Genomic DNA, 144179 nt, shown 5'->3' with positions numbered 1-144179 from the left:
CACTTATTTACCTATTCTAGAAGATTCATTCATGAAATAGCAAACATTTAATGAATGAATTGGTTTCCTAGCTTATAGAGGCAAGTTGTTTTGACTGCCTAGATTTTAGTGCTCAGTTTAGAATTGGTTGAAACAGCTCCTAGAAGGATGAGCTCGACCCCTAGAGGCAAGGAAAGATGTTAGATTGCCTATATTATGTACTTTCTTGGTCATTTTCATGGTTGGACTCTTGAGGGAGAAAGCTCTATTGTATTATTCATTGTATCTCTGCAATTTTGGCAAAGGAAGAAAGACCAGGGTTTTGCAGTCCTTTTTGGGATTCCTATGGTTACATGTATTGATGGTGTGCTCCTCTTTGTACTTGTCAGTGTGTTATTTGAAATCATCCTCTTTCTTTTTCTTCTGAAATTAAGCAAATGAAGTGTTAAAGTAGAATTCATGATTTCCATGCTCTGCTTTTAAGTTTGCTTAATATCAATGTTTTCATCTGTTTAAGGAGAACTCAAGGTGATTGCTTGCTCTTCTTAGCTCCTCACCGGTCATTCCTACCCATTCACTTAATTTAAAAGGCATCAATACAGTCTCCTACCTTGCCCCAAAGAACCCCCTGCAAAAACTGTGTCCAATCCCCGCACCCAAAATTGCCTTTCCCCGACTTTCCACCAAAATCCAAAAAATCCCAAAACAAACTCTTTTTATCAGTTTACTAGCCTAAAATCAATGTTTCCTCATTGGTTATCTCGCCCATTGAAGATCTTTACCGAGATAGACCGGAGAGAGCCCTCTCCTGCCCCGTAGGGCTAGCTACGAGGCTAAGTGGTTTGATGTTGCCTTGAAGTTTGCCTTTCTCAGCCTAAGGTGAAATTTCAAGCGCTAACAGCTGCGACCTGTAGCATGCACACCATCACTTAAATTTAACAAGCAGGAGAACCACAAAGAAACGAGAACAGCGGAACAAATATCAATTGAGTAGCCAAATAAACAATTACAGTGTTCATTTTCTTACACGAACAAGCAAACCACCATTCTGTGCCTAAGGAGCTGAGCAAACCAGTCACTAGGACAAGCGACAGAGACACACCAGCAAGTAGCACAACCCATAGCTGGCATAGGCAGAGCCTGTGGCTCATTTCCACCCATCCATAGCCAAAAACTCACTTCCAGACCAAACCCTCAGTGCAGCCAAGTTACAAGAGCAAAAATGAACAAATGACATGGTAAACAGGGTTTTGGCGTAGACCGAGGAGCGGAAGAATGATAACCAAGGCAAGGACCGCCAGCACAATGGGATTAATGTCAGTCATAAATGCCACCCAAACAAAGTCCAAAATCATCCAATAATTAACCACTAATCACCATTGTTAAGCCATAAAATCACTGTTTAATCATTTACTTATTGATCAGTGCATTATTGTGTTATTTGATTAGAATTATTGCGTGGAACTATGGGCTGGTCCCATCATAGTGGTATCAGAGCATGGTTTTAGTGTTTTCCTGAGAAATGGAAGTTGGAAGACGAGGACGTGGAAGAGGTGCTCGAAGAGTAGCAAATGAAGGATTGAGAGAGGAGATCAGGATCCTTACTGCCTGTTTGGAGGCAGTTGAAGCAGGAAGGAGAAGGGATCTAGAGGTACGAGATGACAGTGAAGAAGAATCCATAGTGACAATAGATGGATCGGATGAAGAAGGGCCGGAAATGAGACTGTTGAGGTCAGTCATATTGGTGAGAAGCAAGCCTAAACCACAAATCCCAAATTATGATGGCAGCTTGTCCACAGAGGTTCTATTGGACTGAATCAGCGAGCTGGATAAATACTTTGAGTGTGAAGAGGTCAGTGAAGATCAAAGAGTTAAGTTTGTTGCAACAAAGCTGAAGGGACACACAACCCTGTGGTGGGATAGTGTCCAGATAGAGAGAAGGAGGATCAATAAGTTGCCAATCAAGAAATGGTCAAGGATGGTTGCCAAGTTGAAAGGCAGATTTCTGTCTAAGGATTACCAGATTGCACTACATCAGCAAGTGCAGAATCTGAAGTAGAAAGGGATGATAGTAAGGGACTACATTGAATAATTCTACCAGGTAAACTTAAGAGCCGGTTATATGAAAGACACCCCAGAGAAAACAACAAGGTATGTGAATGGTTTAAGGTTAGAAATATTAGATGAAATCATCATTCTTTCCCCAAAAAACATAGATGAAGCATATCAGAGTGCTATGAAAGCAGAGGAGAAGATCACTAGAAAACGAAATTCTAGGAAAGGATGGGGAACTGGCAAAGGAAGAGGACAGTCTTATGGCAGAGGGAGAACTACCAGCAGTAATGAGGAAGGCAGCAGTTCCAAAGCTTCTAGGATAGTAGAAAAAGGTGACAACATGAGAGGTGGTAGGCCATATTAGTGAGGAAGGGGAAATGGTTGAGGTAGAGGAGCTAATTATTAGTGCTACAGGTGCCATAAGTGGGGGCACAGAGCTTTTGAGTGTCCTGAGGTGGAACAAGCTGGACAGAGGGATGCGTATGTCACATAGCCAGAAGAAGCAGAGGCACCTCCACAAGAAGCAGAAAATGTGCCAGAAACAGGGGAAGCCTTAATTTTGAACAAGGTGTTGCTGAAACCAACCAAGGAAACAACTGAGAAAACTCAGAGGAAAGCCTTGTTCCGGACAGTTTGTAAGTCACATGGTAAGTGTTGTAAGTTGATTATCGATAGTACAAGCACAGATAACCTGGTTGCCACGGAGATGGTGGAGAAGTTGGGGTTGAAGCGGTTGAAGCACCCCACTCCTTATAAGGTATCATGGCTACAAAAAGGTCATCAGCTATTGGTAGATGAGCAATGCGAAGTGGAGTTCCATATCGGCAGATATAAGGATAAGGTCACTTGTGACATAATGCCAATGGATGTATGTCACATACTGCTAGGCAGACCATGGTAGTTTGACAGAAAGGTGGTACATGACAGGAAGACAAACTGTTATAAGTTTGTCAAAGATGGGATCAAGCACACGCTTGTGCCCATCAAGGAAGAAGAGACAGCAGAAACAAGTGGGATGCGAGTGTTACTAATGGGCGGAAAAAAGTTTTTAAAGCAGATTGAAGACAATGAAGTAAGTTATGTTGTTGTAAGAAGAGCGAAGACAGTGCTACTACACATAGAGGTGTCATATTTGCCTGCCAAAATTCAGCAGATGCTGCAGGAGTTCAGCGATATAGTAGTGGATGAGTTTCTAGATAAAATGCCCACTAAGAGAAGTATAAGTCATCCCATTGACTTTATACTGGGAGCAAGTTTGTTGAATAAGGCAGCATATTGGATGAGCCCCAAAGACAATGAGGAGATCATAAAATAGGTGCAGGAATTGCTAGATAAAGGACTGATAAGGGAGAGTTTGAGCCCTTGCACAGTTCCAACAGTTCTCACTCCCAAGAAAGGAGGAGAATGGCAGATGTGCACAGATTCGAGGGCCAGCAACAAGATCACCATTCAGTACAGATTTCCACAGCCACGGATGGACGACATGATGGACTGCCTAAGTGGGGCAACATATTTTTCCAAGATTGCTTTAAAGAGTGGGTATCATCATATTCGAATTCGAGAAGGGGATGAGTGGAAGGCAACCTTCAAGACTAATGAGGGACTGTATGAGTGGCTAGTAATGCCATTCAGACTGAGAAACGCACCCAGTACCTTTATGTGATTAATAAATGAAATGCTGAAAGAATAAATTGGGAAGTTTTTAATAGTGTACCTGGACGACATATTAATTTTCAACAAGACGAGAGAGGAACACTTTCGACATGTTTGAAAAGTGCTGGAAAAATTGCAGAAAAATAAGTTGCTGATAAATCTGAAAAAGTGTACTTTTATGCAAAAAGAAATAGTTTATCTGGGTTTTGTGATTGAAGAAAATGAGTTGAAGATGGACCCGGAGAAGATTACAACAATTTTCAACTGGCCAACCCCGAAAAGTCTATTTGAGGTACATAGTTTTCATGGGTTGGAAATTTTTTACCGAAAATTTATTATAAATTTCAGTGAAATTTGCGCACCTATATTGGATACTATAAAGAAGGCAAGTCAGCCTTTTCGTTGGACCGAGGTAGTAGAAAGGAGTTTTCAACTACTGAAGAAGAAGATCACAAAGAGACCAATCCTCGGATTGCCAGATTTTAAAAATCTTTTTCAGGTTTGTTGTGATGCAAGCGGTATTGCCATTGGAGCTGTCCTTAGTCAAGAAGACAAACCTGTTGCGTTTTTCAACGAGAAGTTGAACGAAAGCAGGCAGAAGTATTCATCTTATGACAAGGAATTCTATGCTGTCGTCCAAGAATTGAAGCATTGGAGGCACTATCTGCTGGGGAATGAGTTTGTTTTATTCTCGGATAATTCTGCACTGCAATATGTGATGCAACAACACAAGCTGAATCACAAGCATGCTAAGTGGGTTGAATATTTGTAGAGTTTCACCTTTGTGTTGAAACATATCAGCGGGCAGGCCAACAAGGTGGCGGATGCGTTGAGCAGAAGAGCCTTACTCTTGCAGGAGAGTACTATACAAGTGCTGGGCTTTGAGCACTTGAAAGATTTGTATCAGACTGACACGGATTTCAAGGAGGCTTACAAAGCGTGTCAGAATCCTTTGGTAAGAAATAATAGTCTGTGGTTGGACTATAATTTGTAGGAAAAGCTGTTGTTTAAAGGAGGACAGTTATGCATTCCTGACTGCTCAATGAGAGAGAATATCATTTGGGAGAAACATAGTGGAGGTCTAGCCAGACATTTCGGCATAGACAAGACATTAGAGCAGCTCAACCATTTTTATTACTGGCCAAGAATGCGAAGGGATGTGCAGAAATTTGTGACCAGATGTAAAGTGTGTCAGTTGGCAAAAGGACACAGTCAAAATACAGGACTCTACACACCATTGCCCATTCCAAGTAGACCGTGGGACTTAGTCAGCTTGGACTTCGTCTTGGGTCTACTAAGGACACAGCGAGGTTATGATTCGGTGATGGTAGTAATGGACCAGTTTTCGAAGATGGCAGATTTCATCCCTTGCAGAAAAGCCAGTGATGCCACTTACGTGGCCCACTTGTTCTTTATAGAGATCATTAGACTACATGGTCTACCTAAGTCCACTCTCTTTGACAGGGACGTGAAGTTTACATGGCACTTTTGGCACACCCAGTGGAAGAAGATGGACACAGAGTTAATTTTTAGCTTTGCTTATCACCTGCAGACTGACGAGTAAACAAAGGTGGTAAATAGAAGTCTGGGGAACCTGCTACAAAGTTTTATTGGTGAAAATTCGCGAATGTGGGATCAAGTACTTGCCCAGGCGGAGTTCGCTTACAATGACTTACCCAATCGCAGCACGGGTTACAGTCCTTTTCAGATCTTGTATGGCATGCATCCTTGCGAAATACATGAATTACGAGATCTAGGATGCAAGAAAGATGGAGTGCTGATGGGGAAGAATTTGCTAAAGCGATGAATGATTTGCATGAGCAAGTGAAAATAAAGTTGCAGAACAACAGTCAAAAATATAAGCAGCAAGAAAATTTGAAGCGGAGAGACATACAGTTCAACGTGGGGGATTAAGTCCTCGCACATCTGTGCAAGGAACATTTTCCGGGAGGTGCATACAACAAGCTGAAGTACAAAAATATAGGTCCTTGCAAAATTCTCCGGAAATTTTCAGCTAATGCATATGAAATACAGATTCCATCGGGAATAGGCATCTTGCCCATCTTTAATGTAGCAGACCTGTTTCCATACACTGCTAGTTCAGATGAAGATAGTACCACACGGTCTACATGGGACACCCAAGATGGAAATGAGACTTGGATGAGACAAATGCCTTACGTTCAGCCCCTCAAGATCGAGGGGATCCTCAACACTCAGGTGGCCAAGTGAACTCGGCGGAAAGAGTATCTGCAATATCTAATCAAGTGGAAGAACCAAGGACAGTTCGTAGCTTGATGCCAGACAAATAGATTAGGCAGGTTTTTCAGTCAACAAGCTCATGGACCGAAGTCATGATTTCTTTTTACTTCGGGAGCCTGATGCAGGAGCATCCAACTAAGGGCACCATGACCAGGTGTTGGTCTCCACCAAGGTGGAAAGTTTTATCAGTGTTTGGTTTCTTTAAGTTTAATTAGTCAAAGCAGAATGTAGGGACTTGTTGTTTCTTTTTAATTTCAGTATTAGTTAAGAAACAATATAGTTAGTTAGGGTCACTGTCAACATTGTCTGTCTTTTAGTGAATAACTGTTTCTTCCATTTAGAACAAAAAAAAAAAATCCATGTTAATTGTAAAATCTTGCAGTGCAAGAAGAACCGAATGAATTAACAGTTATGTAACTAATAAAGAAACAACTGAAGCATAATTGTGCACAGTTCAGGTAACTGTGGGAAAACAATACAAATACAAAATGTAAATCATTCTGAGGGGTTCAGCATATGAGTACAGTAATAGAAGATAGAGAATAATTTTCTTTCATTCGAATCCATCTGTAACAGTCATTGAAATGTTTTATCTATGTTTTCCTAGTCATTGAATAAACCAAAATAAGCAGATATTGTGCATGCATACTCTTTCATTTATTTTCTCTCCTAAAGAACAGAAGGCAGACAAGGAAAATTGCATGAGAACTCCCAGCACGAAGGCTGGCAAACAACAAATGGAGTCCACGACCAAAAGAACCAGGCATGTTTCGAGCAGTTCAACCAAGAACAAGTAAATAAACGCCGAGTAACCAAATCCACGACAAAGGTAACAAATACAACCGAATACACTGTATTTCCTTTCATTCCGAAAACAAAATATTTGTATACATATGACAAAGTCCAGGTATAACCCAACGAACAATCAAACAACCAAATGAACTAGCAGAACCCTAGGTGAGGGTTTTGGACGACCTAACTCCTATACAGAACTTGAAAATTCCAGAACTGTGAAATACAACCAAGGGCTTGTATCAAGTTCCAAAACAATATTTAACAATTACACTGTTATCACCCCAAGAAACTCACCTAGGTTGTAAATCAGTGATGCTCAGGAACATTAAAAATTCAACAATTATGTTGGATAAGATGATGGATAAATGGAAGATGTGCAACACTTTTAAGCCAGATAACCACTCCTATTATGATTTGCCCCAGACATGGGTGAAGACCCCCAAACTACAAGGCTTTCAACCACCAACTACTCACGGTTTAAGGTAAAAGTGATGATGGAGAAGACTGATTGCACCAGCAGATGCACAGAGCTCTGTGATGGCCAGCTGCAATCAGTTAGAGGATCTGCACGACTATTATTCAATAGACAGTGAGGATGACAACTCTCTGCTATTTGAACAACAGCAACCTGCAAACAATTTTCAATGAACTACTAAATTTTAACATAGAGGTGGGATGACAGCCCCTCAGATGCCAAATATTCACAGCACATTAACAAAATGCAAAGCAGGCAGAGCCTAGAACATAGAAGAAGTGAAAAGCAAGCAGGTGATAGCAAAAGAAGCTTGTATTAATGGAAATCAAGACCAGAAACTGCAGGTCTCATAGTATTAACAGTCTCCAGAAGTTAAAAGGCTACAATAAGCTCTCATTCATCAAACACTCATCAATCCATTACATCTCTGTTCTGGGTATATATAGAGTTTGTTTACAAAATTGCTCTGCTGGTTATGCGTGCAGGAAATAATAAATGAAGGCCAACAACATTTACATTCAGGAATGGGCCTTTAATACGAATCTGGCTGTGCTGTAAATGGATTTGCCTCCCTCTGGCTCTCTGCGGTCCTTCTTTGGGCAGGTGGCGTGTAATACCAAAGGAACCATAACCATGAAATGCTCTGCATTGATAAACGACGTCCTGCTTCCTCCTCGGCCATACTTTTGATTAATGGCAGCTGCTGAATCATTAAAACGGCTCAATCATGACTGTTTGGCTTTAAATCAGAGAAACGCTGTTGCACTGTTCATTCCCGCCCATCACTGTTTCGACTTTGGCTTTAAAAGGCTCAGGCATGGTTCAATCATCTATCAGGTCCGCCTTTCGGGTCGCAATGCATATCTTAACCGGCCAATCCTCTGTTTCTTTATATTTGAAAATACACATAAAACTGCTGCAAAATCATGAAAAATGGCTTTGGCGGACTTGAACAATATATATATTTTACTTCTGAACCCTTTCGGATCTGATACTCATTGCAATCGGCACATCCCCAGGCTTCCCTTTGTATTTCCTTATATTTCTTTTAACAAAGAAAATGTGCCCAAAACCAATGAAAATGGCCCAGTGCGGATTTGAAATTTTAATAAAAATCATTTATAGTCCCATCGGGTCCGGCTTATCGGATCGGAGGCATGTCATATGTAAAGGCCCCGATCATTAGAAAAAGCCGATAGCGAAATCACCCCGGACTCGATAATTCATCAAAGATAACTTAAAGCGCCATTGGGTCCGGGCTTATCGCATCGCAAACATAACCATTGAAAAGGCCTCCTTTGTATTTTCTTTATACAAAGAAAATACATAAAAACAATGAAAAAGCGACGGGCGCGGATTTGAAATATTATGCAATGGAGTTCTGAATGGCCGTCGGGTCCGGCCCATCGCATCGGCACATAACTAATGGTAAAGGCCCGCCCCTTTGGTTTTGCCGATAGCGAAAAGCCGACGCAGCGTGAGCCGTTGATCCACGCACGCGATCAACGATCCTCACTTAATCGCTGATCTCCATTGTCACTGCCCATACCACCGTCCCGTCGATGCGCCGATTGCTGCAGACCCGATATTTTATAAGAAGGAATTAATACCGCCATCGGGTCCGGCCCATCGGCGAAGTCTTGTCGCTGCCACTGCCTCCTGCCAATGCGATATGCCGACGCGATCTGGACCGTTGATCGGCCAGATCGAACGGCTGTCGCTCATTTGAACTGTTAGGCCTGCGCTTTTGATTTTTGATTGTTTTGGAGTGTTTTAGGCCTCCCGATAGATTATTTCCACCTTCCCGAGGGCTTTCCTTTGCGATAGTTTGATCGGTGGAGGGCCATTAACCAAACTTTGAAGATTTGAACAGCATGCATGGATCCTTTTGGGCACAACCAAGCAAACCAAGCCTGTCTCCGACCATATGGAATCCTTGTTTTGTAGCAGAGCTAACACTGGCTCCTTCTAGGGATGAGATCCTCCCTGTGAGGTCTCAAGAACCTACAGATCAATGCATTTCCAGCAACAAACAAATTATCCAAAATTCCTAGTGTTCCATTGGGCATGGAGTTTATTACAGCTACACTAAAAACTAATGAAAGCAGAATATTTACAGCGTTTAAGGCCAAAAGACCTTAAATCACATAGTTCTTCAGAAACCGCCCATTAACTGGGCCATCAAAGACTGGTTCTCCTCCCATACTTTTCAGTATGAAGGTATTGTTCCCTTGAATCTGTGAAATGATGAAAGGCCCTGTCCAGAGAGCATCAAACTTCCCATGATTGCCTTTTTTTTCTTTATAAACATCCCATTTCATGACCAAATCCCCAACCTGAAAATTGTTTCTTTTTGTCTTCTTGTCAAAGGCTTCCTTGACCCTTTGTTGATGTGCTGTAGCTTTTTCAATCAGCTGCTCTCTGATCTGATATAATTCTGTTAAATCAGTGATTCTATTGGCCATATCATCTTCTTCATTATGCGCTGTTTGGAGCAACTTTGCCACAGGGAGGGTAAGTTGAATTGGAAAAATAACATCAGTACCATATACCAGCTTGAAAGGAGAGCAGCCTGTAGATCTTTTGATGGTCACTCTGTCCGCCCAAAGTGCATACTTCAGCTTGGCATCCCAATTCTTCTTATTTTCCTCTAACAGCTTCTTTATAATCCTGATCAGACTTTTATTAGAGGACTCTGCTAGACCATTCCCTTGGGGGTAATAGGAGGTGGAATGAACAAGTTTAATGCCCATTGAATCACACATTTCCACCAACTCCTTAGCCTTGAAGGCTGCTGCATTATCTGTTATAAGCTTATGTGGGCAACCAAATCTGTTGAAAATGTTTTCTGATAAAAATTTCATTACCACATTATGATCAGCCTTCCTTGTTGGGATTGCTTCAATCCATTTTGTAAAATAATCAGTGGCGACTAATATCCACCTGTGCTGGCCACTGGAATGTGGGTTGATTTCACCAATGAAATCCAAGCCCCACTGCTGAAAATGTCCTTTTGCAATGATTGGCTTTAGGGGCAGGGATTTCAACTGCTGCTTACCTTCAAATCTCTGGCACCTGTCACAAGATTTAACAAAAGCGAATACATCAGAAAATAAAGAGGGCCAATAATACCCGGCTCTGAGAATCTTTTGGGCTGTAGTTCTCCAATAATGATGTCCTCCACACATGCTGTCATGGAACTGCTGCATAACTTCTATTGACTGCTGTTTATCCAGGCATCTTAAAAGCACTCCAGATGGATCCCTCCAATAAAGCAAGCTACCATTGATGCAATATCTCGTTGCCTTGAGCTTTAACGTTCTTGCTTGACTTTGAGAAAATTCTGAAGGAACTTCTAGCTTTAGCAGGAAATTAATTATTGCAGCATACCAGCTACATGAAGCTATGTTCTTGGGCACTGACTGCTCTCTCTGCATTTCAGCTGTTTCATGTTCTTCTATTTGGCCAATTTCTGCTACATTGAACAAGAAATCAATGTCCAAGGACCTGCAATTTTCTTCAGCCAACAGCTTAGCAAGCCCCTGACCTCTTACCAGCTTGGTGGGCTTCAGCTCTATGTTGAATTCTATCATTTTTGCAATCCATTTCGCTCTTTTTCCATCAGCATCAGGCTGCGTTAAAACATCCTTTATTGCAGTCGAAGGCACATATGCAACTATTTTGGAGTGCAAGATGTAAACTCTGAAAGCCTTCAAAGATTTGATAAGGGCATAAGCCTGCTTTTCAATGATTTCATACCTTAGTTCAGCATCCCTCAGATTTTTGCTGAAGAAGGCAACTGGATGCTCTTGGCCTACTTCATCTTGCTGCAACAGGACAGCTGCAATGGTATCCTTAGAGGCAAATGAGAACAGATGAAACTCCTTGCTATAGTCAGGACTTATTAAAGTAGGAGCTTGCACAATAGCCATTTTAATGGACTCAAAAGATCTTCTAGCCGCATCAGTCCACTTCACCTGTGCTCCCTTTTTTAACATGGAGGTTATGTGCTTAACCAGCTCTGCAAAATTTGGGATGAACCTCCGTACAAAGTTAATTTTGCCAAGAAAAGACTGAATGTCTTTCTTTGATCTTGGGAGAGTCAAGGCCTGAATTTCTTTGACCCTTTCTGGGTCGATTTGAACACCTGCAGCAGATACTACATGCCCCAACAGTTTGCCTTCTTCCAAAGCGAATTGGGATTTTTTGGGATTGAGTGAAATCCCAAACCTTCTGCACTTCAAAAACACCTTTCTTAAATGCTGTAAATGATCATGGTGGCTGCCAGAATAAACAATTATGTCATCAAGATATATCAGCACGAATTTATCCTTTTCACCCACAAAAGCAATATCCATAGCGCGCTGAAAGGTGGCTCCAGCATTCATCAGCCCAAATGGCATTTTTGCATACATGAATGTGCCCCAAGGCGTGGTAAATGCTGTTTTCTCTTGATCGTCTGGATGCACAGCGATTTGATTAAATCCTGAAAATCCATCTATAAAAGACATTACTCTGGCACCTGAGACCTGCTGCAACAAATGCTCCATTTTGGGCAAGGGATAATTATATTTTTTGGAGCATTTATTTAGATTCTTGAAATCAACGCACAGTCTGATTTCTCCATTCTTCTTCCTCACAACAACCAGATTGGCCACCCATTTAGAATATCTGAGAGGCACTATAATTTTGGCAGCCAACAACTTTTTAATTTCTTTCTCGACCAGAGGAAGGAGCATAGGGTTCATTGGCCTCAGCTTCTGTTTGAAAGGAGTAGTGCCTTTTTCAAGTGGAATTTTATGCTGTATTATACTCCTGTCATATGTTTTCAGATCACTGTACTCCCAAGAGAACACATCAGCGAATTGCCTCATTAATTTGCAATATTCAGCACTCTGATCAGCAGATAGATTAGTGGACATATTTATGAATTTGGGCTGACCTGGACCTCCTATATCATGCTTTCAAACTTGAGACTGGTCTTCTTTTTGGGCAGCTTTGTAAGGCACATCATTGTGGTCAAACAATCTCTCAAGAGAAATTAGATCCTTAGGAATATGGTTACTAGGACGCTGGACTATGCTATTCTTGCCAATTTTATTTCTAAGTTAGGCCTTGGGATCCTCTAGCAAAGCATCATTTTTTTGGTCAATATGCATTTCAGAGAACTCATCAATGACTTGAAGGAACCTATTTAACTCATCATCATCATCAAAAACCTTCCAATGGTGGACATTATCCGGCACAGAGGGTCTATACTTCATTTGTACCTCATAAACTAGTTTGGGAGGTGATGGAGGGATGAACAAACTAGCAGAGATAGCAAGGGAATCAGCAAGCTGATTTTGGGCTCTAGGAATATATGAAATGCAGAAAAAATCAAAGAACTCTTTGACTCTCCATACCTCATCTCTATAAGCTTTCAGCCTTGGATGCTTTGCTTGGAACGTTCTGTTTACTTGCTGAATTATCAGATCAGCATCTCCAAATACCTTCAGATTTTTTATTCCTCTATATTTGGCTTCATGAAGGCCCAATAGCAGTGCTTCATATTCTGCTATGTTGTTTGTCACCTGAAAAACCAACTTTAGAGATAACTGAACTGTTTCTTGTTGTGGAGACACTAGCACCACCCCTGCTCCTGCAGTCTCCTTGGTACATGCTCCATCAAAAAACATTTCCCAAATCTGACCACCCGTATCATGTTCAGCCTGAGCTGTTGGTTTCCGTATATGCAATGCAGCCTTCTGAGATTCTTCTATTTGGAGGATGCAAGCTCCAAAATCAGTGTCCACTGCATATATGGGATGGTTTGTAGGATTCTTCTCATCACTAATAACATATGCCAGCTGTGCTTCTCTATATAACCTCCTGCTTTCTCCTCCAAACACTGGAACAGTTGCATAAGATAGATCATTCTGCAATGTCCCTCCTAGTCTCTTAATCCACCCTCTAGACAATAGCATACCAAACTTAGGAGGAACATCGGCCACCACTATATCCATCATCATACTTTTCATGGGCAGCTGGGTTAGGGTAATGGCCAGATCCTTAATTAATCCAAGGCATTTTACCTTCCTTGAATCAAATGAGAAAAAATCATGATAGAGTCTGGTGATATCAAGGCCTAGCTCTTCCATGACAGTTTTAGGCATTAAATTGTGACTGGCCCCTGTGTCTAGCAGGAAATTGTGGAGGATTTTATCATGGATAGTTAATGAAACATAGAAAGATGGAGAAGTATCATCTGCAGGTTCAATCATGGGGCTAAGCACAATAGCAGGCTTGTCGTCTTGCAAATTGACAGAGTCAATGGAGGATTGGTTAGGTTCTAGCTCAAGGGCTTCAAGGATGGGCTTTCTAAACAATTCACTCTTGACCAACTCAGCCAGAGGGACAACTATTTTTAGCTTCTGAACTTCTGACTCAAAACTGAAAGACGAGAGCGATTTATCAGTAGTTTTTACCTCTTGAGCAGGGGCCTTGAGGGTGACAAGATCAGCTGTTGGTCTTCTTTGCCTGCTATTCTGTGGCACTGTTTGAGCAACTGCTTCTTGCGCAACATTTTCTTTGACATTCTTTGCATTGGATCTTAGATTATATCTTTGCTGCTGCTCACCAGATTGTAGAACGACACCACTGTCCCACCTCTGGCTGTTTTGCTCTTGCAGCAATGACTCTTCATATTCGGCCAATGTTAAAAATGCAGCACTACCTTTATCCTCCAAGCAGTGAATTTCATCCTCATCTTCTTCAGATTGTTCCCCCTCCATGACTGCATTCTGAAAGGGAGCTTTTACTTTATGATCTTCTCTTGCTTCTTCACCCCTTTGCATAATCTGTAGCTGCTCATTTGCTTTTCTGAATGGGTTTGGATTTCTTGGGACAAATGTGTTTTGCTGCCTTGTTTTGCCTGAAGTCTGATCAACCTTTAACTTAGAAATTTCAGCAGCCAATGACTCTATCATTTTGGTCATTTTGTCTAACTTAGGCTCGGAAGTTGATGCAGTGGAAGAAGAAGCCTCACCTCTCGGCCTTCTTCTGTCACCTTGACTCTTTAACTTTTCTGCTGCCATAATATTTGATTCCACCTCCAAGGCTGCCTCTTGCATATCACCCAGCGTAGCACATCGTCTTTCTCTCAACAATAAGCAAAAGTCAGAATCAAAAGCATTGGCATATGTGATTTTGGCAGCAGTAGGGGTAGGCTTTACCTCAGCTGGTACTTTACTATACATTCTATTAAATCTTTTATTGAAGTCAGGAAAAGACTCACCCTTTTCTCTTTTCAAGTTTCCAAACTCTGTATGATAATACAGCAAGTCCTTCTTATCTCCCCATTGCTTCAAAAATGCCTCATCTAATGCTTCTATATCTGTTATAGATCTCTGGGGTAATTCTCTAAACCACTTCCTAGCCTCTCCATCAAGACTCTGGACAAAAACTCTCATCCATACATCATTCTCACTTATGTCTAAATTATCAGCATAACTGTAAAAAGCTTCAAGATGTTCTTCTGCTGTCACTCCCTCTGTTCCAGTAAATTTGGGCATATATTTTTGATATTCTCCTGTAGGCATGGCATTTAAAGGTGTAGGCAATATCAAAGGTCCATATCTAGCAGCAACAATCCTTTCAATCCTAGTAGGTGCTTGCTGTCCTGCCATGTTTGGAATATGCGGAAGAATACTAACAGATGGAGCAGTAGGAGATAATGTAATGGATGGGAAAGATATTGGGATGTTTTGGACAGTATGAGAAACTTTCTTCGGACTCAGATTCAAAGGGGAACTAAAAGGAGAAAGAGCTTTATGAATCTCTGCAAGTATTTCTTCCTTAACGGTACTAGGCTCTAAGTCTTCAAATTGTGTATCTTCAACTAAAAACTCCTCATGCAGAGACAAATAAAATTTCTTGGGCTTACCTAATCCTGATGCTCCTTTCTATAATGTTTTCTTCGGGTTAACAATCTTTTCAGGGTCAGGCACTGGAACAGCTGGAGACTTCTGCGGATTTCTTCTAGTATGCCTCACAAACTGCGCCAGAACTTCAATGTGGTTTCGCCAAAGGATGGCCTTCCTCCAGTGGAGTCGCCAGACAGATGATTACAACCAAAATCTGTGTTCAAACCTTGTCTGTCATCAAAGTTTGAAGCTGTGTCGTTCTCCCAGGGAAGCTGAGCTTCGATTCTCCGATCCCCGGCAACGGCGCCAATTAATGTTATCACCCTGTTGATGCCTCGAAAATCGCTGCAACAACATTGGGGATAACCACCCGGTCCGGACCTTAGTACAGCTCCTTTTCCGTTTGGAATAGTGGCTCCGACTGGGGATAATGGGACCAGTTTCCCAAAAATGGATAAACGGGATGAATGGATGATTTATAAACTAAGCTAACGGGGAGTGAATAACTAAAACTATTAACACGAATACATAGATTATAATCTGTCCCGGGAACTTATTGAACTTTAAAGTCCAGCGCTTGATGATCTGTGTCTATAAACAGGCATATAGATGACTCTATTTAACAGACATAGACATTATTTCATTCATGATTACTATGCTTAAATAGTTAAGCAAAGCGATTGAAGCGATATTACCACACTTATCATTTATATCATTGACATATACATGATTAAAAAGAAAGGCACATCATAAAACATCCAATAGTGGAATGAATGTAGATCTGCTGTTACGGCGCATGCATATAATCAATAATAGCAAGAATAATCACATAACAATTCATATGAAAGGAATGAATTCAGACATAGATAGAAATACCATATGAGCTGCTTGACACTCCCAATATCAATCGCTACTTTTAATTCTTCCTTCAACGCAGAAATATTCTCAACAAAGACAATAGTGCACAATTGCATAAAAACCTCCTTGTTGAATTAAGAACAACTGGTCCAGTTTCATAAAAGAATATTGACTGAAGCACAATAGTGCAAACTTCAGTCTTTAAGTCTGGTACAAAACTTTACGACCCTTTCCAAAACAATGAAAGGGTCTATAAATACTAAATTAATCTAAATATCTAATAAACTAAAATCCTACTAAATCGGTATCAATAAATTTTGATCCTATTTTCCTCAGCGATCTGGCACTCGGCGGCATGATTCATCAAGTAGGCTGCTTGCCTTTAAATCTGAGCTGACTTATCGCAAGCATTGGCTCTACTTCAGGAGGTTTGTTGAGGCACGAACTGAGCTGGGCGGCATAGGTGGCATCCTGAATATCGGGAATCATATACCCGATTGCATCTGTTAGGCACTTAAGGGCGGCTCTCTGTGTATGCGGCTTTACCAGGAAGAACCAATATGTGTCCCAGGTTAAACTGTTAATCCTAGCGATTAATCTCCCCTTTTCCTCTAAATCAAGATAACATGATTGCTCCAATGTGTTTGTTGTTGTCAACTTTCCTGGTGTGCATTGGGAGATCATGTTTGATAAATAGAGGGTGTTATTAACCAGTTCAACTAGATTGCTGGAAGTTGATTTACATCTTGAAGCTGCCCTCTCTGCTCTCATTAACTGGGACTGCCATTCCGTAAAGAGTATATCTTTATGTGTTTCTAGGATTCTGGGCAAATTCGCCGCTTGTCCTTGATCATAATCTTGCCAGTCAAGAAATGCAGCTATGGTTTCCTCGGCTTGATCTAATTCAGTTCTGGCCTTCTCTACCTGCTTATTTATGGATGTTGTTAATTCACACAGTGGCTTTGCCTGGGCGATTTGTTGACACAGAAGCTTAATTTGAGATATTAATGCAGTGTTTATTTGTAATGCTTCTGCTCTAAATTCAGCCACTTGTGGAACGCCCTTTGTCTTTTCAACCTGTGCTGATAATTGAGCGATTTGCTCATCCTTTGTTTTCAGCATTAGTTCATTCGCGGCCTTTAATTGTGCCAATGCCTCTGATAATTCTTTTTGCTTTTGGATCGCACTTTGGTCGATCCTTTGCTTTTCTGCCTGCAATTGTTGAGTCAGTTGATTATTTAATTGTTGTTGCGTCAACAATTGCTGCTCCGCCTATTCTGCTTTCTGCTGTGCTTCGGTCAGCTGTGTCTGTAACGAGAAAATCTCTTGATCCTTGGTTTTCAATAGAAGACTTACCTCCGATGCCTTATCAATTGTTGCTGCCGAATAGGCTCCCGCATACTGCGACAATTTTGTCAAGTCGTCAGAGGGGTCAAATTCCTCCTTCCAAACCACATTGCCCGTAACAGTTTGCTCTGGGAAAAGGGAAGGTTGATCAGTCCTTCTTCTTTTCCTTTGTCGTTTAACCACTGCTTTATGCCTTGGGCTGTAGAAGACATCCAAGGGAGGAATATCTTCTACCTGCAAAATGATTTGGTCGGAGGGGTCCTTTGGTATTACCTCAACTTCTTTAGAAATGGGTGGGCCGCTGGTTCCACTTAGAACCTGAGGTGAAGTGATGTCCTGCGTATCCGTTGTCTTGGAAGTGTCTGTATCCTTTGAACATTCCAACCCACTGATGATGGAATCAAATTGCTTCCATTCCTGGAGCAATTTAGGGTCAATACGAGTATCTATATTGACATCAATGGTGGTTTGTTTTTGCTTTTCGGCTTGGGACTCCTTCCGCACCTTTTCCAGTTCCTTCTTCTGTCTTTCCTCCTGTTCTTTTCTCTGTTGTTCCTCCTGTGCTTTCTTCTGGCTCTCTTCTCTTTCTTTTCTCTGCCTCTCTTCCTGTTCTCTCCTCTGCTTTTCCTCCTGTTCTTTCTTATGATCCTTTGTTATAACCGGAGGTTCCTTTGGCTGTTGCCGACCAGGCTCGCTTGATGATGTCGCTGGGGTTGTCGCTAGTAAATCTAGAGGCAGAGTTTGCAACCTCTGTTCTCTAAGTTTATTAAATTCAGTCAACCCTTCATCCTTATATTTCGCTTTGGCGAATGCTTTAACCTGATTTATTGTCTCAGCTGAAGAGAACAGGTCATCAAACATATCTTCTTTATGGTCAAATCTTGTCAATTTGGCCTGTTCTAGTGCATTATAGACAACTTTGTTTGGATCAAATGGCCTATTTGGGATAGTCGCCAGAGTTAAGGATTGAATCTTTGTGGCTTCCTTTTCTGCATGTTTGAGATCATGCAGAGTGTAGACACCACACCTCAAGGGAAAAGAGGGCCAGCCCTTCTTCTTTTCCTTCTTGAGAGTCTGTGTAACACTCTCAGCCATAATCTGGTAAGCGATTTCCCTTGCCAGCAGTTTATCAGGTATGTATAAAGGGAGGACATGGGGGTCGGCTTGGCTGCCGAAAACTCTTATGTAGGTAAATCTCTCCTCTCCAAACCATCTACCTATTGCGGTTAAATCAAATCCGGCTTGATAAGAAATCTTGGGAGCAGGTTTATCGAAAATGGAATAATAAATAGGCAACATAAAGCCATTACAGACTTGGTATAGATGATGTTTATAAGAAGATTTCCACAATTTCTGATGATATATATGAATAGGCGTGGGGTCTTGTGCAGTCCACCTCCAGCCGAGTACGGGGAATTCAGAGTTAAAACACAGGGTATCTAGAATATAGGCACTGTAGTAGAATGGGGGAATTACCCTTTCAGAAATACGGGTCTTGCTTCTAAACTCAAGCACAGCTGTTGCTAATTTGTCTGAGAGGATAGTGGCCCAATCCATAATTACACTGTTGCATGCTGCTTCCATTAGGGGAACCATTTCTATGGTAAAATTAGCAGAGTCATGCAATCCCCATAATCTACACATCATTATTCCAGCATAGCAATAAGGAGAAGCCAGAGAATCAACCGAGTACTTACCAGAAGATTCATGTTTGTGCTTTGCCGGATTTTGTCTCCAATCCCGGATGGGTTCGGATTCAACTTCATTTTCGTTTGCGAATTTCTCCAGGAACGCCTTATTATATATCTTCTCTGGCTCGGGCAAATGATACATTTGCCTTAGATCCTCCGCCCTGAATGACCCGAAAATTCTCCCGTCTCTGGTGCTGAAGGTTCTATCCAGGATTGGGATTTCTTCAATCGCCCATCGCACTACGTCTGTGTATGGGAGAATTTTCTCCCTAGCTGCTATCCGGTGAAGGAAGGAATCAGCTAAGTCCTTGAGAGTACCCTCAGACTTTCGGGTTAAATCCACAGTAGCTTCTACTGTTGTCACTGCTGGTTCTTCGGCTTCAATCAGGTTGTAGGTACCTTGCCAAGTAACTCTGACGAGACCCAAACATGTAGTATCAGATATCAATCCCTTCTTTTTGTCCACGACAGCTTGTCCTGCAGCTGGTGTAGCGGAAGCGCCTGTTGTCTTCTTGGATTTCTTCCCCATTTTGCTTGAGCTTTCTCCTTTGGATGAATTCTGCACAGAGGGGAAAATAAACGTAACACAGAGATATGCCAATGAAAATCCAATACGGGAAAGATATATTGATCAAAGCGTGCTGAGAGATTAACTCTTAAAAGTGGCCGCGGATACAATCCATGGGAAGATCTTACAATTACATTAAATGGCCGTTTAAAAACCTGCCACCCCTTAAATGCCCATTATACCATTATTCGGCCGAATGATCCGTTTAAGCGTGCTATGGATGTTTTGGCGGTTGGGCGCAGGTGCATCATTGCTTAGCAGATTAAGATTTAAATATGATTTGATCATAATATCCCTCCATTTAACGGCTTTTTTGAAATCCGTGCTATATCATAATCGGGCATCGGGAACACTTAAATCCTTATGTTGACAATTTTGAAACCCCGATCGCCGATAGTGAAATCGCATCGCATCGGGGTGAATGGGCATGACAATGTGCATAAATAGTGTATCGCCGATTGCCGATTGCGATATCGCATCGCATCGGGGGTATGACCTGGGCGCCTTATTATTGTGCATAGGATATTGCCGATTGCCGATTGCGATATTCCATCGCATCGGGGTGAAAGGGTTGGGGTGCTTTAAGACTGCGTAAAGAGTATCGCCGATAGCCGATAGCGATATCGCATCGGCGGGAACTCATATGTCACTTATTTGTGTTTTCTATGCCATTGCGATATGCGATCTTGCGATCGATTTATCGCAATGATAAAAGATTGTTTTATTTGATCAAAAATGGGTTTTTTTTAAAAGGTTTTATATAATGTCTTCATTTGGTTTGCGGACTTTTTTCAAATAATGCAATATTGATACCAACTAACTCCTAAAGGGACCCATTTCATATGATAATTTTGTAAATATAAATGATATGAAATGGGGGGTTGTTGTATAGGCACAACACACCCCAAGAAACTCACCTAGGTTGTAAATCAATGATGCTCAGGAACATTAAAAATTCAACAATTATGTTGGATAAGATGATTGATAAATGGAAGATGTGCAACACTTTTAAGCCAGATAACCATTCCTATTATGATTTTCCCCAGACATGGGTGAAGACCCCCAAACTACAAGGCTTTCAACCACCAATTACTCATGGTTTAAGGTAAAAGTGATGATGGAGAAGACTGATTGCACCAGCAGATGCATAGAGCTCTTTGATGGCCAGCTGCAATCAGTTAGAGGATCTGCACGACTATTATTCAATAGACAGTGAGGATGACAGCTCTCTGCTATTTGAACAACAGCAACCTGCAAACAATTTTCAATGAACTACTAAATTTTAACATAGAGGTGGGATGACAGCCCCTCAGATGCCAAATATTCACAGCACATTAACAAAATGCAAAGCATGCAAAGCCTAGAACATAGAAGAAGTGAAAAGCAAGCAGGTGATAGCAAAAGAAGCTTGTATTAATGGAAATCAAGACCAGAAACTGCAGGTCTCATAGTATTAACAGTCTCCAGAAGTTAAAAGGCTACAATAAGCTCTCATTCATCAAACACTCATCAATCCATTACATCTCTGTTCTGGGTATATATAGAGTTTGTTTACAAAATTGCTCTGCTGGTTATGCGTGCAGGAAACAATAAATGAAGGCCAACAACATTTACATTCAGGAATGGGCCTTTGATACGAATCTGGCTGTGCTGTAAATGGATTTGCCTCCCTCTGGCTCTCTGCGGTCCTTCTTTGGGCAGGTGGCGTGTAATACCAAAGGAACCATAACCATTGAATGCTCTGCATTGATAAACGACGTCCTGCTTCCTCCTCGGCCATACTTTTGATTAATGGCAGCTGCTGAATCATTAAAATGGCTCAATCATGACTGTTTGGCTTTAAATCAGAGAAACACTGTTGCACTATTCATTCCCGCCCATCACTGTTTCGACTTTGGCTTTAAAAGGCTCAGGAATGGTTCAATCATCTATCAGGTCCGCCTTTCGGGTTGCAATGCATATCTTAACCGGCCAATCCTCTGTTTCTTTATATTTGAAAATACACATAAAACTGCTGCAAAATCATGAAAAATGGCTTTGGCGGACTTGAACAATATATATATTTTACTTCCGAACCCTTTCGGATCCGATACTCATCGCAATCGGCACATGCCCAGGCTTCCCTTTGTATTTCCTTATATTTCTTTTAACAAAGAAAATGTGCCCAAAACCAATGAAAATGGCCCAACGCGGATTTGAAATTTTAATAAAAATCATTTATAGTCCCATCGGGTTCGGCTTATCGGATCGGAGGCATGTCATATGTAAAGGCCCCGATCATTAGAAAACGCCGATAGCGAAATCACCCCGGACCCGATAATTCATCAAAGATAACTTAAAGCGCCATTGGGTCCGGGCTTATCGCATCGCAAACATAACCATTGAAAAGGCCTCCTTTGTATTTCCTTTATACAAAGAAAATACATAAAAACAATGAAAAAGCGACGGGTGCGGATTTGAAATATTATGCAATGGAGTTCTGAATGGCCGTCGGGTCTGGCCCATCGCATCGGCACATAACTAATGGTAAAGGCCAGCCCCTTTGGTTTTGTCGATAGCGAAAAGCCGACGCAGCGTGAGCCGTTGATCCACGCACGTGATCAACGATCCTCACTTAATCGCTGATCTCCATTGTCACTGCCCATACCACTGTCCCGTCGATGCGCCGATTGCTGCGGACCCGATATTTTATAAGAAGGAATTAATACCGCCATCGGGTCCAGCCCATCGACAAAGTCTTGTCGCTGCCACTGCCTCCTGCCAATGCGATATGTCGACGCGATCCGGACCCTTGATCGGCCAGATCGAACAGCTGTCGCTCATTTGAACTGTTAGGCCTGCACTTTTGATTTTTGATTGTTTTGGAGTGTTTTAGGCCTCCCGATAGATTATTTCCGCCTTCCCGAGGGCTTTCCTTTGCGATAGTTTGATCGGTGGAGGGCCATTAACCAAACTTTGAAGATTTGAACATCATGCATGGATCCTTTTGGGCACAACCAAGCAAACCAAGTCTGTCTCCGACCATATGGAATCCTTGTTTTGTAGCAGAGCTAACGGGTTTTGGACGGCCTAACTCCTATACAGAACTTGACAATTCCAGAACTGCGAAATACAACCAAGGGCTTGTATCAAGCTCCAAAACAATATTTAACAATTACACAACTGTGGATTACAAATGAGGGTTTGTATCAAACTAGCCGGGTCGCATAGCGACAACACAGGAGTTCCAAATAGACAAGATCTGGGACTCAGTCCAACAGAATCGACAGAGGCTAACAATTAAAAAACAAGTTGAAATAGTGGCAGAGCCTACCAAGAAGGAGCCGTGGCGCTCACACCAACCACGTCAAGGAGCAAACCCCCAACCTGTGCAATAAAAAACAGAGCAAGATTGTCAGCCCAACTGTCAACAGTGAAAGGCAAATGAAGGGTAATGAACTGTATACACAGTGAAAAAAATTACCTGGAGGTTTAGCCGTGCGGGAAGAATGCAAACCAACTGAGCCACAATCCACGGTGACAACCTGAGACCGAGGAACAATTTTTGTTAGAACCGGAAAAAGACAAGGAGAAAAATAAATCATGAAGTGATAGCTTACCTGGAGCGAATTGCGAGCAGGAGGAGGTCACCGCAGCTGCGACCTGTAGCATGCACACCATTAGTTAAACTTAACAAGCAGGAGAACCACAAAGAAATGAGAACAGCGGAACAAATATCAGTTGAGTAGCTGAACAGACAATTACAGTGGTCATTTTCTTACATGAACGAGCAAACCACCATTCTGTGCCCAAGGAGCCGAGCAAACCAGTCACCAGGACAAGCGACAGAGCCACACCAGCAAGTAGCATAGCCCATAGCTGGCGCAGGCAGAGCCTGTGGCTCATTTCCACCCATCCACAGCCAAAAAATCACTTCCAGACCAAACCCTCAGTGCAGCAAAGTTACAAGAGCAAAAATGAACAAATGACATGGTAAACAAGGTTTTGGTGTAGACCGAGGAGCGGAAGAATGATAACCAAGGCAAGGACCGCCAGCACAGCGAGATTAATGTCAGTCATAAATGCCACCCAAACGAAGTCTAGAATCATCCAATAATTAACCGCTAATCACCATTGTTAAGCCATAAAATCACTGTTTAATCATTTACTTATTGATCAGTGCATTATTGTGTTATTTGATTAGCATTATTGCGTGGAACTACGGGCTGGTCCCATCAAATTTCAAGATCAGTATATATGAAAAAGATACTAACTATGAGGGGTATTTATGAAACAATACTATTTTTTCTTGAACCCTGTGACAGCAGAAGGTAAAACTCACAGTGTACATGTTTCTCCATATGATCCAATTCACCTTTAAAATGGTATAGTATCTACTCTAAATGCTCCTGACCCTCTAAAAATTTTCTAATCTATCCTTCGTCTGCCACTGGTTGTATTGGGTATCATTCATGAATGAGATGATAGTATTTTGGTCATCATTTATGTTTCTTACAAGTTGTTCCAGAAGAATTTTGGATATGCAAGTTCATTACCAAAGTTGCATTGACAAATACAAATTCGTTAAAATTAGATATGTTGAAAGGGCTAGGATCTATAACCTATCCCTAACCAATGCTCTCTAGGTGATGTCAACTTGATTCTCTTTTTTCACCAATTCCGTGCCTCACTCTACCTCGTTTGTGTGGCATATTATATTTTACTATAAAACAGAAAATAATTGAATACAATAATGTTATCGATGAGCTAAACTAACTAAATATTTTGCATTAAACAGAACAATGAGTTAGCTAATAAAAACAACAGCCTACTTAGGGTTGCAATGCAATGAGCCAGTACCTACTCCCAAAGGAAACTGTTTAAATGAATAGTCACAAACTGCAAAATAAAAGTTACAGAATAACAACTAATAAGAACATAAAATGTTGAAACAGAAACATAGAAACATTCCACCTTACTTCATTATCGAATTTGAAAATAACGTAATAGCATATAATCAGATATTACGAGTAAGTAATGTTTAATTTCCATGTGTGACATTTATCTATATTCCTCTCTTTAATACTTTGAATATCATCCTACGCCAATGTAGATCACCACTTATTTAGTCGTTGCTTTGCTTTGGGTGTAAAATATTATTTTTGGAATCTTTTCACAAGCCAAAACATATTTCCCTACTTTTAAAACATTTCCGTAACACAATTTTCATGTTTGTCTATTTTTCTTTCTAGTTAATGTAAGCACTTCTTTGGTAAATTGACATTGTATAATGATTATTTCTTTTTAACAAATAGACTGATATTATAAAATAGTTTTTTTCAGAATTTATTCAACGAGTGCATGCATAAACATTTCTCTGCAACTAGTTTCCATTATAGTAGAGTGCAAGGATGTGCATAAATAAATGTGTGGCGGAACCTTCTCTTATTCTTTTTTACATTTTCGTATACATTACCCACTCGCACATACCAACTTTCTGGAGAATGAATTAATGAATTAGAACTTAATTAAGGCTGATAATGAAATTGTAATTTTTGGAGTGTACAGATGTGGGATTCATTAGTTTAAGCAATGTGGCATTCTCATTTTGTCGTTAGTAGCAAAATTACTAAGAAATAACCAGATTGCATGCAATTAGAATAGATTCCATAATGAATGCAATTTGGACAAATAATAATTGATGCTTTATTATATTCAATCTGATTTTGCCTAAGTAACAGGTATAGAAAATCGATATCTATGCATGGTTACATTGTTTCACAAATTACATTTTATATGTAAATAACCTGACTAGATGTATCTGTTACAACTTCTTCTTACTCTAAACAACATTAAAACATGATAATTTTGTAGCAAAAATAAAGAAGGATCAAGAAACAAAAACTTAGAAAAATTCAAAAGACTTGAATCCTCATAAGCTCTAAATATATAATTATTTTACCATTACTCTACTAGGCTTGTGTGATGTCTTGATTACGTATCAATTATTATTTAATATATAATAATCACCAAAATGTTGCAAGAAAACAAGGAAATGTGCATAATAACTGCGTGAAGCATATCGTTTCTATCTTCTATAATGGATACTTATTAACAAGTGTGTTGATTACGTGTCATTTCATCAAATAAATGGAAAAGTACTTTATAATATCATAAAATACATTCTTCTTGATATTTTTATGACCAATAATAATTATACATGTGCAGAGCGTGAAGATGCAGAGGAAGCTTCCATTGTGCAAAAGAAATATTCAAATAGTATTTTCACATCATTTCAATTTTCTATGAGGCATATCGGATGAAGAGACCCATGCATATTCTTGAATTGTTTACAAACAATAAATTCTATTAAGCACTCAAATGATGTGTTGATTACACGTTTATTCACTGTATAAATTCCAAAAAGGGTATTTTATAATATCGTCAGATAAAATTTTATTTATATGTTTGCAGCCAATAATCATTACACAATGCATTAGAGTAAATGCTATTAAGCACTTGAGTGATGACATGATTGTGTATCGATTTTCTAAATAGATATTAATAGTACTTCTAAGAATTAATTAATTCTTCAATGCTTATTGTGGACTCATTGGTACCATAATTAGTATTTGTCACTCCAAGTTCCCACATCTTCATAAATATTTCCGTTTCGACACATTTTTTCCATATATGGCTTCTCTGCCGATGTGTCATTTCTTGCATGCTCTGGTACTAAATGCTTTCAATAGTTTGTATGTTACTTGTTATCATTAGAATGATTACATAATATAATATGGTATAAATAATAATGTTTATTGGTAATCCTTGGATCCATCGGTATATGGTTTTACAGGTGCAAATGATATGGACAAAATGCTTGCATTTGGCAACTCTAATAGTGACATGTGTTAATCAGATAAACATTTGCACTAATTCTTCAATTAATAAAGATATATATATTTAACAACACATTGTATAGAAGTATGGTATCTAGAGTTTAATGCATTTGATAATATGAAGAGCCTTATATAAATGTACAGTGTGCAGGAAGTTTTCTTCACACAATACTGGAGTTCATTGTCTCAACAATATTCACTTTGAGAGATGTGCTAAGGTTTTTTCAACTGAGATGTGGTTTTGATGGCTTCAATCGTTTAAAAACTATTATTGTGAAGAAATAATATGTGCAGGAAAACTATGTGGAGGAAGAATGCATGTAGAAGTATTGGACATTGCGGCATAAAATTTATGAATGTAGAGATACAAATCAATATTTCATTGTGGAGGAAGAGGGATTTCATTGTGTGAAGAAAGAATGCATGCATAAGTGTGGACCATCGTAGGACACTTGTGTTTGTTATTGTGCACACTGGTTCTGTCACAAATTAAAAACACATTTAACTTAATTTCGGACAATTCATGTTCAATTTACAATTTATCAAAGAAATATAAATTTCATGAAGCTTTCATGAAAATAAATGAAAATTGGTGTGGAGAACCTAAGAACATTTTACCAACATGTTCGTAGTTATATTCGCCAGTTATTTTGTTTTCTAGAAAATGGGTATACTGGAAATGTGGAAGAAAGGGTGTGTTGAATATCATGTTGAGATTTCTTCCTCCACACTTCAGATAACAGTAAATTAGTATGCAGATTAGAGGCATAAAAAAAAGGTTAATTTTGTGATACGTGGAGGAAGGAGAAAGGTTGTCGAGGGAAATTAAGTCGAGAGGACCCTGTTAAGGAGAAGGGACTATATCGAGTCAAGATTTTTTCCTCTATAGTGTGTTAATAACACATTATGTGGAAGTGTGTTATCTATCATTTATTTCATTTGATAATGTGAAGAGCCCTATACAAATGCATAGTGTGAAGGAAGCTTCGTTCTCACAATATTGCAGTTCTTTGTCTCAACAATCTTTGCTTTGAGAGATACACTAATGTGTTTCAAGCTGAGATCAATTTTTCTGACCTCAATTATTTAAATTAAAAAAATGCTCAAATAAATCTATTGCTTTATGATACTTTCATGAACATAAATGAAAATTAGCACGGAGAACCTAATGTAATTTTAACAATTAACATTTCTATAGTTGCATTCGCTAAGTGTTCATCATGTGTTCGTTGACATGCATGTTGACAACACATACTCGATTAGTTTTTTTCTTGGGGGAGGGGGATATTTTTTTTTAACGTTCTATGCTAACTTTTCTATTCCTATTTAAATAAATTTCATTTCATTTCTGTGAAATAAAGTTCCCTCTGCACCCCCAATATCCCGCACATACACCATCCTCCACACACCCTTCATTCTGCACAGATTCACAAATCTATGCAATTTTTCTCTAACAAAAATTATAGGTAACATGTGTATATACATATTTCACACTGTATCGAGTTCTTGCTTCGACATTGAACAAAACCATCTTTTTTGGCTATCATTAATGTGTGGAAGTGGTAATATCAAAAGAAATGTGGAGGTGGCTTCCATTGTATAGAGTGCAGATGAAGTGTGTGCATAGGAAAGGGTTATGCAGAGGTGGATTTCATTGTGCAAAGTGTGGATATGTGAAGGAAGTGTGTGCATAGGCGATAATAGCGATAGATTTTAAAGACAATTATAGAAACGAAGCATTCTTGAAGAATGATGAAACATGGATCCTGCATTACCTTAATCAATTATTTACCGGTAAAGGAAGCGGCTATGTTTCATTGCAGTGCCTATTACCCTTATTTATTATTCTTCCCAATAATCATTTACCATAGATGAGAGAAATCATGAGAAGGTGAAAGGAGAGGTATATATCTCTCCCATATAGAGAAATCATGCTTCTACGTACCTTTTGCAATATTTTCAGAGCACAATTTTGTAGGATTTAATGTTGGTTGATACAAAAAGATGATTGTAGTCAAATAAATATTTACATCTATCAACAAATTCTTAAAAGTAAAATTTTTTCTTAATCGTAATAGTTATTACATCAAAAAAATGACAAAAATGTTATACAAGTGGAGAAAACATGTTGGAAACACTTATGAAGAAGGACATGCCATATGAATTGATAATCAAGGTTCCTTAAATAGAATGAAACCTTTTATTTCCACGCAGATGATTTAGGCATTAAAATTGCATGTATTTTAGCATATATAGATGACAATGGTGTGAACCCAATAACTTATTATGCTAGTATTAGAAATAAGAATAATACTGAGAAGTTGGGTGAATCAGAATTAGATAAATTTTAACAACTCTTTAGCTAGTCAAACACATTCAATAATATAATAGTGCATCAATTACATAACGAATTGGACACAGGGTATTTATGTGGAAACCCATACAAAAGAAAATGGAAAATATTATTTTAATTTAAATGTAAATGCAAGAACCAAATTCAATTTATATCATATTATATATGAACTAACCTATAGGATATACCAACCCCATTTTCTTTGCAAGCACCTACTTGTTGTAAGCACCAACTCCCACTTGTTTGTAGGTTCCAACCTACACTAGGTGCCGACCCCCTAATCTTTATAGGAACAAACTTGAAGGATAATTCAATCCCTTGATCTACATGAACCTACTTGCTTTGATTCTCTAATTCTAATGGATTTACTTCATATCAAAACAACTCCCCTGTGATTTTTCACATGGACACAACTCTTTTTCAACATGTAAATTTTCAGCACTCCACACTAACAATCATATTATAGATAATAACTTCATATATCAAACAATATGCACATTCAAACTATACTAATATCTCCTTCATACACTCTATCTCATATCTACTTTATATTTTTAACATTTAATAGTTTCAACCTCTACCATGTACCATGTACTCCCGTCCGTGCACTCTTTTTTTCTAACCAACAGGGACTCATCTTATATAAATTTTCTACAGCTTCACTCGCTCTTAGGAACTGCCATAATACCACTCGTACAAATATTTTTTTGTCTTAACAAATTAAGAACATGAGACACGTATTCTTCTTAAATAATTTTATTTATGATGATCTCTCATATTTTTTCTATTCAAACTTCAACTGGCTCTTTATTAAACTTTGACCTTTTTCATTTTTCAGAAATTTTCTATTTTAGCATCCCAGAAACACCAAATTTATCAGTCATGGCCCTCGAGTTTTGACCACCATGGACCTGTTTTGGAAAACAACAACCACCATTTTATATTAGTATTATAATAAAAAATGGGGACCCTTTAAATTTTTAGACTTAAATTTTCCTGATATTTCTTTAAAAATCTCAAAGAAAACCCTTACCTATATATTATTTTAATATGTTAAGCCTAGGGTTTAATTCAATGTATTATTTAATAAAATATAGATAATAAGCCCATATGTTAGAACCACTGCAGGCAAGCGCAAATCAAATAAATCAAATAATTAGGCTTATTTGCGTTATTAAAACCTTTATTTTAAAACCCTTGCACACTTTGTTTCAACGCATGACATTTTTTGTGGCATGCCTTCCGGAGAGCTTTCATAAAATATGCATTATTTTCTGCCCAGTGATCACCTTTCAGGACACCTTAACACTTATCAAAATAGATTATGTCGGTCCTTTATTCCATATGTAATGGCTTGCAACTCCTTTATTTTCCCTTTTCATTATCTACTTCCCACGTCCTCCCAGTCCCTTTTCCCTGGAGGTTACAAACATCTAATCGTTCCAAAGAGTTGGGATAGATTAAAATTGGGATATCTTAGCCCCTCTCTTTTGCTCGTAGGCTTGTGTATTCTCATACTCATGTTAGCTTATTGGGCCTTGATTCTGTTATCACAATAAACTTCATTTTTCGATTTTTTAGAATATGTTGATAGATGCAGTGTCAACATCTTAATTGTAAGAATATGTTGATAGATGCAGTGTCAACATCTTAATTGTAATAAATAGGGAAAATTATTGATAGTGGGGATATCATTGTTTTTAGCAATTCGATATTGCCTTGTGAAGGAATTCCCTGATAACAGGTGTATCAACATTTTTCATTTTGGTTGGCATGCCAATTTTCAATGCCAAAACGAGTTTTCAAATTCAAAAAGTGATGACTGTGCTAACCACGTCAACGTCAACGTTTTCATTTTAATGTGTCTTCATCTTTTTTGAGAGGGTAAAAGTATCGGTTATCATTTTTCCTCTGTTAGAATGACTGAATATCTTTTAACATGATCTTATCATATGATACATACTTTATTCATAATCATAACTTTCAACCCCATGATTATTCCCTTGCTAGTCATGTTATCTTATCCACATATCGACTTGTTTTACCTTGTCCCATCAATAGTCTATTTTTTGTTATTTTGGAGTCATTTACTCTTGGAATTGTAAACACTTTTGTTCACATGTATTTACGATCAAATCCCAGGAAGGCCACGCAGTGAGATAGGGAAAGGAGGTAAGGCGAATTGGTCTCAGCCCAATGTGCTAGATTTGCTGGACATATACCCCAAAATTCATCAGTTTTTCTAACAAGACAGTTGGAGTGAATTCTTCCACCATTGTATTGGCTACCATGATGTAGTAGCTCAGTATGTTGCACAGCAGTTCGATTGAAATTGTGTGGACGTGGGAGGCTTATCATTTTCACTTACAGAGAAAACCATTACTGAGGCTGTAACATTACCAATGGAAGGAGAGAGGATTTTCCACAGCCATGTGTTGGCAGGGATCAATGTCCCTTTCTTCTTCGAAGAGGGAAAAATTAGAGGGATGGAGTTCTAAAGAAGTGGTTGTAGGACAAATGGCATGTCCCTTTATGCCTTTGTCAGTAATATTTTACTTGTGAAGGACAGTTTAATCGGGTAAACCTCTACCATTTTTATTTTCTCACATATCTTGTTGGTTAGATAATAGTTAATCCATTTTTTCATTTGTTAGAGAGCCTTAAACATATGGCAACCAGTTTTAGGCCCCACACAAATCCCTCCTCTCATTTTATATACCATAAAGCCCTAATAAAATTGATAATAGAAAACTAGTTAACCAAGGAAGAAATGACCTGGAATCATTTCCTTTTTTGGGGATGTTGTCAACCTCAACCCCTTAAGAGAAGAAGAGGCAGACCAAAGACTGCAAAAAAAGATAAGAAAGACAAAAAATAAAGCTCCTATTGAACCCCGTCCTAGAAAAGAAAACCTGGAAGTTCCATCTACATCATCTGGTCCAAATATCCCTATAGTTTACCAGAGGAAAAGTGCCAGGCTTCATAAGCCATACCGTGTATCCCCTATGAATCCACATGTTGATATTGGCTCTTCCGAGGCTATGAATCCACCTTCCAAGAATTCCCCTGCAGACACAACTAAAACATAGGTTTCAAAAAGAAAAGAACTAGAGGTTGAAAGCAAAGAGGAGGAGACATTTTTTGAAGTCTTCAAGGGTGGAAATAGACATACAAGGCCAACTAACAAGTTAAGATACAAGATCAAACTCAGAAATAACCCAAAGTTGGCCAAGGAGGTGATTGATGTTGACAACATGCCACTGAAGGACCTCATTATCAATAGGAAGAAGGCTATAGGCTCTAAGAAGAGAAAAGGAAGAGAAATGGTGAAAAAGTGACCCTTGGAGACAAGGCAAAGAAAAATAGAAAGATTGGAGAAGGTGGATGTATTTATAAGGGCTACTAGTACCCTCAGCTAAGATGCTTGGGGCATTAAACTTATATTTTTTGCTTATCTATCTCATGAAACAGGGTTTTCAATTTTATTGCTGAGAGTCATCCTTATAGTTTTTATGTGAAGCAAAAGAGTCGGGGGAGTTGACATTCCCATCGCCAACTATTTTTATAAAGTTGAGAGAGGCATTGTTAGTTATTTTGGGGAAAAAACTATGTGTGCTGGTTGATAGAAAATGATGCAGGGACAAAAGCCAATAGTCTATTTGTCGGTGATTTTGGAGCAAATGGGGATCCTTGACATATCCATTGTCAGCGATATTTAGACGAGGGAAAATGCTAACATTCCAATCAACAACAATTTTGAAATCAGGAGGAAATGAAAATTCTGACAGTCTATCTATCAGTGAAAGCTACAAACAAAAAACTAGTGAAGCTGACAGCAATAGTTTCAACATTTTTTCCAGGAGATTCGAATGAAATATGGATGAAGAAAAAAGCAGTTTTGGAGGAGTTTTAGACTTGATTCACAAAGGGACATGTTTTTCCAGCTAGGATGCTGAGACAATTAGGGCCCTGTTTCTTTTTCCAAGATAGTTTGAGAGATATTTTCCTTCACCTATATATCAACATATTTTCCTATAGCTATTTTAGGAAAAACAAAATGTATCTAAGATTTATATTTTACATACATGAACTTGAAGATATTTTAGATTATTGTAATTAATATGGAGACTAATATTCTGCAAATAGTTTATGTAAGTTTTATAAAACAGTTTATGAAGAACGAAGAAGGGTTGTCTTTTATTGAAAAACATTTTGTATTCTAGTATATTTGAGCAATGTTGAATATATTTACTTTTTTAATGAGCATTTTGTAGGAAACTCATGTGTTGTAGTTCCCTATCAATTCTTATTTGTTATAATATTTTTCTTTCATGTCTGAAAATATTATTATCTAAGATTGGAATTCATTTATGTTCCTCTCTTGTATTTATCAACCATTAGTATTTGTTCCCTCAGTCATTTTTAAACTCTGTTCCATTCTAGTTTCCCTTTTTTCCAATTTCTCAAACAGTCAAAGGATTTGTTACAATCATGCTTTTTATAGCTTGATCATTAGATCTATAGATTTACTTGTTTATAATTGGACTCCATGCCCAACAGTATGTTTTGTAAATTACAATTTCATCCTATGATCTAGATCTGGCCAGTGAACTCAATTGCAGGAAAAACTTCTACTACAGTGACCATAGAATAGTTGCGTTTTATGGACAGAGCCCTCTCCAGGTTGAAGGGTCAACTTTCAACCTAAAAGAGGTTTTGAGGTTACCTTAGCGCTTTTCCTGTAGCGAGGGTTTTCCCTAAGTGATAACATTTTGGCATTGTTGCTAGGGAATGAGAAGTATATTTTTTCCCCTAACAATTTGGTTGTTGAAGATCATATCTCTAAGGACAAACAAAGATTTATATATCAATTTGGTTGCAATATGTTTTCTTTGCTGACTCCACATTATGATTTGAATGGTTCTGGCTCATATAGGTGTTCATACTCGGAGGAACTCTGATCCAAATCCACCTCGGGTTTTGTCAAGCCCATAAAAGTTTTTAAGAAAAAAGACTCCCAAGGAAACATGTACGGTTGATTTAGAAAGATCTTTCTTTCTACCTGCAAAGCTTGAAACTTTTGAAGACTTAGTGCTAGATATCAAATTTCAAAGTAATTTACTCAAATCTAAGTCCGAGAGTAGTCTGTCAGATATTGTTCTTGATCCAACAAATCTTAAGAATTTCACCCTTGGGCCCTCTATCCCGGAACTAGAGCTTTTACCCCAAGATTTTGAGATTTGATATCATTTCCAGGAATTGGAACAAAAAGTCCAGTGACTTCAAGAAGTCACTGCTAAATCTTCAATTTCTCCTTATTTTGTCCCATCTTTGTTTACCCCAACTAATCATATGTCCCATTGAGGTTTTTAAAATCATATCCCATCAACTGTGATTCCAAAAATCTTAGTATGTGTAACTTCTTTTATCCTTACTCCTGTTTTTATTATATGTTCGCATATCGTCCCTATGGATTCCCGATATGCACCCTTCGATATTAGGGATCAGATCCATGACCTCCCACACAATTATGGAAAATGTGTTATTTATTTTGATGGTACTAGATATTCTACAGCTCAGCAACATGTAGATAAACTCATCGATTTCATAGATCTAGAAGAACTTCACCATGAGGACGTTAAACTCAATTTTTTTGCACAAAGTATGTCGAGAGAGGTAATGGAATGGTTCATATCTTTACCTGTAGCTAGTACTAATACCTTCTAGCAATTTGAACAATTTTTTCTCGCTAGATGGGAAGTGAAGAAGAACCCCTTGTATATTTTAGCCAAGTATGATGTCGTTAAAAGGAATACAAGAGAATATTTTCAAGAATTTACAACCAGGTTTAATAATATTTATAATTCTATCCCAACTAAAATCAAACCACCCCTTGGTTTGACCTTATTACACTATCGTGATTGTTTTGATGCGAAGTTGACATACCAGCTCTCTGAAAGGAATCCTGGTACTTTAGAGAAAATGCAGAGTAATGCAATTGGAGTGGAGGCCAATTTATTGGCAAAGAAAGCAAAAATGAAGGTTGAAAGGAGAGTGGGTTTCAAAGAAGATTCATCTTCATCTCCTAATTTGAAGTTTGATGTGATGCTGAAAACTATGGAGAAGTTGGTGGATAAATTGACTCCTCCCTGAGGTGAGAATCAACCTCAAGTCAGAAATCTGAATTTCAGGAGACCCCAGGCTGCTCAAAATCGTCCTAGAGAGAAGAAAGCTCATGAAGAACAACAGCCTGTTGTTCGACCTCCTTTTCCAGAATCTTTTGTTGATGATGATACTACTGATGAAGAACATAATTAGATTCGGTGTTCCAATGACAAAGAAACCCAAGTGTTTGCCACCAAAGAAGACCATGAAATTTCAGCTCGATGCTCGAGAGAAAAGGACATTGTTCGTCTTTGTGATTTGGTTGTTTATCAGCATGGCTATAATAATTTGGCATCTTATTTTCAAAGGAAGTATAACCTCAGAAACCGGAATGTCCCCGTAAAATCTATACCACAAAAGACAAGAGTTGAATAATAAGTTGAACCCAAAAAGGGGATTTTGAATAAACCAGCGGAGCAAAAGAAGGACAATCCGAAAATGCATAAGAAGCAATAAAGGAGACCAAATACATAGAAAAATCACAACCAAATTTTCATATGGAATCTAAAATCAATAAGTTGAAAGTATCCATCCCTTTTGCTGAACTTTTAAGAAATGAGAAATATAGGAAAATAATTTCTACTATGATTAAAAATTCATAAATTGATTAATTCAACATAAATTCACATGATTCTTTGAACCTAGATTATGATGCTCTTGAATTTGTGTTTGGCCCACATGTCACTACTTAAAACGATGACATGCATAAATTCTACTATGATTAAAATTTCATAAATTGATTAATTCAACATAAATTCATAAGATTGTTTGAACCTAGATGATGATGCTCCTAAATTTGTGTTTGGCCCACATGTCACTCGTTCAAATGATGATGTGCCACCATTTTATGTAAGTCTACATGTACATCATATGATTCTTCACAATGCCATGTTACACTCTAGAGCTTCACATAACCTCATGTCTAAGTTAGTCATGGACCATCTATGGCTGCAAATTACTAGACCCTATAAAGTTTTTTTCTCTTTTGACTCTAGGAAGGTAAAATGCCTAGGGCTGATAAAGGATTTAGTTGTCACCTTAGCTTAGATTCCTACTAAGAGTGTATTGACGGATATAGTAGTAGCATACATTCTCGCCAGATTTGGCATGTGTGTATCCCGATCTTAGGCAGTGAGATTGGGAGGAACTTTACATATGGACATGTCCTATGCTTCTATATCATTGTTTGGTGAAATGAAAAGACTATACCGAGAGGTTCAAATGGCCTATATGGTAAGCAACAAAACCCAGTTGGATAATCACCCAATCTATGCAGTAGACACAGAGCTAGGATCACAAATTTTATTCAATGATTGTTGTTTTGAGGGAGAAACATCAACAACAAATGAAATTAATATTTAGCAGGAACAGGTTTAGAAATTTTTAGATGAAGTCTAGAAATTACATTTTGATGGCTCCACCTATGAGAAAGGTTCTGGAGCAAGAGTGTGGATTGTTCCACTAGATTGTACAAGTCAATTACATTCATTTAAACTACATTTTAATTGTACAAATAACATAGCAGAGTATGAAGCTCTCATCATTGGGTTAAATCTGTTAAGAGAGAAAAAGGCATAGAAAATTCACATTTTTGGGGACTCGGAGCCGATTGCGAAGCAAGTCAAACGTACCTATAAAATTAAGCATCCAAGAAAAAGAGCCTACAAGAATGAAGTCTGGGATTTATTTTCTAACTTCTTTTCCAAAAATGAGATCTCACTAGTATTAAGACAGGAGAATGGAATTACAGATTCCTTAGCAATAACTGCTAGTGCTTTTAGAATTTTGATTTATCTAAATGAAAAGTATGAGATAAATGTTATACATAGGCCTTCAATTCTAGATAATATAAAGCATTGGTAGGTGTTTGAAGATGATCAAAAAATCAAAAGGTTTTTGTAAAGAACAGATGAATTTCTTATCACTCCAATAGAAAATCATGAAGATGAAACTGCAGATGAGAATTCTATAACAAGAGTCTTTTTGAATGTTGTAGCGGGACAGGAAATTATTCAACTAAGTAACAATTTGATTCCTAGAGGTTTTTCACCTTTTGAAATATTTTTTGATTCTAATGATGTAGAAGTTAAGCCAAGAATTTTGCTAATCGATGGTGAGATGGAGCATTACAATTTTGGGACTAAAGTTGACCCAAAGCTATTCAAAGTTTGCAACACATTGAGAAAAGAGCAGAAACTAGAATATGAAAACTTATTGAAAGATTTTGCTGATATATTCACTTGGAGGTACGAATATTTGAATATTTATGATCACTACATCATCCAACACATTATACCACTTAAGGAAGATGAAAAACCATTTAAACAAAGGTTACGAAGGATCAATACAAAGCTATTGCCACTAATTGAGAAAGAACTAAAGAGACTACTTGCTGCAAAAATCATCATTCCACTCAAATTTTCCAATTGGGTAGAAAACTTGGTGTCGGTGAGGAATAAAAGTGGGAAATTCACTTGTGTTTGGATTTCAAAAATTTAAACAAAGTCTCACTAAAGGATAATTATCCTTTGCTGAAAATGGATCACATTCTGCAGAAGGTGGTTGGTGCAGAAAGGATTTCCATGCTGGATGGGTTTTCAAGATACAATCAGATCCTGGTTGACCCAAAAGATCAGGAGAATATTGCCTTCACCATATCATGGAGTATGTTCATGTATTCTAAGATTCCATTCAGACTCATCAACATCATAGCTACTTTTCAACGCACAATGGACATCACCTTTACTGACAAAAGAGATAAATTTTGTGGCAATTTATCTAGATGACATTATTGTTTTCTCAAAATCTGAATCTGCCCATCTAAAACATCTGATGATAGTCTTTCACAAGTGTAGTAAATTTGGAGTTTCTTAAATCCAAAAAATTCCCCTTTCACCATGAAATAAGGCAAGTTGTTGGGACACTTAGTATCAAAGGATGACATCAAGATAGACCCCAACAAAGTGACAAGAATCCAAAATATTGAGCATCCAAGAAACAAGAAAGTGCAATATTTCTTAAGTAAAGTCAAAATTTTGCGGCGTTTTATTCCAAATTTTAAAGAAATTTTAAAAGTAGTAACAAGTATGCTTAAGAAAGGGATCAAAACTAAGTGGACTGAGCAAGCAAAGAATTATTTTAATTATATCAAGAGATCTTTAGGTGAAGAGCCTTTACTCATTATTCTAGAGTTTTCAAAGGATTTCATGATTTTCTCTTTCACCTCTGAACACACTATCTCCAGTGTGTTTCTTCAGAAGAATGAGGCAGGTCAAGAATAATCCATCTCCTTTTTTAGTAGGGAGTTGAGGTATGTTGAATTGAAGTACAATATTATAGACAAACAGGCATATGCTCTAAACAAAGCACTAAAATATTTTAGAGTTTTTATTCTGCATTCTCATGTGACTGCATATGTGTCGGACGCTACAATAAAGAGTATTTTAGTACAACCAGATAGTGACAGAAGAAGAGGGATGTGAATTGGTAAAATGTTGGAGTTGGAATTAGAAATCAAACCAACAAAGTTAATTAAAGGCCAGGGTCTGGCTAGATTAATGACTGAAACAAATCTTGATATTTTTGGTATAAATTCTATCTTTGAATTATCGGATCTACCTAGTGAAGAAACAGCTGCTCAAGTTGAAGAATGTTTTAAAAAATGTCTATGGTATGCTGATTTTGTTTACATTCTACAAAATCTACAATTACCACCAGGAATAGAAAAGACACGAGCTATATTTTTGAGGTTGAAATTTGGTAAATATTGTCTTTTCAATGGTTATTTCTATTAGAAAGATCCTCATCGTATTTTATTGAAATTCCTACTAGAAGACGAAGCTAACAAAATGAGTAAAGAGTTACATGAAGGAGCATGTGGGGGACATCATTATTGGAAGGCCAGAGTAGATAAAATCCTAAGAGTTCGATTTTATTGGACTACCCTATTTTTTGATGTTAGAAAGGAAGTAGAAGCTTATAATAAATCTCAATTGTTTGAGGGTACGTCAAAACTAATGTCCTTACCTTTGAAACCTATCTCTGTGGAGGCACCTTTCCTACAGTGGGGGCTTGAATTTATAGGTGAAATTCATCTGGCATTGTCAGCACAACATAGATGGATTTTGACAAGGACAAATTACTTCCTAAAGTGGATTGAGGCACTTGTGAGCAGGCAAGCTACTAATCTCGTGGTTATTCAATTCTTAGAAAATATTCTTTCTAGATTTGGTTGCCCAAAGAGGATTATTACTGATAATGTACAATGTTTTAAGTCTAAAATATTAGTAAAATTCTACGAAGACTACCATATCAAGCTTAGCCATTCCACAACCTATTACCCACAAGGTAATGGACCGCCAAAATCTTCCAATAAGAGTTTGGTAAGAATTATTAAAAAAAAATTAGAAGATAAAAAAAGGTTTGGCACACAAAATTCAAGTTTTCCTTATGGGAAGATAGAGTAAGTACTAAGAGGTTAATCAACACTTCTCCTTTCCAGTTAGTGTATGGTGTTGACGCATTGTTTCTTGTTTCAATTAGAATGCCTGTTATGAGATATTTGAAAGAATGACGAGAAGAACCAAATAATCTATAGAGAAGGATAAATCAGCTAATTAAAGTGAAAGAAACCAAAGAGAGAGTGTATGAAAAATCTCAGGAAGTACAAGATCAGATTAAGAATTTTTTTGACAGAAAAACTAAAGAGGATGATTTGAAATGCCAAGACTTGGTTTTAAAATGGGATGCCCATATTGAGGATAAAGGTAAGAACGAGAAATTTGAGAACATTTGGAAAGGGTCATACATAATTGCATCTTTCTGTGGTAAGAACAGTTCCATCTTAGAAGGTCCACAAGGGAAATTCTTGCATGGAGATATAGTCAATGGACATTTCCTGAAGCATTATATCTCCTAAACACATAATGATTTTCAAGTTTCATTGTACATATCCATATATTTTGAAAAATATCTTGCAGGTGTGGATGAATATTCAAAGGGACTTGAAGCCTGAAACGAAAATCCTAAGGTTCTGCTGATATTCATCTAAAAATAAAAGTTTTTTTAGAAATAATTATATTTTTTTTCAAGTTTAGAGTCTATAAAATCATCTCTTAAAAGATGAAGTCCTTATTTTTGAGTCAGTTTTGTTTTGAGCTAGTGTTTGGAATGGATGAGGCAATTGGCCTATGGCAATTTCTTTCTACCATCATTGATCGACAACATCCTCGTGGAGCCAGTTGTTATCACAATAAACATCATTTTTTTTTATTTTTTTTAGAAAATGCAGATAGTTGTAGTGTCAACATCTTAATTGTAATAAATGGGGAAAATTACTGATAATGGGGCTATCAACGTTTTTACCAATCCGATATGGTCTTGCAAAGTAATTCGCTGACAACAAGTGTATCAACATCTTTCATTTTCGCTGATAGACCAATTGTCAGTGCCAAAACCAGTTTTTAAATTCAAAAGTGATGACTGTGTTAACCATCTCAGTGTCAATGTCTTCATTTAAACATGTCTCCGTCTGTTTTGAGAGGGTAAAAGTATTGGTTAATGATTTTTCCTCTGCTACAATGAATTAATATCATTTAACATGATCTTATCATATGATACATATGTTATTCATAATCATAACCTGAAACCCCATGATTATTCACTCTCCAGCTATGTTATCTTATCTGCATATCAACTTGTTTTAACTTGTCCCGTCAACAGTCTGTTTGCTGTTCGTTCTAAGTCATTTAAACTTAGACCTGTAAACCATTTTTTTCATAGGGATTAAGGACCGAATCCTGAGAAGACCACACAGTGAGATGGGGAAAGTAGGTAAGGTGAACTGGTTTGATCCCAAGGTGTCAGATTTGCTTGACATATACCCCAAAATTCATTAGTTGTTCCAGCAAGTCGGTTGAAGTGAATTCTTCCACCACTGTACTGATTACCACAATGCAGTGGCTTAGTATTTTTCACAGGGATTCGATGGAAATCATGTGGAGGTGGGAGGCTTATCATTTTCTCTTACAGAGAAAACCATTGTTGAGGCCACAACCTTACCAACAGAGGGCGAGGAGATTTTCCACAGCCATGTGTTGGAAGGAATCAATATCCCTTTCTTCTTCAAAGAAGAATTCAGAGGAAAAAATTGCAGGGCTGGAGTTCTAAAGGAGTGGTTCTAGGAAAAATGGAATTTCCCTTTACGCATATGTCAACAATATTTTACTTGTGAAGGACAATCTAATTGGGTAATCATCTACCATTTTTATTTTCTTGCACATCTTGCTGGTAATATAAGAATTAATCCATGTTTTTATTTGTTAGAGATCCTTAAACATATGGCACCACTTTCAGGGCTCACAAAAATCCATCCTCTCATTTTATATACCACAAAGCCATGATAAAACTGATAATAAAAAAGCCATTAGCCAAGTTAGAAGGGACCTAGAATAATTTCCTTTTTTGTGGATGTTTTCAACATCAACCCCTTAAGAGAAGAATAGGAAGACCAAAGGCTTCCAAAAAACATAAGAAATCTAAAAATCATGCTCCTATTGAGCCCCCTCCCTTACAAGAAAACCTAGAAGTTCCATCTACATCATCTAGTCCAAAGATCCCTAAAGTTTACGAGAGGAAAAGTTCCCAGCTTCATAAGCCAAACCCTATATACCTTGTGAACCCACCTATTGATATCAACTCTTCCTAGGTTGTGAATACACCTTCCAAAAATTCACCTCTAGACATAGCTAAAACAAAGCTTTCTAAAGGAAAAGAACCAGAGGTTGAAAGAAAAGAGGAGGAGACACTATTTGAAGTCTTCAAGGGTGGAAATAGACATACAAGGACAGCTAATAAGTTGAGATATAAGATTAAACTCAGAAATGACCCAGAGTTGACCAAGGAGGTGATTGATGTTGAAAACATGCCATTGATGGACCTCATTATCAATAAGAAGAACACTATAGGGTATAAGAAGAGAAAAGGCAGAGAAATTGTGAAAAAGGGACCCATGGGGACAAGGAAAAGAAAAATACAAATATCAGAGAAGGTGGATGTATTGCTTAGGTCTTCTAGTACCCTCAACTAAGATGGTTGGGATATTAAACTTAGTTTTTTCCTATCTATCTCATGAAACAGGGTTTTCAATTTTATCGCTGACATTCAGCCTTATAGTTTTTATATGTAGAAGAACAGTTGGGAGAGATGACAGTCCCATCATTGGCGGTTTTGATATTGTTTACAGAGACACTTTCAACTATTTTGGGGCAAAAACTATGTGTTTTGGTTGATATAAAACGATACAGGGACAAAAGCTCATAGTTTGCTTGTCATAGATTTTAGAGTAAACAAGGAGCATTGACATCTCCATTGTTAGTGATATTCAGATAGGTGAAAATTATGACATTACCATTGTCAATGATATTTAAATCAGGTGGAAATGAAAATGTTGATAGTTAGCATGTCAGCGAAAGATACAAACAAAAAACTAGTGAAGCTGATAGCAACAATATCAACATTTTTTCTAGGAGATTCGAAGCAAACATGGATAAATAGAAAAGCCGTTTTGGAGGATTTTTGGAATTTATTTGTTGAGGGACTTGTTTTTCCAACTAGCATGTTTATATATAAGTTATAGGCATGTTTCTTTTTCCAAGGAAGACATTTTTGAGAGATATTTTACTTCACCTACATATCAACATATTTTCTTGTAGATTTTAGTAAAAATAGAATGTATCTAAGTTTTATATTTTACATATATGAACTTGAAGATATTTTAGATATTTGAGATTATTGTAATTAATATGGATACTATTATTTTGAAAACAATTTATGGAAGTTATATAAAACAATTTATGAAGAATTAAGAAGGGTTGGATTTTATTTAAAAACATTTTGTATGCTAGTATATTTGAGCAGTCTTTAATATATTTACAGTTTTTAATGAGCAATTTGTAGGAAACTCATATGTTGTAGTTCCCTATCAGTTCTTATTTGTTATAATATTTTTCTTTCTTGTCTGAAAATGGCGTTATCTAAGATTGGATTTCATTTATGTTCCTTTCTTGTATTTATTATCCATTAGTATTTGTTCCCTCAATCATTTATAAATTTTGTTACACTCCAGTTTCTCTTTCATCTAATTTCTCAAACAGTCAAAGAATTTTCTACTGTCATGCTTTTTATATATTGCTCATTAGATCTATAGCTTAACTTGTTTAGAACTAGAATATAGCTTAACTTGTTTAGAACTAGAATCAATGCCCAATGGTATGTTTTGTAAACTTCCCAACCAATTTCATCCTATGATCTAAATCCGGCAATCGAACTCAATTGCAGAAAACCTTCTTCTAGAGTGACCATAGAGTAGTTGAGTTTTATGAAGAGATCCCTATTTGGGTTGAAGGTTCATATTTAAACCTAAAATAGGTTTTTATGTTACCTTACGGTTTTTCCCACATCCAGGGTTTTCGCTATGTGATTACAAATTCCTTCACTCTCCATGTATTCCCGTTGCAAATCATAGTAGCTCTTTTAATGCACAAATTTTTTATTTCATCTAGGATCCTCCTTAAAGGCAACTCATCTCTTCCATATGGTTTGAATGTACTTCACCTCTTTGCATTGGAACACATATTCTCCCCTATCATATCACCCCTTTGTCTAGTCATCTTGGCGATCCTTTAAAACACACAACCTTTATTCATTCTAAGCTTCTTCTTCTGGGATGAATTAGCTCATCCACATGTAGCTAATGTATATTCATGCCTCTTTTCATTGGAACATGTCTGCTTCCCCTTGGCATCACCCCGTGTTCTAATCATCCCAACATTCCCTTGGGCATACTTCCTTCTAGGCTCTAGCCTACAGGGTGATGTAAGTGGCCATGAAATTTTCCAACTCACTGTCCATTCAAATTAGAACACACCACATGTCATGCTTGAGCATATGATGTTTCAACCTAGAAAATTAAAATGCACAACCACAATAATTTCTTTGAACTTACTATCTTTTCGGTTAAATTCTCTTGAATGTAAAAAATTTAAAGTTCTATGAATTCCTACAGTTTTATTAATGCATATACTTTGCGATAATAATCCTCTGGAAAAGATTTGTAACCCTATTTCTCTCTTTTATTAAAAATATAACACCTTTAGAATTCCTATACCAAATTTTTAAATGGTGAAGAAAAGAAGAAAACACTTGCACAATAACAAAATCGGCCATTCTAGGAAATAGTTGATGAAAATTTCCCAAACTCCTTTATCTTTTCAAATACTATATGCACAAGGGATTCAATTGTTTCATCATGGAATTCCACGTATGAGCTACTTGTGGAAGAACTACTAGAAGATGAATATGAAAGAACCATAATGGCCACTGCAGAGAAAGGTAGCCATAAAAACTCTGAACCAATAAACTGAGATGCTGCCAAATCTCAATGCACAAAATTGTTGCTCATCCTGTAATTATTCCATATACAGATATAATTTGTTGGGTGGTGGATAATTTAGATATTTCAAATAGACAATTCATCATCTCACAGGGAACAGTCATTGGTTCCTTCAAGTTACTGAATGAGTGCAACGGTTGTTACAACAAGCTTCATGTGAATGGTTTGCTTGATGTGCGGGAGAGAAGGCTACATGGGCGAGACAACATTAACAACATATACAACACATTTCCATAAATAGATTATGCATTACAACAAATGAAGCAGTTCAGATGTAGAACACAGGTTAAAGCAACATGCATTACAAGTGTTAAAGATCATTCTTACAACATATATAGTACATGTGTGAAAACGCGTTGCCCAGTTAGCAGGATTCTCAATTAAGCAAAAGTTCCAAGACACATCGTTACACCATACATCACTAACCCTGAGTGCAGAGCGTTAGAGCCACTACTTACTCCTCATAGAAAAGATGACAGACTCTCTTGGCTATGTGGGAGGAGCGGAGGTGAAAATTCCCTTACATGTACAAATGAGGGGGTATTTATAGCCAAGGGTAAAACCGACCCTTGTGGCTATTCAACTACCCTCATGACCATTTGACTTCCATGAATTTTCAACTTACTTGACTCTTTGTTAAACAAACAGGCCTCTTGTAGTTTCACGTTACATCACATTGATTGACAACATAGCCCATAGTTGAGATGTGGGCGACATGACTTGACATGACAGTGATGGTACATTTGTGTTTCTGTTGGAGTGCATGTCCAGCTACAATGTTGCTGGGTGATGGATGTATTCATGGTGTATCATAGCTTCACCTCTGCATGGTGAGGTGTGGGGAGTCTTCGATGGTCCTTGATTCACTTGATGAAGCTTTAGCATGTCTTTCCTTGCTTGCATGTTAGAAGGCTTGATAGGCTCATATGTTCGTGAAGGTGCATGTTCATCGCATTCATCCATTTTGCATGCATCATTCGTTTGTCTGTTGGTAAACCTGTCCTTCGTCATATGCTCCCTTCATTCACCCCATTATTTGCCTTCCCATGTTTGTTCGTGTACCTATACCTACAGTCACTCATGACGAGACGACATCAAATCCAAAACATCCTAGTCTACCATGACATATGATCATTTCGGATAAGGGTCATGGGGAGAGGCAACAAGGTTGCGAAGCGGGATGACGACTCCAGGCACAACTGATGTAAACTCTGCAAGAGTCACTGAGTGATGATGATGGACAATCTAAGTCGACAGTGATTGTCTGCGAGGTTTAGCTCGGTTAGGAGACAAAATTGCGCAAATTTTGGGAGGGAAGGTCCAAGCTACAGGAAAGTAAGGTAGGCATTCTCTACACATTTTTTAGAATGAACGAGCAGCGGGGGATGGACAACCAGATTTGTACAATTTTCCAGAGGAACAAGCTGGGCTGCATGGAGGTCATTAGGTAGAAATTAGTAATTTTTGGGAGGAACTGCCCAGGAGACTAACAACCAAAACTATGCAATTCTTAGAGGGAATTGGAAGTTGGTTGTTGGCATCACTGGTAGCCAAAACTGCAGAATTCCCAGAGGAAACTAGCAGTTGGCTGCTCAGTGACTGGCAGCAGAAACTGTGCAATTCCTAGAGCAAACTGGAAGTCTGCTGCTAGGAGCTGCTAGTGGGGAAATTGCATTGAAGCTGGGAAACCGGCCTGTTGATCATATCTGCACAATTTCTAAGCTAAGCGAGCTACTGGATAGCAGAAGGCCTGCTCATGAAACCTGCTAAATTTCTTGGATGAGTAGCCGGTCAACTGTCTAGATGACTGACTGGGAAATTTGTGCAATTTTCTAAATGAGACAGGGATCGGTACTTGGTGTTTGTCTCACCTGTCTGTGCAATTTCCTTAGCCAATTGAGCGAGTGAGGTCAGTGGCATCTGTGCAATTTTTGAAGGGAGTCAGTTCCTGTGTGACTGTTAGGTCTGACTGTCCAGGTGGTCAGTAGGGAAGCTGATTTGATTTCTTGCGGGTAGTGCAGCTTGAAAAGACTAGCCTGGTCCTTCTGCACTGTTCTGGTTGATAGTCGATCGAGTCGAAAGTAGGGTGAGGGTCTAGTTGTTAGAGGGGAGTCTAGTCATCAGAACATCAGCAAAAATAACTAAGTGTTTGAGCGATCAAAAGTTGCATAAGTGATCATACAAACACACACTCACATGGCTCGACGATGAAATGACCCAAACCATCCAGACACACATGTTCATCATGACTGACCAATGGTGCAAGTGACAAGCATCACACTCATGATTAAGCATTCATTGATCGAGACGACACTTGCGCTAAAGCAAGCGTGACTCCATGTGTGAGTGTGACAGATGCTTTCATAGTGAATACAACAAGCACATATGAAGCGAGGACTTTGAGCATAACCAGAACATGGTCACAAGCATGACTTAGACATCAGCATGCAGAAACTTGAATGCAATGAATAAGCAAGGTATATGTAAATACTAACATGAGCTCATAGAGTGAACCCGATTGTGTGCAGTCATCAAGTGAAACTCTTCAAGGGAGGCTCCGAAATTGGTGTAGGCCAAAATTTTGGAGGGTGGTTGTAGCCACTACAACAGTTGGCGATACACTCATAGAACTCTAGCTTCTCTGTTTTGGTTCATTTATAACATAGGGCCTTGGACTATCGAGGAGTATTTAATCGTAGTGAGGGTTACTTTAGTTTTCCTGCTTACCCCATGGACATACGTGGTTCACCCTTTGCTAACTCAGTCAAACACAATGAAAATTTTAGCATAGATCTTAGTGTTACAAATCCGGGAAGGGTAGTTTAGCTTGCAAGTTGAAGATTTTCAAAGTATAATTTTTCATCTCTGGTATTGCTCCGTTGCCAGCAAGCCTGGACAATATCCTGGTAGATTCATCCAGGAACACACAGATTGATCCACTGCCAGTGATCTTGGTCAGTACCCCATTGGAGTTGCATGCTTCACCTCTCTTCTTGTGAAGCCTTTCTCTTTTTTCACCTTCATTTTTTACAAGAGGATTGTGCATAGGCACTTATTTATTTTGGGGTTAGAAGAGGGATCCTGACTTATTGAGAGGAGAATAGGTTGTTCCTTCAGAGAAGAATGTAAGACCTATGACATAGGTTTGCTCATTTAGATTCCCCCCTTCTCCATTTCTACTAGTTGGATGAGCTTGAACACACAGAGCAGAAGGCTGAGTATAGGCATGGAGCTTCCCAATGTAGACACAGGTTCATTGTTGGACCAAAACTTCCCTTGTAGACGGTTTGTATTTTTCTTCAAGACTTCATCGGTCGAAGGTTACAACCAAGCAAAGAGAAGGCGAACATAAGACTGGACAAGTGTCATAGAGTCACAAGTTTCTTCCAATTTCAACCACATATTCTATTCAAAATCTGGAATGTAGTAGTCGACAACACTTATTTCCAGAAACAAAAATAATAATATATAAAGCAAACAAAATGAACATGAGCAAAAATAGTAAGCATAATAAAAAAAAACAAAAACAAAGATAATAAGCAAAGGAAACATGATGAAAACAACAAACATCAAGTAGACTATGTACAAGGCATGGGTGCAACCAGACCTACTGAAAATAATTTTTAAGGTCTTGGACATTGGCTGGAAGGTTGTCAATCCTCCTGCCAGTGATTGCAAATGATACTTGTGTGGGCCAATCTTCTTGTGGACTAGTGCAAGTCCACGGGGTTCTGCTACTGGAACCTGGTGGCATTCCAGAAGACCTTCAAGTGAAGAAAATACCACTGTTTTAAGTACTCCGTGCAACGTGGGCTCGGATGATGGCACGAGGTAGTTGTTTTTATTTCGGGAATGGTTCAAGTTTCTGAAGTCAATGTGTAAGTGGATTTTACCATATTTCTTATGTGTGGGAATTAAATTAGAAAACCAAGTATGATGAAAAACTTTGCAAGTAGTCCAATCACTTAAAATGTTAGTCAATTTTTTCTATAAAAGGAGTGCAAACAACATGTATGTGTTACTTGGTCTTTGTTGTAATGGCTTGTCTCCTCCTTTACCTAGAATCTCATGTTGGATTTCTCGTGTGTAGTGTGTACTCAGGTCATCATCTACCCATGCAGACCCATCCTGGTACTATTTGGTCAAGCGACCATAATTTTGTTGTTGTGGTGTGTAGTTTGCACCTAGATTAGCCATCTCCGGATCATGATAGGTTCCCAAGATGAATTTTTTGTTTGTAGCGATGGTCCTTTGTATGTTCAACATGATAAATTCATACTTAGCATCATTGTTTATGCGATCGAACTTCAAATAGCTCGAAATCATGCATTGTATGCTGTTTCAGATGACTGAGATACACTCGGTCCTTGAGCCATCATGTGTTTCAGATTCATCAAGACTCATGGCCCATAGCTCATCTGTACATGGACCATTTGGCGTGCTAGTACTACTGCTTCTTTTATTGTTGCTACTACTTCTACTATCAGAAAAGTAAACTATACAAGTTTCATTACCATCAGTTGGGCAAGGAAGGAGTCCCAACTTCATGTCTTATGAGGTTGGAGCTAGCCGTGCAGGATAACACTCCAATGTTGTTTCTAGGGGGCAGTTGTCAAACATGATTTCTGCGAAGGCCAATGGTTCATTCTCATTGTTAAGGGGAGTGAAATTATGTTTCATATACCTCTCAGATAACACCCAGATTTGGTTGCATATGCCCTTGTACAGAAAATATCCATCTAGCTTGTTGGAACAGTCTTTGTTGAGTAGCAGGCCATATGCTTTTGGTATATCCATAGCAAAAACGTTGATGCATTGGTGGAATTGACTATCATGAGATAGTCGGATGATCACGCCTTGTATTTCACCAATGGGTGGTACTAATTTTCGATCAAGTTGGATGATTCTTGTGGATGTATTGCTCGATTGTGCATTTAACTTCTTAGCAATGGAGAGTGGCATGAAGTTGGCTGTCATGCTAGAATCAACCAAGTAGTTGTGAACATTGTAGTTGAAAAATTTGAATGAAAGTAGAAATGGGGGGCAACCTAAGTTTTCTTCTTCCATTCAGATTGTATTGAGCATAGTGGATAATGATCCGGGAGGTGTGCATTCTCCCTTGCTGGTAGTGGTTGCGCTGTCTGTTTCTGTTTGTCCTAATGCACGCAGTAGGATATCTCACTGACTTTAGACTTTGGCTAACTCTAACAAACTGATGTTCACTCAAGTTTTCTTCATCTCATCAAATATTTTGTATTCCAAAGGTGGTAGACTCACCAAGGTGTCCGGGGTGGAATGGATGTTCTTGTTGTCTAGTGGAGTGTTTCGTAACTTGGTGCTCGTGGATGTACTCTTATCCACCATTGTCTAGCCAGAATTTCTTTATGTTTGTTACTTTGAGGCGGCCAGTGGATTGGCCTTATTTATCAGTTTCCTCACCTTCTCTTGCATTTTCCCAAGTGTACGGGGATCCCCTTTACTCCTATGATTGTAACGATCATTTTCGTTTTGGGGCTGCTTCTTGGCGTTCATCTTCGAGATTACTTGCAAGAATTGATACGCATTCACCACATGCCCAGAACTTGGTGTTTCATTAGGTAAAACCTCTTTGTCATCATCAGTGTCTTGCGGCTTCTCCTGCATATCGTCTTCCACATCGAGTGTATGACTGTAGATAGAGCTAACGACTCACTTCCAATCTGAACAAGAGTTTTCCAGGTGGAACTCTTCGTGGAAGGAACATAAATTAGGATCAATGCATTGATCGAGTTGAAACACAGGCTTCTGCGCAATTTTGGAAGTGAACTGGTTGTTGCTTGATGAGATGGTTGATGAGTTACTTGCCTGTCTCTGTCTCAGCAGATGACTACTTGTGAATGTGTTCGTTTTCCGTCGCTTCAGTTCATAAATTTCAGTGGTCAATTTCTTAACAAGGCAAGTGAGGGTCTCAATATTAGTTGCTTCCTTGTCTCTACCCTTGCTCGTCATTTATTGGGGCTTTCTTCTTGCATCCTTGGAGTCTTTCGTTGATTCGTCATCCTTGATGACTCTGATTGTGTGCAGGTCCTTTTCAACAACAATATCCTCCTCGCTTCCAAAAGTGTTAGTTTCACATTTCGCTTGATGAACTACACAATAGTGGTCAATAGTGTAGACGTGTAATAGTCAACAGTGATGGAGTCATGAGGTTTAGTGTCTACTGAAAATTTGTTCAAAATATGCATAAACCTCTGATTGAAGTCTTTCACTCTTTTCCCTCCATCTTGAGGCTTCCCAATTCTTTGAGTAACATGGATGGGGTCTTGTCATCAGTAAACTTTTCAAGGAACATACATTTGAAAGAACCTCAGTTTTGTATGGAGTTAGGTGGAGGGTTGTGATACCAAGTAGTTGCACAACTGTCCAAGGTACATGGGAACAATATACATGCCATGTTGTCATAACATATCTCAAGCGTTTGCAGCTCTAGGTAGAAACTGTCTAAGTGGTCTTTTTCCTTCACGATGTTGTCAGGGTTGAATTTGGTGTTCAATCTCTCCGCTCGCTTCCGCATATTGTGCAGAATAGCCAGGAGAGCCAATGATCCATGTGTCATCCATTCAAGATTTAGGTCAGCCATCTCTTCGTCTTCTTCATCCTCTTCGTCTTCTTCGCCCTCTTCCTCTCCTTCGGAGTCTGATGGTTCCGAATCTGAGTCTGTCGATTCATCTCCACCTCCACCTCCTCCGTTGCCTTCCCCTCCACCTCCTATACCAGAGTTCGATCCCAAGATCACAAGAGTACCTTGTTCATCTTCAAGGAAGATTGGAGTTTCCTCTCTATCTTCAATGGCTTCTTCTAGACCTTCAAGTGTGGCAAGGACTGCTTCTGCCACCGATGATACAAAAACTCCTGTGGGAGTGGCTTTTGGATTAATAGATGTGTGCAGAAGATGTTGTATGCCTGGGATAAGTCTGAATTCTTTCGTGAACTGGTGAGTGATGGGACGAATGGAGCGAAGGTGTTGATATGAAATCTCATCTTCAATTCTAGGAGGTGAGGAGTAACCAATTGCTAAGTCACATGTAGGTGATAGGGAGTGCGATTTACTGCCTTGACCAGATGGTTGATGAATAAATGTGAGGGGAATTTCAGCCATGAACAATTTGCTGCCCTCCTTCTAGCACCAAAAATGTTGACAATGTTGGACCCGCCAACATACAGGGGATCTCCTCGGTATGAAGTCACAACTAGACCTCACACCATTTGGTGTAGGAGTCCCATCGGGTACAATGGCCCAGTTGCCATTATCTTAAAGATCTGCCTCAACTCTTTCTTTTCAACACAGGAGAGTGGCTTTCTTTGTCTTTGAGAAGTGAGGTTTGTATGCTTGGTGAGTGTAAGTGTCACTTGTGTCAATGGTTCATTCATTGTAGAGGGACAGGGTGATAGTGAATTCCGGGTCGATTGGGAGTAGTCCCAACACTGCAAGGAACACACAACACAACATGACATGCACAGCTTCCGGAGCAGCAGTCCACACAGATGCGATAGTCATAACATATAAGTTGAGATAACACGTACAACACTCAACGGATCAGTCTGAACGAGTGCAACGACTGTTACAACAAGCTTCATATGAAAGGTTTGTCTGATGTCTGGGAGAGCAGTCTACACAGGCGCGATATCACTAACAACATATACAACACATTTCCATTAATAGATTATGCATTACAACAAATGAAGTAGTTCATATGTAGAACACAAGTTAAAGCAACATGCATTACAAGTGTTAAAGATCAGTCTTACAACAGATACAATACATGTGTGAAAATGTGTTGGCCTCTTAACAGGCTTCTAAATTAAGCGAAAGTTCCAAGACACATCGTTACACCATACATCACTAACCTTGAGTGCAAGGCATTGGAGCCACTACTTAGTCCTCAAGGAAAAGATTATAGACTCTCTTGGCTATGTGGGAGGAGATGAGGTCAAAAGTCCCTTACATGTACAAATGAGGGGGTATTTATAGACAAGGGTGAAACTGGCCCTTGTGGCTATTCAACTATGCTCATGACCATTTGACTTCCATGAATTTTTGACTTACATGACTCTTTGTTCAACAAATGGGTCTCTTGGACTTCCACCTTACATCACATTGCTTAACAACATAGCCCATAGTGGATATGTGGGAAACACGACTCGACATGACTTGACATGACAGTGGTGGTACATTCATGCTACTGCTGGAGTGCATGTCGAGCTACAATGTCGTTGGTGATGGATGTCTTCATGGTGTATCATAGCTTCACCTCCACATGGTGAAGTTCATGGAGTCTTCGATGGTCCTTGGTTCACTTGATTAAGCTTTAGCATGTCGTTCCTTTCTTGCATGTTGGGAGGCTTGACAGGCTCATATGTTCGCAAAGGTGCATGCTCGTCGCATTTGTCTGTTTTGCATGAATCGTTCATTCATTTGTTGGTGAACCTGTCCTTCTACATGTGCTCCTTTCGTTCATCCCATTCGTCATCTTGTCATTTTTGTTGGTCTTCCTATACTTGCAGTCACTCATGACGAGACGACATCAAATCCAAAACCTCCTAGTCTTCCATGACATATGACCATTTTGGATGTGGGTGACTAGGAGAGGCAATAAGGTTATGAAGAGGGATGGCATCTTTGGGAACTAATGATGAAAACTGTGCAAGAGTCATTGAGTGATGAAGATGGGTAATTTGAGTCGATGGTGATTGTATGCGAGGTCTAGCTCAGCTGGGAGGCAACATTGCGCAAATTTTGGGTGGGATGGTCTGGGTTGTAGGATAGCAAGGCAGGCATGCTCTGCGCATTTTTCAGAATGAACGGATAGCAGGGGCTGTACAACCAAATTTGCATAATTTTCTAGAGGAACAGGTCAAGCTCCATGGAGGGTCTGCAGGAAGAAATTGCACAGTTTATGGGAGGAACTTTCGGGGAGACTAGTAGCTTAAACTATGCAATTCCTAGAGGGAACTAGCAGTTGGCTGTTGGGGTCACTGGTAGCCAAAACTGCACAATTCCCAGAGGGGACTAACAGTTGTCTACTCAGTCACTGGCAGCAGAAATTATGCAATTCCTCGAGGGAACTGGCATCCTGTTGCTAGGAGCTACTGGCAGGGAAATTACACTGAAGCTGGGACGCTGACCTATTGATCATCTCTATGCAATTTCTGAGTTAAGCAGACTGTTGGAAAGTAGAAGGCCTGCCCATGAAAATTGCATAATTTCTTAGGTGAGTAGCCAGTCAACTGTCTGGATGACTCACTAAGAAAACTACGCAATTTGTTGAAGGAGACAAGGACGATCACTTGGTGTCTGCCCGGCCTATGTGCGAAAATTCCTCAGTTAGTTGAGCAAGTGATGTGAGTAGCCTCTACGAAATTTTTGAAGGGAGTCTATCTTGGGGTGACTGCCAGGTCCGAGTGTCTGGGTGGTCAACATGGAAGCTGATTTGATTTCTTGCAGGCAATGCAGCTTGAAAAGACTAGGTTAGTGCTTCTACATTGTTCTGGTTGATAGTCGATTGAGTCAAAAGCGAGGTGAGGGTCTGGTCGTCAGAGGGGAGTCCAGTCATCAGAACTTTAGCGAAAATAACTATGTGTGAATGATCGAAATATGCATAGGTGATAATACAAACACACACTCACATGAATTGATGATGAAACAACCCAAACCATCCAAACATACATGTTCAACATGACTAACTGACAGTGCAAGTGACAAGTGTGACACTCATGATTAAGCATTCATTGATCGAAACAAAACTTTCACAACATCGAGTGTGACTCTGTGTGAGTGTGACACATGCTTTCATACTAAACACAACAAGAACATACTAAATGAGGACTTTGAGCCAGAACATGGTCGTAAGCATGACTTAGACATCAACATGCAGAAACTTGAATGCAATGAATAAGCAAGGTGAATGTAAAGACTCACACGATCTCACAGAGTGAACCCAAGCATGTGCAGTCATCAACTGAAACTCTTCAAGGGAGGCTTCCAAATTGGTGAAGGACAAAATTTTATAGGGTGGTTGTAGCCGCTACAACAAATTCTCAATTCCTTGATAACTTCATAAAATAAGAATGTAATGGTAAGGATAAATAGCTCCCTAGCTTAATTAAGGACTAGAGAAGCGAGCCTAACAAGCATAAGGATGATCCATCTAACCTGTATTCCATTCAATCTTTAGCTCCCCATTTTTGTTATGTTACAACTATGTTATGTAGGGTTTTTTCCTACCAAAACATCTCACAGTTCCCTAAGGACTAGGTCCCTCTCATCCACAAGGATGCTGATGGGTTTATTTTAACTTGGGCCTATATTTGTCTGATAATTTAGCAAAACACATTCTTCATTTCTGTTCCAAATAGAGAGTCACTCATAACCCTCATTTTTACATGTTTGTTTATGTCATGAATTCCATTTGTTTTTCTTTAGAATTTCCAGTTATGGGTTGGAAATGGACACTTTCTTACCCTCTCCCCATCCACGTTTACCATAGCATATTATGGGAGGAATTTTTTTTTAATTATTTTTACCACATTTGTCACCTCATCATGATTCCCATTTACCAAGCCATTTTTAGTTATAAACTTCATAGAATGTTTATAACTGCTATGGATTGTCTCTCAAGAATTGGGGACTAGTTTGTGGAAGAGCTTTTTATCTATATTAGGGTTTGGGGAAGAAATGGTAATCCACATGCTTTCCCCTTTACATTCTAGACAATCTTTTATGTATAGAAGTTTCCTATCAAACACTCGGAATGGGTATAACTCTTGGATTAATGAAAGCCTCCAAGAAGCTCTAGACCCAATTCCCTTTGTAGATTGGTTTATTTAGCCTTTAGAGTTACACTCATGCTAAAAGGGAACTCCATCCTTTATATGCATTGAAGCTAGCTACTATTCCTACAAATCTACATGATCCTTCCAAAGTGGCCACCAATTTAGCGACTGATATAAATATCAAGAGACATGTTCATGAAGCAAACTATTATGATGAATTTTTTTTCGAGCTCCTTCTTATTTGTCTGTTTGTAATAAATCCAAGCAGTTGTTCCCAAAAACTATCAACATTTCTTAGCTTCCATAGATACAAAAAGGTCCACCTTACCTTTACACTTTTTCAAATTTCTAGAAGGCAATGTTATATCAGGAGAAGATGCCAATTCTTCTTCACAATAGGTCACTCCTCATATTTCTACCCATGTTTGGGTTTCTGTTGTGGATTCCAATGAGAAAACTAGTTCGTAAAATCCATTAGTTATTGATATTTTCAAACATTCATGGAAATTACTTCACTACCAGTTCAACTAGAGAAAGAAGTAACAATTCATGAAACAACTGCTTATGCCATTGTTGGACAATAATCAGTGACTGTCTCTCTTGATTCCTCAAAAGCCACTCTTACAGAACCAATTGGCATTACTAAAACACCTATTAGTTGTTGGCCTAGCATTGATATAATTCCAAAATTTCCAACTACTACAATTCAACTGAATATTAAGGAAATTCCATCAATAAAAGTATATTACAGTCCTCAACATAAGACCATTCCTAAGAAGAGCAGGAAGAAATGTAAGGTTTCCAATACACAGATCCTAACGACAACCCCTGCTTCATAGCCATCCTTGTCGAAAGTGGCATGGAAAGTGTTAGTGTCCTATAATTTTTAAAGGATTGCTTGACTATAGCTGATGATTATTATATTTTAGATGTTGTAAATAATATTCCACGTTGTAAATTATTTTCAAAAAAGGTAAAAACCTTGAGAAAATAAAAAAATATGCTTGCAAGTTGAAACACATCATTAGAGAATAATGGTGTGTATAGATTAAATTAATCACATTATTTAAATGTGATTAAATAAATTGTAACAAGGCGAATATGGAAAAAAAAAGTTGTTTTGTCATTTATGGTTAAAGGAGGCCATGGTCAAAGTATCAAGATTATCCACCCTTTACGATCCATGCCCTCATTTGTTTCCCCCCCCCCCTCCCCCTCTCCATCCTACCTTTACTATCGCAGGGGGGGGGGGGATGTGGGGGCTCTGAAAAGGTATTATTCCTTTCTAGTCCCCATCCTTACATGGAGCCTTCCCCATATTTAGTACCCCCCCATCCTATACCACCTACCGCTCCCTACCCCCTCCGAAAATCGCTTCCCCCTTGTCCCTTTACAGTTGTCCATAACTGACACCTCTGCCATTCATATCCCTCCACATATCCTCCACCTATTACTCCCGCTCCAACATTCACCTGCCATATCCCTCCTCATCTTCCACTCCTATTTAACCACCTAGTCATATTTCCACCAACCATGCACCTCCATGTCACCTCCCACCTCCACGTCATATGTCCGTTTCATGGTCAAGTAAAACTATGTTTTTCCCTATACATCATAGTAATTGCAAACATGGTTAACAGACAATTGAGAATGCATTTTCAAAAACTAAAATATTTTTTTGTTGCTAATTTCCTCCTTCACAAAAACCTGTCTGTTTTGTAACCACTATTATGGTTTGGGAGATGCTAATGATTCGTTGAAGGTATATTTTCCAGATATTTCCTGTTTTAGCCACCTATTTGCAGAGAATATTATGGATTATAAGAGATGAATCTTGGGAAACTGTACGAGTTTTTTGTTCCTAATATTCAAATATACAAATTCATGTCTCACGTTTCACACAACTATCAGGGATAAGGAGATTCACTCACATCATTTTAGCCTATTTTTTCCGACTGCGCAATGTCTTGTTTTAGTCAGCTTGTTTCAGATCATATTGTGGATAATCATATATGAATTTTGGTAAATGGGAGGAGGTTTTTGTTCCTTGGATTCTATTCTACAAAAAACTCTCTCCATTTTTGAACAACTAACTTGGATTGATATCTAAAAAGGTATTATAGGACCCTACATTTCATAATTTTGGGAAGAAAAAGCTCCAAGACAGTTAGTGACTTGGATGCCACCTCATCAAATAAGAGTTTCTATCAAATTCGAATTTCTCTGCTTTGTAACCAGAAATCCACAAAGATAGTGCCAAGTAGATTCATTAGTTTTGAATGTCCTATATTTTAATTCTATTTGTGTAATACAATATGAGATATTTGTAACAAATCTTGATATTTTTTCAAGATATTTTAGTTTAGAATTTGTATAAATAGTTCATAGTTTGAAGTAATAAATGTTGATTTCTGAATATAATTTATTCAGAAAAATTGTAATTTTTCAAAGTACTAGAGCATCAATAATTCAATGACATTTTCACAAGATTCATGTAGTGTACCAAATGGTGATGTGTTTCTTCAGTTTATTATTTAAACATTATTTTCCCTTTCTCTGTAATTTTTGGAAATCTCAATTATTTAACAGAAACTACGATGAATAGGACATGTTCCATAGAGCACCCTATTTTGGTTGTTAGTATTTTTTATGTTTTATGTTGAAGTCAAATTAAGGAATTATTAATTGATCCTTAATTTCTACTAAGTCTTACATTTCTTCTATTTCACAATCCATTTAAATTTCTGAAAAGATCCAATTAGTGAAACCTAGCTTTCCCTGTGAAACTCCTCTAAAATTTTATGCTAAATATAGTTAAATCTTTAGACTCCATAGCCCAATGGAATTATAGAAATTAAATTAACCAAAACATTCAAACAAAACAACCAGTAGAGTTATAACTAGCCTAAAAATCACATAAAACAAAGCTAGATTTAACAGAGAGATCCCTCTCTAAAGCTGGCAGGGCTAGATCCTAGCTTCCGAAGTGGTTTTGGTGTTGTCCTATGTGTTTACTCCCTCAACCTCAAAAATAGATAATGACAACATAGTGGTAACCATATTGGGGAAATAACCTTTCAGATTCCCTGGAAAAGTGTATCAAGTTCCAGAGATGATTATAGACAGTGGACAGTGATTAGACACAACAAGGTTGTATCATTCACCTAGCGACTCCACGTTCAAAGTATTCAGAGCTCAAGATTTCATGGCGACTCCATTGTTAAAGAATCCAGATTTGTAGAAAGCTCATGGCGACTCCACTGCAAGTTGATCAAATTTCTTGCCAAACACGATGACAAGTTATGTGGCAAATCCTTTGTCTTGTGAAGTTTTAAAAGAAATAAGGGATGAATTAGCTGATTTTCAAATTGATGAAGATTTTTAACATTTGTGTTTCGTTGTTTGAAATTAAGAAAATTTTATCCTGAAAGTGAAGTTTTCTTTCTTCAGTTAGTTGTTGAAATATTTGAGAAGGATATTGAACTTTTCGATTATTAGATTTAGTCTTATAATTTCCGAGATCCTAAACAATTCTTGGAAAATATTCGTTCTCCAAAACAAGAGGAGATTGTATTGCATTTTGATTTGCATATTGTTGAGAATTATTCTTGCAAGTACAAGGTTGAAACTGAACAGTGGGAATTAGGGTTTAACCTTGAGAATACAACTGATGAAATCTTCCATGCTCAATCGGTCAATGAAGGCATGCAAAGTAAACTAATTAATCATGCCTTTACTGATCCTATAGAAAACTACATGGAGGTTCTTTTCAGCTCAAGTGTTCAATCATGTTTTCATGACCAGATCCATCAGCAGTTTCCATTGCACTCTACAACTTTGATTTTATGGAAAAAAAAGTCAATATGTCCTTTTAATTGTGCTAACAAGCAGTCAAGCGGCCCACTTGTTTCAACATCTATTTCATTGGCTTCATTGGCATTTTTGTATTATTTGATTCGGTATAATTTTCAACAATGTAGAGTAGGTAGAAGTGTGCAAATAATCTCATCACTCTCAGCATATTTTTTAAGCATTATTGTCAATCTTATTTTCAGATAGAAGTACAACTTTCAATTCAATGTGTATTTCAGATTTCAATGTGCAGAATGGTTTTGATTTCAATTTGAGAGTGTTTCAGTCACAGAGATTTTTATGGCAGAGTAGGTTGCAGATTTGGGATCGGCCCAATGGATCAGGCTACTAGTCTATGGTGTTCTTGACACTTCACTGGGAAGTGCCATCCCTAGCTGAAGCCACTATTAGGGTCCTATAATTTTTATAGGATTGCTTGACTATAGATGAATCTGATTATTATATTTTGTATGTTGCAAATAATATTCCATGCCATAAATAATTTTCAAAAAAGGTCAAAACCTTGAGAGAATAAAAAAATATGCTTGCAAGTCGAAATGCATCATTAAATAATAATTGTGTATTTAGATTAAATTAATCACATTATTTAAATGTGATTAAACAAATTGTAATAAGGTGCATATGGAAAAAAAACTTTTTTTGTCGATTCTCCACCCTTTATGATCCATGGTCCTCATTTGTTTTCGGCCCCCCTCTCCATCCTACCTTTATTGTTGAGGGGGGGGGGGGGGGGGTTCCAAAAAGGAAGTATTCCTCATCGGGTTGCATCCTTATGTGGCACCTTCTCCACATTTAGCACCCCCCAGAGTATACCACCTACCACTCTCTACCCCCTCCAAAACCTGCTTCCCCCTCACCCCTTTATCGTTGTCCCTACCCAACACCTCTGCCATTCCTATCCCACCACATATCCTCCACTTGTTACTCCCATGGCAACATCCACCCACCTTATCCCTGCTCATCTTCCACTCCTATTTGGCCACCTATTCATATTTCCACCAACCATCCACCTCCATGTCACCTCTCACCTCCAAGTCATATGTTCGTTTCATGGTCAAGTAAAACTATGTTTTTCCCTATACATAACAGTAATTGAAAACATGGTTTATAGACAACTAAGAATGAATTTTAAAAAACTAAAATATTTTTTTGTTGCTAACATCCTCCTTCACAAAAACCTCTCTCCATTTTGTAACCGATGTTATGGTTTGGGAGATGCTAGTAATTCTTTGAAGGCATATTTTCCAGAAATTTCTTATTTCAGGCACCTATTTTCATAGAATATTGTGGATAATAAGAGATGAATCTTTGGAAACTAGATGAGGTTTTGGTTCCTAATATTTTAGTATACAAAAACCTATCTCACTTTCCACACAGCTATCAGGGATTTGGAGATTGACTCTCATCATTTTAGCCTATTATTTTTTACCGTGCAATGTCCTATTTTAGTGACCTTTTTGCAGAGAATATTGTGGATAATAACAAATGAATTTTGGTAAAATAGAGGAGTTTTTGTTCCCCATATTCTAAGCTGCAAAAACCTCTCTCCATTTTTGAACAAATAGCTTGGATTGATATTTAAAAAGGTATTATAGGACCCTATTTTTCATAATTTCGAGAGGAAAAAGCTCAAAGATAGTTAGTGACTCTGATGCCACCTCATCAAATAAGAGTTGCTATCAAATTCGAATTTCTCTTCTTTGTCACAAGGAATCCACAAATATAGTGCGAAGTAGATTCATTAGTTTTGAATGTCCTATATTTTAGTTATATTTGTGTAATACAGTTTGAGATATTTGTAACAAATCTTGATATTTTTTCAAGATATTTTAGTTTAGAATTTGTATAAATACTTCATAGTTTGAAGTAATAGATGTTGATTTATGAATATAATTTCTTTGGAAAAATTGTAAATTTTCAAAGTACTGGAGTATCAATAATATAGGGACATTTTCATAGGATTCATGTGGTGTACGAAATGGTGATGTGTTTCTTCAGTTTATTTTTTTAAACATTGTTTACCCTTTCTCTTTAATTTCTGGAAATCTCAATTACTTAACAGAAATTGTGATGAATAGGACATGTTACATAGAACACCCTATTCTAGCTATTAGTAATTTTCATGTTTTCTACTAAAGTCAAATTAAGGAATTATTAATTTCTCCTTAATTTCTACTTAATCTTACATTTTTGTTATTTCACAATCCATTTAATATTCTGAAAGATCCAAATAGTGCAACCTAGCTTACCCTTTGAAACTCCTCTGAAATTTGATGCTAAATCGACTTAAATCTTCAGACTCCATATCCGAATGGAATTACAACCATTGAATCAACCAAACCTTTCAATCAAAACAATCAGTACAGTCATAAATAGCCTAAAATTCACATAAAACAGAGCTAAATTTAACATAGAGATCCCTCTATGAAACTGGCAGGGCTAGATCCCAGCTTCCAAAGTGGTTTTGATGTTTTCCTATGTGTTTACTCCCTCAACCTCAAAAAATAGAATGAAAACATAAAGGAACAACAATAGCTCCTCATGAAGAGCTTGAAGAATTCACTCGGTATGTAGGAGATTAGGCTTCTGTCAGTGTAGATAAAGAATCCCAAGTAAGAGAGTTTATTAAGGAAAAATATGAAATAGTTCAATAGCTACAATAAGACTATTCAAAGTTTCAAGCACAATTGTAGGAACAAGTCACCTCGGTTAGAGGTTAAAATAAGTCTGAACCTTAAGTAGGGAGATGACAAGATAAATGAGCTACATGAGAGGATTAAGAAAACTGATGAAGGTGCTTTAGATTTTGTCAAATTCAATCATGAAGCTAATGAATTAAACCAATAGCTTCAACACCAGCAACAACTCCTTTTTAACAAGTTAAGCATGATACAAGCTCAAGAAAATTTGGTTAACTCTTTTTTCAATGAATTTATTGATATTGAAGGTCAATATGATGAAACTAAGCATAAATTACATGATCTTTTGAAATTCCAAGAATATCCTAAGATATTCAATCTAAACTTTCCTAAAATTAATGTGATGCAAAAGTCAATAGCTCTTAAAACTTGGAAGGATAAGATATGCTTGGCTAGAAGATTGGTGAATGATATTGAAAGGGTTTCTAACTTAGTTTTCTATTCTACCACCTAGTCACTCAATGAAGAAAATATGTTATATGTTAATGAAGAGGAGGTTCTCCCAGAGGCAGATATATTGACAAATAACTAGGAAAGTAACAAGAAAAAATTTAGTAAATGGATTGAGAAATTGCCAAAGGTTGATTTTTAATTGATCTAGGAATTTATAATCAATCCACATGGTTATCTTCAAGTAACTAGTGTTACTACCGAATAGGAAACTCAACTACTGCCATCCATGCAAGATCAAGTATCTGACTGTTAAATGAGCATAAGGCCTCACTATCCTCCTGAACTGACACCTCTTCTACAAGTTCATCAGCATTGGAAAATGCCTTTTGGCTCCTCATTTGCAGTAGTTCTTACAAATTGAATATTTCATTTCAAATTTTAACTAACAACTATTTTATTCTAGTTTCTTTTGCTTTAGTTGAGAGAAAACTGGACTTGTAACTTCTCTCTCTTTTGTTTTGAAAAATGATTTAAAGGACTCTAAAGATCAGGTTTAGGGGTTCTGAAATTTTAGAATAAAATATTTGTTACACTTTTGTACTTTGCCATTTCTTTTATATAAGCTTGGAACCATTAATTGATTCCATATCTACGAGGATTAAAGCATAATTGGTACTTTTATCAATTTCATTTTCTTTAAATTTATAATTGGAATCTTACCTTACGTTTTACTTCTTATGATTATGATTAATTGATTGAGATATTGTTGAGCCAAATTTAAACAAGAATGCAAAAAATTACAAATATAACCATAAATACAAAGATGTAGTAGAAATAATACTTCATTTCATTAATATCAAATACTAAAATATGCTTACAAATAGAATGGAAATAAGACTAGCTCGAGCAATGGTATCTTATCTCTGAAAAGAGATGTGGAAGCTACATGCCTCTGAACTATGTTACAAGGAGGCTCAAAGGCCTATTTATTATTGAGAAACAATCGAAAACCCTAAACATCCAAAAACCTAACTCTAGGATATGAAGCGCCAAACTATGGGCCCCATTTGGGTAAATTGGTACATCAACTTCCTGGGGTTGTAACTTTGGCATAAAATCTTCATTTGACACGCGCAATACCTCGTTAGAAATATCTATCCAATTTTGGTCCGTAATTTCCCAGAAAATATCGTTTAGGGTCTCAAAATTAGCTCTGGAAGTTCAGGAATAAAAAAACTGCCAAAATAGTAAATTTGCTACAAACAAGGAAACTGAAATACTGAAAGAGACAATGGTGGGGGTGCAAGTGGAATAGGCAGATGGCCACCAATATCCACCTAGATCATTCCTCCCGCCTTAGGAGGCAATGGTCCCCATTGCATTGAGTTCCTCCATGAGATGAGGAAATTTCTACTGAACTTGGTCCCTGGTGAGCCACTTGCCCTAGTGAAGGAATTGGCCTTCTTTGACAACTCGATATAGTTGGATCCTTTATTGTCAGGTGTTCTTGATATGCATGTCAATGATCTGATAAGTTTTGGCTTGTTCCATGCAATCTGAATTTAAATTTGTAGGTGTGAGTTGTTCTGTAATGTCTGATGTGTCTAGCAATGGTGGGAAGTATCGTCGAAGGCGGTCCACATTGAACACTGGGTGTAGGAGAAGAAATCAGGTAATGCTGAGCTGAAATGAATTATCTACCATAGGCTTGGTAATGGTGTAAGGATCATATCATAGTGGTCTAAGTTTTTGATATACTCCACTAAGGTGTTCCTTCTATAAATTCAACCAAACTTTTTCGTCCACTTGAAACTTATGTAGCACCCAATGTTGATCATTTTGCTACTTGTACTTGGCATTTGATTTCTCTAGAATTTCATGGACCTAATGGTGGATATGTTAGATGTTCTCAATGAATTTGTTTTCCTTATTGATTTTAGATTGGACATGAGTGGAATCTGCCTGAGTAGCTGCAAATGATATGGCCACATCAATGGGACATATTGGCTAGAATCCCAAGCCCACCTGAAAAGGACTATGCACATTCGAGTTGTGGAGAGCCTAGTTATAGTTGTCCTGGACATAGGGGAGGCTCATCCCATGTACATGGATGCATTGAGTTGTACATGCATAGAATGTGTACAATCATCCTGTTGACGACCTCTGACTGATCATCAATTTGGGCATGGAAAGTTGTGGACTTGGTGAGCTTGGTGTCCAGCATCGACCAGAGACTGGACCAAAATGTACTATGGAAAATATTGTCCTGATCTAAGATTATAGACTTTGGAATCTCAAAGTATACCCAGACCCATTCAAAGAATAGTTTAGCAATGGCTTCTGTTGTGATATTATTCTTGTAGTCCACCATAATGGCCATCTTCAAGAATCTATTGACGACCACAAAAACACAGTCGTTTACATGCTTATTATAAGGAAGGCCTGACATGTAATCCATGGAGATGGATTCCCATGGTTGACTAGGCATAGGCAGCGGAATGTAGAGGCCTTTCTTCTTTATGGTCGGTTTGGCAATGGCTTAGGCAGTGCAGGATCTGATGTACTTCCCAACATCTTGTCGAAGATTCTGCCAATACAAATACTTTTGCAGTACTGCCACTTTTTTCTCGACCCTGAAATTCCCAGCGGTTTGACTGTAGTGCTATTCCCAAATCATCTTGGCACACTCACGTGAAGGAACAAAAAGGTGTCCCAAGTGGCATAACAGGCTATCCCGGAGGTGAAAATCTGGAACTTTCTGACCCTCCAAGGGTGTCTGATATGTGTGGCTGAATTTTGGGTTTCTTTTGTAGATAAGTGGTCAATCAGAAGTCTCGTGCCCACAAGATTTGAGCACAGTGGTTAATGCCATGATCAATGGTCAACTGAGGCAGTCTGCAACATTATTAGTAGCTTCCCTTCTTATACTTTATATTCAAATGGAACTGTTGCAGGTATGTCGACCACTTCTGATGGCAATCATTCTACAACTTCCCTTGTGTCTGTATGAATTGCAGGGGTCAGTGGTCAGTGTTGATGGTTGTTTCCTTCGCAAAAATATAATGTTTCCATTTTCGACAAGCCTGCACAATGGAATACATCTCTTTGTCATAAGTGTAATACTTCCTGGCTATGCCTGAAAGTGTCTCACTGTCATATGCCACTAGATACCTCTGTTGAGTAAGGACTGCCCCAATAACATAGTCAAAGGCATATGTCTCAATCTCAAATGGCTATTGCAAGCCTGGTAATGTGAGAACTTGTGTAGAGTAGAGGCGATGTTCCAACTCTGTGAATGCCATATATTGAGATTCATACCAAAATAATTTTTCTTTTGGCCTTCCCTTGGTGACTTGATTCAAGGGCCAAGTGATATGAGAGAGTGCCAACATGAACATGTGATATAAATTGGCAAGACCCAAAAATACGTAGAGCTCTGTTAGAGTGGTTGGGGTTGGCCAATCCCGAATGAATTAGATCTCGGCTAGATCCACATGCACCCCCCATTCATCAACAATGTATCCTAGATACTAAATCTACGTAATTCCAAAAGTGCATTTCTCTAAATTAGCACACAACTTGTGGTGCCGCAGTGTTTGGAGAACCTGCCGGATGTGGTGGAGGTTCTCTCCCCAACTCTAGTTGAAGATCAGGATGTCATCCAAGTATACCACTAGAAATGAGTTGGTGAATGGCTTCAAGATGTCCTCCATCAACCTCATGAAGGTTGTAGGAGCATTCGTCGACCCAAAAGCCATAACCAGTCATTCAAAAAGGCCCTCATTGGCTTTGAAGACAGTCTTCCACACATCGTAGGATTCGATTGGTACCTGGTGGTATTCGAACTTCAAGTCAATCTTACTAAAATATTTTCCCCCCTGAGTTTGTCTACAAGGTCATCAATCTGTGGGATCTGGTACCTATTTTGGATAGTGATCTTGTGCAGTGCCCGATAGTTAATACAGAGTCTCCAAGTCCCATGCTTCTTCTGTACCAACACAATCATGCTCCCACATGGCGATGAACTCGATTGGATGTGACCTTTTAGCAGTAGCTCCTGAATCTGCCTCTTGATTTCATCATTCTCCATAACGAAGCACTGATAGATTGGTCCATTGGAAAAAAACTCAGCCGGGGTTAGATTGATGGAGTGCTTGACCTCACAGTGAAGACGCACCCTTACGGGGGAGGTGAATATGTCCTCATACTCCTCCATGATCTTGTCCATCTATTGTTGTCATGCAGAGGGGCCCTGTCTAGAGGTCATGGCCACCATCTTCTTCTTCCCTTGAGGATGTATCATTAGGAAAGAAAATTTCCTGGTTTGGAAATGAGCTTACTACATTGTTTTGCAGTAACCAAAGATATGGCAGTAGGCGGTGCTACCTACGGTATCTTGTAAAACTTATTTCCCAAAGTAACAATAATAGTGCGAGGCCTTGACTCATACACATCATGTTGCTTCCACAAGTATGGTTGGCCTAATAATACATCACAAACATTAAGGAGAGCAACGTCACATAATACCTCATCTATGAAGGGCTTGATTTTCTATGGAAGGCGACTCTATTGGCTCACACGAAGATCCCATCCTTAGTGAAGCCACCCGATGCCGTACAGTTCTAGGTGTGCTATGATCAGTAAGCCTAGCCACTGCACATCCTCTACCGAAATGAGGTTCGTTTGGTTCCCATTTGTTATAGACATTTTTGTGCCTTACAGCATGAAGCATGAAATGTCAATAATCTAAGGGATCCAAATTCCCTAAACATGTTGTTCCTACCCCTAGAGGAACAAGGTCAGCAAACCACAGCACTAAATATCAGTTCTCCACCTGAAAACACTAAAAAACAAGCTAATTCTGGATCATGTCAACTGCTCCACTGAGCATCTGCGCTGAATGTCAACTGCTCCACTCTGTACCTGCGCTGAATGTCAACTCTAATGAAGGTTACCTGCGCTCGGCGAGATTGGCCAAGTGGCACAGTCATTCCTCAAGGTGTCAAATGCCCAGGAAGCTTCCAAAATGACACTTGGATCAGGGAATTCGCCTTGTGATGAGTAAGAGGATCTAGATCTCCAAGTGGAAGCAAGAAACTCCAAGTGGACTCAAGAACTGAAGAATAACTGAAGTGGGAGAGGACACTAGTCAGCTTCATGCCAACCTCAAGCTGACTCATCCTTTCTCCAAATCTCCTATATATAGAGCTCTCTCATGAGGTCTAAGGAGGCGGGAATCTTGTGAATGTAAGGAAGTACTATTGGTTTGAGTATAGAACTATTGGGTGATTTGCTTGAAGGAGGTGAAGAGGAGATTTCTTTCTGCTGGGAGGTGTTGCTGGATTGGGTCTCTTATGGTTGTAACACTCTCAGAACTTTACTTCTTCCATTAATAAAGCATTTGAGGTTCTTCTATATGCATGTGTCTCAATGGTGAATTGTTATACTTGTGTATTTGATTTATTCTAATCCTTGAATCAGTTATGAATGTATGGTGCTTGTAGTTTTCCTTTCTTGCCCTTTTGCAGGATCTTTGTGTAGCTGGGCCAGTGAAAGAGCAAGGAGCTAGGAGCAAGCAGCAAAGAGAGAAGATTGGATCAATCATTAGCGGAAGACAACAGTTAGTGGATCTCTTTCTCCTCTCTCTTACATCTCATAAAGAAGTAATCTTGAATAGCTTTGCATTCGGTTGTTGCTGAGGTACTATCACCCTTAGAGTGGGATAGGGTCATTCCGTATTGGATACTTTTCCCAACAACACCATTGTCAACAACAAATTGAGCCTGGAACCCTTTACCGACATCTGGGAGTGGAAGAGGTGCTCCTCCTCCTTTGGATCTTTAGGTTACTCCTTCCGGATCATCGTGGTGGCAACGGTGGAGTTGGTCTCCACATTAATAATCTTCTTCCCTTTGTCATTCCCCTTATTGGGTTCTAACTCAGAGTCAGAACTGTTAGTGTTAGTCTTTCTAGCCTTCCTCCAGTGATCCAACATGCTCTTACAAAGTGATTTTAAGGTGTCAAGGTCAAATTTTATCATTTCAGTGAGTCTTCAAGTAAAATTTGGTCACTAGGCATTAGGTCTAGGGTTTTCTTTCACTCCTTTCAAAGTTGTCCAAATGTTGGTCTATGTCACTATTCAGCTGAGTCTACCATCATTCAGAGGGTTTTCATCATCATGTCAGGCTCCAATGCGTCATTTTATGCCTTGTTCATGCTTCAGTTGCGCCTAGGCAAGGTTCATCTCCCTCTCCTAGGGTTTTGAAGGCAATTTCTCATGAATGGTCAAATCATTAGCAAAACTTGTATCCTGCTGTTCATACACCTTCCCCTATCCTTAATGTACCTTATTAAACACTTCCCACCACTGAGATCCCCCAAATTCCTCATTTTTGCACAAACCCTAGTTTCTTGCAACAACTTGGCAATTTTCTAGGTTGGACCTGTGTTTTTCCCTTTTGGACCCCTTCCCATAACTCAATTTCAGAGATTACACTTTCCTCTACTCTCTAACATCCCTCCCTACTTCCCAAAATTTTCTCAAGAATTTAGAAGCCCCTTATCCCCTTCATTTCACTTCCTTTCGACAAATCCCTTGTTCCACACCTCGGGGTAGGTTTTAATCAAATGATGTTTCTCAGAAATAAAAGATGAATTTGGGAAACCTGAGAGAGGTTTTTGTCCACAATAGGCCAAGGAAGAAAACCCTCCTTCACTTTTTACACAGGTGTCATGGTTTTAGAGAAATGTCAAAAATACAATTGCCTCGAGAGAATTGATGCACCTCTGAAGTGACCTTGGGAAAATCAAGTTTTCTCCTAGCTTGGTTAGTCAAATGACTTTCTTGATGCGTCAAATGATAACTAGACACAAATAGATTTCCAATGAGCTATCATGAGCTCAAGTTGGAGTTGAGGAAGGCATTCAAAAGTTTACTGTAACATGACTCTGCCTTTAGGCAGCCTCATTTGGCACATTTTGACCAGTCTTAGGAGATTTGATTTTTTACAGAGTAAATGAACTCCAAAATTGAAAAATTTCAGTTGATTTGGAAATTAGACTCAAATAACTTTCCAACGAGCTATCCTACGCCCAATTTGGTGTTGGAAATAATATTGAGAGGGGGGGGGGGGTGAATCAGTATTATCAGATCAGTAAAACCTTTCCAATTTCATACTCAGAAACATATACGCTACTTCAAATAAGTGAACCCGCGTGTACACGCTACTGTGTTTAATGCAACCAGCGTATATCTAGAGATCTTATAATTCAGTTAGCTTAATCTTCAGTAAATGCATCAGAACATTATTAAGCATATTAACAGTAAACAGGTGCAGTATAACAGAACAGAACATCACACAAGAGCCACACACATGAACACCATGATATAAGGTGGAAACCCAATGTGGGTGAAAACCACCTGCTATAATTCATCTCTTTCTTCTTTAATAAGAAACTTCTTTTACAATGTACTGGTGCAGTCCTTTACCAGTATGCAGGCTACAACCTGCAGAGGGCTACAACCCTCTCTCGTTTTCCAACTACTTCTGGAAGGGAGCTACAACCCCCTCAGCTCTTGTACTAGCCGATCCATTTACTAGTACGTAGGTGCTGACCCTACAACCTTCTTTCCTTCAGGGACCACGTTTCATCAATTTTCAGACTGGATCCACGAGTACAAAACAAACATTACAGCAATACAATCATCAACTTATACTTGCATCATAATTCATTAAACAACCCAATACTGAATCACTGAAACCCTGTCATCAAGAACACAGAACCCAAACCAGAGCCCAGAACTCTGCAACAACCACCAGAATCAACAGCAACCTGAAATATCAAATCTTATTATGCATACGCTACTTCACTGTACCAAAACCGCATGTATACGCGCTTTCTCCAAAGGCAACCCGCGTGCAGATCTAGAAATAATTACTTATGCCTTCGCTGTCAGATCCGACCCTTGCCAAGCGTCCCGAACAGATAAACAACAATACCAGATCTTCTCACTTCGTCAGACACACCTTGCTTGCATGAACTTGCCTAATGATCTTCTCCATAGCCTTAGGCCCTTTACAATACCACGGTCCAAAACCATAGTAACACAATACCATCAGCTTCAAAATTAGGGATCAACACGTTCGTCGAGACACCATGGTCCAAAACTATAGGCACAACTTCCAAGGAATAAACGCCACGGACCAAAGATAAGTTTTCCACATACACACTCTTTTACTGAAGCCAACCTGCGTGTACACGCGACTTGGTATATAGCGAACCTGTGTATATGCGACTTGGTATATAGTGAACCTGCTTGTATACGCGACTTGGTATATGGTGAACCAGCGTGTATATATTTTTCTTCATACTTGTAGTCTGATCATCAATTCCTTGCTGCTATCCTTCTGCACTATGATTTGTCATCAGTGTGAGTTGCCATCAAGGACAACACTTGTCTCATAATGCCAACAATCTCCCCCTTTGGACTTGATGGCAACCACCACACCAAGTCACTCTCCCCCTTTGACATCAAGGGCAAAGGGCGGACCAAGATATTTTCTTCTTTGGTATGCCTTCTGCTGTCCATACTCTCCCTGAGTACATGATGAAGTTTCTGATTTGGCTCCCCCTTTGTTTATGCCAAAGTGTACCAATCTATCCATGCTCCCCCTGAGCAGATGCAGGTTCTAAGACCAGCCATTCAGATCTGTACCATAAGCATCAGTCTGCAATACTATTCCTTTGATCAAACAACAAGATGTATCATTTAGTTTCATCAGCAACTTCTAACCATAATGCCAACAATGAATTATTTGAAGTATATGCTCTCCCTAAGTGTGAGCCAACCATTTCCTGAGTCTGTTCTGCTCCCCCTGAGCCTGAGCCAACCATGACTGAACCTGGGTCTGTTCTGCTGCCCTTTCTTCATATACGCGACTTTGCAGCCTGTAACTCGCGTATATACGCGACTTGTCTTCATTATATCAGCGTATGCAAGGAATACTGAAATTCATCACTTTCAGATTCCCCTGTGTCTGTTATGTCAGCTGACTGAGTTATGCCACACTTTTCTGTCTCTGTCTTCTGGAACTGTGATGATGTGTGGTCCTATTGTTTTGAATTTTGAAATCTGCTCCTACATTCCCTCGCTTTATGTCCATATTTGTTGCATGTATAACATCTTACATATTTCATGTTCCTTCTATCACAATCAATTGCTTTGTGTCCATATGCATTGCAGGCAAAGCAATATCCTCTGAAATACCTGTGATGCAATGATCTTTTGTAATGGTCTTGAACCATTCTACTTCTACATCTGGTTGCAACATGTCGAAGATTATGACATACATGACATTCAACATTATTCAGTGGAGGAGATAATCGTCTATCACGTCCATAGTTAGGAATAAAGGCTCTTCCTTGAGGAATTTCTTTCCTTGGTTGTTCCTTGTTGAGCATTTCAGATTTCTCCTTAGAATTTCTTGACTCACCTTGTGAACTAGATTCACCTTCAACATATTCATGAAAACCAAGACCAATTTTGATAGCAGGAGACCTTTGGCTATTAATAATATCATCCAAGACTTTAGTACTATCTTGAAATCGTAAAAGCTTATCCTTTTCTTCTAGTTTACCTTTCAAGATATTTACCTCAACTTGATGTTGTTCTTCCTTTTTCAGATACTGATTCCTTAGGTCTTCTTCAGCTTTTCTTCCTTCTTCCACTTGTCGCTTTAGTTTGATCACTTCATGTTCTTGATCTTCAAGCGCTTCTCTGTTCTGTTCTCTTGATTTTTTAAGATCTTCTTTTAGAGAGAGGATCTTTGATTCAAGCCTTTGAATAGTTATGCTCTGATCCTTTACTACATCCTGCAATTGCTCCCTTACCCTGGTTACTGTCTCCAATTGTTCATTTAATTTGGTAACTTCTTCAGTTTCTGCATTCTTCTTTTCATGTGCCATGAGACTTTTAATATCTTTGCTATTATTGGATGAAGCATTCTTCTTTTCATGTGCCATGAGACTTCTAATATCTTCACTATCATTGAATGAACTTGTGATATGGGTATAGTAGCTTCTACCATCTTCTTCAGATATCTTTCCTTTGTTATGAGGGCATCTAGCAGCATAGTGACCAACTCTACCACATAGAAAACATTTGAAAGGTAGCTTACCTTTGAACCGTCCAGTTCCCCGTTCAAGATTCTTGACAAAATTTACCTCATCTTCTTCCTCCGACACTTCGAATGCGGCTTCTGGTGGTACCTCTTGTCGCATTTCAAAAGCAGTTAAGATCCCGTGAAGCTGTGACATGGTGATTTTCTGCACATTCTCCTTTTCTTCTATGGAAGATACTTTAGAATCAAATTTAGTAGACAGAGATCTCAAAACCTTTTCAACTAAGACAACTTCCTCAAATTCTTCACCCAGATCCCTCATACAATTCACAATCTCATCCATACGCAGGAAATAATTAGCTATGCTTTCATTACTATGCATCTTAAGAGTTTCATACCGGATTCTGAGAGTTTGAAGCTTTGCTCTTTTTACCTGATCATCTCCTTCGTAGCTTGTGACGATTTTGTCCCATATTTCCTTAGCTGATTTGAGATGCATGATCTTAATAAATTCTGATTGTGTCAAACTACTCAATAGGACAGTAACAGCTTTGGCATTGAGCTCATATTTCTTTTTCTCTGCTGGATCTGTAGGAGTTGCTGAAGGGAATTTGTATCCTCCTTCTACGATTCCCCAAATTTCTGCTCCAAGTGATTGTAGATATGCAGTGGTTCTTATCTTCCAGTGAGTAAAATTGTTCCCGTCAAAGACTGGTGGCCGGATGTGTGCCTCTCTTTCTGGATTAGCCATTCTGATGGATCTTTTCCTTCAAGCGATCAAGCTTCCTCTGAAGGACCTGCTCTGATACCAATTGTTGGAAATAATACTGAGAGGGGGGGGGGGTATCAGTGTTATCAGATCAGTAAAACCTTTCCAATTTCATACTCAGAAACATATACGCTACTTCAAATAAGTGAACCCGCGTGTACACGCTACTGTGTCTAATGCAACCAGCGTATATCTAGAGATCTTATAATTCAGTTAGCTTAATCTTCAGTAAATGCATCAGAACATTATTAAGCATATTAACAGTAAACAGGTGCAGTATAACAGAACAGAACATCACACAAGAGCCACACACATGAACACCATGATATAAGGTGGAAACCCAATGTGGGTGAAAACCACCTGCTGCAATTCGTCTCTTTCTTCTTTAATAAGAAACTTCTTTTACAATGTTACTTCAAATAAGTGAACCCGTGTGTACACGTTACTGTGTCTAATGCAACCAGCGTATATCTAGAGATCTTATAATTCAGTTAGCTTAGTCTTCAGTAAATGCATCAGAACATTATTAAGCATATTAATAGTAAACAGGTGCAGTATAACAGAACAGAACATCACACAAGAGCCACACACATGAACACCATGATATAAGGTGGAAACCCAATGTGGGTGAAAACCACCTGCTGCAATTCGTCTCTTTCTTCTTTAATAAGAAACTTCTTTTACAATGTACTGGTGCAGTCCTTTACCAGTATGCAGGCTACAACCTGTAGAGGGCTACAACCCTCTCTCGTTTTCCAACTACTTCTGGAAGGGAGCTACAACCCCCTCAGCTCTTGTACTAGCCGATCCATTTACTAGTACGTAGGTGCTGACCCTACAACCTTCTTTCCTTCAGGGACCACGTTTCATCAATTTTCAGACTGGATCCACGAGTACAAAACAAACATTACAGCAATACAATCATCAACTTATACTTGCATCATAATTCATTAAACAACCCAATACTGAATCACTGAAACCCTGTCATCAAGAACACAGAACCCAAACCAGAGCCCAGAACTCTGCAACAACCACCAGAATCAACAGCAACCTGAAATATCAAATCTTATTATGCATACGCTACTTCACTATACCAAAACCGCGTGTATACACGCTTTCTCCAAAGGAAACCCGCGTGCAGATCTAGAAATAATTACTTATGCCTTCGCTGTCAGATCCGACCCTTGCCAAGCGTCCCGAACAGATAAACAGCAATACCAGATCTTCTCACTTCATCAGACACACCTTGCTTGCATCAACTTGCCTAATGATCTTCTCCTTATATAGCCTTAGGCCCTTTACAATACCACGGTCCAAAACCATAGTAACACAATACCATCAGCTTCAAAACTAGGGATCAACACGTCCGTCGAGACACCATGGTCCAAAAATATAGGCACAACTTCCAAGGAATAACCGCCACGGACCAAAGATAAGTTTTCCACATACACGCTCTTTTACTGAAGCCAACCTGTGTGTACACGCGACTTGGCATATAGCGAACCTGCGTATACGCGACTTGGTATATAGTGAACCTACTTGTATACGCGACTTGGTATATGGTGAACCAGTGTGTATATATTTTTCTTCATACTTGTAGTCTGATCATCAATTCCTTGCTGCTATCCTTCTGCACTATGATTTGTCATCAGTGTGAGTTGCCATCAAGGACAACACTTGTCTCATAATGCCAACATTTGGACACCGGGAAGGCCTCCAAAATTCTTCCGGAAAGAGAATGACACACATAGCAGGTGGCGCGGCGCACTGGGGAGGCGCGGTGCACTAGGAGTTTTTGCCCAGTGTTATTCTGAACGGGCACGACGCATTGGGTTCTTGGTGTGGAACATATAGCCCAAAGCCCGAAATTGTTTCAAACTTCTCCAAATTTCTCATTCCTTGCATGGATTTGCCAGGTAGACCTTTCTTCTTGATGTTGCATCAAATTTTATGATAAGAGATGGTGGTTTAGGGGTGATAAAGGTTGAAACAAAAATTCAAACCCTCTCTCTATAAACACAAGCAAACTTGCTGCCAGGGTTTCAGAACTCACAGTTTTTCCACCAAAATTATTTCTCTTTCCCATTGTTCCTTTTTCTTCACCAATCCCTAATTCCCTATCACCTAAATTCATTATTCCCTTCTCCTACATGCTCTATCCCAAATCCTCCAACCTCACACCTCAAAACCTATACAATAATCCCAAACCCTAAACCCTATTCCCATACATCAATCCCTCAAACCCTCTCCCATATTTCCTTACTAAATTTCTCCTAATAATTCCCATTCCTCACTATTGTTTCCCCTTCCTAATAGTCCCTGTTGCATTTGTTTTTTTCCTTTGGTAGAAGACTTTGCCCTGAAGGCAAGCAATTTTGATGGATGGAAGGAGTTTAAGAGGAACATATTCTGGTTAATTGTCATTGGAGGTGGCTTGATGCTTGTCCACATCTTGATTCTTTCACTTCTGCAATTGAGAAAGTGGATATGGAAAACAGATAGGCCCAAATCTGGTGCTCTGGTGATACCAAGATTTGAGATGTTTTTGTTGATACTTGCACTGCCATGTATGTGCCAGGTAGCTACATTTCTCATAAAAGATGGATCAATTGCTGCAATAATTATTGGTGCCCTGCTGCTAGGTATCCCCACAGCTATTCTGTTGTCAGCATTGGTTGTCATTTCAGTTGCTATTATTATGGGTGTGTTTTTGCAATACAAGGAAGTTGATCAAGAAATTCAAAAAGATCATGGGTATCAAAACATAGTTAAAATGTTTATTGGACCCAACAAAAGAGCAGTATGGATCTTGAGGAGTAATTTGAGATCATCATTTATAATTAGATTTGGTCTGTTGTTTGAGGATTTGCAAGGACCATCTATAGTCATGTTACCTCAGATAGAAAATGTAAGGGCTAAAAATGGCAGGGATAGAATATTAACTTCTAATGGTGGAGAGGATGTGGTTGTACCTATGCTTCAAAATCTTTTGGGATCCTCAGAATTTATTACACAATCTTAGATTTAGCAAGAAGAATGGCACTAGGGATCATTGTTGGTGCTTATTGTACATCTGAATCTTCGAGGAAACAGATTTTAGTTGTATTTTCCATTACAACTTTCCAACTTTTATTTTTGGTTGTGGAAAGACCTTACGTTAGTAGACGAGTCCGATTGTTGGAGAAGGTCAACAAGGAGAAAAGGTCAACAAGGAGAAAAACTTGTGGAGACACATGGCATTTCATTACATGGCGCGGAACCAGGTTTGCAAAGCGCGAATAAGGAATTTAAAGAGAAGGCATCAAAAAGGCAAAAGAGGCAAAAAGAGCATGATCGACTTCAGATATTGGCCGAAGCCTCTTTAGCCCAACATAACACTTGATGAAGAAGCTCCAGCCCAAATTTCAAGAAATTTGGGGCATTTTTGGTGTTTTTGTAAATTTTTGTACAAAAAACAGGGTTTTTCTCCTTGTGCGCCGTGCCACGTGGCGCGCGCTTACAATTGGAGGCTCCAAATGCAAAAAAAATTATAGTTTTGGATTTTTCATGAAAAATCATGACTGTTGGTGCATGGCCAAGAATTTTGGGCAAGTTTTGAGTCCTCGGGAGGTTAAAAACACCCTAAAAATGACCTCTCTGTCCCTAATTTCACACACAGGAAGCAGTCTTGGGAGATTGAGGTTTTGGAGGGGCAAATGGGCACCAAATTCAGAAATTCCACTTGGGTTGGAAAGTAGACAGGTAGGGATTTCCAACAAGCACACTTGGGCTCAATTTGGACTTCAGAAAGTGCCTCAAAATCAGCAGCAAAGTGGCGTGACGCATACAGAAATTGGCACGACACACAGAGGTTTTTGGACCACTTTTCCACCTTCCAGCTCAGAAATTCAGCCAGTTTGACTAGTTTTGCTTTGTGATGTAATTTTTGACTTATCTTGATGTAATTGAGTGAACATGATGTAATTTTGGCACTTAGTTACTTGTTCTAGAGGATTCATTCACCAAAAGGTGAAATGTGAGTGAATGAATCAGTTTCCTAGCATATAGGGGTAAGTTGTTTGACTACCTAGTTTTCAGTTCCTTGTTTAGAATTAGTTCAAACAACTCCTAGAATGATGAGCTCGACCCCTAGAGGCAAGGGAATAGGTTTGGCTTGTCTATATTATGTAATTTCTAAGTCATTTTCATGGTTGGACTCTTGGGAAAAGCTTGGCACTCTATTGTACATTCTATCTCTGCATTTTTGGCTAAGGAAAGACCAGGGTTTTGCAGCACTGTTTGGGATCCATGTGGCTTTATGTTTTGATGGTGTGCCTCTCTGAGTAATTTTAAGTTTATCTAGTTTTATGTGTATCATTTTCTTGTTTCTTCTTCTGAATTTGAAATGAATGAGTGATTAAGGTGGAATCCATAATTGTTATGCTCTGCCTTTGAATTTGTTTAAATTTTCATGTTTTCTTCAGTTTAAGGAGAATCCTTGAGTCTCTCTTGCTCTCCTTAGCTCCTCACCTGTCTGATCTACCCATCTCACCTACTTTAAAGCATCAAAACGATTGCCTTCCTTGCCCCAATCAGACCTCTGTAGAAACTGTGCCTCATCCCCGAGCCCAAATTTGCCTTTCCCATTTTTTCAACAAAACCCTCAAAAAACCAAATCAAATCCTTTGCACTTAATACCTAGCCTAAGATTAGTTGCAAATTTAGTCATCTCGAGCCTCATTGATTACCTTTTGCCGAGATTGACCCAGAGAGAGCCCTCTCCTGTCCTCGTAGGGCTAGCTACGAGGCTGAGCGTGGTTTGATGTGGACCTAGAATCTTGTATTTTTAGCCTGAGACAAATCTAGGCTCTAACAAGAACATGCATCTGATTTTGAAGCCTTCAACTCAGCTACCAGTGACTGCTTAGCCTGACTCTCACTTTTGTTGTTAGTGGATCTCTTATGGAGCTCACACCACTTTCTCGTGTCCTTGTTCGGCTTCACAGTGTTGTTATTTGCTTACAGCTTTGGTGGGTTGTCATGGGCTGCCCTGCCTTGGAATTTTCCTTTTTTCTATAATTTGGCGGCACCTTTCCCTTGCTTTAGATTCACAATTCAAAATTCTTGCTTCTTCTATTTAAACTTCTTCTTGATCTTGACGACATATTGATACGCTGTGTCGGGCAAGGAGATGTACAGGGACTTTGTCTCGTTCTAGACGTACCTGCGTAAGTAGCCACAATACTTGAGTACCAAATGTTTCTTAGAATCCTTGATACCCAACTTCATGGTGAGGGTATGAAAAAAATTGGTAAACTCTGGCACATCTTGGACCCTTCCCTGCTGCACCATTGTCCACTTTATGTATTTATCCTCATAGCTCCTGACAGGGTAGTACTACTCCTTGATGACATCCCGGAACAAATTCCAAGTGGGTGCTGTTGAAAATAGTGAGGTCATAATTTCATCCTTTTGCTCACAATAGGTTTCCCACCAGTCCTTGATGTGGGAGGCAACTTTGAGAAGAGGAAAAGTAATATTTTCTCGGCTAGAAGAATCATGAATATCAAAATATCCTTCTAGCAGATTTAACCATTTATCTATGGTGGTTACATCTATTTGGCCCTCAAATATGGGAAATTCAAAGTTTACTTGTACTTTAAAAGTAGTGGAGCCCCTATAGTGGTTTTTGGATGTGGATGCACCGCCGGTGGGCAACCGTTGAAGGATCTGGGCAAATTTATCCATCATCGCATTCCTTTGTTTCTCGAGTGCCTCCTCGAGCAATATTTTGATAGGATCTCCTGCCCTCTCATCTTTATTTTCTTCCCCCATGGGCGGTTGTTGGGGTTTGCGAGGCTGATCTTGAAAAGGTTCAACCATATCAAGCCCTAACTCCTTATATCCTGACCTTGTTGGGGACATGCAAAGAAAAATAGAGAAAGAGCAGACCACTCTCATGCCAATGATCTAGATTTAAACATGAACCCAACAAATTACATATATAACCATAAATACAAAGATGCAGTAGAAATAACACTTCATTTCATTAATATCAAATACTAAAATATGCTTACAAACAGAATGGAAATAAGACTAGCTCAGGCAATGGTAGCTTATCTCTAAGAAGAGATGTGGTAGCTACATGCCTCTGAATTATGTTACAATGAGGCTAAAAGACCTATTTATTATTGAGAAATAATGGAAAGCCCTAAACATCCAAAAACCTAACTCTAGTAGATGAAGCACCAAACTATGGGTCCCGTTTGGGTAAATTGGTACATCAACTTCTTGGGGTCGTAACTTTGGCATACAATCTCTGTTTGACGCACATAATACCTCATTAGAAAGATATATCCAAGGAATAAAACTTTTGAATGACCAACATCAGTGGGTGACCCATGTTGGTCCTAGTTTTCCCAAGAAACGTCGTTTAGGGCCTCAAAATGGCTCCGGAAGTTGAAGACCCTAAAAAATGCCAAAAATAGTAAATTGTGCTACAAATAAGGAAATTGAAATACTGAAAGAAACAATGGTGGGAGTCCAAGTGGAATAGGTGGGTGGCCACCAATATCCACTTAGATCAATTGTCCTTTTTGATATATCGTTATTTATTGATTATAAGCATAAGAGAAATGAAAGTATAAGTGAATGTTTTATGAAATTAATTCAATTAACTATTTAATTGAGTTAATTTATCTTCAAATTGGTTTTATTAATGATATAACTTGTAAATATTTATTTTTAGTTGCATGTTATCTTTCTTTTTCACTTATGAATATCAACACTTTGATTGCTAGTATTTATTATATTTTAATTCATATTTCTATTTATTGTCTTGATTAGGCATTACCAATACATTCACATTCCTTCTTTATATCTTTCACATCTTCCAAGTCTCCATCTACTGGAGCAATCTATGTGCAGGTAATTGGATCCAATTTAAAACCAGTTGGAACCACCAGCCCCAATATAAAGGAGTCTTATTTTGGGCTCTGATGAGGTGGTCTCCTAAATGTTGATGAGGACAATTTTGGCTATCAAAATTTCTAGTGCTAGAAGTAGGGCCATTAAATTGTGAATGGCAACAAGATCTCATCATAATAATACAAGCCACTCAAAGAGTTCATATCTTCCCTTAATCTCTCCTCCAACTTCAGTATCTCCTTCACAATCACATGCCCCATGATTTGAAGTTATTGAGCCTTCTCATACACTTCCTAGAACTATTCGAAGATCTTCCATTAAACCTTCTGTAAATACACCCTAACCTCAATATCCACCTATTTCCATTGAAATCCAAAGCATTATCCAAAAGATCAAATTATTATCAATTTCAGGAGAATAGCCTCAGGTATTTGAAGCCTATGAAGGAAGTACTTCCTTGTCACTGAATGGTTCTCGCATTTTGACCAGAGCTCAAAGTGAGAAACTAGGAATTAAACCCTTCATATTTCATTTAGACACACATCAGTGAAAGAAACCTATTACGCATTTTGATTCATAATCAAGTGGAACTATCTCTCCTTGTTCACCTCCACCTACACCTACCATTACTTCAATTTTTGCTCATCCATAACAAACTCTTCCTCTTTCAACCTCATCTACATTTCCTTATTCTACTCAGACCATAATCACCCCTGTTGTTACTAGTTCAACAAGTCCATCATCACCCACTATACCAACATCATCCACTACTCCTTCTTCTACTACAATTGGTGCAACTTTTGCTTCTACCATAATGACACAAAGCCTATGTGAAACCCTAGGAGCTCTCAATATCCAGGATCCATTACATCCTCTTCCTAAACATACTGAAAGATGGTTACCTAGGTTTAATCCTAATATTGGTCTTCCACCAAAATAACACATTCATAACTTTATGCTAGCTATTAATTTAAATGTTGTTTATGAAGAAGATATAGTTTTTATATTATCTACATATACTTTTGAAGGTAAAGTTGCATAATGGTACTTCTATCTAACTGAAAAGTCCATTTCCAATTGGGATACTTTTGAAGAAATATTTCTAAAGAAATTTTGTGATTACAAGACTCTAACCTCATTAATAATTGAATTGTCTAATATAGAGATGTGCTGTGACGAGAGAGTCAAATATTTTAATTCACAATTCAATAAATTTTGAACAATATCCCAAATATATCAAAACTAAGAGAATTTGTATGAGTTCATTGGTATAACAGTGCTCTTCCATCCTCAATAGATATGTTTGTATATAGATATGGAAATCAAACTCTCGCAGATAATATGAAAGAAGAACTAAGTGTTGATAAGTGAATTCTCGCTCTTGGCATGAAATCTTTGGTCAAAGAGAATAAGCCGGCTAAAAACATTACATTGATGAGAAGAAGAAAAAGAGAACAAAATATGGATTTGATATGGAAGGACTACAGAAAGCGATCAAAACTTTATCAAATGAAGTAGTAGATCTTAAGAAACAAATTGCAGAGTAATCTTCTTCTAGAAGATATTTCATACCTTTTAGAAGGACACAACAAACTCCCCCCCAACTCATTTTTTTGTTGCAGAAGAAGAAGAAGAGGAGGAAACAGAACAAACTAAAGAGGAGGAAGAAGAAGAGGAAGTAACATATGCAAATGATTCCTGGGATTGTATTGGTTCTCTTTCTAAAGACGGTGAAGAAAAACCCCTTCCTATTACTACTAGAAGCTAAAGCTCTACTAGTACATCTACTACCAATTGCTCTACTAGTATGTTTACTTCCAATCAGAGTCCTGCTACAAATACTCCCTCATCAAAGGGTTTGTTATGAAACCAGCTCAAGAAAAGATAGAAAAGATAGATCAACGCCTTATAATTCAGCCTCTTCGAGGGGGCAACCTCCTTTACATTACATAAATGAACAATTCTTGGATGATACAAATGAAAAGATCTCCTTTCTATATATAGGAGTCTAAGGGGTCATAACATAATTAGAGCCGACATAACAATAATAATTTAAGGGCACAATAATAACAATAGTGGGCTTCTATGGGGCACAATAGTAACAATATGGGAACTACATGGGTACATCAATATAATAAGTGGGTTGTACTAATAACAATAAGGGGTTACACTAGTAGTATAGGGGCCTAACATTCCCCTCTCCTTCAAAAAGTGTTGTCCTCAACGCTTAAGTAGTTCTTGATGCTTCTGTATAAAATTCTTGTCCTCCCATGTGGAATCTTTAGCGGGTAAGTTCTTCCACTTGATGAGATACTCTGAAATTGACCGATTTCGTAGCTGTCAGGTTCTTGTTTCTGTGACTTCTCCAGGTTCCAATATGATTTTTCCTTGCTTTTCAATATCTGGAAATATTGTTTGAATTGGGATATTTTGCAACTTTTGAATAAGTGGCCATACTTCTTTGTCCTTCTTCCATTCATCCCTTGCTTCGTTTATCCAATATGGTTGGATAATAGAAATAGCACAAAACAATGCTTCCACATCCTCATCCTTGAAGAGTCTTCCCATTCGGTAAGGTCGCCATTTTTTAAGTGCATGTAGTATTGCCAACATTTCCTTCTCATAAATAGCTTGCTTTAGATGTAGCAGTAAAAATACCCAGTCGCCTACATCAAAACATTTTTCACTATGATGTTGATCTACCTGTTGTTTCATTTGATTTTGCACCGAAGTGGCGTTATCCTTTAAAAGTTGGAGAACTTGTTGTTGATGCTCGATGTGATCTTTCACTGCTTGAACCTTTTTCTTCTTGATATGTCCTTCTATCTTTAGAGTTTGAGGAGTGGTAATTTCTTCCAATCCTTTACCAGATATGGTCGGATTCATTTCTTGAAACTCGATGTGATATTTCACTTCTTGAACATTTTTCTTCTTGATATGTCCTTCTATCTTGATAGTTTGAGGAGTGGTAATTCCGACCAGTGAATTACAAGATATGGCTGGATTCATTTCTTCTTTCTTGATGTGATCTTTCACTTCTTGCACCTTTTTCTTCTTGATATTTCCTTCTATCTTGAGAGTTTGAGGAGTGGTCATTCTTGCCAATAGTTTACAAGATATGTTCTGATTCATTTCTTCTTTCTCTTCATACTCTATGTAAAATAATTTCTTCTCAGCACACTTATGACCTTTAGTGCATTTGCTGTCACAATTGTAACAAAGCCCTTTTTCTCTTTTTTCTTCCAATTGTTGTGGTGTAACCCTTGTAGGTTGTGGAAGGCTAGGAGAAACAACACGTCCATCTTTAAAGTTGTGAGGGTTAGACTTCCTTGTTGCCATAATTTTACTTTCAAATATGTCACAAAGCCCTTTTACAATTTCCAATTGTTGTGGTCTTGCTCTAAAGAAGGTGTTGCTCTTTGTATCCTCATAATGTGCTATCATTTCCTCCGTGAGAATTGACCATGTAACAAGTTGTTTACGAGAACAAAGCCCTTAGGTGTGACATTCACCTTGACACCTGAGACTATTGCTCAAGCAACCAATATTCCAAATGTAGGAGAGCAGTGGAATAAGAGACAACTGGTAAACAAAGATCATTATGAGCCTTACATCAAGGCTGGTTTTCAGAGACATGTCAGTAGCGTTTTCCCATTCAAGTATCTAAAGGACACATATGCTCCCTTGATGAAACTCATAATTAGATATTTCAGCTGTGAGGGCAGATTTTCTCATCTGTATGCCTATCATATCAAATTGTTGATGCACTTTACTAGGGTGAGGATGATGAACCTCCCCTATTTCATTTGCTGGAATATTGAGAAGATGACCACCTTAGTGCAAAGGAAGCCTCCTCATCAGAAGTATAACAACATATATCACTTTGCACTAATCAAAATTGTGGTTTTTCGTCAGCTTAGTTTACTGAATGTTTCATGGGAGGATTTCATTTCACATGAGGTCTTTGTAGGTCCTCAAGTGCCCCCATTAGTTTTTCATGAGGTAGGAGAGATTTCACATCAGAAAGAGGTGCATGAAGCACAAACCACCAGTGTGCCAGTGTTTGTCACATACCAAAAGGGCACTAGGAGATTGTTTGCAGTGGCAAAATGAGTACTATCTCCACTCGGGGTGGAAGGGGTCTCGTTTTCTCCAATAGAAAAGCAGGTACAGGACAAGGGTAAGCATCCAATGCATGATGGAGGACCTTCAGAAGGTCAAGAGGCATATTTCATTCTTATTCAGGATGATGACACTGATTTGAGCTCAAAGCTCAAAGAGATCATTCACGAGCAACAAGATGACATTCATGACTTGTCTCTCAACCTGGAAAGAGCCAAGTGGATAATCAAACTAAAGAGGAGGAAACAGAACAAACTAAAGAGGAGGAAGAAGAAGAGGAAGTAACATATGCAAATGATTCCTGGGATTGTATTGGTTCTCTTTCTAAAGATGGTGAAGAAAAACCCCTTCCTATTACTACTAGAAGCTAAAGCTCTACTAGTATGTTTACTTCCAATCAGAGTCCTGCTACAAATACTCCCTTATCAAAGGGTTTGTTAAGAAACCAGCTCAAGAAAAGATAGAAAAGATAGATCAATGCCTTATAATTCAGACTCTTCGAGGGGGCAACCTCCTTTACATTACATAAATGAACAATTCTTGGATGATACAAATGAAAAGACCTCCTTTCTATATATAGGAGTCTAAGGGGTCATAACATAATTAGAGTCGACATAACAATAATAATGTAAGGGCACAATAATAACAATAGTGGGCTTCTATGGGGCACAATAGTAACAATATGGGAACTACATGGGTACATCAATATAATAAGTGGGTTGTACTAATAACAATAAGGGGTTACACTAGTAGTATAGGGGCCTAACATTCCCCTCTCCTTCAAAAAGCGTTGTCCTCAATGCTTAAGTAGTTCTTGATGCTTCTGTATAAAATTCTTGTCCTCCCATGTGGAATCTTTAGTGGGTAAGTTCTTCCACTTGATGAGATACTCTGAAATTGGCCGATTTCGTAGCTGTCAGGTTCTTGTTTCTGTGACTGCTCCAGGTTCCAATATGATTTTTCCTTGCTTTTCAATATCTGGAAATATTGTTTGAATTGGGATATTTTGCAACTTTTGAATAAGTGGCCATACTTCTTTGTCCTTCTTCCATTCATCCCTTGCTTCGTTTATCCAATCTGGTTGGATAATAGAAATAGCACAAAACAATGCTTCCACATCCTCATCCTTGAAGAGTCTTCCCATTCGGTAAGGTTGCCATTTTTTAAGTGCATGTAGTATCGTCAACATTTCCTTCTCATAAATATCTTGCTTTAGATGTAGCAGTAAAAATACCCAGTCGCCTACATCAAAACATTTTTCACTATGATGTTGATCTACCTGTTGTTTCATTTTATTTTTCACCGAAGTGGCATTATCCTTTAAAAGTTGGAGAACTTGTTGTTGATGCTCGATGTGATTTTCACTGCTTGAACCTTTTTCTTCTTGATATGTCCTTCTATCTTTAGAGTTTGAGGAGTGGTAATTTCTTCCAATCCTTTACAAGATATGGTCGGATTCATTTCTTGACACTCGATGTGATATTTCACTTCTTGAACATTTTTCTTCTTGATATGTCCTTCTATCTTGATAGTTTGAGGAGTGGTAATTCCGACCAGTGAATTACAAGATATGGCTGGATTCATTTCTTCTTTCTTGATGTGATCTTTCACTTCTTACACCTTTTTCTTCTTGATATTTCCTTCTATCTTGAGAGTTTGAGGAGTGGTAATTCTTGCCAATAGTTTACAAGATATGTTCTGATTCATTTATTCTTTCTCTTCATACTCTATGTAAAATAATTTCTTCTCAGCACACTTATGACCTTTAGTGCATTTGCTGTCACAATTGTAACAAATCCCTTTTTCTCTTTTTTCTTCCAATTGTTGTGTTGTAACCCTTGTAGGTTGTGGAAGGCTAGGAGAAACAACACGTACATCTTTAAAGTTGTGAGGGTTAGACTTCCTTGTTGCCATAATTTTACTTTCAAATATGTCACAAAGCCCTTTTACAATTTCCAATTGTTGTGGTGTTGCTCTAAAGAAGGTGTTGCTCTTTGTATCCTCATAATGTGCTATCATTTCCTTCGTGAGAATTGACCATGTAAAAAGTTGTTTACGAGAACAAAGCGCTTAGGTGTGACATTCACCTTGACACCTGAGATTATTGCTCAAGCAACCAGTATTCCAAATGTAGGCGAGCAGTGGAATAAGAGACAACTGGTAAACATAGATCATTATGAGCCTTACATCAAGGCTGGTTTTCAGAGACATGTCAGTAGAGTTTTCCCATTCAAGTATCTAAAGGACACATATGCTCCCTTGATGAAACTCATAATTAGATATTTAAGCTGTGAGGGTAGATTTTCTCGTCTGTATGCCTATCATATCAAATTGTTGATGCACTTTACTAGGGTGAGGATGATGAACCTCCCCTATTTCATTTGCTGGAATATTGAGAAGATGACCACCTTAGTGCAAAGGAAGCCTCCTCATCAGCAATATAACAACATATATCTCTTTGCACTAATCAAAATTGTGGTTTTTCATCAGCTTAGTTTACTGAATGTTTCATGGGAGGATTTCATTTCACATGAGGTCTTTGTAGGTCCTCAAGTGCCCCCATTAGTTTTTCATGATGCAGGAGAGATTTCACATCAGCAAGAGGTGCATGAAGCACAAACCACCAGTGTGCCAGTGTTTGTCACATACCAAAAGGGCACTAGGAGATTGTTTGCAGTAGCAAAATGAGTACTATCTCCACTCGGGGTGGAAGGGGTCTCGTTTTCTCCAATAGAAAAGCAGGTACAGGACAAGGGTAAGCAGCGAATGCATGATGGGGGACCTTCAGAAGGTCAAGAGGCATATTTCATTCTTATTCAGGATGATGACACTGATTTGAGCTCAAAGCTCAAAGAGATCATTCACGAGCAGCAAGATGACATTCATGACTTGTCTCTCAACCTGGAAAGAGCCAAGTGGATAATCAACTATTTGGAGCAGAGAAACAAACAATTAGAGGATCAAAAAACCATCATGGAGCTCCAAAACATAAGGGCAAACCGACAAGCTGCCAAGAGGAGGAAGACCAAGTTAACAACACTTGAACAAGAAATTCAAGCTGATCGTGAATCTTGGCTTGAGAGGAAAAATTTTCACTTGGAGAGGATGTTAGAGAAGGCCAACAGGGAGAAAAACATGTTAGGTAACATGGCATACCACTACTTGGCGAGAAACAAGGTGTGCAAAGCAAGAATCAGGATTTTGAAGGCCAAGTTAAAGAAAGCCATGAGGAAGAGAAAAGAGCAAGATCGACTCCAGATCTTGGCTGAGGCTTCCTTAGCCAAACAAAACTTGATGAGGAACACTCAACCCAAATTTCAAGAAATTTGGGAAACTTTTTGCAAATTTTGAATTTTTGGCCCAAGAAACAAGTTTTTCTGCCTGATGCGCCATGCCACTTGGCGCACGCTTTTTCTAGAGACCTCCTTTTGAGGAAAACTCAACATTTTTGGATTTTTCATAGAAAAATATGATTTCCCTCACATGACCAATAAATTTTGACATGTTTTGAGCTTCCAGAAAGGTCAAAAACACCTCAAAAATGACTTTTCTGCCCCTTTTTGGACACACAAGAAGTAGTGTTGGGAGAACCCATTTTTGGAGGGGAAATAAAGACCAAATTTAGAAATTATACTTGTTATGGAAAGTAGACAGGCAGACCTTTCCAACAAGCCCACTTGGAGAAAATTTGGTGCATGGGAAGTCCTCCAAAAGTAGCTCAAAAGTAGCACGGTGCACAGGGAAATCAACGCGGCGCACGAGATGAAATTTGCTCATTTTGGCCAAAAAACTTTGTTTTTCGCCTAGGTTCTTCATAGTTTGAATTTTCTCTTTCTAATAGTCAAAATCATGATGTAATTTAATGTGATTTGATGGATTTTGATGTAATTATGCTAAATTTTCACTCATAGAGGTAGATTCATCATGAAAAAGTAGTTTGCAATTGAATGAATCAGTTTCCTAGGTTTTAGAGGCAAGCTGTTCCACTGCCTACTTTTCAGTTCTTAGTTTAGATCTTGTTGAAATAGACCCTAAACTCATGAATTCGACCCCTAAATCCTATCATGAGTTGTTTTTTGCCTATATCTAGTAGTTTTTCAATCACTGGTAAAGGTTGGACTCTTGTGAATGCTTTGAGCATTATTGTACATTCATTTTCAGTAGTTTGGCAAAGGAATTGACCAGGGTTTGCAACACTGTATGGGATTCTTGTGGCATCTTGATTTGGTATTATGTTTCCTTCTGTAATTGTTAGTTTACATGTGTTTTATGTATGCCATCATCTCTCTTTTCTCATCTTAACTAAATCAAACAAGGATAAAGATAGAATACATTAAAATTGCAGTGCTCTACCTAGGGTTTGTTTAGTTATTTATGTTTCTAGGTGTTTGAAGAGGATCCCTGAGACTTTCATGCCCTCTCCAACTCCTCACCAATCTAAAAGCTCTCCATCTCACTCAATTTGAAGTGCTAAACCATTTGCCTACCTCGCCCCCTAGAGATCTCTGCAAATTGTGTCCATTCACCAGACCCAAATTTGCCTTTCACATTTGAGCCAGCAAACCCATATTAAATTCAATAAAACACCTATGTACATACCTAGACTAAAATCAATCTTGATATAAGTCATCTCAAGCTTTCTTTAACCATATTTTCTGATATTGACAAGGAGAGAGCCCTCTCCCGGCCTAGTAGGGCTAGCTACTAGATTAAGCATGGTTTGATGTTACCCTCGATCCTGCCTTTCTCAGCCTGAGGTAGATTTAGGCCCTAACATAGTGGAAATCGTACTAGGGAACAAAAGTTTATTATCATTGTTTTTCTTTGTAGACTACAGATAGAGCCTGAAGTTAGCTAGGTAGCCTTCGAAACGCTCTTGCTTTGCATTAGCGAAAGTAGATGAATGCTGCTTCAGTCAATCTCCCATCTAGTTTATAAACTAAAAATCCGATCTAAACATTTACCCCAGTATCATTAAGCAATTCTAGACTTTGGATGATGAGTTTAGAATTTGACAGGCTGAACAAGTTGATTTTGTCCATTTGATTTTTGGGATTAATTCAACACACTGGCTTCCAAAAAATAGACCAGACCCAATCCTGATCCTGATCCTCCTCTTGTATATGAAAACCTAAATCTCATCCCAAGAATTCTTCGACAAGAAAGTTCTGTGATTCCCGTGTTCAAATCTCATTCGTGTCCCATTGTTTTTGAATATCTTGAAGATCTTGAATTTGACGAACGTTTTGATCTGTCGTTGTTTGAGACTAAATCTGAAAGTGTTGTTGGTTCTGTTAGTGTCAGTCTTTCCAGCCTTCCTACAGTGATTAAATGTGCTCTTACAAAGTGATTTTGAAGTGTCAAGGTCAAATTTTGTCATTTCAGTGAGTTTTCAAGCCAAAATTTGGTCACTAGGCATTAGGTCTAGGGTTTGCCCAAATGTCAGTCCATGTCACTATTCAGCTGAGTCTATCATCATTCATAGGGTTTTCATTATCATCTCAGTGTCTAATGAGTCATTTCACACCTTGTCCATGCTTCAGTTGCCACCCAGGCAAGGTCATTTCCCTCTCCTAGGGTTTTGAAGCCAATTTCTCTTGGATGGTCAAATCACCGGCAAAACTTGTTTCCTGATGTTCATACACCTTCCCCTATCCTTAAAGTACCTTATCAAACACTTCCCATCCCTTAGATCCGCCAAATTGCTCATTTTTCCACAAACCCTAGTTTCTAGCTACAACCTGGCAATTTTCTAGGTTTGACCTGTGTTTTGTCCTTTTCGACCCCTTCCCCTCACTCAATCTCTGAGATTCCACTTTCCCCTGCTTCCTAACATCCCTCCCCACTCCCAAAAATTTCCCCAAGAATTTAGAAGCCCTCTATCCCCTTCATTTCGCTCCATTTCGACAAAATCCCTTGTTTCACACATCGGGACAAGTTGCACTCAAAAGCTGTTTCTGAGCAATCAAAGATGAATTTTGCAAAACTGAGAGAGGTTTTTGTCCAAAACATGCCAAGGAAGAAAAACCTCTTTCACTTTTTACACAGGTGTCATGGTTTGAGAGCAATGTCAAAAATACCGGCGAGAACAAAGGTGCTCCAAGGACGGTTGGCCAAAGCACAAAAACGAAGGAAAACGCCCGATCCACTCCAAACTTTGGCCAAAGCCTCTTTGACTCAGCATGGTACTTGATTGGGGACTCCCAGCCCAAATTTCAAGAAATTTGGAGAAAATTTTGTCATTTGTGAATTTTTTGTGCAATTTACAGGTTTTTCCCAAGAACTGGTCTCACCCCGGGTGAGACCAGTTTGAAGGGCTGCTCGGAATTTTGAAAACTTGACATTTTTGGAAAGGGAATTCAAAAATAAAAATTACCAATACTTGGGAGAAGCCTGATTTTGAGTTTTGAGCCTCCAAAAGCTCAAAATACACCTAAAAAATGACTTTCTGCCCACTTTTTGAGTTGCAGAAAGTGACCTTGGGAGAAATGGTTTTTGAGGGGTCAAATCAACACCAAATTCAGAAATTCCACTTGGGATGGAAAGTAGACAGGCCACGCTTTCCAATGAGCCATCGTGCACATGATTTGGACCAGTGGAACCCACTCAAAAACAGCTGTGAAGGGGCGCGACCAGAACTTCCAGGGGCGCGACCAGAACTTCCAGATTTGCCAGAATTCACATTTTTGGTCAAAAAACACTGTTTTGACTATGGTTGACCATTTTTACTTGTAGATGAAAGATAAATGTAATATTTTCATGGCACTTTGGTAGATTTTATCTTTCTTTACCCTTCTAGAAGCTTCCATGATGTAAAAATTGAAAAATTAATGCATGGATGAGTTAGCTAAGTAATAGAGGCAAGTTGTTTGGCTGCCTATTTTCTAGTTCTTAGTTTAGAATTTGTTCAAACTGCTCCTAGAAATCTGAGCTCGACCCCTAGAGGTGGGGAAAGGAGTTAGATGGTCTAGATGGTCTATATTATGCTCTCTCCTTCTCATTTTCATGGTTGGACTCTTGTGTAAGGAAGCTTTATTGTATATTGTGCATCTATTTCTGCAATTGAAGGCAAGGAAAGCCAGGGTTTTACAGACATCTTTGAGGATTCTTGTGGATCTGATTGTTGATGGTGTGTTCTCTACATGTTCTTGTAAGTTTGTTTATGTGTTTCACATCTCTCTTATGCTTCTAAATTGGACAGATGAAGTGGTAAAGTTTGAACTCATGTTTTGACATGCTCAGCTTTTTAGTTTGTTCAATTTTAATGTTTTCTACTGTCTAGAGAGGATTCGAATTGTGTGTTTGCCCTCTTTAGCTTCTCCTCTATCATCTCTGATCATCCATCTCAGATTAAGACATCAGCACTCATTCCTAGCTTGCCCCTTAGATCCCCCTGTGAAAACTGTGCTCAATCCCCGCACCTTGAATTGCACTTCCACCAATTGCCACCAAAACCCCCACAAATCATCAAATCAAACCCCCTATCAATTTACTAGCCTAAAATCTTTATTTTTGATTGGTCAGCCTAAACATATTGAAAGATCTATCAAATCTGACCCGAGAGAGCCTTCTCATACCTCGTAGGGCTAGCTACGAGGTGAAATGGTTTGATGTAGCCTTGAGAGTTTGTCTATCTCAGCCTAGGTGAATTCCAAGCGCTAACAGGTTCTATTGTCTTAAATCCGAAGTTTGTCAAAGATCTTGAAACTGAAAGGGAAAATAGATCAATTGATAGTTATATCTTGAATCTTCAGACTTCCATTGTGGCTTCGAACATCCCTGATTTCTTAGAATCCGTATCAGCAACTCTTGGTTCATCCGTAATTGCGTCTGGTTCAGGAAATCCTGTTGAACCTCCTTTCATTCCCACCATTCCCGTGCAGCCCACTAAATTAGATCAGAGACCTCCTGTCTTTCCTCCCCCATCAACTCCATCAAAACCTCAAACATATCGTATTTCATCTCCTCCTTCGACACCTCATACACCAATTACATCATCAGTTTCTATCATTGTTCTGACTCCTCCTACATCCCCGAGGCCAGTTGTAAATCCACCTAAAGCAATGGTTGCCCAATATGCACCCCTTGTGTTGCCTCAAAATTTGGATGCCATTCTTGGTGACTACCAAATCAAGATCCCATTGTTTGATGCCACTCCTCAAAGCATCACTGCTTAACAGCATGTGGATAGGATGACAAATTTCTTTGACCTTCATGAGATTGATGTCGAAAATGTGAGTATGAGATTATTTGTGCAAAATTTTGGAGGTGAAGTGTGGAAGTGGTTTAGAGCTTTGCCGGCTGCAAGTATAACTACATTGGAAAATCTTTAGAGACAATTCTTGGATCGCTGGGAGGTAAAGAAAAACCCTCTTCAAATTATTTTCGAATATGAGAACATCAAGAGGAATGTTGGTGAGAGTGTCCAAGATTATTGTGTTAGATTCAATACTGTTTACAATGAAATTCCTGCTAATATAAAGCCACCTATGGGATTGTATTTGATTAAATTTCTTGATGGCTTCGATCTTGACATGGCATATCAATTGAGAGAAAGAGATCCAGCTATATTGGAGGACATGCAGAAAATTGTAGTTAGCGTTGAGACAAATCTTCTTGCCAAGAGAGCTAGAGCAAAGGTCGAAAAGAAGGTGACCATAAAATAGGAAGATTCTTCCTCTGATCATTTACTTCGCAAGATCAAGAGGATGTTTAATAGGCTCATAATTGCTGATAAGCCTAAAACACAAGTCAGAAATCCAAACTTTCATGGTCAGCAGCAACCACAATTCAGAATCAAGCAATGAGAACAAAGAGCACAAGACCAAGCAGCACAACAGCAAGTAAAGACACCCCTACAACAGAATTTTGTACATGGTCCGGAATCAGATGATGATGAGAACATAATTGGTGAGGAGAATCATTTCTTTACACCTGATGATCTGCCCATTTATATCACCGAAGATGAAGAGTATTCAGAAAGCCCAGCTGTACAAAAAGACGAAGATTTCATCTTGGCAAATGAAACAATTCTTGAAGAAGAGTCTGATGAGTATCAGAGGGGATACATGAATGCTTTGATAGCCCAACAACGACAATATTCACTTAGGAGTAGAGAAGTTCCCATCAATCCAATTCAGAAGAGGAAGGAAGTGTCACCGCCAAAGAACGATTCTCCAATAGTGCAGAGAAAGGGAAAGGAGACAGCTGATCCTAACACTAGCAAAACACAATCAGCAAATGAAAGATCAAATCAGCCAATTGTATCAAAGGAGAAGACTGAAAAGAAGGATGCTCCAGTCAAAGAGATAGAGAAAACATCAACCTTTAGCTTAGAAAATGAAATTGCTAAGTTAAAAGTGTCAATTCCTTTGACTAAATTAATGAAGAACAACAACTATAAAGGTCAAGTGTCTAAGATTTTGAATTTGGATCCGTTATTTGATATGGTAAATGTGGAGGATGATCAACCCGAACTTATCTTTGGGCCAACACTAGAAGATCAGTTTGAGGACAGTGATGTAGCTCCTTTTTACATCAGCCTTAGATTGCATGATTTTGTATTGCACAATGCCATGTTCAATTCTGGAGCCTCTCATAATCTCATGCCTAAAGCAATCATGGAAAAATTGGGTTTAGACATCACTCACAAGTACCATGATCTATATTCCTTTGATTCTGGTAGGGTCAGATGCATTAGTCTTATTAAAGATTTGGTTGTCACTTTGGATCAGATCCCGACGAAGAATGTTTTGATGGATGTGGTTGTGGCAGATATTCCTCCTAGATTTGGCATGCTTCTTTCTAGATCTTGGGGAGAAAAACTCAAAGGGACATTGCAGCTTGATTTCTCTTATGCTACTATTCTTGTGTTTGGTTTGTTGAGGAAATTATACCAGGAGAAAAAGATGAAGTACATGATCACTAGCAAGGAGAAACTTTTAAATCATCCAATCAACTATGTACATACTGATTTGGAATATTTTGTTTTATATTCTGATAGTTTTAATGATGTAAATAGTTAAGTAGTTGAAGTAGAATATATTCCAAAAATCACTTAAAATTTCAGAGCTGTACTAGATCAAGAAAGATGAAAGCTTGATAGTATCACTGAGCAATCAGCCTTCTGACAACAACAAAAATTTGATGGACAACAAGCAAAAGAAGGAGAGCAAAAAGAATTTCAACATTTGGAAGATGAAACCGGGTTGTGGAGCATGGACTTTGATGGCTCGGTAGGCAGAGAAGGTTCTAGAATTGGCATTTGGATACGCAGCCTTGCATTTCTTCCAAACAAAGTGCCAAGTAATGTAAGGGTATGTTCGTATAAATTAGCTTTTGATTGTTCAAATAATGAGGCTGAATATGAAGCCTTAATTGCTAGTCTGAAAATCCTTAAGAAGTTAAATGCTAAAAGAATTTCAGTATATGGCGACTCCAAGTTAGTTATCAAGCAAGTGAAAGGTGAATACCAAGCTAAGCATCCTCATATGCGAGCTTACCAGAATGCGGTGTTAGATATTTTGAGAATGTTTCCAGATTACACTTTGACATGTGTCCCTCGTGTTCAAAATGTTATTACAGATTCACTTGCAACAGCTGTAAGTAATTTGAAAATTCCAATGAATTCAAATAATAAGTTTGAAATTCATGTGAAACATAGCTCCACTGTCCCAGATAATCAAAGATATTGGCAGGTGTTTCAAGATGATAAAGAGATCGAAGAGTTTCTACAAAATGAAGGCAAGTACAAAGATACTTCTATAGATGGAGAACATGATGATGGTGAAACAGATACGAAAGTAAATCAAATGGAAGTTTTACAGCTCAAGGACAATGTAATTCCTAAAGGTCTAATCCCTTTAGAGGATTTGTTTGATCAAGATGATGTAGCCCGAAAACCGAGCTTGACACCCACCGAAAAAGGAGTTGAAGATGTAAACATTGGATCAGTAGGACATCCTAAAATGGTCAAGTTATCAAAGGCCTTGCCTCCACAGGTAAAGGAAAAATACATTAGTTTGTTATCTTCATTTATTGATGTATTTGCTTGGGACTATTCAAATTTGAAGGCATATGTTAAGAGTATAATTCAGCACATCATCCTGATCAAGCCAAATCAAAGGCATTTTCGAAAGAAGCTAAGAAGGTTAAATCAAAAGCTGTTGCCCTCAATAGATAAGGAAGTGAATCAATTATACAAAGCTGGTATAATCATTCCCATAAGATTTTCAGATTGGATTTCTAACTTGGTGCTAGTGCGCAAGAAAACAAGTGAGATTTGACTATGTATTGATTTCAGAAATCTGAATAAAGTATCTTTGAAAGATAATCAACCGTTGTCCAAGATGGATCACATCAACGAGTAGGTGGAGCATCCCGCATGTCGGTACTCAATGGTTATTCTGGTTATAACCAAATTCTGGTCCATGAGGATGATAGAGACAAAACAACATTCACCACTTTGTAGGGAACTTTCCATTATGCCAAGATGCCTTTCGGATTGAAGAATGTTGGTGCAACCTTTCATCGGGCAATGGATATTGCATTTGCAAATGAGAAAGATGTATTTTTAGTTGTTTATCTTGATGATTTGACATTTTTTTCTAGTTCAGATGAAGAGCACCTTTATCATTTGAAGATTGTATTTCAGTGGTGTAGAAAGTATGGCATATCCCTCAATCCAAAAAAGAGCTTGTTTGCATGGATGAAGGCAAGCTTCTCGGTCATATCATATCCAAGGAGGTCATTCGCATTGATCCAACTCGAGTGGAGGCCATTCAAAAAATTGATTTTCCACGAGTAAAAAGGAGATCCAGTCATTCAACGGTAAGATGAATTTCTTACGTCATTTTGTGCCCAATCTTGCAGAACATTTGAGGGAAATCACAAACATGTTAAAGAAAGATAGTGCAGTGAAGTGGACCAAGGAAGCCATCAAGTATTTCAATTTGGTAAAGCTAGCTCTTTCTTCAACTCCAATTTTGATCAGCCTGGATTATTCCCAATATTTTATTTTGTTTTCATTTGCTTCGGATCACACTATGAGAGACTAGCTTGAGAAACCAATTGCTTTTTTAGCAGAACAATAAGGGATGCAGCTTTAAAGTACAATATTATTGAAAAGCAAGCTCTTTCTTTGGTAAAGGCATTGAAATATTTCCGAGTTTATATTATGCATTCTCATATCCTTGCCTATGTTCCTAACACTGCCGTTAAAGATGTCTTAGTGCAAATAGATCCAGAAGGGAGATGAGGCAAATGGATCACAACTTTGTTAGAATATGATGTCTAGATCAAACCGAAAAAGCTCACCAAAGTACAAGGGCTGGCCAAACTAATGGCAGAACCCAATTTGCATGCCTTGGACATAAATCCCATTGCTGCTATGTCTGAAGAAGATGAGGAAAGCTGTCCTGTTCAGGTAGCTGAAATGTTTTTACTTTCTCATTGGTATTCAGATATTGTTTATGTGCTCCAACATCTCTCACCACCACCCAAATTGGCTAAGAACAAAAGTAGGACCCTGAAATTAAAGGCTGCAAAGTTCTTTATAATGAATAATGCACTTTATTGGAAAGATCCCGGTGGTGTCTTGTTGAATTGTTTGGTTGAAGAAGAAGCAAAACAGGTCACAAAGGAGATTGTGGAGGTCATCTATTTTGGAAGACAATAGCCAATAAAATTTTGAGAGTGGAATATTATTGGCCAACCCTCTTTTCTGATGTGTACAAAACAGTCACGAGCTGCCACGAATGTTAGATTTTTCAAGGTAAGAGAAAATTACAGCCTTTGCCACTCAAACCGGTTGAAGTAAATACTCCTTTTCAGTAGTGGGGTTTAGATTTCATTGGTGAGATCCATCCTACTTCTTCAGCATAGCATAAGTGGATCCTTACCGCAACAGAATACTTCACTAAATGGATAGAGGCAATTCCTACTCGGCACGCCATTGATGCGGTAATAATTCAGTTTCTTGAGAACACTATTTTGTCTCATTTTGGTTTTCCTAATAAGCTGATTACAGATAATGCAGCCACTTTTAAATCTAAAAAGATGATTGATTTTTGTAATAAATATCAAATTACCTTGGGGCACTCAACTGCATACTATCCACAAGGTAATGGTTTGGTGGAATCCTCGAATAAATCTTTAGTCAACATCATCAAAAAGCTGCTGGAAACAAACAAGAAGAGCTAGCACAAGAAATTGGTCAATACATTATGGGCGGATAGAGTAAGTCAGAAAAAGTCAATAGGTATGTCCCCTTTCGAGATCGTGTATGGTGTGGACATGGTTTTTGCTACATCTCTCATAGTTCCGGTTATTAAACTTCTGCAGGAAGCTGGTAGTGAGGAAGATCATTTGCAGTGGAGAATCAATCAAATGATCCATTTATAGTAGACTAGAGAGGAGGTTTTTTAGAATACCTTCAAGCTACAAGAGAGAATCAAAAAGATATACGTTCGAAAGGCAAAGGCGGACAATTTTCAAATTGAAGACATAGTGTTGAAATGGGATGCCCAAAACGAAGACAAAGGGAAACACAGCAAGTTCAAGAACCTGTGGGAAGGACCTTTCAGGATTGCTGCATACCGAGGTCAGAATGATTTCTTACTGAAAGAAATGGATGGAGAAGATTGTCTAGTGGGCTGGTCAATGGTTAGCTGCTGAAATGGTACCATCTTTGAAATATCTTTTTTTGTCATATGTATCACTGTATATACCATTTTATTTCCTTCATTACAAGTGTGTACTATAATCACTCATTCAGTTTGGGGCCCGAAGTGAAGGTTATAAAACTGAAATTTTGATTTTAGTTTTGATTTGGATTGTTTGAGTCAAGTTTTCAGTCGATTTCAGTATTGAAATTGAGTCAGTTTTGAGTCAGATTTCAGTCTTGAAATTGAGTCAAATATTGGTTTTGGTTTGTTGAAGTTATTGACTCCATAGCCCAGTGGAAGAAGGCACCATCTACTTTCCAGAGATGTGTAGTTCTTGGCACCTCCAAGGAGATACCATCCTCATTGGAGCCAATGTTAGTGTCGGTATCTTCATCCCTCCATCAGTGATCAAATTCTCTTGTTGCATTGCATGTTAAGTGTCTCACTTGATCAGCTGCATTCCATCAGGGTCATGGATCATCTGATGGTAGTGGCATATTATATATTTTCCCTCATGTCCTTTACCTGTTGGCCAATTTTCGTACATCCAGATCATCTACAGTCATTTTTTGTCTTTAAACTGCAAAAGTCATTTTTATGGTTTTAGGTCTCATTAGGTCTAGGGTTTCATCAATAAAGTCTTGTCAATACTCAATAACAGTCAACAGGCACATGAGGAGGTCAAATAAAGTCTTAGCAACAATAATTTCCATTATCACATGTTTAATGGTTGATTTTTCCTCAAAACCCTATTTTGAGGAAAAGCAAAGTTTTTATGTTTTCATGTACAAATTTGATGTAATTTCATTTTTTCCCATATGTAATAATTTCAAAGGTAGCCCTGGTCACCTTGCCAAGCCTTAGCAACTCCACCACCTACAAAACAAACAAAAAGTCAAAGCATTCAGTCTATCAAAGGCAAAAATAATGCAAACCGCCAAAAAACAGAGTTTTAAAAGCAAGTGAAAATCAAACATTAGAAGAGTGGGTTTTCTTAAGTGCAAAATTAAAAGTCATTGCTATATAAAGTCTATTCATATCAAAAAAGACTCATTTGCATGCCAAAAGTGAAGCAGAGCAAGTCATTTGTGTTTTCAAGAGCCAAAGGAGCAATTTTGTGTTTAGAGGGTGAAAAATGCAGGCGCGACGCACCTGGGATATAGTGCGGCGCACTGGGCGACAGTTGGCAGTGTAATTTTATAACAGGCATGATGCATTGAGGTAGCGTGGTGCACCTGTGAGGTGGCGCGGCACACAGGGCTACAAGGCCCGAATTCACTCACAGCCTCTTCCAAACTCACAAAATTGCTAAATTCCTCATTATCCAAGTAAGTTAATACTCCCTCATGGCCAATGAATGAGTTTATCTTGGTGTTTATGGTAATTTAATGGGAAAATTTTGAAATCCTACCTCCTTGTATTACTTGTTAAAAAAAATTGCATAAGGTTTACATATTGCATATTTTGCTGATAAATTCCACTCCTAAGAATTTTCACTCTCTTACTCCCTCACTCCCTCACTTCATTTTCTCCCTCCCTTTCATTCATATTTCCCATTCCATATTCCCCATATCCCTAAACTACTAACCCTAAATCCCTAATTCCACTATCCCAAACCCTAGTCAAATATCCCCAAACCCTAATTGCTATCCCAAAGCCTAAATATTATTCCCTAAACCCTTTCATTCCCCCAAAAACCTATCAACAACATTACCAAACCCCTCATACACATTCCCTCCACAGTCCCTCATACATTCATATCTTTGGCAGCAAAAACCTAAAGACACCATAAAATCTCTTCATACTCATTTGAGAAAACTCAAACATTGGCAAACATGGAGTCAGATTCTTCCTATGACAGAGATGAGGAAACAGTCAGTGACTCTTCTAGAGAAATGCATGCACCAAGAAGGCCTCACAAGAGTGGAAAACATAACCGGGAGGAGCCTACTTCACTTTCCAAGCTATTGGCCTGTCCTCTTGTTGTCACATGCTTCCAACACCAATCTTGCTATCAGTTTTGTGAGTTGGTGGAAAGAGTCAAATACCACCATGAGCTGGAAAGATTGTTTTTGCTCCATCTCCATGATGGCCAAGTCAATTTGGCAGGTGTGACATTCACCTTGACACTTGAGACTATTGCTCAAGCAACCCGTATTCCAAATGTAGGCGAGCAGTGGAATAAGAGATAGCTGGTAAACAGAGATCATTATGAGCCTTACATCAAGGCTGGTTTTCAGAGACATGTCAGTAGAGTTTTCCCATTCAAGTATCTACAGGACACATATGCTCCCTTGATGAAACTCATAATTAGATATTTTAGCTGTGAGGGAAAATTTTCTCGTCTGTACGCCTATCATATCATATTGTTGATGTGCTTTACTAGGGTGAGGATGATGAACCTCCCCTATTTCATTTGCCAAAATATTGAGAAGATAACCACCTTAGTGCAAAGGAAGCCTCCTCATCAGCAGTATAACAATATCTATCACTTTGCACTAATCAAAATTGTGGTTTTGCATTAGCTTAGTTTACTGAATGTTTCATGGGAGGATTTCATTTCACATGAGGTCTTTGCAGGTCCTTAAGTGCCCCCATCAGTTTTTCATGAGGCAGGAGAGCTTTCACATCAGAAAGAGGTGCAGGAACACAAACCACCAGTGTGCCAGTGTTTGTCACATACCAAAAGGGCATTAGGAGATTGTTTGCAGTAGCAAAAGGAGTACTATCTCCACTCGGGGTGGAAGGGGTCTCTTTTCCTCCAACATCAAAACAGGTACAAGACAAGGGTAAGTAGCCAATGCATGATGAGGGACCTTCTGAAGGTCAAGAGGCAGATTTCATTCTTATTCAGGATGATGACACTGATTTGAGCTCAAAGCTCAAAGAGATCATTCAGGAGCAGCAAGATGACATTCATGACTTGTCTCTCAACCTAGAGAGATCCAAGTGGATAATCAATTATTTGGAGTGGAGAAACAAATAGTTAGAGGATCAACATGCCATCATGGAGCTCCAAAACATAAGGGCAAACCGGTAAGCTGCCAAGAGGAGGAAGATCAAGTTGACAACACTTGAACAAGAAATTCAAGCTGATCGTGAATCTTGGCTTTAGAGGATAAATTTTGACTTGGAGAGGATGTTAGAGAAGGAGAATAGAGAGAAAAACATGTTAAGGAACATGGCATACCACTACATGGCGAGAAACAAGGTGTGCAAAGTGAGAATCAGGATTTTGAAGGCCAAGTTGAAGAAAGCCATGAGGAAGAGAAAAGAGCAAGATAGACTCTAGATCTTGGTTGAGGCTTCCTTAGCCCAACATATCACCTAATAAGGAACACTAAGCCCAAATTTCAAGAAATTTAGTTAAAATTTTGCAAATTTTGAATTTTTGGTCTAAAAAATAGGTTTTTCTACATGATGCGACACGCCACTTGGCACGCTCTTTTGCTAGAGACCTCCTTTTGAGGAAAACTCAACATTTTTGGATTTTTCATGGAAAAATATGAATGCCCTCACATGGCCAAGAAATTTTGACAGGTTTTGAGCTTCCAAAAAGGTTAAAAACACCTCAAAAATGACCTTTTTGCTCCTTTTTGGACACACAGGAAGCAGTGTTGGGATAACTTAGTTTTGGAGGGGCAAATGAAGACCAAATTCAGAAATTCCACTTGTTCTGGAAAGTAGACAGGTAGACCTTTCCAACAACCCAACTTGGAGAAACTTTAGTGCATGGGAAGGTGTCCTAAATCAGATCAAAAGTAGCACGGCGCATACGGAAATCAGCGCGACGCACAGGATGAAATTTGCCCATTTTGGCCAAAAAACTCTATTTTTCGCCTAGTTTCTTCACAGTTTGACTTTTATCTTTCTAATAGTCAAAATCATGATGTAATTTAATGTGAATTGATGGATTTTGATGTAATTATGCTAAATTTTCACTCATAGAAGTAGATTCATCATGAAAAAGTAGTTTGCAACTGAATGAACCAGTTTCCTAGGTTTTAGAGGCAAGGTGTTCCACTGCCTACTTTTCAGTTCTTAGTTTAGATCTTGTTGAAACAGCCCCTAAACTCATGAATTCGACCCCTAAAGCCTAGCATGAGTTGTTTTTTGCCTATATCTAGTATTTTTTCAGTCATTGGAAAAGGTTGAACTCTTGTGAATGCTTTGAGCATTATTGTACATTCATTTTCAGCAGTTTGGCAAAGGAATTGACCGGGGTTTGCAACACTTTATGGGATTCTTGTGGCATCTTGATTTGGTATTGTGTTTCCTTTTGTAATTGTTAGTTTACATGTGTTTTATGTATGCCATCATCTCTCTTTGCTCATCTTAACTAAATCAAACAAGGATAAAGGTAGAATACATTGAAATTGCAGTGCTCTACCTAGGGTTTGTTTAGTTATTTACGTTTTCCACTATTTGAAGAGGATCCCTGAGACTTTCATGCCCTCTCCAACTCCTCACCAGTCTAAAAGCTCTCTATCTCACTCAATTTGAAGTGCCAAACAATTTGCCTACCTCGCCCCATAGAGATCTCTGCAAAATTGTGTCCATTCCCTAGACCCAAATTTTCCTTTCACATTTGAGCCAGCAAATCCATATTAAATTCAATAAAACACCTATGTACACATACCTAGCCTAAAATCAGTCTTAATATCAGTCATCTCAAGCTTTTTTTGACCATCTTTCCTGAGATTGACAAGGAGAGAGCCCTCTCCCAACCTGGTAGGGCTAGCTACCAGGTTAAGCATGGTTTGATGTTACCCTAGATCCTGCCTTTCTCAGCCTGAGGTAGATTTAGGCCCTAACATTGATTATTCAAAAATTTATGACTTGTGAAGGTAGATTTTGGTAGCTTGTTTTTCTATCATATAAGTTTGATGATACATTTCCTTAAGGGTAATGAAACTAATTTTCCTTATTTCTTACTCAATAGTCTAAAGAAAATGACCGGTAATACTCAAAGAAAAATATAGTCTATAGAAAATAACATGTATCATCACGACGTGATAAAAATGTTGATTGAAGCCCACCTCAAAAGTATAGGAGATGTTTGGGAATTTTTTCTAGTCATAAACCACTTTAAAGAGGTAGAACAAGAAGAACCCAACAGTAAATAAAGAGAACTAGAAGAAAGTTATCTCTAAACCCTAAAGATGACCTACCTCTACAACAAGGGCGCCCTCAGAAGATGAAGCTACCCTTGCTGATGTGTTAGAAAATATTAAAATGAAGAATATTAGAAGAAGAAAAACCGGTGATAAGGAAGAAATCATATCTAGAAGAAAAACATGGGAAATAGACAAATCAAAGACAAAACAAAGAAAAGTTCAAAAGAAAATTCCTCTCACTAAAACTTCATCCACTATCAGGAGGAGTGCAAGAGTCAACAAAACAATGAAGGAATCATCTCGACAATCCATAGAGTTTGTCAATCTGGAGGAATAAGAAGGGATAAAGGATCCAACACCAATTATTCTATTACCAATTCCATCGCCTAAAGTTCCATCACCAATTGCTAATACAATAAGAAGAACACCTGAAATTGACACAGTCCAACAAGAGGTATATGAGTATACAGAATCTTTGGAGAAAAAAGCTATATAAAAGTCCACTGCATCCTCTTCAAATCAAGAAAAATAAATTCATTTTGATAGTCCAAAAGAACCTTCAATTATAAATACTCTCAAACAAGAAATTTATGAATTGGAGACACTAAATATGCACTTAAAACATGAACATGAAACATTGAAAGTGTAGAATGAAATACGAAGGACCGAGAATGACAATATTCTCTTACACCTTTCTCTATGGTGTGGTAAGAATAAGAAGCTAAAAGAAAATAACAAATCCCTTAAGAGAAAATTCATAAGTATGAAGTATAAGATTCTAATGAAGAAACCAAGGATGACAGTCACTAAGAAGAAGGCAAAGAAGAGAAATCTGGATGTTTTAGCTTAAGTATCTGAAGGAGTTCAATAAAAGGAATGGCTCATCAGTTTTGAAATTTTAGCATGAGGACATGAAATGACCTCCATGTGGGGGAATGTTGAGCCTCACAATTTCTTCTTTTTGACACCCTTTTTCACTATATATATTTCATTTTGACCTTCATAATCACACGTTGGACATCAAATGACAGGAATTATGAAATGGTAGGTATACAATTGTCCTGTATTTCATAAATTCATAATGTTCTTTATTATTTAGATTAATGTTTACTTCAGCTACTGAATCGCAATGATTCTGTAGCTAATACATGATTCTGTAGCCAAGTCCGTGGTTTGATAGGTTCCAAGATGCTAGCTGGGAAGCAGAATAAATGGGTAGGTGGCAATTAATGCACTCAATGATTTACTCCTACTCTCATGAAGTATATCGACGGAAGCAGGTCTTGGTAATTTGGTCAAATATGAAGTCAACCTTTGTATTCGGAAATAGGCGAGGGATAATGAGATTTGTGCCTCATGATTTGCTTTGATAATAGAAAATCATGAGTGAATTATGTTACAATATTTTTTCAAGTTAATTATAGCTTTTGTTGATAGGGATTAGGCATATATCTCTAAAAAATTTATTGCTATGAGCTCTATAAATATGCCTCTTGGCAAAAATGAAAATGTTGTTAAGTAAGGACATGACAGTGAGACTTAAACTCTATTTTTAATGCTCTGGTTATAAAAGAATCATTTTTTTTCTCATATATGGTTAAGTGTTTGATCAATAGCATGATTTCTTACATCTTGTGGAGGACCCCCTAGAGAAATAAGGATTTATGTTTCTCTTTCAGTAGATACAAATTGTCTTTATATTCTCATAGCTTCCTATTTGTTCAATAAAGTAATTACATTCTAATTTCTTCCTGATTTGAATTAAATTCATTTTACTAATCATTTCTTTGTTCATAGATTTTGGATGTGCATGGATAGAGCTTAGCAGTAATGACAAAGTGTTATATTTTAATCAATTAGACAAAATTTTATCTTTCTTATAGACAGAGGATTTATTTGCAGAATTGGATGTTAAATTTCAATCATGTGTGATATATAATTCAAGCAAGTGTGAATGTATTCTAAGTAGGAGTTTGTTTCATTATTGTTTTCAGGTAACTATGATTGTTGTTTATATAGATGTGTGATGATATTAAGTAGTAGTTTTTCCTTCTACAATTGAGTGTGTGTATATAATTCTTATTTATGCAAAGCATGGAATTAATTTTCACTTAAATCAAGTGTGAGATTGATTTACATATATGTAAAAGTGTGAGATTTTTTTATTTTCAAAGAAGAATGTGAGATTTCTATAAGCAAAGGTAGTTTTAAGAAAGAGAGTGTGATCATCATTGTAGAGTTAATATTATTTTCTAGGAATAACTAATTTACTCATAGAATACATGTTCATCTCAATAACTCAATTTAATTTAGAATAAAAGGCTTCTAGCACATACAGTGCACTTATACTTCATAAGCTTACTAGCCCTAGTCGATAATTGATGTAAGAAATTTAAGGTCAATTAAATTTTCAAACAACTCTCCATCTTCATCGGTTCTTATGAATTGAATACGTCATGTCAAATTGTAACTAATAGATATTTTATTCCATCCTTTTTTCTTTAGTTGGGAGATAAATAGAATTGTAACTTCTCTCTCTTTTATTTTGAAAAACTATTTAAAAGACTCTTGAGCTCAAGATTAGGGGTTCTGAAATTTTTGAAGAAAATCTCTTCCATACTTTTTACTCTGTCATTTCTTTAATATAACCTTTGAACCAATTTTTTATTCCATATGTATGAGTAAAGTAGAATTGGTACTTTTATAATTGTTTTTTTATTTAAATTTATAATTCGAATCTTACCTTATGTTTTATTTCTTATGCTTATCGTTAATTTATTGAGATATTGTCATTTTTCATATACTATTATCTACTAATGATAAGCATAAGAGAAATAAAATTATATGTGAATGTTTTACGAAATTAATTAAATTAACTATTTAATTGAATTAATTTATCTTCAAATTGTTTTGATTAATTATATAACTTGTAATATTTATTTTCAGATATACGTTATCTTTCATTTTCACATATAAATATCAACGCCTGTATTACTAGTATTTATTATAGTTTGATTCATATTCTATTTACTATCTTGATTAAGAATTACCAATCCATTCCGATTCCTTATTTATATATTTCACATATTCCAAGTCTCCATACGTTAGAAAAATATATATACAGGAAACTGGACCCAATTTAAAACCAATCAGAACCACCAACCCAAATATAAAAGAGTCTAATTTGGGGATCTGACTGGGAAGTCTGCTAAATGTTGAAGAGGACAATTTTTTTCATCAATAGGACCATATGACCATGTGCTTTTTGAGAGTAATAATATCCCTATCTCATCTCTTTCTACTAGGTGTCCTAGTCAGTTTGATTTTAGTTCAGTTAGTTGAGCTCAAGTTGAATCTTACTCAAGTTATTTATTGTTATTTTTCCCTTTTCTCCTAAGTAGTCTATTTAATTGTTAGTCAACGATGAGGAGTCGTTCACCCCATTTCTAATTTTGAGTTCATTTTTATTCATGTTTTCCACCTCTGCAATCTTTGTCAGGGTCGTGACCAAGAGCTTAGGTTCAAAGGTTCTTAGCCTCACAATTTGTGAAATTAAACCTTCTTTGTTATAATGAAACTCTTGTACAATATGATTTTCAGTTCTTTTCCAAACTATGCTCAGTAGAATGCTCTTGAATATGGTCTAGGACCAGATGTTTATGCCTCTAGAAAAAATCGAAGGATGTAGTATTGAGTCCCCCCTCTTGGGATTATTTAGTATCTTTCCTTTTTCTCCCCTTATTCTCTTTGAATAGATATAAATATATTCATATCTTTTAGTCAATCTCCACGAAGGGTGTTATTTCCTCCACCACTAGAAATTTCTATAACAATACTCTTTTCTTGAGATATGTTCATTTCATCGTGGATTTTATAAATTGAGGATTATTTTCAATCTAATTCTTTTGCATTTCATTCATATCTAAGACTCTATAAATGAAAAAACTTAGAGAACTTTTGACAAAATACTCATCATTTTCCATATATTTTGATAACTTATCATTAAAATAAGTATTTATGGAAGAAATAATAAGTGAAATCCTTGCCAACTCCCATGACTACAAGATCACAACAAGTAAATTTCACTAATTTCAATAACATAGTTTCTAATTTATACAAACAATATTAATTCACCCTTAATATTTGGATTTGATTTAGGAAAATCATTGATGAGTCTCAATGTATCTAATGATTTAGCAAACAATGGCTTTGGCATACAGAAGCTTTCAGTTCATTAACTCTTTTCTTTTTAAGACAATGATTTCTCTTCCATTTCATTAATGGATTACTCAAGCACATCCCCTATTTCCTAGTGAAATTTTAAAACTTGTGAAGATTTTATTTCTTCGATATCAATGCAAGAATTCCACTCTTGCACCATCTTCGTATTTTTCACATTGACCCTTCCAATTTGTAAATTCTTTGATAGGGTATAACATTTAGAACTGTGTAGTGTAAATGATCCTCTTCAAAATTAATAGGTTCCTAACTAGCAAGTCCTTCATAAAGAATTCTATTTTTCATAAAAAAAATCATCCTATATAGGGACTTTAATGACCTCATCAATATCCATATTTTGGGAGTCAATTTGTTTATATTGTGATTCTTTAATAGCTTCTTCTTTTTCTTCTCTCTTTCTCTTTGAACAAGTAAAAATAGAATGATATATCTTAGGCAATATCCTCAAAGAGTATGCACCTCCTCCACCATTAACACTTTATGTAGTATTACTCTTTTCTTGAGATATATTTTCTTGTCCTTGGATTTTAGAAATTGAACATATTTTACAAGAATTATTGGAGGAAATGTGGTCAATAATAACTTTACTTTGTCCCCATTTATTTGTTTTTAATTTTTGCTAATAAGAGTACTAAGATTGTCATGAAAAGGATTATATTGATATTCTTCTTCTTATTCTCAAATTTTATTAATGTCATCTCTTTCTAAATTCTTATTGAAACTTAAATAACACCCAATAGAAGTCATATCCGCAAAGAATATTACATATGTTGTGGGGAAAAATGCCTATGCAGGACGATCCTATCCACCTAAGTTGTGACAGTGCCTTAGCAACAAACAAGTACAGCTACACTAGTTTCTTCCTTTATGAAATGTGAAAGAAGAGAGATCAATAGACTTACCGGTGTCTTCCGTTTGTCCCTCGATCCAATCTCCCTTCTCTTTGGGTGTTCACAGCTACTTGCCTTCTTGCCTATCCAGCTACAGCTTCCTGCAAGATCACAAGAGAACAACTACTTGCGACAAGAGAAGAACACTACACAAAGACAGATGTTCACATTCACAACTAGTTTAGGATTAGAAATAAGCCAAATACACTAATACATTTATACATCAAAATACATCAGCATATAGGAGAAACCAAGATAGCTTTATTGATGAATAACAAGGTTCAGGAAGAGATACAACCCAGAGGGCTCCAATCCAGCATCTCCTTCCCAGCAAATGGAATTCCTATCTTCAGCCCCTTCAAAGCATTAAGCACCCAATGATTCCAGTCTCAAACCAACAACAATTCTTTGCAATAATAAAATTCCAGCCTGCAGATCTCATGGAGAAGAGATCCATATATAGATGTTTGGAGAGAGGATGAGTCAGCTTGAGATCTGACTAGTGTCCTCTCCCTCTGTCAGTTCTTGAGTCCACTTGGAGGTTCTTGCTTCCACTTGGAGATTTGGAACCTCTTACTCATCACCAGTCGAATTCCCTGAGGCAAGTGTCATTTTGGAAGCTTCCTGAGCATTGACACCTTGAGGAATGAGTCTGCCACTTTTCCAAACTCGCTCAGCGCAGGTAGCTAGTGTTGGAGTTGACATTCAACGCAGGTAGACAGTGGAGCCACTGAAATTCAGCGCAGATGGTCAATGGAGCAGTTGACATGATCCTGAATTGACTTGTTTTTGAGCAGTTTCAGGTGGAGAACTTTTGTGAATTGCTGTGGTTTGTTAGCCTTGTTCCTCTAGGGGTAGGAACAACATGTTTAGGGACTTTGGATCCCTTAGATTATGGACATTTCATGCTCAATTCTGTAAGGCACAAAAATGTCTATAACAATTGCCCCCTAAAGTATGAGGCTGTTTATCGGGCGAAATGCTTTATCAGGGGGATCCGAAGTTCATCCAATGCTGGGAGGGAGACCTGTAATACAATACAATACAATACATTATTTTTCATACTACTTTCATGATCTAGCTGAGGCGGGCATTCCCATGCTCAGCTTTATAAATTCATTTTTCTGTACATAGAACAGACAATCGTCTGATGATAGACTAATAATTTTGATAAAATTATCATCCTTTGAGTAGGATGATTATCTGCTGCAATGATGTACATGTCAATGTCTTTATCTTTCCTGAATATATATCGCAGCCCGGATGGATGAAACTAGATCCGGGGTCTTCAAACTCATTCGATCTTCACTCTAAGTACAAGTCGATCCATGTGAGAATTGTTCTGAAGTCGAACATGGAAAGACATCTCTTGATTACCGGTCAATGATGTAAACTGTTAACAAGCGTGAGAGGAATCACCGATAATGAGAATGACCCTCAAGGTATTGCAGTACAATTCACGTGGTGTGAATAAAGGACTTGGCGTCGAACACCACGCAAAATCTTCTGGTCGAAGGTCATTGATGTATACCTGTCGTCGGAAGTGAGAAACTTGCCATTGTGGCATGCAAGCTTCAAAGTACTGGAGGGGTTGTTCCTAGATCAACTTCTTGGATAATGAGCTGATGTCGACAAGAAGCGATCCGTCACAGGAGGGCCTTAATGAATCCCACATCAGTGACACGGAACGGAGCTAATGATTTTAATGGAGGTGAAAACGATCTGTGACATATGATTCAGGGTGGCGGTCATGAATGGATGAAGGATAATGTATGGCAATGGATGGGACCCGGTTGACTCTTTCTGAACGACTTCTCTTGAACATATGGCGACACTGATGTGATGGATCGGTAGCATTACCCCAAATATGGATGGTATGGCGAGACCATGGTGATGTGACCGGTGAATGAAACAACCCAACCTGATTGTGGTACGGAGGAAAAGTGTCATGTTCAAGAGCGACTTGCTACCATCAAAGTTTTCTTTAGTTTCTCCCAATTTTTCCCCAGTCATTGCTGACCAGTACCTCTTTATTTTTTCCAAGCTTGAGGAGGATAACATATGCTTGTTCTATAACCTGCCCTTCGGGCAAGCCCATCGCTATGTTTTAACGAGCCTAGCGATAGTGAAACTCGTTCTCGTCTAAAGACAAGTTTGTCGCTATTTAATAATTTTAACGAGTCTAACGACAAGGATAACTCGGTCCTTTTCATTTTTAGAGAGTCTGAAAAGGTACATAAAGTTAACTCCAAAATTCCTTTTTCGTCATCTAATCCCTTAAGTCCAAAAAGTATAAAACAATACAGAAGGGATGAGTTTTTGATAGTTTTAACGAGCCGAACAAAACAAGCGCTCGATCTTTTTGTGCAATAATCCCTCAGGTCCAAAAAGATTAAAATCTAGAGGAGGGATAGCTCTTCCTGTCCTTTAACGAGCTGGAAGGCCAAAACTCGGCAATCTTTTCATATTTTACGAGTCAATTGAAAAGAGCTTAAAGAAGACTCGTCTTTTGAGGAACGAGTGATAAACAGGGTTAGCAGCAGACTCCAGCTACAGGTTGGAATTTTCCAATCACGGCAGTCTCACAAGGATGGCTAGGTGAAATCACTCTTCGCAGCTGTTCCTCAAAATGGGTAAACAATCATATGGAGGTGAACGATCGGCCAAATGAAAAGTGGAGGTGACAGGTGCAAACACGACCAAGGCTTTAATGGCTGATGATATTACATTCACGGTGGTTATTTACCGGGTAGGTTCATTTTTTATTTTAAAATGAGCTTAAACACTGGAGGAAACTCTTGCTCATTTCTTATGTTTATTTTTTAACGAGCATGAAGTCCGCGTTAAAACTGCTCGGATCTTGCATTTATTTTTTAACGAGCATGAACTTTATGCTAAAACTGCTCGATTATACCAGTCATATGATAAGAGTGTCTCATCAAGATTCTATTTTTTATGGAGCTTCATCTCACTAAGCTTTGCTCCGCATCCTTTCTTTATGCAAGTTAGGAAACGGCTAACCCAAAAAACAGATAAATAACCGCTCTTTGCTTGCACTCCAAAAGGTTTGCATGCCCCCAGGTATAAAGTATGATTTCAAGGTTACCCCTCAATTTGCAGATAAAACATTTGTTTTACCGGGAGAGGCCTACCTCTTTCAGGCTACCCAAAGATTGTTCTGTTATTCTTTCAACAAAACACTTCTTCGGCGATGTCTACCGAGATAAACAAAGGTGAGTGACGAGACCCGCCCTCTCACATAACTTTGACAAGAGAATCTTATTCTAGAACAACCCCTCTTCCAATCACGGACGGGGTACGGACTAGTCATATTCTCCCACGGAAACCTACTCTATACCCAAAGTTTTCCTGCCGAAGCAGGCCAGGACGCATGCCCCCTGGGTTCCAGTCATATCCTCCCAGATTACTCGCGCTCATCAGGAGGACGGACCGTGGGTTGAGACACTTCTTGCATGAATAAACCATTTAGGGATGGTATGTGACTATTTGCGATGCGTGATCCGGGAAATGAAAGTTGGTCCACGAGCTTGACCATTCTTACTTCATGCGGAAAACACATTACTCTAAAGAGTGAGGAGACTATAGCTCCCATGCAATATATGTAGTCTCGTCCAAGGAGTAGGTTATAATCCAAGGGTCCTTGAACGACCATCACGTTCATTTGAACGGTCTTCCCTTTCAATGTTATAGGCACATTGGGGAGGATCCCTAAAGGTCGACTGGTTCCTTTATCAAAACCTGATAGATTTCTCATCTTAGGTAAAAGCGCTGGCGAACCAAGCGCTTTCCAAGCAATAGAGGAAAGGATACTCACAGATGCCCCCTCATCAATGATAGTGCCAGCCATTACCATTCTGTATATTTGAACGATAATTCTGAATGGTATACTTGCTGGCAACCGGGGTCTGCCTAGTTGGTTCCAGTCAAAGGACACAACCAGGTTGCTTGGTGGTGGGACCGAATAAACGGCCGGATATCGCTCTGACAAACTTCCTTCCTGCGATAAAGGAATGGGGGCATTACCCCCTTGTTCATTAGAGTCAGTGTTGATGAAGAGAACTTGGACGGTGTCGTCTTTATTCTCCTTTGTGATGGTATCATTCGAAGATAGAGCCTCTGAAGGCAAAACCGGGTCAACTGCCGTATCAACCTGTTGACTTTCGTCAGGCATGGATCCAAACGGTTCATCTTCAATGACAAGTGCTTCGGCTGACCACCTGGGCGGGTCAGCCGGGTTCTCAACTAGCGAAGGACTTGGCAGGAGTCTTTGATATCCAGGAGGAAGTTGCGCTTGTAAAATCGGGCGATCTTCCAGAACTCTTTTTGCCTCGTCTAAGAAGGGACAACGGTGGATGGCATGATCGCCTTCACATAGTCTGCAGGGAAATTTAGCTTTCCCTCTCTGTCTTGGGGCTTCACTCCCACTAGTTGACGGTGAGCAATCAACATGGCTATCAGAGGTTGATGCTACCAAATTGTGCAAACGGGGAGACCAGTCCCTTAGTATTCGAGGGATACAGGGACAATCTCTATGGAAGTGGTCTCCCTTGCATATGATTCATGGCAATTTAGGCCTGGTCAGTGCTGTGTGTGGATTTTTGTCAGACGACTCTCGTTTGCCCCCAGTCGCCTTTGGCTCCTTCTTCTTCTTTTCTTTCTTCTTCTTCTCCTTCTTCTCCTTAGGAGCCTGGTTTTTGGTTTTACCAGTTCCGTCAAGCGAAAAGGAAGGAGGAGAGGAAGATGAAGTAGAAGGCTGGTGGGCGACTCTGGTCTGGTTCGACTATTGACTCGACTGTTCAGGAATGGTGACGTTCTGAATGACATTGGTTGAAAAGAGCCAGACTGGCAGGCCAATTGTCAGTCCTGGAAGCGACAATGTGGCCATGTGGGGCGCACCAACATCTCCCCAAGAGGAGAAGGGACTAGGATTTATACCAAGGGGAATTCCTTGGTTGGTGTGCTCCATCTTTCAACCTAAAGATCAATGCAGGAATTAAAGGGTGATTGTTCCGTTTAAAATAAATTTTAACGACGCTTTAGACACAACTTGCTTTTTCAGTTTTAAAGAGTCGAGAAAAAGCTAAAGATGACTCTAGTCTCCTTCGATGTTTTAACGAGCCCGAAGTGACAAATGCTCGGGTGGACTTTTTCCGTTATAGAGTCTGAAAAAGGCCAAAAGGAACTGCTCTGGAGTTCTAGGCAGAGGGTGTGCCAAACTTTTCGCAAAACCGTAGAATACTTTTTAAGGTACGGGCGGTCGATCTTCGTGAATGCTGTGTTCACTGCATTGCGATCAGTAGGGCGGCCGACACAGCTTCCTAAGGATAAAAGATATATGCCTATAGGGGTCTCCCAATATATACACGACAGTACGTGGGAGCACAATCTGTACTAGCGCTATCGTCCCTCAGGAGGAATCACCCACCTTCCACGAGATCGACAGTCACTAGGCTTAATGACGCCGGAACACGTCTCTAGCCTAGACCTCTATGTTGTGTGTTATGTTACAAAGCGTTGTTAGATTCATTCAGTTTATTTTAGGTTGATCTTTTTAAAGTTTGCCTTTCAAGGTTCACCACGAGATGTATGATACAAATTCCTAAATGCAGTCTAAAGATGATAAGCAAGCTTTATATCTTTTCAACTTTGAAAATCCTAGCTACTAAGGGAAAAGAAAGACACCATCTTTTCTCAAAGAGCAATCAGCACACTCTAATCACTTTTCCTAAATCCAACATGAAAACTATCAAATGCAAAATGCACAATGTAGGTGTTTGTTTTCCGCTTTCTTAGTATTGATGCCTACAAAGAAAGCTTTTTGTACAACTTTGAATTTGCTTTTAAATGATCAATACAAACAAGTTCACTTTTTCGAAATCAGAGAAGATAGACGAGATTACAACACTTAACAATTTTCGAAACAAAGACTTGTTTTGATACTTAAAAGAGACAAATTCAAACCAATAAGCAAAAGTAAATGTATAATCAATCTGCAAACAACCAATGAACTCTCTTCTAAGATCACAATCAATCAGATCTGAATCAAAGGCTACAGGATGACTACTTTACTCATGCAAAGGAAAACTGTAAATGACACCACAAACACATAAAAACACTCACATTATTTTTGTACAAAAGGAGGCGGAATCTAAGCAAAGAAAAGGAGTTATCTGACTGGTACCTATGCTGGTTAAAGGCTGCAAAAAACTGAGATCAAAACAGGGAAACAGAGAGCAGAGAACCCCAGCTGCACAAGGCCAAACTGGTTCAGCGCAACCTCAACACTGAGGATTTGACATTCAGCGCAGGTAGCCTTCACGGGACCTGTGTTGAAATGCAAACTGCCTTCACAGCAGTTGCGCTGAAGGAGAAACTCTCGTTTCTTCTGGGTTCTGGGTCACAAATTGCTCAAAAATCAACAGTTTCAAGCCAAATCAGAAACACAAGCAAGGTATAATCAAAGGGATGCTTTGAAGGCTACTAAGATCTATCACAAGGATCATCAAATCATTTGTGGATCCATTGTTTAGATCATAGACAAGTCCAGCAACTGGATCAAAGCAACAACTTTCTATTTTTCATCCGGGAAAGATGTAGTTCGATTGTTGCTGTCAAGTCTGTGAAGTAAACAAATGATGGAAACACAAATAAAATGACTAAACAAATTCTCCCCAGTGGAGTTGCCAATTTGTTGTGGGGAAAAATGCCTATGCAGGACGATCCTATCCACCTAAGGTGTGACAGTGCCTTAGCAACAAACGAGTACAGCTACACTAGTTTCTTCCTTTATGAAATGTGAAAGAAGAGAGATCAATAGACTTACCGGTGTCTTCCGTTTGTCCCTCGATCCAATCTCCCTTCTCTTTGGGTGTTCACAGCTTGCCTTCTTGCCTATCCAGCTACAGCTTCCTGCAAGATCACAAGAGAACAACTACTTGCGACAAGAGAAGAACACTACACAAAGACAGATGTTCACATTCACAACTAGTTTAGGATTAGAAATAAACCAAATACACTAATACATTTATACATCAAAATACATCAGCATATAGGAGAAACCAAGATAGCTTTATTGATGAATAACAAGGTTCAGGAAGAGATACAACCCAGAGGGCTCCAATCCAGCATCTCCTTCCCAGCAAATGGAATTCCTATCTTCAACCCCTTCAAAGCATTAAGCACCCAATGATTCCAGTCTCAAACCAACAGAAATTCTTTGCAATAATAAAATTCTAGCCTCCAGATCTCATGGAGAAGAGATCCATATATAGATGTTTGGAGAGAGGATGAGTCAGCTTGAGATCTGACTAGTGTCCTCTCCCTCTGTCAGTTCTTGAGTCCACTTGGAGGTTCTTGCTTCCACTTGGAGATTTGGAACCTCTTACTCATCACCAGTCGAATTCCCTGAGGCAAGTGTCATTTTGGAAGCTTCCTGAGCATTGACACCTTGAGGAATGAGTCTGCCACTTGTCCAAAATCACTCAGCGCAGGTAGCTAGTGTTGGAGTTGACATTCAACGTAGGTAGATAGTGGAGCCACTGAAATTCAGCGCAGATGTTCAATGGAGCAGTTGACATGATCCTGAATTGACTTGTTTTTGAGCAGTTTCAGGTGGAGAACTTTTGTGAATTGCTGTGGTTTGTTAGCCTTGTTCCTCTAGGGGTAGGAACAACATGTTTAGGGACTTTGGATCCCTTAGATTATGGACATTTCATGCTCAATGTTGTAAGGCACAAAAATGTCTATAACAACATATGGGTCAAATCCTTGTTGCATATTGAAGGTGTCAAAATATGGAGTAATTTCATCTAAATGAACAATCTTTCACTGTAAAATCTCCAATTTCAAAAGGAGTAGGGATGAATTTCTTTTCCTACTTTGATTGATAAAATTTGACAGATATTTATATTGTCATCATACATAAAGAATGAATAATTCATGGAAAGCATAATAAATAAGGGGCATAGGTTTTCCTTCAAAATCAAAGAGCCTAATATAAGACAAATTTTATTTTCATTCAAAAATGTCCTTTCCTAAAAGAAAATCTTGAGCCTCATCTAAAAATTCTCTTTCCTTAAGCCTCACCTAAGAGTCCTCATTTGTCAATATGAAAATTGATCTTCATAAATTCTATAACAAAATAATTTGAACTTGATAGAAGTGAAAGGAAACCTTGTGTTTCCATAATACTAGATACCAAAATTGATTTGAATCTTCATGTGTATTCACATTTTGAGCAATAGGTATGTATTTAAATATATTTATATAGACCGGGGCATAGATCAAATAAGAAGCTATACAAATCTTCTTTTTACTTTTTAAAATACCTAATTGATACGAAATCTTGTTGGATATAATATGAAACAAATAAAATATAAGTCCCTCATTGAATAAAAAGTGGAGAATGTAAATATCATATATAGGTAAATGTTTAGTGGATTCTTGGCCAACAATTCTTGTTACACTAAAATTTGTCACCATGACTATTTGCAGTTAGTATGGCTCCATAAACTGCCATACTATCCTCCTTGGCAAGCCTCACACCTCTGCTCTCCATGTCAAACTCCAAGAATGAGAGAAAGTCATTAAAAATCTATATATCTCTGGGTACGCAGTTTCTTTTAGCCTTACCTGCGTGTACGCACCCCAAGTTCACAATACCTGTGTACTTGTACGCTCTGTATGTAAAGGGGAGGGTGCGTACTCCTGTAAAGGTCAAAAGGCGCAAGTTTCACTCCAAAAAAGTTACTTGTGGTCATTTCTAGAGCATTCTAGAAGCTTGTTTGACGTGTATGGAGCGCCTCCAGATGGTGCATCTATCCCATCCAAAGAGGGACTTATCCCATTGATGGTGGACCTGAATAACTTCCTCTAGAGCACTATAAATACAGGCATTGGGCCAGAGGGAGGGGAGGTTGAAAGCTGAACATTCCTAAGGGTAGATGCTACTGGAATTAGGACTCCCTTGTAAAGCTTGAGAGGAGAGATTCCCATCATTTCCTAGCCTTATTGGAGAGTGGGTGAGCTGATCAAAGCAAAGGAAAACTCTTGCTGGACCCTAGGAGGGACTTGCACAACACCAAGGCTCAGATTGTAATGGTTTCTTTTGTTTCCACTTAATACAAATGAACTCATTTTTCTCAACAGATTGTTATTCATGATTTGTTTCATATACTCCTTGGTCTGTATGATGGATATGTATTGTTTTATGAGTTTATCAGGTGCTATTTAATCTTTTGGCTTGTTAGTGAATGCAGGTTTCGAAGAGAAGGAGGAGCTCATCCGGATCGGCGAGGCTGGACTACTACAAAGCGTTGGACTAAAGGTATGTTAAAATCACCTGATTACTTGTATTCTCAATGCATGTTTAGAGAAAGGTAGTGTTTATTTGTCTTGTTTGTCACTAGAAAGCCTTTGCTTCTAGGGAGGTCAGTTTTGTCTGCATTATCGACTCTTTCCGCATGACAAAATGGCGACTCCACTGGGGAATCCATTGATGTGAATGATTTTTCCTTTGTATGAAATTTTGATCTGAGAAAAGTTGTTTGTTTTCTGGTTTTTGGCTGTCTGACTGTGTTTTTGGGTGGGCTAGCTTAGGGTTAAATTAGATTTTAGTTTTTCTTTGTTTTGCTAGAAGTACGCAGCCTCTGCGTTGAGCACAGTGCGTACCTGTACGCATTGCCGCTTTGTGCACAGAGCGTACCCGCACCTGTGCAAATAGGTCGCCTGCGTACCCTGTCAAAAATAAGAAAATTTCAATTTTCTTCTTTTTGCTTTTTAGATTTTGTTGTTCATTTGTTTTTCCTGCCCAGATCCACTGGTTTTCTACCATAAATCTTCACCTAAGCTTGTTTCGTCAGTGTCGAGAGTTTTAGTGAAATTCATAGATATTTTGTCTTAGGGTTTGATTTTTGCACTGGTCCTATAGTGACTTTGGCGTTAGAGGTTGTCAAACTTTGGATCTCCCTAGTTTTGTTCAGTCCTCTTAGGAGTCGGGCCTTTCATAGAATCCACCCTTGTGAGAAACCTACCTTTGTGTCTTCTCTTTGCCAAATCTCGAAAAAGTTTGTTGATTGAACTTTGAATTTTATTCTTGAGAAAAAGAACAAAAGATTTTGATTTTTGTTTTTGACTGGTTTTTGGTTCTGCATCAACTAGTCCTTAGTTACATTTTGACTAAGTAAAACATCCAGGAATCATCTTTAGTAGGCTTTTGCCTCGTTAGATTTACTTTTAGGTGAATTTTCTCTTAGATTTGCTTTTGAGTCAAATTGAGTTGATTTTATTGCCATAGATTTTTTAACTTTGATTTTTGTTAAAGTAAGTTTTACATGCTTTATTAATTAGGAAAAATACAAAAAATATCTTTTGAAGGAAAGTTTGCTTTGGTAGCATTTGAGTCTTTGAAAGAAAAAGGAATTTTCGTGAAGTGATTAGTGGTCATGTGTTGTATGTTTTGAAAAGATAAAGAGTTTGTTTCTTTGATTTTCATTGCCAAGGAAGTTGTCTTTATATCAATTTTGCATTCTCCAACTCTCTTAGCTAGGGAATTCATTGAAAAAGAAAATTAGTATAAATCATCCTAAGTGCATCTTTTTAGTGGATTTGAGTCGAGTCTACACACCATCAGTTTCATCTCCACTACCTTTTGTCTTAAAGAAAAGCCATAAAAATTAACGCTTAAAGTAAAATCAACTTAGTAATTTTTTATTTACTAGGGCTCTGAAACACCAATATAGATCAGGCTAGTGTCTTGGAGTAGGAGAGTAATTAACTCTCCAAGACAGTAAAACCAAACAAGTAGCTCATCTTGTGGTAGGATAAATCCAACTGTTTCATTTGTACTCTGGGAAAGCTCCTCTTAAAGGAGAAGCACGAGACCGTGTCCGAACCAGTGAGGGGATCAATCCTCCTTCATTGGGAAAGACGCCAGATACGCACGTACTACAAACGGTAAACCTCGGATTATTGTCGAGGAGCCTAGGGTCACTTGTCGGTAAACCTTGGATTATTGTCAAGGAGCCGACAAGGGGGTTGAGCTTGTTACTCTGCCCTTGCATGCTATCGGGTCGTAGACTGTTCCCCCAGGTATATTTGTTGCTGTTGGTAACCTTAGTGACCATTATCTTTAGGATTCTACCGAGGTGACGGTGGAGGGAAGATCCCACTGTACCTGGAGTAGACGTCGGCTAGACTCACTTGGATTTTCCGGGGGGTTGACTTCACTCGAGACGGTTAAAGTGGAGGAACTTGTGCCGGTCTATTCATTAAGCAGGTTGCCGGGGTAATTGTTCCACCCACCACTTCTATACTGAATTCGGCGATGTTGGGTTTCATCTCCAACTAGTGTTTTCGGTCCGGGAGGCTACTGTTTGTGTATGGTTTGACGCCCTGGATTCTTTAGGCGTGTGATTCAATTTGTTTGGTTCTTTAGAGACTTTAGGTGGTTTGCTTTGAGATTTTACTTTGTTTGCGTGTGCAGTAGTTAAAAGTTTTTAACTGTGGCTGAATTACCGAGACAGTCCAGTAGACTTCGGGGCAAGTCTCCTGAGATTGTTACCGTGGCCGATTTGTTGAGGAAGTCCCGTAGACTTCGGGGCGAACCTCCTGAAGAGGTTTCGGGTCATTACGAAGGTTTGAAAGTCCTCGTAACTCCTAGTGGCAGTAAAGTAGGTTCACCTGAAGAAGGAGAATCGTCGTTGGTAGTCCATCCAGATTACCAAGGTCTAGAAACAGATTATAATCCCGAAGCTGTTGCAGTTTCCGAGCTTGCTGGTAGTTTTTCATCTACTAGTGATATAGGCGAAGAACCTGAAATATCTGAACCTGTTACTCCAACTTCTAGTGCACCTGATTCACCTAGGGTAGAAAGAGTTATCACCGAAAATCTTCCTGCTTGTTTGATAGCTATTGAAGAACTTGCTCCAGAGGAAGAATTTGGCATATCTATCCTTGAAGATCAACCTACTATTGATCTAAGGGAGCGTGAATCCATCTTTTACAGTCCTCCTAGAAGTACTACTTGGTACCTTTCGTTAACCAATTATTTAGACAACTTAGGGATAAGTTTTTCTCCACCTCGTACTCCTTTTCCACCTGGAGGTATTTATACTCCTGTAAATATGTCTTGTCAGTCGTCCATGTTCACTCAATCTCCTGAATCTTTCTTGTACGACGGTCCTTCTGTTCCCTCTGGGTATCAGTCACTTTCTGGTACTTTTGCAGGAGCATCTCCTCAACCCATTGAACATGGGTTATTAGCTGGAAACAATGGTAACAAACCGTTGGGTGTAGGGGACATTTACATGATGTCAGGTTCAGTTCCCGGTTCTCAACCTCAAGGTGGCCAATTACCGCCTGGGGTGCAGCCTCAATTAACGCCTGGGGGGCAACCTCAAGGTACACAAGTTGCGTCTGGGGGGCAACCTCAAGGACAGTATGTACCCATAGTACAATACATTCCTCAAGGTCAACCCCAGCCTCAATATGTACCCCAAGGTCAACCTCAGTATCAATTTATAGCTCAAGGCCAACCCCAGTATCAGTATTTACCTCAAGGTCAATACTCGAGTCAAGGTTATCAACCACCTCAAGGTCAGTTTTATGTTCAAGGTACGGGAACTGTGCCTTTCAGTTATCAATCCTACCCTCAATCCAGTTATGGATCTCAATATCCTCAACCTGTCATGGGTCAATACCCCGGAATGAACATAGTGTGGGATCCATCACAAGTTCAACAGGTATTGCAGCCAAGCGTATAGTTGTCGTCTCAAGCTGGACAACCCTTAGTTGCTGGTCCATTCCAGCAACCAGTCCAGTCTAATGTTCAAACTTCTGTACCTTTGGTAGTTACTCAGTCGCCAATTGCACCTAGTACTCCATCTCAAATGACTGCTGCAACTACCGCAACATCTGCTCCTTCCACCACACTTGCTTCTGGAGTATCGACAGCTCCGGTTTCTACTGTCTCTGCAACTACTCGTCAGACATCTTTACCATTGTCTGGATCTACCATTCAAACTACGGTTTAGATGCCTGTAGGAAAACCTGGTTTAAGTACGGTTGTCACTAGTCAACCACAATTCGCTTATCAACCATACGAGGGACAGTACCAATACGGGCCTGCTGTCCAATAGCCGGTTTACCAGTATCAACCGTATCCTGGGTACACTTATCAACAACCTCAGCAACCCCAGTACGGTCCAGTTAATCCTGGTTTTCCAGGAGGATATAATATCCTGAATGCGATACCTATCCCAAGTTATCCTGGATATCCTCCTCCTGAGACTAGTCTTGTGACCCAGAGTTTTAGGGATCCTAATCGGCAATTACCGTTTATCGCAACTTTGGATTTACCAGACTTGTCGCGCCTAACGAACGATCCAATAAATTATCTTCCGTTCTGGCCGCCAATGCCAAATAAGTTGCCCAGTGATATACCCAAGTTCGAAGGTAAGTCTGGAGAGGATCCGTCCAATCATGTGATGACTTACCACCTCTAGTGTGCTTCAAATTCCATCTCGGATGATTCGATCCGCTTACGTCTTTTCTAGCGTACGCTCATTGGTCTCGCGGCCAAGTGGTACATTGAGTTACCACGGGCCTCTTTTTACAATTTTGGTCAGTTAGCTACCTCGTTCCTAACTCATTTTCAGTTGCCGGTCAGATATGATAACGGCACGAAGCTACTAACTTCACTAAAACAGTCAATGTCCACTTATATTTCTGATCATATACATGAATGGAGACGTCGACGGCGATTAGTGAAAGTTTTTATCCCGGACCAAATCTTAGTTGAATGGTTTGTTAAATCATTATTACCGAAGATCACTGAAGACGTAGCTAAGGCCGGAGTAGTTACTGAAGAGCAAGTAATTGCTCAAGCGCAGTACCTTGACTTAGTTTACACTCAGTTAGGTACGTTACACGAAAAGATCCCAGATCTTCCAAAGTCAAATCAAATCACTGCTGCTCCTTCGGGATCTCATGCTGCTGATGGCATGATTGGTATGGTAAATACTAAAAGCAAGAAGAAATATTCAAAGAATTCTTCGCCCATTATAACCTTACCAGATTCCCCGACAGGAGAGTCTTCTCCTGAAATTTCCGCTGATATTCACGTTGTAGAGTCATCTACGGCTAAATCAAAAAATGGTGGGAAGAAGAAAGGTAAGAAGAAGGGTAAAGCAGACAAGAATCCAAAGGAGAAAACAGAAAAGTCGGAAACCAATGACGAAAAGCGCAAACCTCGATATCCTTGTCTTATTTGTGAAGAGGATCATTTACAAGAGATTGCCCCCATCGGGCCGAGGTTGTGAAAATCGTCAAAGGTTCCTCAACTCCTGCTATTTTGAAAGATCCATTTCCAAAGCAGGAGAGTAAGATGATAGGTTCTTCCTTGGGTGCCACTGAAGAACCCATATTGATGATGTCTCATGTAAGGATTGCGACTCGATCGCAATATTATGATAGTAAAAGTCCTGTTGATGGATCGAAAGAAGCAGAATCTTCTCATTCAAATCCATCAACCTCAGCTCCCGGTTCCGATCCACTACAGATCGAGAAACCTAACCCTGACTTAGTAATAAAACTGCCCGCCAAGGGTGTACTTCGAAGGTCTTCTTTCAATCCACATGCGAGAGCGGCCCAGAATTACAACATTGTTGAGGATTTAGCTGTTTCACCCTCAGCAATGTCGGCTTTAGAAGTGCTGCAATCATGCCCAGCACAGCGAAAATTACTTTTGTCGGCTATAGGAGCTGTTGATGTTCAGGACCCGAACCTCATAATCTTTGATCTAGAAAATAGTACACCACGTTTACCTCATCAGATGGCTTTCCAGATCCCAGTGATAGTAAAAAACAGGCCTATTCATCGGACTGTAATTGATGAGGGAGCTTCCACGTGTATTATGTCGATACAGTGTTGGAGATCGCTTGGTTCTCCTTCACTAAACCAATCCCCGACAATTCTTAAGGCCTTTGATGGCCGTGGGTTCCATCCGTTTGGCATTCTACAGGATTTGCCTATAGGGGTTGAAGGAAAAACCGTTAGTCTAGATGTGGAGGTGGTTGATGCCCCTCTAGACTACAACCTTCTTTTGGGTTGAAGTTGGTCTTACGCTATGACAGCGGTCATTTCATCGGTCTTCAGAGTAATAAAGTTTCCACACAATGGCAAGATCGTAACCATAGACCAGCTGGCTTATTTTTCATCTGACCCAGCCTCTTCAGAGAGTATCCAGCATGTCGGTAAAACGACTATCCCTTATAAGGATGTTAGCATAGGATTAGTTAAAGATGCCGGTTTACTGGGAACTTTTCCTTTTCCTCCAATCAATGGCGTGTCTTCGTTTGCATCTATTCATATGATTACTTCAGACACTATTATTTATGATGATCCTTGGATCGTCCCTTCTGAATCTGAGATAGACTCATTTGGTGATGCAATGCCTTTGAGTCCATATGAAATTGCTTATGAAGTCGTGCAGTCTTTTTCCGACCCAAGTTAAACCAAAATCGAACAAATGAATGTGGTCCGTGAGGAATCACTTTTCGCGTCAACCTCGGAGTTAATAACGTTTCCCGAAGTTGTGTCATCTGACGAACAACTTTGTGAAGTCCTGTATGTAGACGATTTACCATGGGAAGATCTCCATCATAGATCTTCGTTTTTACTTGAGGATGATCGTTTCGAAAACGATTTCTCATCAATCTTTACAGCTGAATATGTCAAAGACGCTCAGAGTCCAATGAAACATCCTGATTCGGAGCTGAACTTGGGAAACATTTCTCGCACTATTCCCATTGACATTTCAGTGAAGCCCGGAATTGTTGAACACATTCATATAGGTGCCTTGTGTTCAGATGACGAAATTCAAACATACAAGGCCCTATTTCAAGAATTCCGTGACGTGTTTGCCTGGTCTTACGAGGAAATGCCAGGAATTGATCCCGCTATTGTTGTCCATGAAATCAAGACTTACCCAGACGCTAAACCCGTCCGGCAACGTTTGCGTCAGATTCACTCACGAAAAGCGGCTGCGATTAAAGCAGAAGTTGAGAAGCTGTTGAAAGCAGGTTTCATTTATCCGATCCCATTAACGGATTGGGTATCAAATATTGTTCCGGTTAACAAAAAACAGGGAACAATAAGAATATGTATCGACTATAGGGATATCAATCGTGCTTGTCCCAAGGACAACTATCCAACACCCTATATCGATCAAATAATTGATGATTGTTCCGGCAGTGAAATATTTTCCTTTATGGACGGTTTTTCCGGTTACAACCAAATCAATATTCTACCTGCCAATCAACCAAAAACGGCTTTCATTTGTCCATGGGGGACATTTGCTTATTGCAAATTACCTTTTGGACTTAAGAATGTCGGAGCCACTTTTCAAAGGGCGATGTCTTATGCATTTCATGACATCAAGCACATTGTGCAACCGTATCTCGATGATTTGCCCGCTCACTCCTTACATCGAGCTGATCACCTTGTCCATTTACGAGCAATTTTTATGAGGTGTCAGCATTATCGTATACGGTTGAACCCACACAAATGTGTCTTCTGCATAGAAGTGGGACGATTGTTGGGGTTTGTAGTTTCAAAAGCCGGCATTCGCATCGATCCCTCGAAGGTAGAAGCTATCATCAAAATGCCTCCTCCTTCGAGTCTGCGCCAACTCCAAAGTTTGCAGGGGAAAGCAAACTTTTTACGCCAATTCATTCCTAACTACGCCGAGATTACCGAGGGTTTTACCCGGTTGTTGAAACAAAATGCTCAATTCTCTTGGGATGAGATAGCTCAGAAATCTTTTGATGCGCTAAAGCACGCGTTGACCCATGCACCGTTGCTGCATCCTCCCAACTACAACCAGGATTACTTTTTGTACCTCGTCGCCGCTCATTCCACCATTGGAATGGTCTTAGTACAGGAAGACGAAGTCGGAACGGAACATGTGATATATTATCTTAGTAGGACGTTAAATCCCACTGAGCTCAAATATTCACATGTGGAGAAATTGGCCTTGGCAGTTGTTCAAGCTGTCCAACGTTTTCGTCATTACATTCTTCTCCGTAAAACTACAGTCATTTCGGATTGCAACCCTATGATCTACATTTTGACTAAAAAATTGCTAGAGGGCAAGTACTCTAAATGGATCGTTATCCTGCAGGAGTTCGACTTGGAATTTGAAAAGTCTAAGTCTAAGAAATCTTTAGTTTTTGTGGAATTGATGTGTGATTTCCCGCGTGCTGACACGGGAACTGTGGCAGAGGAACCCCTTGCGGATGAATCTCTGTTTCTCATCAGCACTTTAGATCCGTGGTATGGGGATATAATTGTCTATCTCCAAACCCAATCCTTTCGGCCCGAACTTTCAAAGTCGGAACGTCGAAAAATTCGATTCCAGTCCCAACAGTACAAAATTATTGGAGATACTCTTTATCGTCGTGGGGCGGACTTGGTTTTTCGTCGTTGCTTAACTCATGAGGAAGCTGAAAGGGTTTTGAATGACTGTCATTCTGGAGCGTGTGGCGGTCATATGTCTGGGTATGCCACAGCCCAGAAGGTGTTGCGTGCTGGCTACTTCTGGCCGTCCATGTTTAAAGATTGTATCATTGCGGTCTGGAAATGCCACAACTGTCAAGTGTTTGATCGTAAGATGCGCGCACCACCTGCTCCTCTCCACCCTATAATTGCCCTTGGTCCTTTTGCTAAATGGGGTATCGATTTTATTACATGTAACCCTCACTCGGCCGGGGGCATGCGTATATCATCCTTGCAGTTGATTATTTTACTAAGTGGGATGAGGCGATGCCTACATTCGAGGCAGACGGCAAGACAGCTACGATTTTCGTATTCAATCATATTATTGCTAGGTTTGGTGTCCCACAAGCGATAATCACTGACCATGGGTGCCATTTTCGAAACGTTATGATGACAGAACTTACAGGCCAGCTTGGTTTGCGTCACGATAGCTAAACTCCTTATTATCCACAAGCCAATGGCCTGGTTGAGTCTATCAACAAAGTTTTAGTTATCATGATCCGACGAATCATTGGTATTCATCGGTCGAATTGGCACAACATGTTATTTTCCGCGCTTTGGGCGTACCGAACCTCAGTGAAAACATCAACAGGGTTCACTCCTTTCCAACTAGTTTATGGTTTGGAAGCAGTGCTGCCCATTGAATGCGAAATCCCGTCACTTCAAATGGCTGTCGAATTACTTCCAGCTACTTCCGAAGAGGAGAAGCGTCTATTATACTTAGCTCAATTAGATGAGACTCGACGTGACATTGCATTGGCAATCAAGACTCACGCAAAACGAATGAAAGCTCAGTATGATCGTAACGTGACCCCTCGAAATTTTTCGGAAGGAGACCTAGTGCTATTATATGATCAATATAACGATAAATTAGGTGCTGGAAAATTCGTTCCTATGTGGCATGGGCCCTACATTGTCAAGCGAAAGCTAGCAAAAGGGGCCTATGAGCTGGTAGATTTTGATGGGGACTCTTTGGGTAAGCCCAAAAATGGACTTTACCTAAAGAGGTATTATGCTTAAATGATGGGTATGGAGATTTAGTTAGGTTAGTTTTTCTTTCTAGCTGGTGTGTTTGTTAGTATAGACAGTGTGCTTAGCTTAGAGAGTGTGTTTTTTCGTCGTTATTCTGGCTTATCTTGCTTTTACTCTTGATATTGCAGATGTCGACGCCTCTCCAAACTTACATTGGATTCGTTGATGGTGCTTGTCATAGTACACGAAATATCTCTTCCGCAGCTTGGGTTATCTATTCGCCCTCTGACGAGTTAGTTTCTATGCATGGGGTGAGCCTCGGTCAAACAACAAACAACATTTCAGAATACAGTGCAGTGATTGAGTTATTATCTTAATCTATTTCGTTTGGGATTCGGAGTTTGATAGTGAGGATAGATTCTGAACTCGTTGTATTACAGCTTAATAGAGTATATGCCATTAGAAATCCAGTGTTATTAAGGTTATTTTTGAGAGTGCGCCTCTTGGAACGTGAATTTGATTACATTGAATATCAGCATATTCCAAGGTCATTAAATACATTAGCAGATGCAATTGCTTCTCGAATGTTAGATAGACATTTGTGATAATCATACATGTAAGTTTAAAAACATTTCATCATACATGTTTAACAAGATAAGTCGGTAATAATGATATATATAGATAGGAGTGTGTCAAAATATACATCGTCTTCGATCATAGGTTGAAAAACACCTTATGATCAGCAAAAATGATAAGTACAAAAAACCAAAATGTCACATGTGTCTACAAAAAGTGACTAGCCAATCACTGGTGGTGCTCTCTATATGACACCACTGCACACGCTACCCTACACAAGGACCTCCTCAAAGGTCCTGGGACTGTGACCACATAGCGCTGAAGTCGGATAGGAATATTGTCTATAGTCGTCTCTGGTATGTCTGCCGTAAGACGCTCTAGGTCCTGTTCCAACTCGGCTAAGGTCTCTACGGCCGCATCCTGTGGGGCTGGTGCTGGTGCAACTGGTACTCTCCTTTCAAATGGCCGGAGATTGGCCGGACGCTGTGGACCTACATCTGCATTTTAAAAAATTGTCACTGTCAGTTTTGAGACGATATAAAAACAAAAAAGGTAAATAATTTAAAAACTTGTGAAAAATGAAGTACCTCTGTCGTCCCAATGTTCTCCCTGTGGAAGAACCATGTCTGGATCACCACGAAAATCCACTCCGGCATAAGGAAAATCCTGGATCGCAAAGACCTGGTCCTCCAACCAGTGAAAGTAACCCGCAGGAAATTGGACAACTCCCGCTCCCTCATCAGGATGCCTGGCCATCACCGCAACCCATCGCATCAACTTTGGCTCCCGAGGAGGCCCAATCGCAACAGTGAGATGCTGTGGGATCAGCATCGGAACTCTCTCTAGGGCAAAGCTCACAACTAAAGGCCCATACCCAAAGGTCTTTAATTTCCCGTTCTTTTCCCTAGTCAGTTGGCCTTTCATATTGGCTAACACAGCGTCACACCAGTTGAAAATGGTGCCTCGGAAGCAATCAATCGCCATCCGCATCTGGGACCCGGTGGCAATGTGCAAAGTGGCTGCGCCGCAGAGTCTGGTAACTGTAAAGGCAATTACCATAAGTTCAGGTCGAGATATGTATTTTATTTCTATCCCCTTATCCTGGTTCTGATTATTGCACCACTCTAGCCGGAGACTAGCAAGGGATTGGCCACCCGGCCTAGTCCCGAACAGAGACAGTTGCTCGCCCCTATTAGGCAAACCAGTGAGAAAGTATATGTCTGAGGGCTCTATCTCGAGCTGGTGCCCTCCGATGTAAAAACATTGATCCTGAACGTTTCACCTTTCAACCAGCCACTCTAAGAATCGCACCTGGGCCCTCATGCCAGGTATGGCCCAGTATTTGTAGAGACCGCATGCCTTCAAAGAATCAATGGAAGGTTGATGATCTATTGCGGCCAAATCGACATCTTCATGTTCTCTTTCGCGCCAATCAAGCAATGTGGGCAATCTACACACCAGAAAAAATCCATTAGAATTCACTAAATCAAAAATTAATGGTTCAAATTTGAGATTTGGGGGTTTAAAAATGCTTTGCGCGGAGTACGCACCCCGCGTTCAGAAACAGAGCGTGGGTACGCAACTGCTCTGAAGGTAGGCTGCGTACACCTTCCATTTTCCCAATGGAGAAAATGTCAGGGTACGCAGGTCACCCATGGGGGACCTGCGTACCCCGAAAAGCGGATCTTAAAACCCCAAAGCCCCCAAAAAATCAAACTAGGGCCTAAAATGAAATTCTAAACGGATGAAAACAAAGAGGAGGATGTTGTGAAATACCTGAAAGAGACGGTGCTCGATTCCGACAGTCGGATTCTCCGCAAAGTCCACGGGAAGTTTCTTACCAAAAGCCCTTTTCTCTCCCTCAACAGTAAAATGGTAAAAATGACATGGTAAAAGGTCTTTTTATAGGTTTTTTGGATAAATGAATGCTAATTTTGTTTATTTTTCACCATGGAAGGATATTTTTCAATGTATTTTTGCCTATCTTAAACAGGTATGAGTAATGTGTCGTTTTTGTGCAGGACAAAAGGACTTTCAGGGAAAATTATCATTTTTCACAAACCAAAACATCAGAGTCATCTTTTAAGCCCTTTTCTGACTCCTAAAACATGAAAAGATTGCCGAGCGTTTCTTTTACACTCGTTAAAATGAAATTAAAAGACGGTCCCCTTGTAGCCCTTTTCTGACCATAAAAACAGGAAAAGATTGTCGGGTTTTTGTCGTTTCAAACTCGATACTGGAAATAAAATGACGTGTCCTTGATCGCTTTTTACTTTTCAGGTCAGAGGCACTAATCATGAAAGTACTCCTTGGTCGCAAGATCAAGCGGTTCTCTCAAGTATTATTTTATACTTTTTCGAGCTTGGGAGACACAACTTTACGAAAAAGTTCAACCTGGAGTCTTCTTAAGTTTTTTCAGACTCTCTAAAAAAGAAAAACGCCGAGTTTCTCCTATACTGGACTCGTTAAAATTTCACAGTAAAGGACCTGTTCGATTACAAACAGGAATGGACCACTCCTTCTCAGGGTTCGAATCAAAACTAAGTTGGACTCATCCGAAGGATGAGCTTATAATCAAGCATATGTTATCCTCCTCAATCTTGTAAAAAATAAAGAGGTACTTGCCAGAAATGGTGGGGGAAAAGAGAGAAAAATGAGCCCATTTGTCATCCTTTGTCTTAGAAGAAGCCTTATTACCACTCTTGAACACGACACTTTGCATTCACTTGGGTTGGGAAATCCTTTGCCTCACAGTTGATCAAACCACATTAAAAGTCTTCAGCCGGGTATTAACTTTGGGTCAAATGTCACCAAGCCATCTGTCGTGTCGTTATGTGTTCAAGAGGTCTCTGCATATAAACCATTCATCCGCAAAATACCCGTCATCTATCTTGACCATCCCTGAGTCAGTCCTTACAGCTACATTTCTTCAACTTGATCTATGATTTCATGTTGTGGGCTTGCCTGCAACGGGTCGCTTTCTATCGACATCAACACATTATCTAGAAAGATGACATAGGAATCGTCAGTACCTTGAAGTCTGCATGCATCAATGGCAGGTTTCTCGCCTTTGACGATGGTTTACATCATTGACTTTCGATCGAAGGATTCCGTGAAATGTTCGACATCAACTCATTCATTCACATCTCATGGATTGTACTGGGTACTTTGAGAACCATTGACATTACTGGTGGTCTCTCTCACGCTTGTTAACAGTTCACATCATTGACTGGTAATCAAGTGGTTTCTACCATGTTTGACATCAACTCATTTATTCGCATGGATAGAATCTTACCTGTTCAGGAAGTAGAAATGAAGACCCTGGATCTAGTTTCCACCATCTAGGCTGCGAGGAGTTTTGTATTCATTATATAGTAGACCAACTATAAATAGATGGCTGCGTCCATACTGTGTCTACAAAAATTCTATGATTATGATGTACTGCAAAATCATTCCTGTATCAGAGCAGTAGATAGTCAATTAGTTAAAGTTTTCAATCTGAGTATGGGAATGCCTACCTCAGTGATGATATCATATTATATATGTATTTTGTGTTGAATACTTGCAGGTTCAGAATGGGCTCTCCACAAGATAATCCTTGAAATGATAAAGTACTTCACCCTTCCTAGATGATATGAAACCCTTATCTACTACAGGCTTCACACTTTAGGGGGCAATCTGTTACACTAAAATTTGTCACCATGACTATTTGCAGTTAGTATGGCTCCATCAACTGTCATACTATCCTCCTTGGCAAGCCTCATACCTCTGCTCTCCATGTAAAACTCCATGAATGAGAGAAAGTCATTAAAAATCTATATATCTCTGGGTACGCAGTTTCTCTTAGCCTTACCTGCGTGTACGCACCCCAAGTTCACAATACCTGCGTACTTGTACGCTCTATATGTAAAGGGGAGGGTGCGTACTCCTGTAAAGGTCAAAAGGCGCAAGTTTCACTCCAAAAAAGTTACTTGTGGTCATTTCTAGAGCATTCTAGAAGCTTGTTTGACGTGTATGGAGCGCCTCTAGATGGTGCATGTATTCCTATCAAAGAGGAACTTATCCCATCAAGAGGGGAGCTATCCCATCCAAAGAGGGACTTATCCCATTGATGGTGGACCTGAATAACTTCCTCTAGAGCACTATAAATACAGGCATTGGGCCAGAGGGAGGGGAGGTTGAAAGCTGAACATTCCTAAGGGTAGATGCTGCTGGAATTAGGACTCCCTTGTAAAGCTTGAGAGGAGATATTCCCATCCTTTCCTAGCCTTATTGGAGAGTGGGTGAGCTAATCAAAGTAAAGCAAAACTCTTGCTGGACCCTAGGAGGGACTTGCACAACACCAAGGCTCAGGTTGTAATGGTTTCTTTTGTTTCCACTTAATACAAATGAACTCATTTTTCTCAACAGATTGTTATTCATGATTTGTTTCATATACTCCTTGGTTTGTATGATGGATATGTATTGTTTTATGAGTTTATCAGGTGCTATTTAATATTTTGGCTTGTTAGTGAATGCAGGTTTCGAAGAGAAGGAGGAGCTCATCCGGATCGGCGAGGCTAGACTACTACAAAGCGTTGGACTAAAGGTATGTTAAAATCACCTGATTACTTGTATTCTCAATGCATGTTTAGAGAAAGGTAGTGTTTATTTGTCTTGTTTGTCACTAGAAAGCCTTTGCTTCTAGGGAGGTCGGTTTTGTCCGCATTATCGACTCTTTCCGCATGACAAAATATTTTGTCATTCGGAAAGAGTCGATAATGCGGACAAAACCGACCTCCCTAGAAGCAAAGGCTTTCTAGTGACAAACAAGACAAATAAACACTACCTTTCTCTAAACATGCATTGAGAATACAAGTAATCAAGTGATTTTAACATACCTTTAGTCCAACGCTTTGTAGTAGTCCAGTCTCGCCGATCCGGATGAGCTCCTCCTTCTCTTCGAAACCTGCATTCACTAACAAGCCAAAAGATTAAATAGCACCTGATAAACTCATAAAACAATACATATCCATCATACAGACCAAGGAGTATATGAAACAAATCATGAATAACAATCTGTTGAGAAAAATGAGTTTATTTGTATTAAGTGGAAACAAAAGAAACCATTACAACCTAAGCCTTGGTGTTGTGCAAGTCCCTCCTAGGGTCCAGCAAGAGTTTTCCTTTACTTTGATCAGCTCACCCACTCTCCAATAAGGCTAGGAAAGGATGGGGATCTCTCCTCTCAAGCTTTACAAGGGAGTCCTAATTCCAGCAGCATCTACCCTTAGGAATGTTCATCTTTCAACCTCCCCTCCCTCTGGCCCAATGCCTGTATTTATAGTGCTCTAGAGGAAGTTATTCAGGTCCACCATCAATGGGATAAGTCCCTCTTTGGATGGGATAGCTCCCCTCTTGATGGGATAAGTTCCTCTTTGATAGGGATACATGCACCATCTGGAGGCGCTCCATACACGTCAAACAAGCTTCTAGAATGCTCTAGAAATGACCACAAGTAACTTTTTTGGAGTGAAACTTGCGCCTTTTGACCTTTATAGGAGTACGCACCCTCCCCTTTACATACAGAGCGTACAAGTACGCAGGTATTGTGAACTTGGGGTGCGTACACGCAGGTAAGGCTAAGAGAAACTGCGTACCCAGAGATATATATATTTTTAATGACTTTCTCTCATTCTTGGAGTTTGACATGGAGAGCAGAGGTATGAGCCTTGCCAAGGAGGATAGTATGACAGTTGATGGAGCCATACTAACTGCAAATAGTCATGGTGACAAATTTTAGTGTAACAATTCTTTCCAAAATCTGTGAATTCTTTGTATGGGTCAATTAATGTGTTCCCCTAAATTTGATAAGCCATTGAAATAGGAGAATTCTTCATTGGAAAACTTCCTAGAATTTCATTGCATCCTCCTCAACTCTCGATGAATTCATTTACTTCACTAATTTTGAAATATTTGTGTGGCATGGGTATTCATAACATTCTTCTAAAATGACTTGGTATTAAGAATCATATAATATTTCCACTAGACTTTTCAATATGAAGCATTATTTTATTCATGTCAATATTTTTTTGGTGCCATGAAACAATGTTCATGAAGTTAGATACTTCATACTTGTAGCCTTCTTTTACTATTCCAATTACCCAAGCTTGGGGTGTGCCTCATTTCTCTTCTATTAATTTTGGATACCACTTATATGCAACAAACTATTGAAATTCAAGTTTATCCTTTCTAACTGTGCTAAGAGTATATCCACATAAGGATCCTTCCTCCTTGCCATATTTTCTTTTGATAACCTTGAGGTACTTGGTGTAATAAAGACTCAATTTTCACTTACCCTGTAAAGTTACACTAACTATTACTAAATCCATCAAGTACTTATTGTATCATTACATAATGGTCCAACGATGATAACTCCCTTCCTAAGATAACAACCATATGATCACCTTATTGAGAATCAAGTCATACTTAAGTCCAAGATCAGTTCAAATGTGTGAATGATGTCTCAATAGTAAGTCTTTAATTCACCTTGAAAGTGATGCTTTATTGGAAAAATGGTTAAGTGTGAAAAGACATACAATTTGAGATATCAAAAGTGGAGATATCAGGATGTATGTAATTTGGGATGTATGTAAATCAGAATATTAAGATATACAAGAATTTGAATAGTGATATCTGGGATGTGATGGGTTAGGATTGACGGATATATGGGAGTTACGACTCAAGATTTCAAGACAACTAGGAGTCGACATGGGTGAAAAGATTATGGTTTTGATTATCCCGCCATCTTAAGTTTTGGAAAATAGCTAAGTATCAAATCTACATGTTCAATAAGAATAATAGTTCATGACATCATACTTCCATATCAATTAAGTGAAAAATGGCTAAGTATAGATTCTTTCTCAAGGGAGATGTTAGGAACTGGGGATCAAATAAAAGAAAAGTATGGATATATTGTTTGAATAGATGTATAGAGGATATGGAAACCAAAGAGTTCCTATAATATGAAAAGGGAGCATCATAGCTTTCCAATAATTCAAGGCCCCTAGAATACTCTTTATATGGTTATGAATCCAATATCATATTGTGCAAGTTGCAATTTCTATCAGCATTATTGACCACAAACAATCTCAAGTGAGAAAACCCAATGTAGTTTGGTGGTCCAATTTTTTTATATAATTCAATACACAACCTTTGTATTCCTTAAGGACAAATATAGTCCTCTAGTTTAACTAATGTAATCCCAGAGACTCCCCTTTTTCTTTCCTCAAATAATTAAAATAGAGATTTAAAATTTTTAGGACATTTCCCTTTGGAATGTAAGATAATAAATGAAAATACACATGGGTATCATTAATTACTCACTTGATAAGCACCATATGACCTTCATATGATATCTACCTATTGCACCAAAAATTTAGCCTCTTCTCAATAATAGAAAACCACCAATTCCAATAAGCTACCCCATATTTATTTGAACATAATATGTAACCAAGGTAATTTAGATCATCATCCATATCATATGTAGATAAGGAAAAGATATCAAACATGTTATTCCAATTTCAACTTCAATGGATAATAAAATTTCAATTTTATTTACATTGATTTTCATATTTGTAGCATCACAAAATATATAATAATTCTTCCCTCTATATATAGATAGTAGCGAAAGAGAAAGACATTATCAATGAACAAAAAAAATTAAATTGTTCCATTCTACAATTCACACCCTTTTGATTATATTCAATATTTTTTCCTTTTAAATTTATAAACTAATACCTTCCATTACCAATAAAAATAAATATGGAGACATCGGAAAACCTTACTTTAGGCTAGAATAGTTTTTAAAAAAACATTTATAGGACAATAAGGGAATCCAAAGGTGATAGAAGACATAATCCACCTAGCTAGAGGTAATTCAAAACCTTATGAAGAAGAAGAAATATAAGTTAAATCTAAGAATGTTGGTTATATGCTTTTGAAAGGAAAATATTTATTATTCTAGATGGTTGTCTAGATTTTTTAATAGAATGCATATCCTCCTTATCCAATCCAATTGCTTCATGACTATGTAATCTATTAAGGAAGCCAAAATTTTCTTATGAAATAGTTCATAATAGAATTAGTTTGATCTTAGATGCAGTAATATTTGTTATGATCTTGTATAAAATGTTGCATAATGAGATAATTCTGAAGTCGTTAAGCGAGAAATAAAAATACACCTAAGGAATTAATTCTATGAACATTCCATTGAATATTATAGGAATTTTTCCATGGCACTGACTTCCACCACCATCTAGCATAAATCATCACCATATACCCCAAATAAGTCCTTAGAAGAGTCGATCATCCAACCATTAGGACCTCAATTGTTGTCTCTCTTGAAGGATCTAGTGACCCCCAATAGTTCATCCATTGAAGAAGAATTCTAGCGGACTTGATTTACCCCTTTATTAATGAGATATGGTAAATAATCATTTTAACTACCCCCATGATTATAAAGTAATTGGAATCCTTAAAAATATTCTTGAAATGTTCAACTCCCATTGATTCTAAGTATAAGAGGCATGTTACCATAATGACACTATTGTCTTTAAATTTCCCTATGGTGCTGATGTTATTTCTATGATTCACAAAAATATATTCCTATAATTTTGATCCCTTATATTAATCCATAAGGCATAACTTTTGAGCCTCCACTCGTTGTCCTAATCAAGCTATAATTTGGCTTTGCGAGTATCCATAGATCATCACATTTCAATGACATTTCAATCACATCTTGAGATTGATTGTTCCCATTATGATTGTTATAAGTTGTTTCTAACTCCTACTTAATGCTCCAAATACCCAATCCCTATTCAAATTCTTATCATTTTCCCATGGTACAAAAATCTCCTTTAGTTGATGAAATGAATTAGGAAAATAAATGTTGGAAGAGATTCAAATATGCGTGAAAATTCCACCAATTTTCCTAGGTAAGGGTTTGAAATCCTCCTTAATCCATGCAAATTTATGCTTGAAGGGTCTACCAGGTTTTTGCTTCCTATTACCTAGTTTTGAAAATATGGGGAAGTGATTTGAGCACCAAATCTTCTTAATCCAAGACTTAACCATGCCACTTTGAGAAGAATTGAGTGATGAACTAGAAACCTATCAATGCATTTTGAAACTCTAATTTACACTTAGTTTTTCATAGACACGTGCCCATTTATTGATTAAGGCCCAATGTCTTCATAATGTTTGTGTTGTGAGAAGGAATTATAATTGTTAATAGATAGGGATATATACCCATATATTGAGTGGAAGAACCCAAAAAAATAAGCTTGAGGAGTGCCTTGGAATGAGAGAGACCAAGCCTCTATTTCCTAATGGTTCTAACTAATGAATAATATTCCTCTAAATTACCACCAAATACATATATTGGCTTATCCCTTCTAGAGTGAGACACAATTTGGCCTCTCACCTATAGAAATAGATGAATATGTATGTGACACATTTATATTACTGACAAATATAATATATGTGGTAATCCTCCTGTATTGAACAATGAAAAAACTATTATAAACCCCGAATCCTGCTAAGTCACCTTCCAATAGAATCTACAATGGGTCAAAGGACTAGCATCAATGATCCCATGATTAATGGAATGGAAAACTTACTGATTTTAACTTACACATCCTTCTAAATTTAACTAGAAAGTGTGTGATTAATTGGAAATAGATCCATCCTTATAGCTTCTATATCAAGATTATCTTGTGAAGCCTTCATCTTAGGCCTGGTATTAGATTCATAAACCGAGGAAATAGAAACCAAGTTATCCTTCCCCTTGAAATGATATAGGAAGGATAATTCATAGTTGGGCATCACATGACAAACCTTGTGGCACTAGGAGTAGTGAAATGGGATGTTAACACAATCTAAAATTTATGAATAAGTTTTACATCGATAAACTAATAGAAATGTTTCGTGTAACCCTTGGCTTGGGTCCATATCCACCAAAATTGGTGTCTCTATCCTAAATTTACTTGAGTTGAATTTGTCATTCATCGTAATGAAATAACTTAGAATCTTCTAACATCCTTCAAGCTAGACTCATTTAGAATTTAATTAAGAATTTTGGTAATTTTACCAATGTAGTTGAACTAGAATTTGTTTACTTTGGAGCATCAAATAATGGACGCCAAGGATTTATGCATAACAAATTCCTATAAATATACCACCTTATCACAAGAATCCTTGAAGCATCATCCTTGGAATGGAAAATTGAACCAATTACCCTTATTGATACAAGGGATCAATTTAGTGCTCAAAATTTAAAGTGTTCAAAAATGCTCAAAACCTGTATTAATGCGTAGACCTTGGTGAATTGAATCCAACCCCAGGCCACATGGGCTTTCAAACGACCGCGGGCTAGTTTGGTTTTTCGATGCACATGCATTGGCACCAAGCTCGAGTCTTATGGACCTAATACAATCATGTGTCTTTCCATTGGTGGCCTACCCAGTGAGGGCATGAAGTTAGATCCGGCCCCTGGGCACGTGGTCCCCATATGACCACAAATATCATAAAACCGGGTGTCAGTGAACAATTTAACTGTCTAGAAATTTTTCCTATCAGGTAGGATTGTAGGCCAGGTTTGGGCTGCTCAAGCTAGATTTGGGTCGAATTGTAGGATGGTTAGCTATGGAATTTGGGAAAAACTTGTAACATGCATAACTTTCTCAAAATTTTGGCCAAATGAGGTACGGAAAGAACCCATATGGGGGTTTTTTATAGTTATGGATCCATTAGAGACGTTTATTTTTCATTATGAGCATCGTAAAGTCATGAAACAAAAATTTGAGCACTTACAGAAAGAGGCCCTCCATCGGAAACTGAACCAGGAGATGTAGTCCAAGAGAGGGATGAAATCCTTTATCATGTTTGCTACTATGCGTTTTTTATATGGTGCTTTTTCTATGCTTTGGCTATTAGTTGGGATTAAAAATCACTTCTTTATGTGTTTAGTAACTTCATCCATTACACAAAACAAAAATAAAATTTTACTTGAAATTTTTATATCACCTTCAAGATTAATTTATTGATCATTTTGGTATCAGAGAATCAAGTTATTGTCAATGTTTGATTTTTTTTGCAAGTTTTCTTCTAATTCTTTCAAGGATGAAGCTTGAAAGAGGAGAAGGAGAACTTGTGGATATTGTTGGGCCATGAAATTGTCATTCACTTCCATTATATTTTCACCTATATTTCCATATTGTCACCTTCACTCCACCTCTATTTCATTACATTTACCTCCATTTCATTACATTTACGTTACCATTATCATTATTGGGTCACATTTATGTTTTTCCAAACTTTATTATTAGAATTTTTAAGTGAATTTATGGTTAAAAAATAGAAAATAATGTGCATGTGCTTATACCTAACAAGTGGAATGAGATTGTTGACATGTGTAGATCAAAAGGAAGCTTCTAAAAGACCCTTATGTGGCCTCCTCAGGCCAAATTCGAATTCGAATGGATAAGATCATGGGATCATGAGGATATGTGTCTCATTTCCTATTTGTATTGAAACTCTAAGAAGACATGTGCCTTATCATTTCCTATTTTGATTGTAACTCTATAGATATAGGGAGATATTCATGGACTCTCATTAATGAGATAGCTTCTCATCTTTTTGTATAAATAGGGGAAGTTTTCTCCTATCATTTTTATGTGTAAACTTGGAGTTATGCTCAAGATTTGAATACAAAATTAGATAGTGGCACCTTACTCATGAATATTCCTTCATTTTGACTTAGTTTTACTTACATATGGAGTATCTCGATTTACCATCTCTCACACTTTTAGATCAGCTACCTAAAATGTGTGAGATTTAATTTCTTTTATAGATTAAATCTCATTTACTTTCTTAGTATTAGTTTTAGAATGACTATGTAATCTTTGCTTTTCTAAAAACATTTCAATAGGAAAGATTTATTTATTTTCCAATTGGATTAAGTTTGAGGCAAGAGCTCATAGTTATTTAGTTTTCTTTCATGTTATATTATTTACTTTCTTAGATCAAACTATCAATTCATTGTATAATTGACTAAAAGATCAGGCCAAGAAGGTGACTTCAAACTAGGTGATTGAATGTTCAACCTATGCAATCATTAAGCTTTACTTTTTTGTGCTTTTGCATTTTCTTTTAAGATCCTCATTTAATTGCATTAAATGATGTTCCTATAGATCATTATAAGAATTTAATCATATTTCAATATTGAATGGTTGAATATTTAATACATGCAATTACTGAGTTCCTTTCTGCACACTCTACTATCTTTTCTAGGACATTAGAAGTTAAAGTATAGATAGTTTCTTACACATCATCTCAAGAAGGTAACACTTCATAATTGAATGCTGGAGTAACTAAGTATACATTAGTTTTTTTTTACATGCTTTGAAATGATTTCTTAGATTAAAATTTCAATTCCTGCAAGTGTGATTGCGCGCGCTATATTTTCTTTTGAATTTGTTTTGTTTCTTTTTGTTACTTGATTTCACAGGTTAGTTGAATTTCATTTTCATTATTTTATTTCATAGATTAGATGAATTGGTTTTCATTATTTTGTAGTTATATTGATCTAAACTGAAAGACAATTTTTAGCACATACAGTGCACACATGCTTCACAAGTTTATGAAACCCGTAGGTGGACAAATTAAATGACAAGCAATCACTTTTCCCCAACATTTTGGCGTCATTGCTGGGGAAGTGTGCATAGGAGCTAGCTTTCAATTTAGAGTGTATTTTTTTTTTTTACTAACCATTTATGGACAAAGGGTGTAGAATGTAGCCCAAAGACTACATTGAGGAATCACATTAAAAAGCGGTTACACCACAACATTCATCAATCCTTCAAGAGATCCTTGCAGCAAATCGAAAGGCCAAATCAATTTCACATATCCTTACAAATAATCAGGTACATTTTTCAAGTTTGGATATGAGCATTCCAAAAGTTCTAATCCGCAAATGGCTTCATTGGAAGCATGACTATACTTAAAAAAATAAAAAATAAAAATAGTTTTTAGATAGATAGGAAAGATAAAAATAACTTTTGTTAGTTTTTAGGATAAATTTGATGTTTTTGGTGTAGTAATAACCACCCATCTACTAACCCTTGGCAGGAAATATTTGCAATAAAACAAATGATTGAGAACAAGGAGCATAAGAGAGGATCACGAACGATAATTTAAGGTATGAGATCAATCCATTTCATTTTATTTTTGCAAAATTTACAGAGGAATCGATTGATATAATCTTGACTATGCTATATATATATATATATATATATATATATAGAAATATATATAAATAAATAAATTTTCTCAGGTATTCTCTCCTTCTGCACTTCATGTGACCTGGAGAATCAGAAAAAGAAATTGTTTTGTTAGTATATCATAAAAAATTATTTAGCTACAAAATGAAATTTTGTACCTAATTTATGTTTTTATGATTTGATTTAGTTTAATTTGATTTTTCAATAAAATTAAAAAAAAACCCCAAATTCATTTTCTTTATTATAAATTGTTTTGTTTAAATGAAATATATATGTATATATTTTTAATTAAAAAAAAATGTAACATATATAATTTTTAAAACAAAACATTAAAAAAAAATGTTGTTTAATGTTATGAAAAAGCTCAAAGCATAAAATAAAATGAGATTATAACTCCAAATGAATAAGCTAGAAACAACTTTTAAATGGCCCTGTTTTGTGTCCTAGTCGGGCTTTGGCCTTCAAATTCGCATCAACTTGTAAATTCTTTCCTAACACTCATGCAATTGTGATGAAAATATGCTAGGATAAAATCAACTGAATTATTCAAAATGATCATTGATCTTCATGTTCCTCAATGTATACTACTTACAGGCTTTGTTGTGAAGGTTGTTTCTCCAGTATGAAACACAAACACTTAGCTTGAATTCTATTGCATTTGCCTTAGCACGTGTGATTGTTCTTGTTACTTCATAGGTTCCAATTGCAATGGATCTTGTGTTGCCGAGTTTCATAAGGCTTACATCTTTACTGTTCCAAAATATATTCCATATTCAAAGAGTGTTGAAGCCTGAACATCAAGTGTCTTTACTGGCTCTATAAAGGCATTAATGTGCATGCACATAGGCTGGATTGAACTGAGCAAGAAGCTCGTGATAATCATCTCTCTGCAGATCAAAGAGATCATCAACAACGTTCTCAGATAGAAGAGCGTAGAATAAGGAAGAAGCTGCAGTTGAAGAAGCAGAGAGGAAATCCAAGGGAGATGATAAATTTTCTTAGAAACTACAATGAAATTGGAGGCATAATCATTTGAGAAATCTGAAATTAAATTTTGCAGAAATGTAATTGCCAGAAAGTGTAACTATCTTGACACCCAATTTTAAAACAATTTTTTTTGGCAAACTGAGGCAAATTAGAAAAAAAGGAGACATGGGTTTTCTCCGAAATGGGGGCCGTTACGTAACTTGTGAGTGATTTTCTAGATTTTACAACTATTTAGGAGGATTTTGAGGTTATTTAGAGGCTAATGTTCGAGATTGCGTGGGAAAAATGAATTTTCGAATTTAATGCACAATTGTGGCAATGATCCGATTACTCTGATCTTAAGGAGAAATATTTGCCAAGATCTGATTTCCCTGGCTAAATTCCAACTTGAAGTTGGAGAAAACGCTTTGAGTTTGGGTACCCCAATCACTTGTGCCAAGTCATCCACTGTGCGTTGGCCTTGTTAATTTCCTCCATTGAAGGAGCCACCATGAGTGAGAATGAGAAGGGATTTCAAGAGATTGAATAACAATTCAGTGATATTCACTATTTGATACCTCATGCAGCTAAATAATGAAGGAATAACTGATAAGAAGGCTAGTTCTATTTCATTACAGCCTCAATACACATTTGAACATAAGAAGGAATAGGGATTCTCTAAAGCAGCAATAACACCTTCCTGTATTGATCATCCAAGTATCTTGGTTTCATTATCTCGATGTTGTATTTTGAAGGGGATGATATGTGAGAGGAACCAGATCTCTCGTATCAAGCACTATGGAAGCTTTGATGTATCCCTTGGAAGGTTCTTGTGGGATAAATTATCTAACCAGATTTCTAGACAACACATGCACATAGCCTTTGCCTTTGCTAGCGGTTTCGTAACCCTTACTTATGTTGATTGGGTTTGATTAGGTTAATAGCTTTCTGCTAAACATGTTTATATATAAGAATGATTAGGTTTCTTTGAGTCTTGCAGGTACAAAAGATGAAGGCATTACAAAAGGAAAATCTTATTTCATGGCTAAGTCAAAAAAGATTCACAAGATTTTCTAGATGCAGGAAGGGTGCAATTCTGTAGCTGAAAAACCTCATGACAATTTTCACTATTTCAACCAAATTATCATCTAAGTTTGAACACAAAAAGAATGAATAATTTGTTGACAAGACACAACAGTTAACATGAGGCACTAGTTTCGATACAAAAAAAATAAAAAAATCATTTGGTTTTCTTTGATGAATTTGTTTTATTAGTACCGATTCTCAGTTTTTTTTAATGTCATTAATAGAGAAGATTGATCACCTCCCTCTTTTGATAATCTTACATTCCATTGGAGAAGAAGTACTAGTTTTTTTTGCAGGTTCCACAAGGAAGAATAGATTACCATAACCAAACAATGTCTCTCACAAAGACCATATTTATTTCACAAGAACATGATCAAAGCAACATCAAAGATGAAACATCAAAAGCATGAGCATATGATGTCAGATCAGATACAACACTTGAGAGCTTTCAGATGCCAGTCTCACTATTTCATTCCTTCTTTTTCAGTCAATAAAACCTTCATCTCATTTTCCTTCACTGCTTATTTTCTTTCACAATCATTTTCCTTCCTTGCTTTCACAAACTAATAACCCACAAATAAAAGCAAGAAGCTCACCTACATGCTTATTGCCCATTGTCATCTTCCATTTTCATTTTTCCTTTCCTATCTTTTTCATTTTGCAAATAAACCCTGCTTCAATGTAAATTATTGAGTCCATAGTCCTTTGAGTCTAAAATCCTTGCAGAAAAACACCTTGAGGAATGCATGCCTTAATGGCAAGTCCTCATGCCGATGAAAAATGGGAATACATCAATGTCCCTTGTTCATTAGATCTTCTAGGTACTCGACAACAACAAAATTATTCGTACCTAGCAAGATGTGTTTGGGCATCTCGACTCTCATTGTCATCAATGGTGACAGTTCTCGTGTTGACTAGTGGCATCCATTAATGGCCACTAATTCAACAATTTCCTGCTATGTTCGACATCAGAACATCTATTCACATAGCAGGAATTGTGCCAATGAGTTTTAAAGACATGAAGACTATCATTTTCAACATTTTGGAGCAAATGTAGAAGACATGCAGCTGCAAAATCAACTGACAGCTCCATAATCGAATAACAGTTGCAGAATCAGATGGCAGCAGCAGAATCAACACCATTTCGTAGCAGATTCAGCAAGTTCTAATAAAAGCAATAAAAAATCATCTTGACTCTTTTATCCATGACTTGTCCAACCACTTGAAGAAGATTATGATTAGAATTTTGCAGTCACGACATATGCAGCTCATCCATTTTCAAAGGGTAAGTTAATGTATCTCATTTTCTAACTTTTAACCATAGAATTCCTTGAAAAGGTAGAATGATATTTTTTGGAAAAAAACACTCATTTTCCTCATTTCATAAAATTTTCAATACCATCAGTTGGGGGGGAAATACATTCATATTCATGTTTTTCCATGTTCATATCACATTCAGAATCCCACATACTTTCAAAAAGATATTAACTATTACATTATTATTATGAGCATACAATGGCTTTTCAAAATTACTTCAAAATATAATTGGATACAAACACAATCATGGTTGTCACATAAGAACCAAACATGATGCAATCCAATAAAGATACACTTTGAAATAATAATCAAATTATCATTATTCAAAGTTCA

This window comes from Pinus tabuliformis, chromosome 4_2 (assembly GCF_031772625.1).
Source record: "Pinus tabuliformis cultivar Carrire ecotype Pingquan chromosome 4_2, CPIR1, whole genome shotgun sequence".
Classification (NCBI taxonomy): Eukaryota; Viridiplantae; Streptophyta; class Pinopsida; order Pinales; family Pinaceae; genus Pinus; species Pinus tabuliformis.
The sequence above is the reverse complement of the archived record's forward strand: the minus strand, read 5'-3'. Positions refer to the sequence as shown.